The 144179-nt window shown below is 44.1% G+C and overlaps 2 protein-coding genes and 2 pseudogenes across 2 annotated transcripts in view; all 4 read left to right on the plus strand.

The window, feature by feature from the left end:
- The first annotated feature begins 476 nt into the window (after positions 1-476).
- LOC136659076 (aldehyde oxidase 3-like) lies at positions 477-64171 on the plus strand. Its single transcript, XM_066636132.1, has 35 exons — positions 477-498; positions 533-610; positions 4272-4368; positions 5344-5452; positions 5925-6051; positions 6892-6953; positions 8564-8680; positions 14103-14183; positions 15312-15456; positions 17792-17884; positions 18360-18511; positions 20182-20275; positions 22230-22339; positions 24572-24756; positions 25332-25494; positions 27720-27812; positions 29642-29811; positions 30821-30935; positions 31803-31922; positions 33981-34077; positions 35069-35193; positions 37499-37632; positions 38025-38112; positions 38989-39075; positions 40180-40371; positions 42690-42917; positions 47901-47996; positions 51914-52042; positions 53678-53752; positions 55250-55302; positions 57236-57350; positions 59059-59124; positions 61479-61667; positions 63154-63321; positions 64118-64171. Exons 2-35 carry the CDS (start codon positions 547-549, stop codon positions 64169-64171), a joined length of 3993 nt encoding a protein of 1330 aa, XP_066492229.1. The 5' UTR covers positions 477-498; positions 533-546.
- LOC136637518 (5S ribosomal RNA) lies at positions 13148-13264 on the plus strand (annotated as a pseudogene).
- An 18119-nt stretch (positions 64172-82290) lies between the features above and the next one.
- LOC136659085 (aldehyde oxidase 3-like) overlaps positions 82291-144179 on the plus strand; it is a 69251-nt gene continuing 7362 nt past the window's right edge. The window contains exons 1-33 of the mRNA XM_066636145.1: positions 82291-82344; positions 85191-85248; positions 90048-90144; positions 92191-92299; positions 93090-93216; positions 94613-94674; positions 95602-95718; positions 97167-97247; positions 99021-99165; positions 99683-99775; positions 101300-101451; positions 102924-103017; positions 105373-105482; positions 106784-106968; positions 108657-108819; positions 110565-110657; positions 111466-111635; positions 113594-113708; positions 114860-114979; positions 118707-118803; positions 119829-119953; positions 122443-122576; positions 124015-124102; positions 125230-125316; positions 126107-126298; positions 128955-129182; positions 130706-130801; positions 131578-131706; positions 132690-132764; positions 134569-134621; positions 136904-137018; positions 138680-138745; positions 142016-142204. Of these exons, the coding sequence (XP_066492242.1) occupies positions 82291-82344; positions 85191-85248; positions 90048-90144; positions 92191-92299; positions 93090-93216; positions 94613-94674; positions 95602-95718; positions 97167-97247; positions 99021-99165; positions 99683-99775; positions 101300-101451; positions 102924-103017; positions 105373-105482; positions 106784-106968; positions 108657-108819; positions 110565-110657; positions 111466-111635; positions 113594-113708; positions 114860-114979; positions 118707-118803; positions 119829-119953; positions 122443-122576; positions 124015-124102; positions 125230-125316; positions 126107-126298; positions 128955-129182; positions 130706-130801; positions 131578-131706; positions 132690-132764; positions 134569-134621; positions 136904-137018; positions 138680-138745; positions 142016-142204 (3819 nt within the window). The remainder of the gene's footprint in view (positions 82345-85190; positions 85249-90047; positions 90145-92190; positions 92300-93089; positions 93217-94612; positions 94675-95601; positions 95719-97166; positions 97248-99020; positions 99166-99682; positions 99776-101299; positions 101452-102923; positions 103018-105372; positions 105483-106783; positions 106969-108656; positions 108820-110564; positions 110658-111465; positions 111636-113593; positions 113709-114859; positions 114980-118706; positions 118804-119828; positions 119954-122442; positions 122577-124014; positions 124103-125229; positions 125317-126106; positions 126299-128954; positions 129183-130705; positions 130802-131577; positions 131707-132689; positions 132765-134568; positions 134622-136903; positions 137019-138679; positions 138746-142015; positions 142205-144179) is intronic.
- Positions 98340-98461, plus strand: LOC136636981 (5S ribosomal RNA; annotated as a pseudogene).

The following is a 144179-nucleotide window of genomic DNA, read 5'->3' on the forward strand; positions in this document are numbered from 1 at the left end:
TACCCCTTCTAACACTCATGGTTGTATTACTGTACCATTATTAGAATATCTCTGGCCCGTGGTAGCTTCCACTTGCATTGTTCTACTTCCTGATTCCTCATGTCAGAGAAATAAGGCATCACTGTCATTTTGTGAACCTGAAATGATCCATTCTCTGTGTAGAAAGAAGATAAGAAACCTGCCTGATCAGCTAGGTGCCTCTCCTGGTATTGTGCCTTAGGTGTCTTAGCCTAATGAAGCTTCCCCAGGCTCTTAAACTGTGCTTCCAGCAAACTGGAAGCACACTTTCCAACCATGTCAGGAGTCTCGGAGAGGCTTCTGTGAGGTCCTAGATGTGCATGAGGCTCTGCACTTGGGGCATTTGCACCTTTCCATTAATGGCAGGTCTGCCATTGCCCTGATGCATGTGAAATCTCATACATTTATAATGCCAAGTAAGAACAATAGAAGCTGAAGGAAAACATGTGATATTAATTTCCCCTATTGAAAGCAGAACTAATCAGCTTGTGAAAGATGCATTTTGTCTTGAGACTCCTTTCTTTTCTGATGCAGGTGATAGAGCGGTGTGCTGACCCTGAAGAATTGCTGCTTAATTACCTAAGAAAGGGACGTATCCTTTGATGCATGTTTTTGTGACTTGGTTCAAAATGAAAGGTTATATTAGAAACAAAACCAACATCATTGAGAAAATAAAGCTTTTGTTTTTGCTTACTAAGCTAGTTTAAATGTGCCAGTTTTGTACTAATGGCAGAGAAGGGCAGCTGTCGTATCTTTTAATAGTTAGTGCAGAAGAGAGAATGCTGGCTGGTGCAGCTCTCTCACCTTGCACATTTCAAGTTGCAAGTCTCTAAAATTCCTTCTACTATACATCTGTTAAAGATATAGGAGCCTAAGGAAAGCTGCTACTCACATTCTGGCAGAGCAATGTGCTTTATGAAAGGTGACACACCGTAGAGTGCAGCCAGGCTGGTGCTGCAAGCAGCAAGTGGCCACAGTTGTCTGCCAGTGGCCCAGGAAAAGCCCTGGCATGGGTGAGTCAGGGTAAACAGTACATGCCCTCCCAAGCCCTCCAAAGGCCTCCAGAGGGCCTTCCGGCCAAAAACTGGAGATGGGGTTTAAAGGCCCTCAGAGGCCTCTGGAAGGGCCCTGGACAGCGGGGGGCGGGCGGCATGAGGTGGGGTGGGAAGGGTTGGAAGCCAGTGGTCCTAGCCCTGGGAAGCACCAGGGCCAAAATTGCCAGTATATAAGATTGCAAGCTTACCGTGCAATCCTATACATGCTTATGCAGAAGTAAATCCTATTTTGTTCAATGAACCTTGCTCCTTGGAAAGTGTGCATCAAATTGCAGCCTTAAACATTTTTAATGAGACAGCCCAGTTTTATTGCATCAGACAACGGATTGTGCAACAAGACAAGAATGGGCAGAGTACGAGTTAGCACAAACAAAGGTTTCAACACCTTTTAGACATTATTGCATAACTGGGAATCGATCATAGAGACAGATTGTTTGAACAGGAGATGGTCCTTGATAACTACTGAAAACAAGAGACAATGGGGATGAATTTTTTCCCTTGGCATCGCTTTTAAGTTGATGTGACTGAAACAAGCTCATGGTTTTCCTGTTTATCCCGCCTCTTTCCCCCTTTTCTTTTGCTCCTTTGTGTCAATTTTTAGATTGCTTGTCCCTGACGCAAGGAAGTCCTTTCACACAGTGTAAAGTGCCGTGAGCATTGATGCTGTTATAGGAAAACATACAATAATAACCATATAAGGTTTCTACTGGTAGTACCCTCTTGGTTTCTCAAAAATCATTTAAGCCTTTCTTATACTGCCTCGTCTTAGGAGAACAGATCCTTGGCTTTCAACTGTTTTTATGTATTTCATTTTAGGAATTATGCTTTAAATTTTGGTATTTTGCTCTTTGTGTTGTGCTTTTGTATGAATTGTTTGTGTTATAGTGCGCAACCTTCTGGATGGAAAGGTGGGATGAATGACAGCCCAATCCTATGCATGTCTACTCAGAAGTAAGTCCCCTTAGAATCACTGGAACTTACTCCAAGGAAAGTGTGGATAGGATTGGTCTGTGGGTAACTACAGCATAGCTAGCGCAAAAGACCATACTTACTAACAATAAAATAACTACAGGCAGCTCAAGCATCACAGATGATCTGCAAACATGAATTTTCACAGGAAACACAACTGAACGAAAATTAGTCTACCTAAGGGCGCAATCCTAACCTGCGCTGGAGCAGGCAAGCCAAGAGGCTTGCGCTGCATCCAACGCGGGATTGCAGCGGGCAGCGGCTCAGCCACAGGCAAGGGGAAGCTGTTCCCCTTACCCGTGGGTAAGGGCTGCGTGCCCCTGTGGGTCTCCTTGGACCCGTGCCACCTCCGGAGGTGGCGCAAGTCTGAGAAGAGTGGAGCAGCTTGAAGTTGCTCCGCTTGCCCCGGGGATGGGGGTTGGGATCCGGCATAACTGGGATCCAGCCTGCCCTCCCCCCGCCCTCCCCCTGCCCAGTAATGCCCCCTCCCGCCCCTTCCCCACACCCCCCATGCCTACCTTTGCTGCTTGTGCCGGCGCACTTGTGCCAGCACAAGCAGTGGCATGGGAGCCGAAGTGGAGGCTTCTGCCTTCGTCTGCACGTCGGCGCATCTGGATGCGCCGATGCAGCTCCCGCCTAAGGAGGTGCAAACGTGCTTTACGGCACGTTTGCAACTCCTCCGGAGCACCTATGCTGGCATAAGTGCCGGTTAGGATTGCTCCCTAAGATGTTCAATTAAAAATATTCACACTGTGATAATCTAATAGATATGTGAAGTACCTCCCTGAATGTAGCTACTAGCTCAGGGGTCGGCAACCCGTGGCTCCGGAGCCGCATGCGGCTCTTTCAGCCGTCTGCTGCGGCTCCGGAGTCTGGGTGAAAGTGGCAAAGGGGGTGACAGAGCACCTTGCTCTGCCCCAGCGCTCCCCATCCTAAGGCTTATGAAATGAGAGGGAGGCGCCTCCCCTTTCCATGCCTTTTCTCAGCCTGGTTGGGGGGAGCGAGCTGTGCCGCGTGGACTCAGGTGAGGGGTGCCCCCAGCCACTGCTGCCACTGCTGCCTCCTCTCCATCCTGAGATGCGCCGTCCTCCTCTCTGCCTGCGCCCCGCTTGGCTCCCTTCTGGCAGGACCTCTTCCGTGTCTTGGAAAGGCCGCCTTTCTAGTCCCCCCCTGCTTCAGTCAGCAGCTCCCCCGCCAGCAAGGCGGCCTCAGGGGGCACTCACTGTTGCCTTGGGTCCTGCACTCATCTTACCTTAGGCTGCAATGCTATCCACTCTTTCCTGGGAGTATGCCCCATTGGCTATAATGAGACTTACTCCTGAGTAGACATGCATAGAATTGTGCTCAAAGGCTGCAGTCCTAGCCACACTTTCCTGGGAGTAAGCCACTCTGGCTATAATGACTTACTCCTGAGTAGACATGCATAGGATTGTGCTCAAAGGTTGCACTCCTAGCCACACTTTCCTTCGAGTAAGCCCCTTTGGCTATAATGAAACTCTATAATGAGTAGACATGCATAGGCTTGGGCTCTCATGCTGCAGTAAGCTCCATTGACTATAATGGAACTTACTTCTGAGTAGACGGGCATAGGGATTGTGCCCTTATTTCCCACTAGCACAGGACTGCACCATGGGGTTGGTTTTCATCCTTGGGGTTTGGGAATGCAGTTTTGTGCCTGGGATCTTTTCATTGCAATACAACGTGTTGTTACACAATGATTGTATAATATACTATCAGACACATAGAGGCGATGCTCCCATAGCTGAAATTCCTCAGGTTAAATAAAGGCAGGAATGTGGCACAAAACATTACTTCATTAAGAGCACAATCCTATGCAGGTCTTCTCAGAAGTAAGTCCTATTGTGTTCAATGGGTCTTACTCCCAGGAAAGTGTGGATAGGATTGCAGCCTTTGAGCAGAATCCTATGCATATCTACTCAGAAGTAAAAAAAAAAACTATATATGCAGTGTTATCTTCATTTTAGATGTCAAAAGGGTTTTGTGGCTCCCGAGGTTTTCTTTTCTCTGGAAAACGGGTCCAAATGGCTCTTTGAGTGTTTAAAGTTGCCTACCCCTGTACTAGCTAGTAACAAGCCTTTGCTTTATTTTTTCTTTTCTTGATTTTTCCCTCTCAGTGGGGGAAAAAAATGATACAAAGGATGCTCTGAAAAATTTTTTAAAATATTCAACAGGAGGTATTGTTTGCTTTCCTTAACGATATTGTGTGAGTCCGCCTTACAGGAACTAAGTATGGCTGTGGAATAGGAGGATGTGGAGCCTGCACTGTGATGATCTCTACATACAACCCAGATACTAAGGAGATACGGTATCCTTAAAGAAAGGGAAAGATATCGGGCACATCTAGTAAACTATCCACATTTCAACTTCATATCATTTTTATATGTGTTCGCTGATGCCACTTTCATGCAGATCATCCTGGAAATTGCAGTTTGGTGTGTATATGCTGTGAATTCTCTCTCAGAGAGTGGAAAAAATGGCTTGCTCACTCTTTGGTTCAGTGATTTCAGAGTTTCTCAGGGCACTCTGACAAGGTGTTAAAATTGTCAAGGCACAACATCCGTTTTTTTACAATTGACAAGGTACAGGCTCTGCATTCCCCACATTCCCCAATGGCTCTACTAATAAATAACCCTCCCCCAAATTCCTGTGATACACCAGTGGACCATTCGTGGCACCCCAATGTGCCACAGCACATTAAGTGAAAATAGCTGCTTTGGATATTATTTTCCTTACTTTTCAACTGTTTTAAATTTGACAGTAGCACTGACCTCCTGACAGAGTGCTGGAAATTGTGGCTGATGAGGGTGTGGGAGCCTCTGTGGTTATAAAGTAATGGCGTGGGGGTTTGTATGAGTACCAGGTTGTTTTTCAGAGCATCAAGGACTGGCTGAAGGTATATTGCTACCCTAGACAAAATTAATGTTCTTTCTGCATCCTATCGTGTTGTCTGTATGGGTGAGGTCAAATCTGAACTCTCCTTAGTGGTTTTTTTTCTGATTGTAGCTGTTTTCCCCAGATCCTTATCTGAATGAATAAAAGGCTACCCACTCTTGCCTGTCTGGGCCCAGACCCAAGGTGCTGGTCAGTGGTGAGGGGTGTCAACTGTGTTCTTCTTGGTGGGTTTTCAAGAGCAGCTAGTGTCTTTTACATTCTGGTAGCCAAGGGCACATCCTGTACTCTCTATTAGTTTGGGTTGACTCTAAGGGCATGCATGCAGAGCTGAAGCTGACTTTGGCAAGCACCATACATTGGAATCTGAATTCTCCTTTACCTTTCAAAGGCATTATCCAGCCAACTCCTGTCTGCTTCCATTGTGCTCATTGTATGGTGCTGCAGTAACCACCGTGGAAGGAGTAGGAAGCACGAAAACCAAGCTTAATCCAATTCAGGTGAGAGTAAAAGGCTATGGAATGACCACCTGGGAGGCTGCCAATTTGGGCACTGGACCTGCTTCAGAAATCTAGCTGGTGAAACTTTATATGAAAAGGAAACAATGGGAAAAGCTGCCCCTGCTTTATTTCTGCACGGCAGGCTGATGCCAAAGGCCTAGGATCAGGGCCAGAAAAATAGAAGTGGCATATAGGGGTAGATAGTGTTGCCCCATCTGACAATTTTTAATTATGCCCCAGATTTAGCACACTACAGTGGAGGTGTTCAGTAGGAGCCATCACCAAGTATCCCTAGAAAAAGATGGAAGTTAAAGTTCACAATTCTCTATTCCTTTTCCTGCCCTCTTGTGCGAAATTCTTTAGCCTCTAATTTGGGTCCAATAAAGAAGATAGGCCCACACCAGAAGGTAGCATTTCTGAATAGCCCCTCAGTTGAGATGCGTTTCAAGAGACAAGCTTGTTTTTGTTCCAGCAAAGACTTGCAAAATGCCATGGTTCCCAGTGTGGCTTCTGCACTCCTGGAATGGTGATGTCTATGTATTCGCTGCTCAGGAATCACCCTGAACCCACCATGGAGCAGATATCGGCAGCTCTGGATGGTAGGCTGACTTTCTCCAAAATTTTTCTTAGAACTTCATAGCAACGGTATATAGTAGACATGGGTGGGGCCTAGCTGCGAGCAGAGTCAGTCATCTTCATGTGGCTCTGTGGTTTGCATTTTCTGGTAGCTGTCGCTTTACATGAACCTAGGAGCCCAATCCTATCCACACTTTCCTGGGAGTAAGCCCCATTGACTCTAATGGGACTTATTTCTGAGTAGACATGCATAGGATTTGGGCTATAAGACTCTTCTCTTGGCTTGTATGCATTGAATGGGAGATTGCTTTGGAGTTTGCAGAGGCGCCGGGCAAGCATTGTCCTTGGATGATCCTGTCTGCAATTCCACTGTCTCTCACTGTGAAAGAAATAAGGGACAGAAATGGATGCAATGGCCACCCCATGTTACTTCTTGACTTTTGCATATTTTTGTTCATTTCTATTGTATCAACTAAAAACTAGACAACCAACTTTTTAAAAGTAAAAAAGGTTTTTAAAAAACTTACAAAAATTCCAAATTTTAAACAACGTTTAAAAGGGCTGCCCACAAGTTCAAGACATATTGAAAAGAAGAAAGGTGAACATGTTGGATGTAAACATCCATACCCTTCGAGATCCACCAGAAAAAAATGCCATCATGAATTAACAATCAATTTTATTCATAGAGGCATTTTCCCCTGCTTATTAAAAAGTCAGAAGGATATATGAAGATGAATCTAGCTCTTCATCTAAATTTTAGGACCTTTCATTCCAAGGTTCAATAGTGCCATTCAGACAATTTATGAAATTGTACTTTAAATGTTTATCTCCATATTCTTTCTGTATTTGATCACTTCTTTCAGGTAATCTGTGCCGTTGCACGGGATACAGACCTATAATTGACAGCTTCAGTGCTTTCTCTCCGGTAAGATACATAAATACATCACTATTAACATTATCCAATTCATGAATACTTGACAATCTGCAAGTAGGATCACATTTGCAAATGTGATTATCACCCGTCCCTAAGGGTAAAGTGTATCTAAAAATAGAAATGAAAATGTGTTACAGTGGCAGAAAATGGATACAACTGTCCACATTTTGTCTTAAAAAGCAAAATTCTGCCCCATCATGAATGCAGAATTCTGTGAAAAATGGAGTACTTTGTGAAAAACCTCACTATGCATGAAATCTGGACTTTTGGTTACATCAGGCATTCTGTTGCATGTTGAATGCTTTGATCCCGACATTTCCTGAGTGTCTGGACCTTAGGAGCATAGTCTGAAACAGGGATGGCAGCCAGAATCCAGCTGATCTAGATATAGCTCCCCATACTTATCACTATGGGAGCCCTGCACCTGGTTGTGTAAAGTCCAGGCTTGGTGCAGCCAGTGGCATAGCTAACGAACGTGTAGCCCGGTGCGGAGCTCAAAACGATGCCCCAGAAGTGATGTCTGATGTCTGATGATGTTACAACCAGAAGTGACATCACGCATGGACTTTTTAAAAAGTGCAAATTGGGGGGAAACCTGCCGCCTCCTCCCCCAGTGGTCCACCACCCACTTGATCTGCCACCTCCCCCCAGCCAGTGGCATAGCTAAGGCATCCATCTGCTATCTGGGATCAAAGAAGATTTAATAGACCCCCTACATGACAAAATCAGATTTAAGTAAATAAATAAAAAGTGTGCCCCCTGATTGGTTCAAGACACTGTGCTGAGGTGAAAAGGGACAGTTATTCTCTCCCTGCTAAATATAAGAAGAGCACCACTTGAAAAAGTGCCTCTTTATCAGTTAGCAGGAGTAGCTGTATTTCATACATGTATTTCATATAAGATGATGGTATTATTCATACATACCAAGATTTTCACCATTTTGGCCACTAGTGTCAAGCTCAACTTGTTGCCCCCCTAAAGCTTGTAGCACGGTGCGAATGCTGCCCTCTGCACCCCCCTTAGCTACGCCACTGGGTGCAGCTGCCTTATTTGGCATAGGAGAGGGACTGCAGTTAAGTTACTGTGAAGGGAACTGAGCCTTGAGCCTAGAAGTCTTGGACTGTGAATGGAGAATGTTCTAGCAGGCTGCATCTTCTCTTGAGACTAAAACAAGGGACAGTGATCCCTAGCAATACAGTTTTCTCTATACCCAAGTTACACAGGCCTGGTTGAACAGAGGGCATGGACGTTGTTTGCTTGAAAAATGTTGTGTATACCTGTTCCTCTGCTAGAGGCCAAAGGAACAGTCATTGTGGTTTAGAAAGTGAATAGATAGTAAGCATTAAGAACTGCATATGATTGTCTTGCCCTATATTAGTGTATAGAAAGATTGATTTGTCTGATCAATTAGTCTGAGGTTTTGCTCTTTGTATTTTCTTCGATGTATCATTTTGCAATAAGGACTGTTCAAATCTTTTATGTAAAAGTCTTAAGCCTGAATAAAGTTTTGATGATAAAAGAGAGAGTAGGCAAAGGCGCTTTTGAAAACACCAATGTATTTCTTTGAAGCAGCAACCACAGGATTGCATTACTTATTTTAGGAATGCTGCCCGATGGCAGGTAGTGGGAAGTGTTGCTTGGATAAAGGAGAAGAAGCTGAGGAGGAGAAAGAAAGTGAAAGAGAAGAGCCATCGTTGTGTTCTAAGAAGGGAAACCGGGTGAGCTACTCCTCTGTCATTCCATATTTCTAATGAATGACCATATGTAACCTTTTGCAAGTGCCAGTGAGTTTAAGTCTGCAGTTGACCTTGGTATGCCATGTGATGAAATCTTTTCTCTGGGATTTGCTATCTCCTAGTCCAGAGATTCTCAGACTGGGGTGTCACAACACCCAGCCTGAGAAGCCCCGCCACTGGCCCCTTAAGGGGTGGGCGACAAAACTGAAAGTGACTTTTTTCTTTTTTTAAACTTTTGCAAGTACGAGAAGCCCTGTGGAGGGCTTCCCAGACCCCCTGGACCCTCCAGTACTGCAGTGCTTACCTCAGGTCTCAAACTCCTGAGGTGTTTGAGAACCGAGGTGCAGCAGTATTTTTTTTCCCCTTGGTTGCATGGTTTGCTTCAAAGTCATAAGGGTTAGACTCCATTTCAACAGCTTCTGATTGGCCTCCTTGGTGCAGTGCAGAGAGGGCAGTTTGTAGCAGGAAACTCCTTTCTCACAGGTACGGTTGCAGATTTTCCTCATTATACATGTTGCAAAAACATTCTGTCTCCACCGCAGGCCAGTGAGATTCTCTCTGAGACAGTACTTGTTAATGGGAGGGAATTCCTTTGCTCATCCCTCTTGCAGCAGAACTACCCCAATGCCTCAGTCTGAAATATTGGTATTTAGAAGTAAAGGTTTGTCAAAATCTGGAGCTTGCAGAACAGGGTGGGTGATGCGTTTCACCTTTGCTATGTTCAGCTGAGCACTGGCAAAATGGGGAAGGATAGAGGCAGAGTCAGCTACTAGTGTTGTAGTTCACTGAACACCTAACTTAGGTGGTTGTTTAGGAAAAGGGTGCCTGTTCACTATCCCTTGATTTTCAGAAAGTGCCAATTTTTGTAGTGGTTCCAAAGCCTGTTCGACCCAGAAATGAATAGGCATTGTGGCAATGATGCCTTTCTTAAAACACTTTCAACTCACTTCAGAATGAATGTTTTAGCTAAAGTCAGCAAAAATTGTTACTTAAGAGAAGTAGGGAAAATACTGCTTAGAGAACAGTAAGGAAGTGGTCTCCTTTAGAGACCGTACATAGAAACTAAATTCTAAGATAATGTTTATGGAGAACCAGAACTACCACCAGAGATTGTCCCATGAGTTCTGAGTGCAGCTGAGGGTAGTGATAGACCCATACATTCTCCCAGTCTGTAGAAACATCCTGTCAGATAGGAGCAATGACAGTGCCTTGCACTGGGCCCCCAATAGTGTCCCCCACCTGCCCCATGAGGGTGTATTGGGCAGTACCACTGCCAATGGCCCTGAGGTTTCATGGTCAACCCTACCAGGCAAGCCCTCTGCTGTGTGTGGCCCCTTAGCCAGTTCCTGACCTGATCTGACCATTCACCTGATGTCACCAGTAGATGGGAACAACTCTGAAGGAGCCCATCTCTGAAGGATACCACAGCTACAAAGAATAGCAGTGTTTTGCCAGGCCATAATTAGTGGTAAATCTATATCCAGCACAGGCTCTTGTCATATTCAGCCCTAGCACAAAGGTTTTCTACCCAGAGAAGCAAATGTGGGCTAAATATTTAACAATACAAAATACCAGGTCACCCAAGGGAGTGCTGTGATTTCATTTGACGACTGCAGGCCTACAATGGATATGCATATGGTAGGTGTCATGTAACAGTTGAGTGAAGCTTTTTTAATGGTTCCTTTCCAAAACTATGTGTTGTAATCAGCCGTGTTCTTACAAAGGGGATTTTCAGAACATGCCTGATAAATTGATATTGGTCTATAAATGCATTGATAATTGATAAATTAAAGATCAATAAGTCACCAGGTTCAGATGGCATCTACCCAAGAGTTATTAAGGAACTGAAGAATGGAGTTGCTTATCTTTTAACTATAATTTGTAACTTGTCCCTTAAAATGGCCACAGTGCCAGAGGATTGGCTATTGTCATGCCAATCTTTTAAAAAGGAAGGAGAGGGAACCCAGGAAACTATCTGTTCCAGGTAAGATGGTAGAAAACCTCATTAAAGATAATATCTTAAAACACATAGAAGAACAAGCCTTGCTGAGGGAGAATCAACATGGCTTCTGTAAGGGTAAGTCTTGCCTCACGAACCTTTTACAATTCTTTGAAACGGTCAACAGGCATGTGGATGCAGGGGAGCCTGTGGATATTATATATCTGGATTTTCAGAAGGCATTTGACATGGTCCCTCACCAAAGGTTGCTGAGAAAACTTCACAGTCAGGGAATAAGAGGACAGGCCCTCTTATGGATTAAGAGTTGGTTGAGGTCCAGGAAACAGAGAGTGGGTGTCAGTGGGCAATTTTCACAATGGAGGGAGGTGAAAAGTGGTGTGCCCCAGGGATCTGACCTGGAACTGGTGCTTTTCAACTTTTTCATAAATGACCTGGAGATAAGGATAAGCAGTGAGGTGGCCAAGTTTGTGAATGACACTAAACCTTTTTGGGTGGTGAAGAGCGGAATGAATTGTGAAGAGCTCCAGAAGGATCTCTCCAAACTGGGAGAATGGGCAGCAAAATGGCAGATGCATTTCAGTGTAGGTAAGTGTAAAGTAATACACACTGAGGCAAAAAATCCAAACTTCACATATAACCTAATGCGGTCTGAGCTGACTATGACTGCTGAGGAGAGATATCTTGGGGTGCTGGTGGACAGCTTGATGAAAGTGTTGACTCAGTGTGTGGTGGCAATGAAGAAGGCCAATTCCATGCTAGGGATCATTAAAAAGGAGATTGAGAATAAACGCTTAATATAATGCCATTGTACAAATCGATGATATGGCTGCACCTAGAGTTTTGTGTTCAGTTCTGGTCCCCACATCTTAAAGAGCATGTAGTGGAACTAGAAAAGGTGCAGAAGAGGTGACCAAAATGATTACTGGGCTAGGGCACCTCTCTTATGAGGAAAGTATGTTGTGTCTGAGGCTCTTCAGTCTAGAAAAGAGGTGTCTGAGGGAGGACATGATTGGGACATATGAAATTATGGAGGGGATCAATAGAGTGGATAGAAGGATGTTCATTTCCCTCTCACACAACACCAGAATTAGGGAACATCCTCTAAAATTGAGTGTTGGGAGAGTCAGAACAGACAAAAGAAAATTTTTCTTTACCCAGCATATAATTAATCTGTGCAACTCCTTGCCACAGGATGTGGTGATGGCATCTCATCTAGATGCCTTTAAAACGGGATTGGACAGATTTCTGGAGGAAAACTCCATCACAGGTTACAAGCCATGATGGGTGTGAGATTAGCTGGTCGCTCATCATTCCCCTGGGTAAACCCTAGCTGCTGTCATAGGTCAACTGGGATCTGCATCAGCGATATCACTGGTGCAAGTCCACATTGACTAGTGAAGGCGAATCCAGCCTGGGAAGGAATGGGCTGCTGCCAAAGCCACCTCCTTCCTGGGCCTGATCTGCTGTCTTCCTTGTTCCTATCACCTCCCCATTCTGCTTGGCAAGGATCAACTTGTGGGTCTGTGCTATCCAGCTGCCTTGACCTGTTGAGGTTGGCTATGCAAGACTAGATTTGTTTTGTCTTAGTGGCTTGGAGTCAGATGGTATGCCCAATGAGTTCCTGGGGGAGGCAGACAGCTAGGACTGTTTCCCCCAACTTTGTTCCCTGCATGTTGCTTGGGTTTTAGTTATCACCTGCTGCAGTTGTCTTTGTTAACTTTGATAACTTTAATAAAGTGACCCAGTTTAACTCCAAGCCTCTGTCTGGGGTCGTGATGGGGGGGGGGTGCGAGAGTAATACATTCAACAGGAAGCTGCAGCTGATCACAGCTCCCTGTCGAGTGAATCCGCATAATACACACATTTGCAACACAGGTTTGTCACATTCACGTAAACAATGCAGGTCATATATGTGTTCAGTTTTCCTCAGATGGGTGGAAAAAGAATCCTAATCACTTCAGATTACCCTCCTCCAGACAATGTCAATATTTAATTATTTTTACCTTGTACCATTTTATGCTTCTAAATGTACAGTTAAAATATTTGACATGCATACCTAAAAGTGTAATGCATGAAGTGGCTCAAACCAGGCAAATTTTGTTGCTACTAAATTGTTACATTTAGTGCTAGTGTTGTACTAGCTGCTGTGCCCTGTGCAGAGGCTTGTGATCTGCACACTTGCACCACAAAGATCAGACCAATGGCCCCCAAATAACCCAGGTTATGCAGCAGAGAGAAGAACCATATTGACTATCTACAGTTCAGAAATTCAAGCCAGTGTTGCACAAGTTTGAAGTGAGGTAAAATTGCACTGCAAATATGTTATATGGGGGGAGGGGAAGCTATCACATGGACAGACTCGGTCTGCTGTAAGTGTCCCAGAGGTTGGTAGAGTGCAGGGACCAGGCTACAGGGCTTCACAACATTCACCAACACGTTCTCTTGCATGAACCACAGCTCCATGCAAAACACAGAGTTCAATCCTGAATGGCAGCAACTGTTACCCTGTACATGCCTGATCTCGTCTGATCTCAGAAGCTAAGCAGGGTCAGGTCTGGTTAGTACTTGGATGGGAGACCACCTGGGATTACCGGGTGCTGTAGGCTTATACCATAGTCTTTCGAGACTGAAGGTTGCCAACCAATCCTGAATGGTTCAACCTGACTGGTGAGGTAAGCAGTTGCCAGTAGAAGTTCATGCCTCCATAAACCAGTAAGTCTCTGAGATGCCATTGTGTTTTTTAATCTTTACACCATAGTTTATTCTTTGGGAAGGCCCCATATTCATCATTAAGGACTTGTTCACGTGGTCACTTCGCTCAACAGCAGCTGCAATTTTCCATCTACTCAGCCTGTCTTCTTCTTCTTTTTTGCCTCATTGGCACATGGCAGAGTGCACCAGCTGTGAGCAACCATCACACGCTGAACTCAGCCATGTTGTGTCCCTTGTTGGAGGACATGTCAGGGCAGACATTTAAAACAGCAAATAAATAAATACACTCATTCCAGAGCATTTTAAGGCATATCTCTGGAAAAGCTACTGTGATATGCATAAAGCCAGCCCAGGCTGAATTTAGCAGATAGCAGCAATATATGTAGTTCTGGAAGTTTACTGTATCTGAACTTCAGTACAGGCTTACTGGCAACTACATAGGTTTTTAGCAACTAGTAAATAGGCTAAAAGTGCTCCATGACTGACTCCAAGATATGAATGCTGCTGGGCCATTCCAAAGAATAAGCTGCATTTGACGGAAAGCTAAATGTACATGTTATCTGAAAACTGCAGCTGCCTGAAGGAAGGAAATATTCCATGCCTCTAGAAGATTCACCCATGCTTACATCTAGATATCTGGGTGGACAATGGTACATTGGTGGGTCACTCTTGGAGTACATACGCTGCTTTTCCGCTTCCCAGAGTTTTAAGCATGAATTTCTTTTCCCATAGATGTGTTCAGGTCTATGCAAGCCGGAAGAATTCCAGCCCAAAGACCCAACCCAGGATTATATATTTCCTCCTGAACTAATGGTAGGAAAGAAACCAGTTACCTGAGCTTATTGTGATGGTTCTTTAAAAGACTAGCAATAAAAAAGGAGGGAGAGAGAGAGAGAGAGAGATAAATGACAGCACATAATATGTTCATTTAGGGAGGGCGTGAGTGGAATTCCTTGTTATTGTGACAAAACATGTTGCCTAAACTTATGACTACCTGTAATTATAAATGCAGACATGGAAAGAGAACTTCCAGAGAGGAATCAGCAGACAGGATGGATACCTGCCCATTTTTCTCTAAAAATACCCTCCTTTCCCATCTCACAGCCCACCAGGAGAAAAACAGTATTAAAGAACTGGGCAGGGTGTGGGGGTACTTGAAAGTGAGAATGCACACATGGGGGAATTTTTGAGCATCCCATCTCACTGACTGATTCTCCCCAGAAAATGCTTCTCAGGGTTTTGAGGGCATAATAGGGTTGAATACCCATACCTCCTTCAAAACATGCAGTTCCATTCTATGTTCCTGGTTTGCTTCTATCTCCCTCCCTTTTCTCTATAAAATAGAAGATTCATATCATAGTTCTCTGGTTATATGGCCTGTTGCCATCCCTGGCCCTGCATTATTTGCTATTAATACAAATCAAAACTCTCTGAAATTGGATTCTAATTAAGCTTTTTTTGGCATGTGCATTTGTTTGTTAGGAAAAGGTACAAAGCACTTACAGTTTTCTTATATTACAGTCAAAATAAATTTGGACTGCACAAAAAGCACGCTTGATTCTTGTGAGCCATGTCAATCTGCTTTCTGCTTGCTAAATGCAAACCGAAAGCAGATCATCCAGCAGCTTACCAGGCTCCTTGTACAGTCTCCTCAAACAAGGAAATTCAGGACATCATTGCAGGAAGTGACATCATTAAGCAGATGATGGCCAGAAATAAGCACTTTCTTCTCCCATAGAAACAAACTTGTTGCAAATGATAGAATAGAACATGTGCAAATCTTGTTCATATTTTCAAGATGAGAGACAGCCCAATTATCAAGCTGGGAGAGAACGATTATAACGGAGGCTGGAGAAATTGCTTCTGAGGGCCACATTCGACCTGCCGGCCTTATGTTTGTCATCTTTGGTCTGATGTATTGGGCGGGGTGTTTCTTCACAGAGAATGGCTATGGAGGATCAAGGAAGAACTCTGGTTTTCAATGGAGAGAGGACTACATGGATTTCTCCTGCATCACTGCAAGAACTTCTTAACCTGAAGGCCAACTACCCAAATGCACCCCTTGTTGTTGGAAATACAAGCGTAGGTGTGTAAGGGTCAGCTGTGAGTGAGCTCAATATACAGGTTGAGACTCATTATTCTTGAGGGTTCTGTTCCAAGAACTTATGTGGATGGCAAAAAAAAACCACACTATAGCAAATCAATTTAAAAAACAAAGTCTCTTTGTTCTGGTGATTTAAAAACAGCCTTGCTGACCTTTGTAATGCACACAGAGACAATCAGTCTCTCTCCAGGAGCTTAGGCTTCACTAGGAGGCAGCAATTCCTCCCTTCACCAGGAGCCCCAGGCACGGGGAAAGAATGGAGAAAGTGATGATCACTGCCCTTTAGCCTTCTTTCACATGCTCAGGGGGAAGGCAGGAGTGAAGTCTGCAGAGAGAATGATAGATGGATTGTCAGCCCACTGCTCTCTCTGGCATTATTACACAACTGTTTTCCTTTGATTTAAAGGGCCCTGCTCATCAGCTTTGAGATAGAAAAATCTGTGGATACTTAGGTTATACCTGTAATCACTTGTATGACTGTCTCTCTGCAACAGTAAAGAGCAGTTTTTTTTTAACTGTGATTTTAAAGGGGTACATTTTTCCCTTCTCCAGGGATCAGCACATTCCTTCTCATTTACAGGGGCCATTCGTGTTGAGTCAAATCCGCGTATAAAAAATCCGTGTATAACAAGGCTAGACCTGTACTGCTGTCTCTGTTGGAAGCCACTGAAAGCTGTAGGTGAAAAGAAGCTCTCAGCTGGGTTCCAACGCTTAGAAATATGTTGCAATGTGTTACACACACACCTTGGCAAGTGGCCCTGATTCAATAACTCCACTGGAAATAGAAGCCTGGCATAGCAGTCATCAGTTCCACTTGTCATAGGAAACACCTCAGACTAACTTCAGTTAAAGCCAGACCGACACTTTCACTTTCAGTGAAATGAAGTGGTAGAGTTCTGATGTGCCATAGACTGGACTGTACCACTTCAGATAGCAAATGTGGAATATTTTGAATGCTCCTTTATGCCAGAAAACAAAATAAGCAACCTCCCTATAAAAAGAAAACCAACACACTGAGGGGAAGGTGATTGGCCAACCTTCTTCTTTTGTGCTAGTTTTAAACTTCCTGGGAGTATTAATAATGGAGAATATTAAATTATGAATATTCAGTCTGAGGGGTAACTAGACATGGCAGCAGATTCAATTGTTAAATGGATTATTTGGGCAACCCAATTTTGTGAAATGCCACTGCAAGTCCTAGCGTGGTGTTACAAAAGGCACACAGCTGTCTTGTGCTGCAGAACAGCTGGTGTAAATAGCTAGAGCAGTGGTTCTCACACATTTAACACTGGGACCCACTTTTTAGAATGAAAATCTGTCAGGACCCACCGGAAGTGACATCATCAAGCAGGAAAATTTTTAACAATCCTAGGCTGTAATCCTACCCACACTTACCCAGGAATAAGTCCCATTGACTGTCATTGTTAAAAGAATATACATAGTAGCTTGTTAAAAGTACAGGTCTGTAACATTTCCCCAAATGTAGTCACATACCATGGGAGCATCAAGTCTAATATATTTTTTTAAAATATTGAAGTGAATGGGGACCCACCTGAAATTGGCTCGTGACCCACCTAGTGGGTCACGACCCACAGTTTGAGAAACACTGAGCTAGAGGCCCCATGTACATACCAACAGCTTAACCATGCCATGCCGCACCAACAGGTAGGTTGGTGGTTGGAGCAGATTGTGGGCAATTTGGGGGTGGATCCGGGCAGGGAACAAGGTGGACAGAGTCAATTTGCTGGCGGGAGGTGTGGATTTTGGCAGCAGTCATGTACTCAAGATCCTATCCCCTTCTCCCAGACCAGTACATTCCACTGAAGCTCCTTGGATTATGCCAGCTAAATAACTGGCATAGGTCCAAAGAGACCCGGTGGTGGCCAGGCAGCTTATGAGGGGGAAGCAAATGAAAAAAATATTTTTACATACTCTCTGAAGCCATTTGATTGCTCCTCATAGAGAGCATGTGTTCCATTGCATTGCATAGGCTGGTGGGGAATAGGATTGGAGCAATAGGTGCACAAAATTTACACAATTCTGCTAGCAGTTCTAAAAATCTATATCTAAATGTGACTGTGGCAGACTCACATCTCCAGGTGTAGCGGGAAGATGGTGGAAGGGGTAGCTGGGGAGAAAGCAGTGGAGAAAGGAATGGTTTTACCCCCTCTTCCTGCTGCTTTTCCACCTGAAATCCCTGCCAGCCTCTAATTTAGAGCTCTTCAGTGAGACCACATTTGAAGATTCATTTCTGCTGCCCTGAATCGAGTTCTACTCTAACCTTGCTGACATCTGTTTCTGATTTTGTCTCCTTTAGGACTAGACATCAAAATTCTGGGTGCTTATTATCCAGTTTTTCTTTATCCTGCTCGGGTTCCAGATCTGCATATTGCCTCCATTGGAGACAATGGTAAGTCTCTTGAATGTACCCAAGAAGCGAAAGGTTGTCTTGACTAAATCTTGGTGAAATGAATGGAACAAGTTTGTTGTGACTTAATTTGGCTTCAGCAAGATGTAGTCAGGACTAACTTTAGCTAGACTGAGGCCCTTGTGGGTAGGTAATCATAATTTTTGTAGTTTTCAGGACTGCAGGAAGCCTTCCAAGCAGCCTGCAGCTTCTTCCTGGTTGCTGGAGGTCCTCATTTCCCCCAGTGTTTCCCCAGAATGCATCTCAATGCATTCCCTTCCTGGTTGCCATGTATTCTGGAGCAACATTGCAACTCTGAAAACGCAGCAATTTTGCTGCTCTAAGGCAAACAGAATGGGTATTTGCTAGGGAGTGAACAAGAATGTGCAAATTGGCACTAATACCAATTGTGCCAATTGGTATTAGTGTTACTATTCAAAATGTCATATATGCTTTGCTCAAAATCTTTTGGTTCCAGGGATCTTGATAGGTGCAGCAACTCGCTTGGCGCAGCTGAGAGAAATCCTGTTAGACATGGTTGCAGAACTCTCAGAGGAGAAGACAAAGATTTACCATGTTTTGCTGAAGCAGCTGAAAACACTTGCTGGAGAACAGATCAGGAGTTTGGCTGTAGGTTTTTCACGCTGTTTCCATTCACATGGTGCACCTCCTTGCATCTCCTTGTCCTAATTTCTGGTAGTTGTAACAGGTAGGGACAGTAACAGACCTTTTAGAGAAGGTCTGCTTGGCTCTGAGTCTTGTTCATGAAATTTATTGACTTTGATCCAGGGCCAGTCATTGGTTCATTTAATGCCCCACATGGATGTTTGAGTTCACATGTCTGTCCTCCACTCCAGATCCTATGTGTTATTTATATTTGGAGAGCATAGTAGAAGGATTCTCCCAGTTACCGTTTTTTCATCCACACGCACCCCATCCTGTCAGCATACTCCACCTGTCCTCCTAACCCCCCCTTTCTGACAGTGCAGCTAGGCATCTGTCATGGGCTCCCTTCTCCATACCCAAAGTATGATAGTAGCAGAATGATGGGGAGGGAAGAGACAACTGTTTCTGAAGATACCACTCTGACCACCCCTACCATTCATTACCGGACCCATCATCCCTCACCTCCCCAACCCATTCTATGGCACGTACTCCAAATATGAGTACTCAGCAGAATAGTTATGAGACACATAGGGTGCAATCCTATCCTGCGCTGAAACAGGCAAACCAAGAGGCTTACACTGTATCCAGTGCAGGATAGGGGCCAGAAGCAAGGGAAAACATTTCCCCTTACCTCCAAGGTAAGGGCTGCTGGCCCCTATGGATCTCCTTAGACTTGCGCCACCTCTTCCGGTGGCGCAAGTCTGAGGAGAGTGGAGCAGCTCGAAGCCGCTCCATTCTCCCTGGGAATGGGGTTTGGGATCTGGCAAAACTGCAGGATCCCAGCCCCGCCTCCCACTCTCTGTCCGCCCCTGGGGCCGCCCACCACCCGCCCTCCCCCTGCCCAGGAACGCCTCCCCCCTGCCTACCTTTCCTCCTTCCTACCTTTCAACCTGTGCAGAGGAAGCCGGCACGGGGGCTTGCATTGGCCTCCACAGGCTGGTGCTTCTCTGAGTACCGATGTGGCTTCTTCCTGAGGAGGTGCAAATGTGCCTTATGGCACGTTTGCGGCCCAAGTCAAGAGCAGGATTGCACCCATAGATAAGGAACTCATACATACTATATCCCCTTGCTTACACCCCAGCATACTGACATCCCCATTTGAAATGAATTGGTACTAGAACAGGAGGGATTTCACAAAGCATCTAGATGCGTAGAAGCAGGGAAAATAAGGCCTATCCCGAATAGACAATACTCTGGATTGTAGTGATGCTGATAAGGCTTTATTGACCACTTTTCCATATCAAGGTATAGGTATGGTCATTTTTACATACGTCACATTTTAAAATATGAAATATTCGAGCTATATTTAAGCAAATCTGTTCCACTTATTTGAAGATGGAAGTATGCAAAAATGGAGAACAAAGGGCCCAACCCTCTCAAACATTCCAGTGTTCAAGCAGCTGCACTGCAGCCCCCAAGGTAAGGGAACAAACATTACCTTGAGGAGGTCTCCATTATTGTCCTGCCACTGCAGGATACAGCCCACGCCCTGTTGGCATAGCTGCTTCAGCACTGGAAAGTTGGATAGGATTGGGCCCTCAGATATCTATCAAGGTGCTTGCGTTTTAAATCTGTATGGTATGTGTGAGAGGGGAAGTCAGTGATGATAATTAAATCCTATTGTTCATCCTCAGTCTTTAGGAGGACATATTGTAAGCAGAGGGTCAACCTGGGATCTGAACCCTGTCCTAGCGGCTGGAAAAGCTATTCTCAACCTGGCATCAATAGGTAAAAAGCAAAGGTCCCAATTACGTATGTTTTCGTATTGTGTAGGCCAACAGTGTTTGCAATTTACAGATACAAATTATGAGAATAATAAAGCCTGACATTCCCATGAAATTAACATTCTGAAGGTCTCCTTAAAATCTGTTAATAAGTCTTGATTTAGACACAGTGACAATGACATTTCTTTTGTAATTTCTTGGCTGACAGAAATACTATGTTTAGTGACTAGCAGGTTCCCTGAGCCAACTCCAGACAAGAGAAGGTCAGTTTGGCCCTTCCTCTCATCCCTGTCCAAGTCTGCATATTGACCTAGTATTGAGCACCAGACGTGCTAAATCACAACTATTTTTTCTTGCAAGGTGCCACACAATGGGGGACTGGAAGAGTTGTGCGGTGGAAACTGCTCTACTCATTTACACCAATACTCTGTCCAAATTGGTCTACACATGGGGTATTTTCTCAGTCCCAATGTAGCTTGCTTCATTGGGCTGTCTGCTGCCCAAAACTGTGGACAGAGGCAATCTCAACATAAATTAGGGCAAATTGACATGAGCACATTGATTGAATCTATGTATAGCTTGTACTGCTTATAATTGCTCTGTTTTAACCCAACTCACAATTCCATCCCCATTTACACATCATTGCATAGCTGCCCATCGACATTTTGGGCATACAGACGGATTGGGTTGTGAGCTGGGAGAATACTGTAGCTCAAGCACAGGCATCATAAGACTCCTCTTGCATGTGACCTCTCTAACAAATCCAAGAAGCTGCCCAGATCTGATTGAGCTGTATTGTCAATCTGTATATTTGGTTGTGTGAATTAATGCTCCAAAACTGAATCCTTCTGAAACTCAGGTCTAATGTTCTGAAATTCAGGTCTATCAAGTATTGGAGGCCACTTTGTAACAATTTACATCAGGTAGGACAAAGAGTGCTGCTCAAATTGGTGCTGTCCAATATTGTAGATTACACTCCTTGAGCTGAACCCTCGACCTGTACTAAGGTGAGAGAGAGCATCTGGGGAGCCAAAAGGGAGGAAGCTGGATTGGAGGAAGTACCAACTGCTGTGTTCTCTCATCACAGCCACACATGTCTCTGACAGTGGCTGCAGCATAGGCCTGCTACATATGCTAGTGCAGGTTGTACACTCAACTGCTGTGTGGAAGGAACATCTTTTGTTCTCTCCCTCTTTGCCCATCAACCGATCAGCACTGTCAGCTTTATCCCTACCAATCACCATTGGAGGAGGGAGGATATCAGGAATCTACCCAAACAAGTGATTAGCTGACAAGCCTGATAATCTGTTCAGTAATGGATTTGCATGCCACTACTGCATGTCAGAATCTCAGAGTCATGGCCAAAAATCTTGACTTCTGGATGCTGGGTTCCCTCCTTGTCTCACTTATCCTCCCCATCGCCCAAGAGCACATATTTGCATGCCTAGAGTTTTGCCCAAAGAGGGCTGAAGTTTGTTTCTATTCTGAGTGGGTCATCACGGCTGGATGGAGGTGTGAATGTAAAAAGTTAGTGATGATCTAAAATGAAAAGTGATACAGGACTCAAAATCTGCCTGTGCGGTGAGCTCAGTTCAGGTCTGTGAACTTGGAAGGGAGTAGACTCACTGCACTCATATAAAAAAAATTAACCCAAATCAGATAGCAGGCAATAATTCATAAGTAACCAAGAAACCCATGCCATTCAAAGCATGCTAGTTGGATGTTGTGAGGCTCTGAGCAAATTGCCTTGATTTCAGTGGGAATAGAGCTCACCTACAATGCTTAGGATGATTAATTGCCAACAGCCTTCCTACAAAGTTTATGTTCATAATTCATTTTTTCAGTAGGTGCCGTTGGGGGGGGGGGGCTCATGTTCGGCTTTCTATTTCATTCATGGAATAGCTGAGATCTGTTTCTGTAAGTTACACATTCTCTAAGATGGTTATTTTCTGTATCAGATGGAAGACGGCAGATTCCGCTGAATGGTGAATTCCTTGCACGGTTGCCACAGGCGGACCTTTTGCCAAGAGAGGTCATTGTCTCTGTTTTTATTCCATTCTCAAAGGAAGTAAGTACTTTTGTGTCCACATACTTTCTGCATCCTGGTGTGCTTTCCCTGGCAAAATTCTTGTATCCAAGCTGTTTTGCAGGGGAGGTCGATTAGTAGTGAGGACATGGCAGGCCCTTCTCTCTGCTGTTTCTTCACTCCCAATCACCCTCCGTGGTTTTCAGTTACAAAGGGACTGTCAGGCATCATTATAGCTGTTTGCAAATAATGTGTTCTTTGGTCCTGACACATCAAAAAGAGTTGTGAGGCTCAGACTGCTATTTTGTGTAGCTGAATGCACTTAGAGTGACTGCTGGCCAAATAATTACTGTCCAGGCCTATCCATGTCGGAATGCAGCTGCTGGGGTTGGAGCAATCAGGCTGAACTGACCCAAAGGGTGACCAGGAGACTGAAGGAAAGAGCAGCCTACCTGAGAAGCAGGAGAAGGTCTACAGGAGTCAGGGCCCAATCTTATTCAACTTTCCATTGCTGATGCAGCTGTGTCAATTGGCATATGTTGCATCCTGCTTATTCCTTTACCCCAGGGATACCTTTGTGCTGCATTAGCACTGGAAAGTTGGATAGGATTGGACATCAAAGTATGGACAGGAAGCAAGAACAGAGAGTCGGTCTGAGAAAGAATCCACAGAATCAAGGATACAGCTCCCAGGTAGCAAACAATCTACTCTAAAAAGTTTCTAAACCAGAGTTCTTCTGTTTCTTTACTAGCCATACTGCCTGACCCAGGTGCCACTACCTTTAAGATGGGTGGAAATATTACAAGGGTAGCATGCTAACCTAGAGTTTTGTACTTTGTTGCCATTCAGTTGCTTCCTGATGGGGTCAATGGCATCTTTGTTGAGATGGGCCAGGAGATCTTGATGCTATGGGTAGATGGTGTGGCAGCCCCTTGAAAAGTTCAGGCAACTTTCATGGGGGCTTTTTGCTAATAGGGCCTGGTTTGGTGCAGGGATGGGCACTTTAGACTTGCCGGCTCAAGCAGTGAATACACATGTTTTTCATGACTCCTGAGCACTCGATTCACGCTCATCACTGACTCAGGCACTGACTCACGACTTGGGGGTTTTACTGGAAAGAATCATGGCTCAAATTTGACTGAAGTCCTGACTCCCTTGAGAGAGAGAGAGAGAGAGAGAGAGAGAGAGAGAGAGAGAGAGAGAGAGTGCTTTCTTGCTTGCTTTTTTCCCCTGTTGCTTCTGCATCACCCCAAAAGACCTCGTGGGCAATCCAAAAAGCCTTCAGACCAAAGGCAGCAGCAGATGTGGTGAGAGGAGGGTAGGTGGTTCCAGGAGGTAGAGCTGGGGAGTTGAGGGAGGAGGAAGGTTTGAGGTTTTGTTTTGCTCAAGGAGTTGATTTGTTTCTCGAAATGACTTGGAACTCAAGTCAAAATGACTCAAAATTTTCACAAGTTGAGTCACGAAGGCGCACACTATGACTCGTGATTCAACTCTGACTCAGGACTTGACTTGAGACTCAGCGCTGTGACTCCAGCACATCCTTGGTTTGGTGTCAACTATGACGTTGTCTTCAGTATCAGGGTATAGAAATTAAGCAAATGAACAGAGTAAATTCATATAGGGAAGGTCCTTCTGTGATGAAATAAATGAGCAAACCATAGGAGGATAGTATGTATATTTGATTCATAACCTAAACGCATATGAGTTGGGAAGGAAGCACTGGCCACATTATCCAGTGAATGTACAATTACACAGGCCTACAAAATTGAGAGTCAGACACATTTTTCGAAAACTTTATGGTGGTTTGTATGAATTTGGGGTGCTGATTCCAAAAATGGCATCCGTTTTGCCCTATCGCGTCTAGTTTGGAGATATAGTATAGCCTCATTAGTGAAGCAGCTTCCTCATGAGGAAGCTGCTTGAACCATTCACTAAAGAGTCTAAGCCATGTCACCAAAACTAGACATGATAGGGCAAAATGGATGCCATTTTTTGAATCAGCACCCCAAATATACCCAGGAATTGGTGTAACGTTTAAGGAAGCAAAATGTGTGTTGGCCTGTGTTATCTGTTGAATGGACAAAGCACAATGGTTTTATTTTCATGTAGAATTGTTCACCATTTCTTAAATAGAAGTGTCTTCCAAATAGAATTCCTTTCAGAAGTGAAAAGGCATTATGACTACCTGGATGTTTGCAGGAAAAACCATTCAGGGAGAGCAGTATTTGTATGGAGGAGAAATAACCAAATTTTTCCTTGTCTTGTTCTTTCCAGGATGAATTTATATCAGCATTCCGACAGGCTGCGCGTCGGAGAAATGCATTGTCGGTGACAAATTCCTCAATGCAAGTCCTTTTCCAGCCAGGCACTGATGTCATTGAGGACTTGACTATTTTATATGGAGGCATTGACTGTACCACAATGAGTGCAAGAAGGTCATGTCAAGAGCTCATAGGAAGGTATTATGATATTATGAAGCAGAAATTATTTTAAATCTAACCATCATCTAAACAAGCCAGAAAGATGAAATTCTCTGTACTTTTCATTTTTGTCTATAGGTTGTAATGAGAAACTCCTAATTTATCTATTTTACTCCTAATTTATTTGCTCTAAGTAGGCAAATTTCTTCCTCATTTCAAAATGTTCTTTTACGATTTTTCACCAAATCACTTTGAGGTGGGAGCAGGGGGAAATGTCACCTGTAGTCCATATGAATATGGTATAAAGTTTAAAAGATTTTTAAAATTTGTTTTAAAAATCAGCTGTCTAGCAAACAATATTTAATATAAATATTTTGCAGCCTATGAAATAAAAAGGCGAGGCTGTATGTCATATCATCCTCCACGTCAAATAATTCTGACCCAGTCGGTGTTTCTGTGTCCACAAGGACATGAGAAGTGCACATCCAAGAAACAATGCCTTCCCAGGGCCAGGGACAGCTTTTCTAACCTGTAAACAGGAATTCTTCAGTATGTGCATTTCAAGGGTTTATCTGTATATATATCTAAAAGTGTCTGTATGATTTCTTCCCCAGAAACTGGAATGAGCAGATGCTTGAGGAAGCTTGCAGGCTAATTCTTGGTGAAATTATACTCTCTCCCTCAGCAGTCGGTGGAAAAGTAGAGTACAGACGAACTCTGCTGGTCAGCTTCTTCTTCAGATTCTATCTGGAAGTGCTTCAAGGTCTAAAGAACATGGTGAATAGCATACATCCTAATGTGTGGGTGGAAAGGCTTTCATGGTTATTTTACAGAACTTGGATTGTCTTCATTGAGGGCAATTCCTACAATCAATTCCTCAACCTTCACAAGCAACATGACATGGGAAGCTGCTCTGTGGACAAGCCAATCGTGATGCGGACGAGCTGGTGGACTAGTCACATTTGTGAACTAGTTCACATTCATCACAGAGAATGAGGCTAGGTGCTGTTCAGGGCTAGTCACACAAGACACTTTCCTACGTGTGAGGAATCCCAGAGATTCTTGGGTACTAGCGTTACTAGTTCTTCTCCAGCCTCTGCAGGCCTTCAGTTACTATTTCAGAAAAATTGTGAGTTGCTACATCAGCAAAAAATAAAAATAAAAAAATCAACACCAGTATTGTTTCAGATGTGAGAGAATTGGCAGTTTTAGACAAATTACTAAAATGAGGTGGTAGGAAAATAATATATGTGTGAAGATCTAGGCATAGAATATTAGATTGGCAGCTCAATCCTACCTAATTCCCCCTGTGCTGATGCAGCTGTGCATCCTGGAAGTCAGAATAAGGGACCATCTCTTTCACTGCCTATTCTGTTGCCTCTTCTGTTACCAGGGGTAAGTCTCTGCCATCTACGTAGGTCTACTTGGATCTGTGTCTGCTACTTGCTGGCACAAGTCCAAGTGGACCTGGGAAGGCAGATTGAAGCTGGGAAGGGGGATAGGATATCAGTGGTGCTGCTGCCAATGATACTGCTTCCTTCCCTGCCTCAATCTGCCCTACCCTCTCTCCTCTCCATTCTTCCCTCCCTATACCACCATTGGGCTTACCTGGCTGGGTCTAGTGGTGATCCTCCCACGTTGCTGCCATGTGCAACAGTGCTCCTAAAATGGCTGCCAGCAGAGTGCTGCATATGCTACTGGAAGCCATTTTACAAGAGCAAAACAATGTTCTGCTGCCGTAAATCCCTCCACACACCAGCCTAATCCTGAATTGAAAGAATATTTGTTTAAATACAGATGTGAGATTGCTTGCCACATAACTTTTCTACTTTCAACACGGAGGTATAGGGAATTGTAGGCCTCACTCATAGGGATTTGAACCCCTAGCCTGTAGCTCCACAGACCAGCACTTTAGCAATTGAGCCATAAGAGCTCTTAAGCTCAAAGTCTTTGGAACTAATACTTGAGGTGCTGATGGCCACCAGCTGGGCTCAAGACCTTATATATTAGCTCTGAACACTTTAACTATAGGCTTTCCTATAGCCCAATGGAGAGAGTGCTGGGCTGTGGAGCACAAGGTTGGAGGTTCGAATCCCTCCCTAGCCAGCAGTGCAGGGCGGGGCGGTGCAGGGAAGGAAAAAAGGTGGGGGCGGGGAGGAGGGAAAAAAAGGTGCCAGAACACTGTTCCGGTGCGTTCCATTACAAAAAAAGCCCTGCTTCTTACTAATTTTTTTTTGGTCACAACTCAGTAGCAAAGGAGTTGATTGAAACTTTATGTAAGAAGTAGACAACTGGGTCTTGAATTTCACTGGAAAAGTGCTTTCTGCAGCCTTTAATGATGGTTTGACATGCAGATATTAATAAGTGATACATTTACCTCTGTGATGTAAGAAACTTCACCTGCTGAGGTTTGCAGAACAAGCTGATGCTAGAGGTGCAAGAGTAGGCTGGATTATTCTGAGAAATTAGTAACTCTATTGAATAAGCACTCACATGACACATATATGAGGAGTAAGGCATGAGTGTCCCCCATATAAAATAACTTGGTCCCCTTTTTTCCCCACTCTACTACAGAACACTCCTTCAAATGACAATGTGTGCATTTCCTGCACTCATGAAGAAAAACTGTCATTTGTAAAGCAGCCTCTACTTCTTGTGTAGCAGAAAATGTGATGTTCCTTTCAGGGATTGATGTATCAAGTCTGCAGTTTATGTGGGACTGTTGTTCATATTTGTAAAGATGTTACAGGTAGAGAACTTACAACACTACCATAAGACAACTTCACATGAAATTTGTGAGGAAAGGGCATGCAAAAATGGGCAGTTTCAGGCCTTAATCCCCCCAATTTTTTTTGTTGGTTTCTTTGTTTTGATGACTGTTACTTATCATTAGTGAAAAGCAAGCTGACATCCTGTATTGGCTTGTGCTTGATCTCTGCAAAATCCAGCTTTGCAAATGTTGATAAATTGAACTATTGTGTTCGTAAATTCTCTTCCTGTAGTACCCATTCAAGTATCCTGACTTGCCGAAGAATTACAGGAGTGCCTTGGGAGAGTTCCATGACAAACCACTTCAAGGCATGCAGATATACCAGGTCAGTGTGGTCTTTTCATAGCAATATAGCCATAGGTAGGAATGGTGCTATGCTTCTTAATTATCTTTAATGTTGGAACCATTGTAATACAGGTGCAGCCTATTTATCCACAAATTTTTTATCTGCAGATTTGTCTCAACACAGGGACAATGGGGTGGGGGAACTGAAAGTCACACACGCCTTTGCCCCTTTTGCCCTTTGATGGCATCTCACTCCTTTTCCAGGCAGCCCAAAACACTGCAAAAAAGCTCAGGCAGGGAAATAGCCCTGGAGCCATGGAAGAGGCTCCCTTGCTAAGGAACAGTAAGAGTCCTGGAGCACCTGAGCCAGCAAAGAAGCTGAAGAGGGGAAGGGGGCAGAAAACCTCTGCAGCCAGAGCATGTGCAGCAAGGTGGAGCTCTCTCTCTCTCTCTCTTTCTCACACACACACACACACACACACACACACACACACACACAGGGGCAGCTGCGGTAGCAACAGAGGGGATTGCTTTAAAAAACCCAGGGAGTGTTTGCCAAATTCCCCCCCCCATGGTGCAGGCTCTTCATGCTCCAGCCTACAGAAACAAAACAGCCCAGCAAGGCTACAATCCTCTCCACACTTTCCTGGAAGTAAGCCCCATTGACTAGAATGGGACTTACTTCTGGGTAGAAATGCTTAGGACTGGACTCTCAAAAGGTCAGCATCCCACCTGTGAAAGAAGCAGGGACAGCTGGCAATGGGGAGGGCTGAGAACAGAGGGGGAGGCAGGAGGGGGAAGAGAGGGGATTGCTTTAAAAATCCCAGGGAGTGTTTGCCTAATTCCCCCCCCCCCAGATGGTGCAGGCTCTCCTGCTCCAGCTGACACAAACAAAACAATCCACACTTTCCTGGGAGTAAGCCTCATTGACTACAGTGGGGCTGACTTCTGAGTAGGCAGGCATATGACTGGACTCTTAAAAGGTCAGCATCCCACCTGTGAAAGAAGTGGGACAGAAGCGGGAGAGCTGAGTACTGAGCAAAGGGGAGGGGATTGATAACAGCTACCTTAGTTTCCTTCCATCCGGAAGTGTCAGGCTGCAACCTATTTGCGTAACTCTATGGGATTTAGCACGTGTTTTTTGTTAATCAAGCTGAGTCACGGAACAGAACGTGGATAAATAGGCTCCACCTGTAATTCACCCTTTTCCTAGTGCAGCAATCTGTGACTTTTCAAATGACCAGGACTAGCATTACATACCAGCTGCCTTTTTGATTCATGATGTCTTAATGGGGGAAATTGTGGTTGAAATTCATCCCTACACCCCAAGATTGTCAACCAGGATCAAACTGGTGTTTATATGTATGGTGTTTAGGAATTGCTTAAACTGCAATTCCCTAGTTTGGACATAATGGGAAACTGATTTAATGAATCAAGATATTTTGAACTCAGCCAGGTATGCAAAGGGAAGCTATAAAGCAATAAGGTTAAGCTACAAGTGAAATAGCAATAAGATTGTGAAACAATCAAGGTTGAATATCCATGAGTAATCAGAGAAGTAAGAAATATAGACCGAGATGTAGAACCAGCCAAACATGCAACAATAATGGCACTATAACCATTAAAGTACAAAATCCTACCAACTACTGAACACTTGGACATATAAGACACATTTCAACTGCCTCCTAATAGGTAACAGAGATGATACCAAGCAAACCTGCCTAGCAAGGACATTCCATATTCAGCCAGCACAGGCCAACATCCAACTTCTTATTGTGACCATATGAATTCAGTAGGCATCTCTGAGTAACATTCCCCAGTAATCTAAAGAACTGTCTATATAGTCAATGATTTCTTGTTATGAGACAGGATGTAAACCCTGATCAGCCTCTTCAGGACCCAGTGGGTCGTCCCATCATCCTCCAGTCTGGATTTAAGCATGCCACTGGTGAAGCTGTCTTTGTGGCCGACATTGCTCCAGCAGATGGGCAGCTCTACATGGCTGTGGTAAAAAGCACACGAGCCCATGCAAGGATTGTGTAAGTAACAAAAAAAGGAACATACTTCTGTGACATGTGAGGAAGTGGTGACTGTATGAAAACACAGGGATGCATTTTAACTGGTTCAGGACATTTGTTTTTTGTCCTGAACATTAACTGGTTCAGGACTGCATTTGTTTTTTTTCTTTCGTCAGTAGAGGACTGGGACAAAATGACCCATACTTATAGGAATATTACCCATTACCGGTTTCCTGGATGGTGTTTCTTGGATCCAGTTTAACCTTTCATTGTTGTAGGGTCAAACCACTGTTATTACCCAACATTCCTGCTGTAGCATGCCACTCTGCAATCTTGATGCCAAAAAAATATTTAATAATAGGAAATATGCCCAAAATATACCATAAACACTCTGACCATAAACACTTTGCAATCTTGACACCCAAAAATATTTAATAATAGGAAATATGTCCAAAATATACCATAAACACTCTGACCATAAACACTTTGCAATCTTGACACCAAAAAATATTTAATAATAGGAAATATGCCCAAAATATACCATAAACGCTCTGACCATAAACACTTTGCAATCTTGACACCAAAAAATATTTAATAATAGGAAATATGTCCAAAATATACCATAAACACTCTGACCATAAACACCCTGACACCACTAGTGTCAAAAATTGTGAAAATCTTGGTGTTTTTGAATAATATCATGGGTGCAATCCTAACCCCTTATGTCAGTGCTTTCCAGCACTGACATAAGGACAATGCAGCTCTGAGATATGGGAACAAACATTCCCTTACTTTGAGGAGGCCTCCATGAGTGACACAACTGCAGGATGCAGCACATGCTCCACTGGCACCGCTACGGGAAAGCACTGACATAAGGGGTTAGGATTATGCACCATGTTATACATTCGATATAGATAAAGAAAGTCTGATAAAGAGCTTCATGAGTTCAAGTATTTACCTAGCCCATTTGTCATTTAGTTGACACCGAGTCAGCAGTGGAATTGGGTTTCTATTTCTGTATCCTCTCCAGATCCATGGATGTATCAGAGGTCTTTGAAGTACCAGGAGTAGTTGCTGTGGTAACAGCTGATGACATTCCAGGGGTAAATGGTGATGATAAAGAGAAGGTGTTTGCTGAAGATGAGGTACTTCTTTGTTTTGGCTGTTTGCCTTCAAATATATTCCTCCTCCCCCCCCAAAGATGTAGACCTACACAGATTGTGCTTACTTAATACCACTAAACCACTTTTAAGGAACAAGCTAGCATGAAAGATTCATGGAAGGTAAAAGAACTACTAGTTATAACTTCACTTCTCCCATCTTTACAGTGGGAAAAGTCATGTGGTTAACATTTGAGTTTTATCTGCTTAGGTAACCTTATGTGAAGCTAACCTCACCCTGACAAATTGCAGGAATATATTAATAAAAATAATATTCAGCATGTATATAGTTCCTTAGAATGTTCAGAGCAGTTCACGTATATTATTAGATATGTCAGTCCTGTAGTCTTGCCATACCAGCAATTGCTCTGTCAGGACTAACATGAACATAGTAGAGTTGCAGGCCTAGGCCCTTCCTGCAGCAAAGTAGAAAGCCCAAAGACAGTTGAGGAAATAAGAAGCAACCTACACCTCCAAAGACACTTTCACATTATTGATGACAACTCAGCCACCACCAATCCATCACCTACCCAACACAATGTCGCACACTGACAATGCCCCACATTAGCACATATGTCTGCACAACAATGCACGTTCAAACTACCAGGAAGAGAGTATAGTTCCTGCCTTGTCAGAGGCTTCTACAGCTCAATAACTCTGAAGTCATAAGCTCTTCAGCCAGGAGCTCAATTATCCTGGCAGCCTAAACACAACCATCAACAGAACAAGAAAGGACAGTTCCCCAAACACAGTGTGAAAGCTATTATCATAGAACAAAGCCTATTGGAATAGTTTGGTCTGTTCGCTGTCCTATATAATGAAGCCATTCTCCTTATGTTGGTTCTCATGCAGGTAATATACATTGGTCACATTATCTGTGGTATAGTTGCAGAGACCTATGAGAGTGCAAAACAAGCTACACATAGAGTGAAGATAGAATACGAAGATCTGGAGCTGATTCTGACAATTGAGGTAAAAATCAGCTTCTTGTTTTGTGAAATGTCAAGATAATGGGATAGTTAAGAACTGTTTCTGCTGGATCAGATCTAGTTGATCTAGTTCAGCATCCTGATCCAATAGTGGTCAGTCAGATGCCTCTGGAAATCCATGACAGAGCAGTGATGAAGGTGTCTGGGGAATCACTTGCTATGGTGCTGCAGGCATTTTGGGGGTGCTAACTGGAAGCTGCAAGGTATTCTAGGGTGCCACCAGGCAGCAATCAGAGGAGAGTCTGAGTTCGTCGTAGTGCACCTCCTCTTGTCTTTCCCTGTATAGTGACAGGCACCGCACCTGTTATTATACAGAGAGGGACCAGAGTTGCGCCAACAACTAGCTCCAGCCTCCCCTCTGATAGTGCAACCCCTCAGAAACTGGGCGGAATTTCATGGGCAGTTAGTGTGCACCTGAGGCTTTTTTTATTGGAGTATTGCCTTCCTTGACTGCATGCCCCTGCAACAGAGTATGAAGGCAACAACCATTCCATTCAGTTGTTTCCCCGCTCAGCAGCTCAGTTGTCCCCCACTCAGGGGCTTAGGGCCAGTCCACACAATATCACCTGACAGTTGAAATAATCACATGGTTAAGCACATGTGAGTTCATATCCTGCTGCCCCGCCCCAGTCCAATCCCACTGTTCCCATGGGAACGCCTTAGCTGCAAATGACATATGAGAAAATATGCAAATCTTGATCACATTTCATGTTATGGAAGAGCCCAATTTTCATGTGGGCTGCCCTTTCAGCAGTAACATCTCAGCACTGCTCAGCAGGGGAGAGTCTGAGGATCAGATAAAAAGCTTCTGTGGAGCACTTCTGGCCCCCAGGCCTTATGTTTGACACCCCTGGTCTATACTGGGGTGACAATGGAGGAGTAAGAAACCTGGAAGGGGGTCTTTAAAGCTACTTTTCCACTGATTTAGTATCCACTGATTTTTTTTTAATCCACTGGGTGTTCTAGAATGGAACCAGAATGTATAAAGGGTTCAGCATCCCCTTCCATTGTGTTGTGGTTCCAATTCAGTTCAGTGGGCCCATGAGGCTGCTGTTTCACTTCAAAATAATCTTCAAGCTAGACAATGAGGCATTTACTGTCGTATCTGTTTTGGCCCTTCAGAACAGTATTAGAGCATCAGCTGCAGTGGTTGAGCATTCTACTAATTCTTTATACTTCTGACAGCCCAATTCTATCCCCCACCAGCCCAGAATTTGCAGCACTGCTGATGGAGCACACGCTGCATGCCATAGTGGGGGCGGGGGGCAACCAGATGGTCTGGTGAGGTAAATAAAAACCTTCTTTACTTATGTCTCTGTAGGCTGCCTAGACTCCAGCGAGTTTCCTTGAACCTATGCCAACCTTTTTGTCTGATGAGACTCCTGGGGATGGGTCCAGGTCAGGAAGGGGGTGGGATCTTGGTATGTGCACTGCTGCTACAAAGATTCTCCCCCTCCCGCTTTTGGCCTGGCCTGATCCCTGCCCTGATCTTCCCCAAGCTGCCCCTGCTGGACCTTACCTGCTCTAGTGGGACATCTAGAAGCCACTGGTGTGCACATGGAGCCTCCAACCATTTGCTCTGGTAGCTCCATGACGCATGATGGTAGTGTAGCTTTTGTGAGATCTGCTGCTGTAAGTCCCCAATAGGATTGGGGCATGAATCACGAAAATCAATAGGTTCATCACCATGTGAGGTTGTTCTGAAGTCTTAGGCATAGTTCCCTAGGTAGGTTCACAGCCTATAGGTACTTTAGTGGTTTCAAGGTTCCACAGATCTCAAATCTGCTTGTGTTTTATACAGCAGAAGTATTTATTTACTACTGAAGAGAGTTCGTATTCAGCCAACCTCTTGTTCATCAACACAAATATGTTGCCTCACTCATATTGGACACTGGACAACACCTTTGTTGGAGTTAGAACTCCATGCTCCTGAGAAAAAATATTGATGCATCTTAAAGAATTGCAAAAGGGTGAGGATGGTGGCTGTGGAGGTGACTGTTTTTTTGTGCTCTTCTGGGACTGATTTTCTATTAAAATACAGGATGCAATTAGACATAATTCATACTTCGGAGAGGAAAAGAAAATAGAACAAGGAAATATTACAGAAGCTTTTCAGACGGTTGATAACATCATTGAAGGCAAGTGGCTGTGAGCACTGGATGGGATCTTAGAGTCAAACTAGACATTATGTAGCATATGTAATGTGGAGTGATGGGGCACTACAAAGCAGAGTGGACCACAGTTTGCCCCCCCCCCACTATCTGAAATAAAAAACTGCTTTAATTAGAAGTCTCTATTTAAAAAAAACAAAATAAAACCACCATTCTTTGTTATGCATGATTCGATCCATAACATTATATCAGTAGGCTAGTTATTGGACGGATTCATTCTGTTCGTTTACATAGCAGTTAAACTTACATAGCGCTCAACTTACAGCTGAGTTTTTCTGCAAGGGTTTGATAGTCTTGCATTTGATGAAAAGCCTGTCATTGGATAAAATTTATTTATTTAAAACATTTATATATCCCCTTTCCCCTCCCCTTTAGGAGGGCCCAAGGCCGTATATATATGTTAACAACATATTTTTTTCTTCTACAACTAAATGGTACTAATAGAAGTAATAGTATACCACTGATGGAAAATATATCTGTGTGGATTCCTCCCTTGGTCTATCTGCATGTAACTTTGCTGGATGGAGGATTTGAACTCAATCAAGACTGTGCAATGTCAGGAAAAAATAACAATAACCACACTCACAAAGAGCAAACACCAAAAAAGGGAATGTGTTTGGCTGGAATGGATTAAGTGGTATTTCATTTAATTTTATGATAGTAGAGAAGGATAGCAGGTCACTGACCAAGGAGAGAGAGCTCTGTCCCAGTGTATAAGGTACAATTGTATAAGGTATAATGCAGCTCTGTCCCAACATATACAGTACAATGCACAAATGTTTTCCTTATTTAATGAGGCACTTCCTGATGTTCATGCTCAGGAACCTAGAAACAAAACACCCAGACAGATTATGGGATGAAGTGTGGACTGTAGGTACAAATCTGGGGCAGAGACACTTACCTAGGAAAGTGGTCAAGATTAGATTCAACTGGTTCCTATTCGATTTGATCTTTACAGGTGAATTCCACATCGGAGGTCAAAAACATTTTTACATGGAAACAAACAGTATCTTTGTCATTCCAAGGAAAGAGGATAAGGAAATGGATGTATATGTGTCTACTCAGGTTACTTCAAAAGTACAGGTAACTGAAGGGATAGGTAGTCCATTCCCCATTAACAGAAAAGGTTTGTGTGAATCAACCCTTGAACTGGATGTAATTATTTTACAGTAATGCATCCAACTAAGATACCATCTATCCATATCTGCTGCTCAGCTTCTAATCACAATATGAAGTGTCTGCTTCTGCAGCATTATGTGCAGGTTAAATTGAGAAATCCTTGCCTCCCCACTTCCCCCATGCATACTTACGGGGAGGTGGGGAGCTCAAGGTTGGAAGCCAGGTAATAATGTGGGGGTTTTTTTTTACCCAGAATTTTGAAGGAGGTATGAGAGAAGCATCATTGCTGTTTTCTGGCAAATCAGCTTTGCAGATTCTGTAGCAGGAATGTTAAACTCCTTTCCTGCAGAGGGCCGAAGCTAGCATTCATGGTGCCTGCTGAGGGCCAGAAGTGACATCCTTAAGCAAGAAGTGATATCATTAAGCTGACCATGGCAAGAAATAAACGTTTTGTTCTCACATGGAAACTCATTAGCTGCAAATGATAGAAGAGAAAATGTGCAAATCTTGTTCATAGTTTCAAGATGTGAGAAGCCCAATTGGTAAGAGATAAAGGAACATTGTAAATAATAGCACATCCAGCCCTTTAATGACACTTCTATACATGTGATCATTTTGGCAGTACAGCTTGCATAGCATGCCATGATTGTTTCTGTTTTGTTCTCCTGTTGGGACTGGTGCAGGGAGGAGGAATGGTATGTGAAAGCCTGGGTGTAATGCATTTCAATAGTCATTTGGTAATTCAGTGCCTTTCCAAGGCACTTTGGAAGGAACTGATGCTTCAGAAAGAAGCCATTCTCTACACTTGTTTTAGTATGTCTCTCATTAGAGCCACAAACTTGGATGTGATTGGTTAAAACTCGGGCAGCCCAATCCTATCCTCCCAGCACCCAAGGAGGCAGCAGTGTCGAAATAGCCACCACTGCATCCTATGGGAACTAGACTAGCACCAGGAGTCACCTCATGGTAAGGGAGCGTTTACTCTCTTATCCCAAATAATGCTGCCACAGCACCAATGTATCTCCGCAGATCAAGAAGGCCTGTATCGGGCTGCCTGGCCAGGGAGGGAGCTCAGGATACGGCAGCAGAGCCCGCCACCGTCTCCTCCCCCTCCCAGGCCCCATCCTTCTCCCAGCTTGGTTCTGCCCTCCCCCATCCTTCCCTGCCCTGAAAAGTTGCACTGCCACCTGGTGGTGCTACTCAACACCTGGCACTCCCATGGCGACTCTTCTCAGCACTGAGGCCCAGAGCCAGCTGGCACTGGCCCAGTGTTTGTGCTCCCTACTCTCCAGGTGCTGTAAATGTGTTCCACCATGTGTTTGCTACACCCAGTGCCAGCGGTATACTCATACCCCTGGCACTAGAGAGCTCAGAATTGGGCTCCCAGTGTCCCTCTTCCTGAGCTTTGTCCCTAGACTCACTTATGCACGCATACATAACCACACTTTAAAAAAAAAATTGTGTTACATGCATATTACTATGTGCACCAAAAATCCTCCTGAAGGTGTAGCTTTCCTTCTGTGGACAGAAGATTATGATCCAGTCTGTTGAAACTAACTCTATAAAAATTTCCAGGTACCTAAGTTTATCGGTCACAGCAAAAACAACAGTTTTGTACCTGATGAAGTGGATTTTACTTCTGGGAGATGGTTAATTTTAATAGACTAACTATTCAATCATATGTATGGTTAGAAGTAAGTCTGCTTTTGTTTAACGGAGCTTACCCCAGGTTAGTGTGTGTGGAATGGTGCTGTAAATGGTTTCAAATATTTTATTCGTCCTTTCCTTTGTTGTTGTCCTCTCTTACTTTTTCCAATTACTTTGCAAATATCAGTTGGCACATACCTATACATCAGTGCGCTGAACTTGTGCCCCATTTGCCAAAGAAATTGGTCAATTCCACCCCCCAATTTATTTTAACTCAGCTAATTCATGATCCCAGAACTGGCTAATTTCCAAACTCATTTTATGCTTCCTCTACTGCCTACACCTTTTTTGCACACTTTATCCAGATATGCAATGGGATATGAGAATGCCCTGTTGCAATTTGTGACATTAGAACATTATTTTAAATTTAAAAGCCAACAGTGCAATGTATGCTTACTCAGAGGTAAGTCCCATTGCTCTCAATGGGGCTTAACCCCTGGTAAGGATTTGCAGCCTTGGTCTGCAAAAGATTCTGAAAGGAGGTAGAATGTCTGTGCAAGAAGTGCAAAAAGATGAAATGAAATGCAAAAAATGCAAATAAACTGGAAATGTTTTCTTACAGGAATTAGTGGCTGCAGTGTTAAATGTTCAGGCCAATAGGATTATGTGCCATACAAGACGAGTTGGTGGAGCTTTTGGGGGGAAAATTACCAAGCCTCCATTTTTTGCTGCAGCAGCAGCTGTTGCTGCACACAAGTAAGTTCTGTGCATGTCTATGATCTTACTGGAACAAAGTACAATTACTGGTGTGCATTTTCCATACCCCATCAAACCAGGGCTTAGGACAGTGGTTCTCAACCTCTCTGGGAGAGTTTGAGAGCCACTAAGTCTTTGCGGGGGAGGGAGAGAGGCAGCAGGGGGAAGGCAGTGACACAATCCCCAGGATCACACCGTTCAGGGGGGCTACAGGGACTGGGATGTAATCACCAGTCCCTGCAGCAGCCTTCCCGGGGTGCGGGCAGCCCTGTGTGAGCGCCTGCAAAGCTCCCCAGCCACTTTGAAGATGCAATTGGCATCTGATCTTTGTTCTCCTAGCAGCATACCATGATGTTAGTATAATTTTTTGTATGTTTTGTTGACTGGCTTAGAACTGGCTGTCCGGTACGTTTTATCCTGGAACGAGATGATGACATGATAATAACTGGAGGTCGACATCCACTTCTGGTAAAATATAAAGTGAGTAATACTGACTCTAGTAAGGTCTGTTGTGGTCACACACAAAGGACTCTTCCATAAGGGCCTGTCCTGAGCTACATCTTGGGTGTAATATGTTGTGAGGAAAGGAACTCAGTGGAACAGTAGTGGAACAGTACTGTCACTAAGGGCTCAATCCTATCCTGCACTGGAACAGGCAAGCCAAGAGGATTGCACTGTATCCAGCGCAGGATAGGGGCCATAAGCAGCTCAGCCAGAGGCAAGGGGAAACATTTCTCCTTACTCTGGGTAGGGGCCACTGGCCCCCATGGGTCTTCTTGGACTTGCACGACCTCTTGAGGTGGCACAAGTCTGAGGAGAGCGGAATGGCTTGAAGCTGCTCCATTCTCCCTGAGAACGGGGGTTGGGATCCAGATTCCAGCCCTGCCTCCCGCTCCCTGCCTGCCTGCCCCTGGGGCCGCCCACTGCCCGCCCTCCCGCTGCACAAGGACACCTCCCTCCCACCTCCTCCCTGCTTCCCCCAGCCAACACAACCCATGTGAAGGAAGCTGGCGCGGAGGCTTGTGTCAGCCTCCGCAGGCCGGCACTTCTCTGAGCACCGGCCCGGCTTCCTCCTGAGAAGGCGCAAACAAGTCAAGGGCTGGATTGCGTCCTTTAATGTGGAACTCAGTGGAACAGTACTGTCACTAAAATATAGCATTGTTCCCTTTTTTAATCTAGAAAAACTTGTAATAAAAACGACAATGTTTTTAAATGTAGCAAAGTGTAGCATTTTTAAATGTAGCAAAGTCTGGTTCCTCCATTTTTGTAGTACATGGGAAAAATTCTCAAGTGCTTCAGAAAGTGGGGAAGGGTTCTAATATTCCTCATTACTATAATATGCTATTGTATGTTTAGGTGGGATTCATGAACGATGGTAAAATTACAGCCGTTGACCTTCAGTTCTACATAAATGCTGGGTGCACACCAGATGAATCTGAACTGGTAAGTTTCCTGCAGCCCAATCCTATCCTCTCCCCCCCCCCACCCCGATGCATGAGGCTTGCTCTGCATTCTGTGGGGTGGGGAGATCAGGAGGCTTGGGTGAGGTAAGGAAAAATATTTGTCTCCTTAGACCTGTGCCAGCTCTTGAACTGGCAGAAGTGCAAAAAGAGAAGAGGGGCATATTGGGAGATATTCTGGGATAGCATAGTGACAAAGGTTGTACGCAACAATATACACCTCTTTCCACCTCTGTCAACTCCCCACCCTCTCCCTATTCCATCCTACCCTGCCCTCACTTTTACCTTATCTGCTCCAGCAAGTATTGCCTCCTGTTGCGGCAGCACTCATAAAATGAGTTGCTGATGGAGCACACAGAAATGTTTTCCACTGTCATAAGAGTCTCTGTGTGACAGCCCATTCTTGCATAGGATTAGGCTGTTAGTAGAGCATTTTCATAGATGGAAAATGGGGTTCTGTTCCATTTAGTGGGGGAGAAGTAATTTCTTGGGTTTTACCTTTTGAAGCAGAATTTCAGCCTTTAATGAGCCATTGTTAGAGCCTGACATACTCACCATTTAAGCCAGCCCTGCAAATCTTTTGATTCACCAAGTGAAATGCAGTCCATAAGTCATACATGGTGTTCTCAAGGAGTTGATAAACCTTTTGAGTTTACTCACTTGTCCAGGATTGCAAAAACAGGGCAGTTGTTAAGCCCCAGACAGACAATGGTCATAAATACATAGCTGATGGGCTACGTTTGGATTTGTAGGTCTCAAATTGAGCAGGCTTAACCTAAGCCTAAACAGTAAATACCTAATTTCATCCCCTTAGAATAAATTGAATTAGTAAAGCTAAGGGTAAGTTCAGTCTTTGGACTCCATTTTAACATCCTACATGCAGTAGGACATGGGAATAAGTTTTGGATCTTGGAACTCTGTTCGTGTTCCACCCTAGGTAGGAAATAACGGGCAAACTTTATGTACATGCATTGGGGTACACGTATACTTCATATGTTTTCTGCTTTCTCTCCCTTTCTTAGCACAAATTATTTAAGACTCAACTATATTTATTATGACATATTTATTATATATCCCATCTTACCAGGTAATTGATTATGTTGTGCTGAAATGTTTTAATGCTTATGAGATCCCCAACTTCCGAAGCCGTGGACGTGCCTGTAAGACTAATTTGCCATCAAACACTGCGTTTCGAGGATTTGGTTTCCCTCAGGCAGGCCTTTCTGCAGAAACATGGGTGATGGCTGTGGCAGACTACCTTGGCTTACCGCATGATAAGGTAAATAAAGGAATGATACGAGAATGTTGGGGGCCTCTGTTTTAATAGTTGCATGCTGTAGTGTAACTTATCTGGAGTGATCTGGAGTGCAACTACTGCAGATCATCTAACATATTAATGTTCTCAAACCCACATTTGCAACGATGTAACACCAGGGTTGGGAACTTGAGTCAGTGACTCAGATTTGAGTCATGAAAATGCATGATTTTGGGTGACTTGACGACTTGTGAGTCATGTGCATAGAAGACTTGGAAGAAGACTTGAGTCAGGGCCCCCCTGATATGGCACTCGTCCCCACGAATACTGACTCGGGTGTGCTTGCTGACTGTTTTTGCTGGGTGAAAAACCTCGTAGGGCCAGCATTCTAACCGGGCAAGCAGCAGGAAAGTTCCAGCCAGGAGGCAGGGAAGGGTTAATGCACTGGAGCAGGAGGGGGAAGGCAGGAGAAAGCTCTTTTCCCCATCTGTGATAGGAAGGAAGGAAGGAATGGATGTTCATTGGATGCAGGATGGGAGGCTTTGTATTTTGTTTGACTGAGAGAGGGCAGGAGGAGGAGCCCAAAGGGGTTCTTGCCTTACGATTGGCTGGGAAGGGAGGCAGGGAAGGCAGTTCATAGCAATCATGCTTTCCACCATGGCTGCTGGGGAGCGGGAGTCCTCCCTGAACGACCGGTTGCAGTGGGACTACTTCTGAGTAAGGCTGCAAAGGGTCATCCTGGTAAGCTTCGCAGCTGCTGTGCATGACTCCTCCCTCTTGCTGCTTCTGACCCGGCTCTCTTACACTCCCTCCCACACCCTCCCGCCCTGTTTACAGATGGGCAGGGACAGTGGGGGTGTATTCAAAGAGAACTCCAACACACACACCCAGGCAGCAGCCCTGTTTTTTCCACGGAGAGCTTTTTGAAGGAGGGGGGGTGACTTGAGTCTTTTAGAGTTTCTAAAGGGAGAAAGTGTCCCTGTTATAACTCATTTTTGAGTGGAGTTGCGGGAGGCAGTGACTCAAGTCAAGCTGCACTTGATTTTTCCATCCCTGGATAACATGAATATGATTCTCCATTTGCTGGGGAGAACTGGTGAGAGGAGGAATGGGTGCTTAACTCCTTCTGTGTCTGCTAGTCTTTCTCTGTAAACAGATGTTTCCCTCCTGCAATCAGGGTTACTTCTAGACCCGTTTTGGAACCTTGCTGGGAAAAATGGCTTGGGAGGGAGGTGTTGCAGCAGTGGATCAATGGCAGAAAAAGAATTTGAAACATTTTGCTCTCCAATTCTTCCCTGCAAATCCCACCCCACATTGTTCCCTGAAAATCCCATCTAAATCTTAGCATTACAAAGATTTAGAACCATAAGGTATCCTTTCCCTCGTAAAGTATAGTTGCACTCCCAAGCTTATGACGGATAAAGACAGAAAGTAAGCATCACGCTACATACCTGATGAGTTCACAGTTCAACCCTAGGTAGGTTTCTAATTCCACAGCTTTCAAGTTCCCCCCCCCCCCAAAACCTGGCCAGTCTAATTAGAATGAAGTGTAATCTTCTGCATCGAAAGGTTGTGCAAACGCTCCCCCAGGTGGTAAAACTGTAGGTTGCAGGTACTCAAGTCCTGCATCTGGGAATATCCTGAAGGGATATCAGGGGGAGGTCTTTGGGGGGCAGGGGCAGGGGTGCAGGTGTGTGTGTGTGTTCTGTGCTGCCTTCTACTGGAAGAAGAGGTAACCCTTTCCTACCTGTTCCAATGCCCTGCTAGCTAGAAGAGCCCTTCACAGTAAGCCCCGCTTTCTGATATCACTACTTGGACAGATGTTCATCATGTGCGGTCTCAGAAACTTTGTTTCCTTTTCAGAATCTTGCCAATTTGTGCAGCTCCTGCTGTTCATCAATGTTTTTCTTCCTCCTTCTGCAGAGCTGTTAAGGAGTGTGCACTGTTATTTGCAAGGCTGATCCCGCAGTCATTCTCTGTTCATGGGTTTCCCTGAATCGATATCAATCAACCAATGTTATTTGGTCTACAAGGAGTAGGGCTGCCATCATTTTCTTTTAATAGTTTCATGCTGTAGCGTAACGTATCTCTCCACAGAGATGCAATACAGGGGCCTGGGGAAGAGTCACCGGTTTGACCATTACCTTCCATGCAGCTGTTCAAGGTCACGACTACAAGGTCTCTAACTGTTAAAAGAAATCAAACTCTTTTAACTGTAAACTCCCTCCAGCAGGAAAAGGGAGCAATATTTGTCATAAGTGTGTAAATGTGTGCCAAGGCATAAATGGTGCTTGGTAGGTGCTTGGTGCAAATAACAGGATCTTGCATGTCTTCTTTTGAAGGTCAGGGAGATGAACATGTTCAAAACACCTTCCTTAACTCCCTATAAAGAAGAGGTTGATCCCAGAAATTTGGTCCTTTGTTGGAAAGAATGCCTGAGGAAGTCTGATTACTACAACAGGAGAAAAGCTGCAGAAGAGTTTAACAACCAAAGCTACTGGAAAAAGAAAGGAATCGCCATTGTTCCTATGTTGTTTTCAGTTGGATTTAATGCTACATTTTATCACCAGGCAAGCCTTTAATATTCTAGAGATCTACCTTTCTAAAAGTAAAGCAGAATGATCAGAGGTTCCAGTATAACTAAAGTTAGTCATCTTGTCTAAATCCCATTGAGAACAGTGCACATTCAGGGCTCAATCCTATCCAGCTTTCCAGCACCAGTGCAGCCACAATGCAGTCTTCTGGGTAAGGGAACAAATATGCCATACCTTGAGAAGACCTCTGTGACTGCCTCCCCAACACTGGAAGCAGTGCATACCCCATTGGCACAGCAGCACTAGCACTGGAAAATTGGATAGGATTGGGCCCTGAGGGCACAATCCTAACCAACTTTCCAGCACAGGCATAGCTGTGCCAGTGGGGCATGTGCTGCATCCTGCAGTTGGGGCGCAGTCACAGAGGCCTCCTCAAGGTATGGCAATGTTTGTTCCCTTACCCAGAAGTTGCATTGCTCTTATGTCGGTGCTGGAAGGTGGGTTAGGATTGCGCCCTGAGTTAGTTAACTAAGAGCCCAAGCCTATGCATGTCTATTCAGACATAAGTCCCATTATAGTCAATAGTCACTCCCAGGAAAGTGTGCATAGGATTGTAGCCTCCTAAGTAAACTATTGGTTGCTGTATGATATGTGGCATTAGGCTGTGGGCCTAACAGCACCTTGTAGGAAATGTTGGACTGGTTGGTAAGCAGAGCACAGCAACATGTAGAGAAGAAAGCTGCCCTTGTAATCAAAATGACTTACTATCATCAGACTGCTTGCTATTAAGAGTAAATGATGAGCATATGAAATAAAAACGGAGGCTGAGGTAAGAATCAAGCAAATACTTTACTTTCCATGCACAAATACTTATTTGTATGGCATCTTTGGTTTAGGACCAGAGGTTCTAACAGCTTTGAACACATAAACATAACCTAGTTTGTTTATCTCTTTTGGTTTGAGAGTTGAAAGAGCTCAACAAAGCACATCCATCTCTCTAGAAGTTCTGGTAAATTGTCACAGTTAAATATTACAAATGATTAACTGGTTGGTAACTGCTTCTTAGAACACTCCTGCCCACAGAATGTTATGTCACTCTTTGCAGCTCCTGTATCCAATGTTGCCCTTATTCCCAACAGGAAATAAGCCACGTTAATCTCAATGGAAGCAAATGTGAATAGGATTCTGCTAGAATAAAGGCCCAATTCTAACCAACTTTCAAGTGCAAATGCAGCCTCAATGCAGCTCCAAGGTAAGGGAACAAACATTCCCTTATTGGAAGAGACCTCCATAACTGCTCCCTTCCTCACAGGATGCTGTGCATATCCCATTGGCACAGCTGCATTGGTGCTGGAAAGTTAGTTCGGATTGGGTTGTTTTAGCCCAATCTCTCTTTTGCCTACTCAACCAGTACCAAGAAATCACCATATAACCTCCACACCAAGAAATGGTGTGGCACAAGATAATAGAGTACTTTGTTGAGCATTCCACACAATGCAGCAATCCTCGCATCAACACTGTAATGTAGGTCAGTATTATTATCCAAATATTAAAGAGAGGCCACTGGAATGGTACAGTAGCTTGTCTGAGGCAACTGAGGGACATAGGTCTTAACCACTATGCTATAGTAGCTCTTTATCCCATTGTCAAACCCATCCTAGCAATGTTTGTTAACTATGTACCAATAACTGAAGCTTCTTGGTTATTGCGTACATTTTTAGACTGGCAGCCCAATCCTACTTAATTCCCCCTGCGCTGATGCAGCCCCACCAACAGGGAGGGTGTATGCTGCACAGTGTGGGGGAGTTTTGAGTCCCCGAGATATCTTCTGGATAAGGGAACAATTGTTCCCATGCCTGGAGGTAACCCATCACTGTCTCACAGGGTCAACTTGGATCTGTGCCAGCTACTTGCTGGTGCAATTCTGATTGGATCTGGGTTAGGCAAACCAAGGCCAGGAAGGGGAATAAGATATTGGTGGTGCTCCTGCTGCTTCTATCACCCCTTCCTAGCCTCAATCCACCACCTTCCTGCCCTGTCTCCTCCCCATTCTGCCCTTTCCCCTTCTCGTTCTGCCCACCCCCAACCCTTCAGACTTACCTTTCTTGGTCTGGCAGCAGGCCTCCCATGCTGCCACAATTTGTGGCAGAGCTCCTGAAATGACTGCCAGTGGCACGCTGCATGTGCTTAAACAAACCATTTTAGAACAGCAAACTGTGTCCTGTTGGCATAAATCCCTCTGTGCATTGGCCCAATCTTGGATAGAATTGGCCCATGAGGCTGCAATCCTTTGCAAACTTATATGGGAGTAAACCCTATTGTATACAGTAGAACGTACTTTGAAGTAGGTATGCATAGGATTCAGATGTAATCAAAATAAGTATACAGTGTAGTGTCTTATGATGTAATATTCCATATGGTTTTTGAAAAGTCACAGGAGTTAATGACTACAGTAGTATGGTTTGCTCCTAGTTTGATATCACTTGTTAACTAACTCTGGATTGAATAAATTATAACTTCTCATATACAGACATAATAGGAAACTGCAGGTTACTAATCATGTCTGGAAGCTTTATACTTCCTTATACTTTATACTTCCTTTGCTCATGAATAGGAAGGAATCAAAGAATCGTAATGGCTTGTATATGATTCTCTAGCCATCAGGATTGTCTGAATGGGGACAAATCTCAAGACAATCCTGCAATTTGGGAAAAATAATACTGTTTTATCATCATCATCATCATCATCATCCTTTATTTATGGTCATAGACCCAAGATTCATAAAACATTTAAAACATTTAAAACAGTCATAAAAACATTTTAAACAAAACTTTTATAAAAAAGAAGCAAGAATTCTCTTTCGTGTTCTTTGTGCTGAAAAAAGAAACTTGGCCACTGATTCCGTTATGGACTTATTCTTATCAGCTAAGATATATTTAAATACCATGTAAGAGTCCTACCCATCTACCTGGTGGCTGTTTAGTCGCCTCTTACGACAAGTACAGCCAAACTGAGGGCCTATTCTTATCCCCAGCCCCCAGGGGACCTACCTGGGAGATTACACATCATAGGGTTAATATATCTTGTACGCTCATTCCTGTAAAAATTACATACAAAAATAACGTGTTCCAAGGTCTCTGTTTCCATATTATTACAGGGATATAATCTATTTTCATATGGCACATTATTACAGCGTCCTTCCAAGACTGCAGATGGAAGACAATTAAATCTAGCTCTTGAAAAAATTTGCCGATATTTTGGGATAGTTAATTGTCCAGATATCTAACACTTGGATTAAATTACTGTCTTATCTATTCTGAAAGTTTTGTAAGAATTTCTAAGGTAATGTGTGAAGGCCTTGCAGCATTCTAAAACAGCAAGTATTGAAAATAGCTATAAGAATTTATTTACTTTGAACTAGGCTCGAGGCACAGTTTTATCATAAATTATTTATTTAGGAACATGCTGAGGTTATCTAGAGTCACCAAAGAAGCCAAGGGTGAGCCCTGGGTTGGTTTTGGTCTGATAAATGCACGCATCCCCGGAGGTCAGCGCTTATCGGCATGTATTAGCTTTTGAATTACCACAGTTATTCAGGGAAATTTACTTAGGGTGCAACCCTAACCCCTTATGTCAGTGCTTTCCAGCACTGACTTAAGGGCAATGCAGCTCTGAGGTAAGGGAACAAACATTATATTACTTTGAGGAGGTCTCCGTGAGTGACACCCAACTGCAGGATGCAGCACACGTCCCATTGGCACTGCTATGCCAGTGCTGGAAAGCACTGACATAAGGGGTTAGGATTGTGCATTCATTCATTTAGGAGATTTGTATACCTCATTTTCCTAGGCAAACACAGATATATTTGAATGTATGAAAAAGCAAATTTTACCTGAGAATAAAATAGTTTCACTTTTTAATGTTTCCCTCTTCATATGAAATAATAATGGTTATTTAATAATAACTATTAAAATTACATGGACTATTGATTATCATTAATAAGTAATATTAATAATTTAATATGTTTATTTAAATTTATTAAACTTATTTACAGTTTTGATTTGAATAAATCAAATAAATTAATATCTGCTTATGAAAATTATTGATTTGAGTAAAGACTGCATTTGATATTTGTAGAACATGCTGTGGATTTCTCAATGCAATTTCTGATTCTATTTTAATTTTGACTTCTGGGGTTGAGTTTTGAGTAGAATCAGAATGTTTAACAGCCCAGTCCTGAGCTGCCCAGTGTGCAGGGCTGCAGTGGCGCTGAAAATGGCTGCCACTGCATCCTGCACACTCTGGGCAGCTGCCCGGCTGCTCCTTGGGAGAAGGGAGCTTTCATCCCCTTCCCCCAGGTAAACTGAGTAGCTGCGCAATGGTGAGCCCGGCACGGAGGCTCTGGATCTACCGGTCCCACCTCCCTCCTTCTCCGCTCCCTCCCCCTGGAACATGTCCTCCCTGCCCTCTCACCACCTCTGCACTGGAACACATCCTCCCTGCCTCCCCCACACTGGTACTTACCTCTCTGCTGCTTGGTGGTCCGTGCAACCACCAAGCAGTAAAGTTCCGGTGGCCGCCTGATGCTAACCCAGCACCAGCCAGCACTGGGCTAGCACAGGCTCTTGCCTGGCACTAGGCCTGCAAACATGCCTTATGGCATGTTTGCAACAGTGTGCACTGGCAGTAAGCCAGTGCTCACTGTTCAGGATTGGGCAGTAAGTCACTTCTGTAAAAATGGAGGGGGGGGGAACTTTCTTGCTGCTGTAGACTTTTTCTTCCTGTAGACAATTTTCCTGACAATTATTCATATGAACTATTATTTTCTTCGTATTTGTATAGTTGGATGGATGTATTTTTCCGATCTTGTTTCTTGTGGGGTAATTTTAAGACCTTGCACAAACTAAATGTGCACAGATGCAGGGCCCACTGTATGTTTTCAAACTCCGCTGGAAACTGTATTGAGAAGGGGCAACATTTGTACTAATGAATGAACAATTGTTTTCTGTTTTTCTGTAGGCTTCTGCTCTGGTCAATATCTATCTAGATGGGTCCGTGCTGGTGTCCCATGGTGGGTGTGAACTGGGACAAGGAATATTCACTAAGATGTTACAGGTAAGACCACTGTCTAATGCCTGTATTTAAAATAAAACTGAAACATGAACACTAGTTGCCTGCATGCTTTTGTATATATGTTCAAGTTTCACATGTATAAAAATACAATTGTATATTGGCAACCTTCAGTCTCGAAAGACTATGGTATCGCACTCTGAAAAGTGGTTCTGGCACAGTGTCTAGTGTGGCTGAAAAGGCCAATCCGGGAGTGACAATCCCTTCCACACCGGGAGCAAGTGCAGTCTGTCCCTGGTCTGTCTCCCTGGCTATGGGCCTTCCTTCTTTGCCTCTTAGCCTCAGACTGTTGGCAAAGTGTCTCTTCAAACTGGGAAAGGCCATGCTGCACAGCCTGCCTCCAAGCGGGCCGCTCAGAGGCCAGGGTTTCCCACTTGTTGAGGTCCATCCCTAAGGCCTTCAGATCCCTCTTGCAGATGTCCTTGTATCGCAGCTGTGGTCTACCTGTAGGGCGCTTTCCTTGCACGAGTTCTCCATAGAGGAGATCCTTTGGGATCCGGCCATCATCCATTCTCACGACATGACCAAGCCAACGCAGGCGTCTCTGTTTCAGCAGTGAATACATGCTAGGGATTCCAGCATGTTCCAGGACTGTGTTGTTTGGAACTTTGTCCTGCCAGGTGATGCCGAGGATGCGTCGGAGGCAGCGCATGTGGAAAGCGCTCAGTTTCCTCTCCTGTTGTGAGCGAAGAGTCCATGACTCGCTGCAGTACAGAAGTGTACTCAGGACGCAAGCTCTGTAGACCTGGATCTTGGTATGTTCCGTCAGCTTCTTGTTGGACCAGACTCTCTTTGTGAGTCTGGAAAACGTGGTAGCTGCTTTACCGATGCGCTTGTTTAGCTCGGTATCGAGAGAATGAGTGTCGGAGATCGTTGAGCCAAGGTACACAAAGTCATGGACAACCTCCAGTTCATGCTCAGAGATTGTAATGCAGGGAGGTGAGTCCACATCCTGAACGATGACCTGTGTTTTCTTCAGGCTGATTGTCAGTCCAAAATCTTGGCAGGCCTTGCTAAAACGATCCATGAGCTGCTGGAGATCTTTGGCAGAGTGGGTAGTGACAGCTGCATCGTCGGCAAAGAGGAAGTCACGCAGACATTTCAGCTGGACTTTGGATTTTGCTCTCAGTCTGGAGAGGTTGAAGAGCTTTCCGTCTGATCTGGTCCGGAGATAGATGCCTTCTGTTGCAGTTCCAAAGGCCTGCTTCAGCAGGACAGCGAAGAAAATCCCAAACAAGGTTGGTGCAAGAACACAGCCCTGCTTCACTCCGCTTCGGATGTCAAAAGGGTCTGATGTGGAGCCATGGAAGACAACAGTGCCCTTCATGTCCTTGTGGAAAGATCTGATGATGCTGAGGAGCCTGGGTGGACATCCAATCTTGGGGAGAATCTTGAAGAGGCCGTCTCTGCTGACCAGGTCGAAAGCCTTTGTGAGATCTATGAAGGCTATAAAGAGTGGCTGTCGTTGTTCCCTGCATTTCTCCTGCAGTTGTCTAAGGGAGAATACCATATCAGTGGTGGACCTGTTGGCTCGGAATCCACACTGCGATTCTGGATAGACGCTCTCTGCAAGTACCTGGAGCCTCTTTAGTACAACTCGGGCAAACAGCTTTCCTACAACGCTAAGGAGAGAGATGCCGCGGTAGTTGTTGCAGTCACCCCTGTCACCTTTGTTCTTGTACAGCGTGATGATGTTTGCATCCCTCATGTCTTGAGGTACTCCACCTTCTCTCCAGCAGAGACAGAGGATTTCATGCAGCTCAGTGACGATGATCTCTTTGCAGCATTAGTGCAATGCTTTAGTGACGATCTTTAGTGATGATGAAGTGACGATCTTTAGTGACGATGATCTCTTTGCAGCATTTTAGGACTTCAGCAGGGATGCTGTCTTTTCCAGGTGCCTTGCCAAAGGCAAGGGAGTCCAGGGCCACGTGAAGTTCTTCTAGGGTTGGTTCACTGTCAAGCTCTTCCAGCACAGGCAGGCACTCAATGTTGTTCAGTGCTTCTTCGGTGACTACATTTTCTCTGGAATATAGCTCAGAGTAGTGCTGCACCCAGCGTTCCATCTACTGCGCCCGATCCTGGATGACCTCGCCTGTGGCAGACTTCAGAGGGGCAATTTTCCTCTGTGTTGGACCTAGGGCCTGCTTGATACCATCATACATCCCCTTGATGTTGCCCGTGTCAGCTGCTATCTGTATCTCGGAACAGAGCTGGAGCCAGTAGTCGTTAGCACATCTCCTGGCAGTCTGTTGGACTTTGCTGCGAGCAGTTCGGAGGACCTGCAGGTTGCGCTCACTGGGACAGGCCTTGTATGCTGCTTGAGCTCTCCTCTTTTCCTCAACGACTGGTGTCAACTCCTCAGAGTGGGCTTCAAACCAGTCTGCCGCCTTGTTGGTCTTCTTGCCGAATATGGACAAGGCGGTGTTGTAAACGGTATTCTTGAAATGTTCAGAACATTTCAAGACATTCAAGAACAATGTTCAAGAACATTCAAGAACATTCAAGACAATGTTCAAGACATTCTTGAAATGTCAGAAAAATACAATAGCGAAATACAAAATATGTTTTGTATTTTTTGAGCAAGATCACAAATTTTTCAGCTAGTTTGTTTCTGTATTATGTGTCTAACTCTCAGAGTTGGGAAAACCCAGCGTGGCTTGACTCGAGCTGAGTCGTTGAGTCACTGCCCCCCCATGATTTGACTTGATAAAGAGTCACAACAGGGTCACTTTCCAAGTCACCGTCATCCTTTAGTGACTCTAATGGACTCAAGTCGAATCACCCCTCCCTTTAAAAAGCCCTCTTTTAAAAAGTGGAAAAAACAGGGCTGCTGCCAGGGAGTGTGTGTGTGTTGGAGCTCTCTTTGAGCACTCCCCTGCTGTCCCCACCCATCTGTAAATTGGGCAGGAGGGGTGGGAGGGACAGTGAGAGAGCTGAGAGGGAAACAGCTAGAGGGAGGAGGAGGGTCAGGAGTGGCAGCTGGGAGGCTCAACAGGACGACCCGATCCTTGCAGCTCTACTCAGAAGATGTCCCTCTTCAGCTGCTTATTCAATGAGGGTCCACCTACCAAGTAACAAAAGAGCCATGCCTGCAAAGAGTGATTGCTCCCCTGCCTCCTCTCTCTCCCTGGGCTGAGTCGCCCCCTTTAAAAAGCCATCCATGGGAAAAACGAGACTGCTGCTAGTGTCTGTCTGTCTGTCTGTCTGTCTGTCTGTCTGTCTTGGAGTTCTCTTTACTCACTCCCTTGCTGCCCCTTCCATCTGTAACAGGGTGGGGGGTGGTGGTGGGAGGGACTGAGTGAGAGCCAGGACAGAAGCAGTGAGAGGAAGGAGAGTCAGAAGCAGCAGCTGGGAGGCTTACCAGGACAATCCTTGCAGCTAGTAGCCCACTGCAGTCATTCATTCAATGAGGGTTGCTCCTCCTCCTGTCCTCTCTCAGCCAATGGAAATATGAGAATGCCCATCCTTTGTCCAAAGGTCAGCCATTCCTTCCTTCCTATCAGAGATGGGAAAAGAGAGCCCAGTCCAGTCTCCCCGCTCCTGCTCGCATTAACCCTTTTCTGCCTCCCGACTGGAACTCCCTGCTGCTTGTGTCAGAATGCTGGCCCCATGAGGTTTTCCACTCAGCAAAAACAATGAGCTGGCACCCCCAGACGTGGACAGACTCGAGTCAGCACACATCAGTCACTGGACATGACTCGAGTCTTTTTCAGAATCTTCCACACATGTGACTCACGAGTTGACAAGTCAGGAAAAATCACACATTTTCGCAACTTGAGTCTCTGACTCAAGTTCCCAACACTGCTAACTCTAATCACAAATGTTGTTTTCTGCTGAGTTCGTGACTCTGTTGCAATTCTTAGTAAAAATTATAATCTTTTTTTTCTTCTGAAATAAAGGTTGCCAGCCATGAATTAAAGATACCCATGTCTTACATACAGCCTTATGAAAGAACTACACTCACAATCCCAAATGCAGTTGTCACCGCAGCATCAATTGCCACAGAAGTCAATGGGAAAGCAGTCCAGGTTAGAATGTTTCCTTGTGGTTATCGATATATGTTTGTATAAATAAGATTTCTGAGTATTGGAATCTCCTAAAATAGAATTTAAGAGCTTTTGCTATACAATGGTGGAGTCTCTCACTGTTCTGCAGAGCCATACAGCTTGCATGGGGCTGTTTGGACCAAGGAGAAAGAGCACAGAGTGGAACAGAGAAAGGGATCAATGGGGGAAGAGGAAAGGTAAGGAGAAGAAGATGCAGCAGTTAATGGGAATGAAGAAAAAGGAAGTCTGAAGCAGAGGAAGGGGCAAAGGGATCAAAGTAGTAAGAAAGATTACTGGAAGCTAAAGAGACAGGACGAGGGGAAGACCAAAGGACAGGCACAATTCTGCTGGACACAAACCCAGGCCTAATTTGCCTAATTTATTTTCAATTTCTTTTAGCAATGGGGTGGGGAGAGGAAAAGAACTATACAAAGTACTCAGCCCAAACTGTTGGAAATCCAGTTGATCCCACCCACACAGTTTTTGAGATGTCATTCAGCAGTGCTCTGAAGTTTAAAAGTGTATCTTCAGAGCTATGAGGGCTAGAAACCTGATTTCTTAATTTAGAAAAATTAAAGCTACAATTCACAGGTTGCTGAATTCTGTGCAAATTATTGCACTGCACTGCATAAACATGCAGCCCTGATTATACTTGAGTCATTAGCTGGATGCATCATAGAGACAAAACTACACTGTCTTTCTGTTATGTCTGCATCAGGAAAAAGATAAGGTTGAAATAGCCACTCTTGGCCTTCATCACCAGCCGTATGGCAATTGGAGGTACTCTGCTTCTGCAACTAGAGGATCTATTTTTATTCCCTTAATTCATGTTGCCAGTCTTTATCTGTTTTATGCAATGGCCATATGATGTTACCCTGCAGTGAACATTCTCTAGAAATTCCCCAAATTAATTGAAGAAGTCAAAGTTGATTTTGTTGTTGTTTTGTCCTAGTAGGAGGGTGTTTGGCTATGGGAGGCATTATGAAGAACTCCTGGACTTCAAAATGTACTGCTACCCCATTGCTTCATAGTGTTGTCCCCCCTCCCCCACTGGGTTTGCAGTCTTAATGTCAAACCCCACTGCTAGCAGAAGTTTCTTGCAGGGTTTCTGTGCCTTTCACAATTGCATGTCAGGCAGAAATTCAGCTAATGGAGCTTTCTTCTATCTAAACATCATAAATATTAGCTGATGTATCTCTCCAGGCTTCTTCTTTTATGTCACCTTAAGGAGAAAGCAGCTCATGATCATCTGGAACAGTCATTTGTTATGCAACCTAGTTTGTTCTTTTTACATAAATATAATGAAAATGTCATTTTATTGTATGGGCAGTGGGCAGGTTTGTGGTCAACTGTAGTGAATTGTTTTGTTACCTGTGATACTGCAATGCTTTTGACATTACTGCAGCTCCATGCTGGGGAAAATGTTACCGGTTTAATTTGTACCTGTTGTGCAGCTGTTAAAGGCACAAGAATCTTGTCAGGGAAAAGAGGCATGCTTATAGTACCCTAATTTACAAAAATAATTAAAATACTTGGAAAAATAATTAAAAGACTATTTAGAAAATCAAAATTTGATGTTGTTGTTGAATTTGTCCTCTTTGCCACCTGTTTCCCCAGAATGCTTGCCAAATTCTCTGGAAACGCCTAGAGCCAATAATAACAAAAAACCCAGAAGGCAAATGGGAAGACTGGGTAAGCACCATTTTGTACTTTTAAAACTGAATGAAGTACCTGCTTATACTGCATGTTTGGAAAGACAATCTTTTGCTGCTGGTCTAGATAGACTATCCAGGATGGTCACGGCAGGCCAAGTTAGTGGCAAAACAGGAAGTACACAAGAGGAAGTAGATTTTCTAAATAGCACTTCTTATTGCATTTTGTCTCTGGGTAGTGCCTGCAGGCCTACATAATTTTAGCAATGAGTCTGCTGAGAAGCTGCACACACTATATTTTGGGCACATATGCTATGTTCCAGTGTATTTTCATATGTTCCATATGTTTTCCACATATGCTATTTTCCAAGTCCCATCCAGTGTAACCCCACGTCTTGACTCTCATGGTCACTAGGAAGAAAAGAAAAGAAAAAACCAGCTATCTGAACTGCACAGACATTTAAAGCAGTGAACTCTGAATAGGTGATGCAAATGATGGCTTAGCAGGGTAAGACACCCCCCACTTTTGGAGGCACAGCACCACCAATGGTGTATTTAGTTGTTCTTGTCCTTCTCCTGGGAACACACAAGAACAGAGGCTGGAGAAATGCATGACACTCCTGTAAAAGTGAGCCAAAAAGAGCTGAAGCCTTCCCCTTATCACAAACAAACCTCCTCCCCTGTATCCTGCACTTGCCCTTTCTCCATCCCTTCCACCATCTCCCTTGTGCCAAAAAAAACCATGAAGCCTTCCTCCCCTTATCACAATGTCCCCTCCCACATACCCTGCCCCCACTTTCCCACTTGGAACCAAACGTCCCACTACCCCTGCTGTTGCCCATCAGATGCTTTGCTTCCAGATCACCCAGGAGGTCTTGCAGCAGTGGCAGAAGTGCCAGTAAAAGTAGATAAGCCCCGAACAGCACAGCAACTACAGCGTAAAAAAACTCCAGCTGCCAAGTCACCTTATCCTCACTCCCAAGTTGAGTCCAAGTTAGTAATGCAACTTGTGTCTGATGTGGGAGTGAGTTGAGGGATTCGAGTCTACATCATTGCTATTTTCTTCCTTGGACCACTCTGGAGAAAAACTCTCCACTTCTAGTTTGCAGAAGGTGCAGGTTTCACACAGTGCTGATTTACCTACCTTGTGTTAGTCATAAAGCAACATGTGATGCTTTTTGGAACAGCTTTAAAGTATTTTTTAAAAACCATTAAAAAACAAAGCACCAAACAAACATGCAAGGGGACCACATGTGTTGTGAGACTGAAGCAGACTGTTTCTATACTGGTCACAGAGCTGTCTCCTGATTGTCAAGACAGGGGAAAGACCTTCTTGCCCCTTCCTGAGATGCTTCCCATATCCAGGGCATAGGAGGCCACTATGCAGTCTGTACCTCTGGAAAACAAATAACAAATCTTGTTTATGTTGCACACCGAAGGTTCTACTGTATAATGCTCTCCATTTTTTAAAATTTCTATATGAAACTCATTTGTATCTCTCTGCTAGAAATGTCATTTAATGATGTGCCTCTTGTAGATTAAAAAGGCTTTTGAGGAAAGCATCAGTCTCTCAGCTACTGGCTACTTCAAGTAAGTAGTTTATTATCATTTCCTAATTGTTTTCTTTGGGTATCACAAGCATAGCGATATATAGTCAGTACTAAGCTCAGATCCTGCAGTTAATGCCAAATGCATATATTTTGGAACCAGGGGTGATGTTACTTTACTCAGGGTCCAAGAAGTGTGCCATCAGAAGAGAAGTTGGTGGAGATTGTCCCCGATGTCCTGTTCACAGTTAGCAAATGGGAGCATCTGGGGCGCAAATCTACAGCATTGTCTCAGGTCAGCTGCACCTGATCTTAGGGAGTAGAGTGCAGCTCTAAATTGAATCAAAGAGCCATCAAGAACTGGGATGTGCTGAAAAGTCCACTGTCATAATTAAAATAGTAGGCGAAGCAGAGGTAAAGGGTTGTATCATGAGTGAAAAAATGATTCTTGACACAAGATTCTCCCACACCCCTCCTTCTCAGAGTAGCTCCCTGTGCCCCCTGAAAAACTTTATGTAGTGGTCAGGAGACCATCAGGAACAGGTGAGATGGGGCATAGGCAGGGATGTTGTGAGGAGGAGGGAACAAGGAAGACCCCTTGCACAAATTTCCTTCTGCTAATGCAAGCCAAGATATAAGTTTATGATTGCATCTTGTTGGCATCCTTCAGTCTCGGAAGACTATGGTATCGCACTCTGAATAGTGTTCTGGAACAGTGTCCTCTCCAGTGCGCGAAGCCTGGGTAAAGTAGATATGGAGGATAGGCTGTTACCCATGCAGCAAATCCCCCCTCTCCACATCGCTGAAATGGTCCAATGGAAAGGCAGAGCCAATACGGTTGGTTCTAGCGGCGTCGCAGGAGTTGCCAGAACATGACTGTGTTCAGCCATGAACTGCCTCAGGGACTCCGGCTCCAGATTTTGCCTCGAGGTTGACTCCTGAAGCCTTTTCCATAATGGATGTAGCCACAAGGCAGTGGAGGTTTGGGATCAGAGTTTTCCTTCTCTCAGATGAGCTGCCTTCCCAGGCTAACGAGTCCCATCTACCCGGTGGCTGTTCAGTCGCCTCTTACGACAAGTACAGCCAAACTGAGGGCCTATTCTTATCCCCAGCCCTCAGGGGAAATGATTGCATACCGTTTCAAGTATCTATTTACTACATTAATATATTGATACAATTTATTGCGTTTCTGTGTCTTCTGCCTTACCATTCAAAGAGGTTTAAAATTTTAAAATACTGTATTAAATCAAGAAGAAACATTGCATAAAATAGAGTTGTCTCAGATCAGCAGTGGTTCCTTCAAGAGCTGAAGGCATGAGCTGCCTCTGCCTGAGCTCTTTTCTTCTTTCTTTTTATCAAGACACACAGATCTTAAGTAGCCTCTGGGACAATGGGGCAGAGATAGTGCTACATAATAAATTACAATACACAGTATGTAGAAAGGACAACATCTAATACATATCAGCTGTGCTGTATGTTTAGACCAGACATTAGGGCAGTAGCATAGCTACGGGGGGGATGATAAGTACTGCAGGCACGGCAATGCGCTGTGTAAGAGATCCCTACCACTCACCATTGGAGCCATTCTAAGCAGCAATGGCAACAGACAGGCATTTGTCAAACCAAACAATATCTTCCGTATGTTGCTGTTGCTGTCCTGAATGGCTCCAATAGTGAGCGGAAGAGGCCACTTACATGGTCCGTTGTGGCACCTGAAGTACTTACCATTTTGCTTCCCCTCTAGCTTTGCTACTGCACTGGGGTAGCTCAGATGTTACTCCAGCAACAGCCATTGCTTGGCTGAATCCTTCCATGGGACACAGCAGGAAGTCCATGACCTGACCAGTTTCTGTGTTTCACACAGAACACTCCTGTGATCTGGTATTTTCACATTGTTTCTGTGTTCTGTTGAATTTGTAATTGCAAAAGTGAATATTCAGCATCTAAAAGCTTCTGTTTTTTTTCTCACCTGTCAGAGGTTATGTCACCAATATGGACTGGGAGAAAGGAGAAGGCCATCCGTTTCCATATTATGTTTTTGGTGCAGCTTGTTCTGAGGTTGAGATTGACTGCCTCACAGGTGATCATAAGGTAAAAACTGTGCATTTCCACTTTGCTGGTAGTTTATAGATAGATGGATGATTCAATACTTCACCTTCATTCTGAACCTAACACAGAACGAAGGGGAGCTATTGAACTATTCGTTCATCTGGAGAAATTTCTTTTACCAGATATTTTCAGGAATTACCATATTTTTTTTCAGTAACCACCATTTTTTAAGGATCAAACAGTGGACTCTTAGAGATGGTAAACATCTAAAGAGTTTAGTTCAGAGGGTCAGCTCAAAGCATGCTTGCACTTAAGATGCTCATAGGGTTTTATTCTAAGATAGCAATTCCCAAACTTTAGCGCCACAATCATCTCATCCTCTTCAGTGGGTCACAACCTGATGCTCCCTGTAGTACCACAATTGGGAGCCCCCAGAGTCTGCTTCTGGGTTGAGCCTGCCTGAGACTCACTCCATTGGCCTTTGCAAGCCCCAGAATGCCATGTGGAAGTGACTGGAAGTGACTTCCATTTATGAGAAAGCAAATTGGAAGTTGCCTCCAGTCTCTTCCATGGGCATTCTGGGGCCCACAGAGGCCATTGGAGTGGGTTGTGGCCCAGCGTGACCCAGAAGCGACCTCCAGGGGCTCCCAATAATGCCTTGTGATGCTACAGGGAACATTGGGTCACGACTGCATGAACATTGGGTCGCAACCAACAGTTTGGGAAACACTGCTCTAGGAAGTTAGAATTAAGTATATCCTGGAGCAGCATTTTTCAAACTCTCCCAGGGTTTGAGAAGTGTTACAAGTCTTTGCAGGGAAGGAGTGGAAAGCAGTGATTAGATCTCCAGGATCGCGCTGCTGTGGGGAACATTGGGGCTTTTAAAAATTAGACCTCAGTCCTTGCTGGTGTCTGGGGTGTGCCCGGAGCTCCGTGGCTCCCTCTGCAGGTCTCCCTGTACCTTTAAACACTGAAAAAATGCAATTATGACTCACTCCCAGGGAGTGGATTGCTATCACATTTGTTCAGTGTTTAGAGGCACGGGGAGACCTGCAGAAGGCTCCAGAAGACTTCCCACACCCCTTGGATGCTGACACGTTTAAAAAAAGCTCCTATGTCCTCTGCATGGGAATTGCGTCGCTGCTTGCCATCTTTCCCTCCCCCCTAAAAGGGCAACAGCAGGGGTTCTCAGGCTGGTTGCTCTTGACCCACCAGTTTGAGAAACACTGGCCTAAAGCTCGTACCATTTTGTTGTAAAACCCTTTATCTGGAACAAACAGTCATGTTTCTGCCCTAGGTGATCCATTGTTCATACATTAGAATATGGCTTGTTTTTGTACAATGCTGTTTGGAACTGGATTCATCCTATGATCTTAGACACAATAGACTGTCAAGGTTTCAAAGGCATGAAAGAGAAAAGTACAGTAACTCCACACTGAGATCAAAATGTCAGACTTTTTCTACAGCTTGCTTCCATCAGCAAAGGAAGTCAGCTCATCCTCATTTTCAGGGATTTACAAGGGCAAGTTCAAAAGCACTTCCAGCTCAGGGGTGTGTGTGTGTGTGTGTGTGTGTGTGTGTGTGTGTGTGTGTGTGAGAGAGAGAGAGAGAGAGAGAGAGAGAGAGAGAGAGAGAGAATTTGTGTGGATATTATGTACTTTATTATTACAGTATGAGTTGTGCCAAATGTCTTCAACCATTTCTTAGATGTTTATAAAAATACATACTGATGATAGTTTATTTTAAATAGAATATCCGAACAGACATTGTCGTGGATGGCTGTTTCAGCATCAATCCAGCTATTGACATAGGGCAGGTATGTACCAGGAGTTTCAGCTTATACATTGATACTTTTCTGAATGATGAATCAAAGACATACTAAAATCAGAATTTTATTCTTGGCATGGTATGCTGTTAGTGAAGCCAAAGACTGTCCCAAGGGAGGAATTCCTAATGGTTACTGTTACACATTTGGTTTCACTGATTTACTGAGCCAACAGCTAAATGGAGGGGAAATGGTAGCTATATCTATTGCCACCATCCCATGTAGGGAGGAAGGCCATCTGGGAGAAACCTTCCCTGCCAAGAGAGTACGGTGATTTTTGTTTAAAACAAAATTTCTGTAGCAGCCACTTGCTCAGCCATGATCAGATGACAATCTAATGAATTACGAGTGATCATGCATTAGGCAGACAAGGAGTAAAAATATAACCTGATTATTAAAAGACCAAAAGAATAAAAGAAATGAAGCAAAACAGAGAGAGGGTTGAAAAGAAGTATAACAAGCTGTCTGATGAAAAATACCTGGACTTGACTGGATGGCCAAGGAGAAAGCACTTAAAACCCCAAGGTGTTGCTACACTGGAGTAGTTTGCAGGCTGGCTTGGAATGGAAAGAGTGAGCAAAACAAAACTATTTCCCCAAATGAATCTAGCTATGATAACTCTGTCGCTGGCTGTTGGGGAGTAGGTATGTCTTTGTGAACCAGCAGCAGGGTTCAAGAACAGACATTGGAAAACACAACCAAGCATCCTTGTGCTTACCTATAAAATATGTCATGATATTTCCTGATAGAAGAAGTGGAAACCACCAGGCCACCCCATTCCCTCCCCTTTAGCTAGACAAGTGAGTTTGGCTGCCCAATGGTGGGGACACATCAGCAGGAGGATTGGCTAAGAACCATTGTCTCTGGATAAGCTCACATATGGCTATTTGGGAAAGGCATTTCAAACAGAGAACTTCAGAGTTCTTAGTACAGAGTACACCACAACCTAGTGTAGTGGCACCTGTATCTAGGATGCCATATAGTAGTTTCTGCAGTAGAAGAGTTGGGGTGGGGAGGAGGTTTGCAGTCAGGAGAAAGACTCTGAGATTCTAACAGTGCAGCAGTGCCATGAGGAACAGATTCAAAGGAGCCTAGTGTGCTTGGCAACAGGTATCACTGGTGTAGCTGGGGAGGAGGCACACTAAGTTTTTCAGGGAGCCTCCCTGCAGCGTACAAGCGAATCCTCCCCCTCCCCTTGGGAGCCACTTGCCTCCATTTCCCTCCCCCCATATGGCTCCAAAGGGGAGGGGAGGAGCTGCTTGCACACTGCAGGGAGGCTCCCTGCAAAACTTAGTGTCGCCCCCCCTCTAGGTACACCAGTGACAGGTATAAAGCTTGGGTAGGCGAATGGCAGGAGCTCACTACACCTCACTGGGAGGCATGGATGAAAAGACTGCAAGTTGGGGATCTCCACATGGGCAGACCAGCCCACAGAGTTGTGGGGATGGAATGTTTGTGAAAAAGGCCCCTGGATAGATGGATGTCCCAGTGAAGCCTATAAATACATTTCTAATTTCTTAAAAATGTAAAAATCTATTTTAAAAAACAGCAAGGAAAACAGCAGGGAAAACTGTTGGAGTTCACCATTTTCTTTAATTTTCAAACTAGGTGAAATGAGAACTCCTGAGATGAATCTCTACAAACAAATCTCTGTGTGCAGGAACATGCAGCCTCCAAAGAATTAAAAACAACCAGGATGTTGCTCAAAATGGTACAGGAGCAGAGGATCAGTTGTATTGCTGTTGTGTACACAACAAATGACAAGCAAACCTGTATTTTCCTGCATGGAAAACTGGCTTTCTTGAAAGATCCTGAGGCTTGACAAGTCCCAGGACTGGCTAGCATAGCTAAGGAAGGGTTGCCAAGCCTGGGAAATGATTTGCAGTTGACTTCTTGTGCCAGCATTTTGAGTACGGTGCTCCAGTATGGTGCTAGAGTATCTGCTCTCCCCTAGTGAATACCCATGGGTCAAAAGGAGAGGCTGTCAAAAAACATGTATCTGAGTAAAGGAAGGACATTGAGGGCCCAATCCTATCCAAGTTCCCAGTGCTGATGCAGATAATACAGCTCTGAAATAAGGGAACAAATATTCCCTTACCTTGAGGAAGCCTCTGTGACTGCCCCCCCCACTACAGGACATAGCGCATGTCTCATTGGCATGGCTGCACCAGAAAGTGGGACAGTTGGATAGGATTGGGCACTGTAGTCTGTACAAAGCTAGTTTTAACACTGGGCAGTGAGAAGAAAAAGAAGTTGTGGTTACAAAAACCTAATCTCCGTACAGATGTTATACTGAGCTACATTAAAAAAAAAAAAAAAGTAACAGTGTCTTTTCAATCCCACAGGTTGAAGGTGGTTTTATTCAGGGACTCGGACTTTACACAATGGAAGAAATAAAATTCTCCCCAGAGGGACAGCAGTACACGCTGGGACCAGATACATACAAAATTCCTGCTGTTTGTGATGTGCCAGAACAGTTTAGAACCTACTTGTTGCCCAACACAAGAAATCCAATTGCAATCTACTCCTCCAAGGTAAACCAATTAGATATGCAATTAACTGTTAATAATAATAATAATAATAATAATAATAATAATAATAATAATAATAATAATAATAATAATCCCTAGACAGGGACCGATTGAAGCATAGAAGTGTGTGGCTATACATACACACTCCAGCACTGAGGGAGGAGGAGAAGTGCATTGCTTCCAAATGTAGTTTTGGAACTCAACAAAAGATTCACAACATGACATGGAGTTGTTGCTGGGACAGGAAGGCTGGATTGTGTAGCCAGTGCAACTTATTTAGAAGAGTGCTCTCCAAGCTGGAGCTCCACAGCAGGGGCATCTCTAGCTGTCAAACCTTTAAGGCATTAGGTGTAAACTGTGCATCAGACTTGAGAAAAAGTGCACCTAATGTGCAAAATGGGCAGAAAAATCACTATACAGGATTTGGTGCCAAGAAAGAAGAACATCCACTTTAGTCCAATATGCCGGATTTCCACAGAGCCATCAAACCTACTGGTTTTGTGAAATGTTAGTTTTTAACACTTTTCAAGTTATGTCTGGTGGTACTACAGTTACGAGTAAGGAACATCATATTCTCATCATTATAACAGGAACAATATATCATTGTTTGCATATAATGCTGGTAAGGGGGACATTATCACACACACAACCCAATCCAATGCTGGGCTTATGCTGACAGATCTTGTGATCCATCAGCATAAGCTGATCCTTGCTCCTGCGGTGGAAGATCCTTGCTCCAGCAGTGGAAAAGCTATGCTGCCACTGTATGTTGTAGAGCCACTGGGGCGAATGGCTGGAAGCCCTACACAAGCCCATGGCTCCTGGATCCCCCACCGGAGCACGTGAGGTTGTGTGGGGGAGGATCAGGGGAATGCTGAATCAAACTAGGGGCAGGACGGGGAGGCCCTTGAGGGCAGCAGCACACACCCTATTTTCCTAGCTCAACACACCCCGTGAGGCTCCTCATACTTACACCAGCTAAATAGCTGGCGAGGGTCAGAGGATACCCATTTAGAGGCCAGCTTGCCTTTGAAAGATTTTTACTGACCTCTCCTGGGCCGTTTTGTTACCCCCTCCCATAGGGGAAAATGGAACACTACTGCTCTCAGATGAGGGGAAAAACCATTCATTCAGGAGCTGTAAAAAATCCTGCCTCTCACAAATGCTAGTTGTTGTTTGTTTATCCTGTGTAAATTAGCTTGTGTGTAGAGAGAAGATGCAGAAGCAAGCTCTTGAAAATGTCTCTATTTTTCAATTGCAGTGGGCCAGTTGTTACTCCTTATCTCTTTTACACTTTGAATGTAGCTAGCTCTGAAGAGAGAAATGTACCATATGAAAGTCTTTGTATTGGGCCAGGCCAAGCAGACCTGATCCTCAGTGGGACTAAATTGAAATGATGCACAACCTTAGGTCCACCATGCCTAAATGTAACAGCTGTCGTCTTTCACTTTCCTTCTAACTGGTTTTGGGTACCTTCATCTCTCTTCAGGGTTTGGGGGAATCAGGGGTGTTCCTGGCATCCTCTGTGTTTTTGGCCATAAGGGATGCCGTGGCTGCTGCCCGGAAGGAAAGAGGATTGAATGATGTTTTCACACTGGAGAGTCCACTGAACGGAGAGAGGATTCGCATGGCCTGTGCTGATCAATTTACAGAGATGGTAAAGACCTTCTAAAAATCTCTCTTCCTCTCACTATCATTTTTACCTGTCTGTATATCCAAGACACTGGCAACAAAGGGCAGACAATTGGGGTGCCCGGACTCAATCGGCAAATCAGTGGCAGAGCACTAGACTGCATCTGCTGCATCTAGGATATTTTGAGAACATTAGGGTGTAAGATTTGTGCAGCAGACTTAATATATTGCATTATATTACAGTATGTAATATATATTATGCATTATACATTATACATACCAGGGGCAGGCGGGCAGGTGCACGGTGAGCAGGAGGCAGGGCTGGGATCCAGCAGTTATGCTGGATTCCAACCCTTATTCCCGGGGAGTTCGGAGCAGCTTCAAGCCGCTCCACTCTCCTTGGACTTGCACCACCTCAGGAGGTGGCGCAAGTGAGGAGACCCATTGGGGCCAGGGCACCTTACCCAGGGGTAAGGGGAAAAGTTTCCCCTTGCCTCTGGCTGAGCCGATTCTGGCCCCTATCCTGCGCTAGATACAGTGCAAGCCTCTTGGCTTCCTTGTTCCAGTGAAGGATAGGATTGCACCCTTAGGGCACAATCCTAATCAGGTCTTCTCAGAAGTAAGTCCTATTTTGTTCAATGGGGCTTACTCTCAGGAAAGTGTGGTTAGAATTGCAGCCTTAATGATTTTGAATGTTCAGTACCAGTGAATTTAAATTTATTTCTATTATACAATGGTATTTCAAAACAATCTCTCTCTCTCTCTCTCTCTCTCTCTCTCTCTCTCTCTCTCTCTCTCTCTCTCTCTCTCTCATGTTTTAGATTCCAAAGGACAAGCCTGGAACCTATAAGCCATGGGCTATTCCAGTTGACTAGGCCTGCAATTGTATTTATGTGTACTCCCTGCGAGTAAATCCTATTAAACTCAGTGGGGGCTTAGGCATGCCTAGGAGTGCACTGTAATAATCTGTTGTTTTGTTTTCATACCTAAAGTTGTATTGTCTTAGGGTGCAATCCTAACCAACTTTTCAGCACTGGCATAGCTATGCCATTGGAAAACATGTTGCATCCTTCAGTCGGGGGGCAGTCATGGAGGGCAATCTTTGTTCCCTTATATCGGAGTTGCATTGCCCTTACCTCAGTTCTGGAAAATTGGTTAGGATTGCACCTTTAATAAGTTATAGATCTGTGATGAAAGATTTAAAGAGTTATGGGTTCTGTTAAGGATTTTCCCTCAGATTCCCTCCAATGGCTGAGATCCCTCAGATTCAAAATGGGGGGCAGCCAAGTGGAAGGTTGGAGTGGTGGGGCCTTATCTGCTACCTTAAATGATGATATACTAAAATAAATTCTTTGTTTGCTTGTTATAAACTTTTAGTAGTCTGTGAATTTCAGCAGAAATAGATTAGGTGCTAGAATGGTGCAAGGGATAGGAAAATGTAGTGCCAAACTGTACATTTCAAAAAATTTATATCTCTGTATCGATAGAAAATGCTATAAACTGATTGTTATCTGCATGAAACAACTGACCAAGATATTATGTTTGTTATGGAATGTTCTCACTACTGAGGGTGAATACATCAACAATAGAATGTTGACAAGTAGTTCTGCTTCTGTGGGAGAACTCAATGGTGAACTTGGATGGGAGAAAAGTTCTTCCTGGTTCTTCTGACGAGGGACAGAAGAAGCTCAGTGATGTTGGTAAGAAGCGTGGGGGGTCATATGCAGGGATTCTGGGCAGGAAGGAATAACTAGCACAAAATGTTAGTTGGTGGAACGAATACCAAGCCACCGAGGCTCATGAAAGGCCCATGAAGCCAACAGCACCCCCAATTGCATCACTAGGGGGTGCGGGGGGTGCGGACTGCAACGGGTGATGCAGTCGGGGTGTGACACCACTACTGACCAAAAATGTGAAATCTTGGTATTTTTGAATAATACCATCATGTAATATATAATTTGATGCAGAAATTCATGCAGAATGCAATGAGAAAACTGCATTTAAATATCTGTATTTATCAGATATGGTCAAATAACCAGAAAAGGAAAACATAACTGTTTTATGTAAGAAATGTGGATTTTTGTACCTCAAAACTGACCAATGAGATTGATTATGAGAGCCAATGAGGTGTTGTTATGACACAGCAGGGAACCAGTGAGGTGTTAGTATGAGCCAGCTCTCATTTCCATGTATCAGAGCTAATACTAGAACTCTTATTCAGTTGTGTGAGTGCCATCAAGTTGGCTACAGGTTTTTTTTTGGTTATTGATTTGTTCAGTGACCTGTACTGTTATATATTTAAATAAACAAGTACAGGTAGACCACAGCTGCGATACAAGGACATCTGCAAGAAGGATCTGAAGGCCTTAGGAGTGGACCTCAACAAGTGGGAAACCCTGGCCTCTGAGCGGCCCGCTTGGAGGCAGGCTGTGCAGCATGGCCTTTCCCAGTTTGAAGAGACACTTTGCCAACAGTCTGAGGCTAAGAGGCAAAGAAGGAAGGCCCATAGCCAGGGAGACAGACCAGGGACAGACTGCACTTGCTCCTGGTGTGGAAGGGATTGTCACTCCCGAATCGGCCTTTTCAGCCACACTAGACGCTGTTCCAGAACCACCTTTCAGAGCGCGATACCATAGTCTTTCGAGACTGAAGGTTGCCAACTATAGTTAATGTTAGTGGGAGTTACACCAACCCTAGTGATGCCACTGTATTTAGGTTGTTGTATGATATTGTAATTTATTCTGTATTGTCTGGTACAGGAGGTGGTCCAACATGGGGGAGACGCAGTGAGGTCTCGCACCGGGTGACACAAACCCTAGTGGCGCTTCTGGCACCCCATTTTTATTTTGTGTTGAGGGTCCCCCAAAGGTTGGAGCTGCATGTAAGAGATTTACACTTCCGATTTCCTCCATATTTCAGAGCAGAGAGCTTACCTTTTCTTTATAAGAGTTGGGAAAAGGGGTGACCTTTCTTATATTGGATTGGGCTTCCTGGACCAAGCAAATATGGCAGGTGGGGAGTTTTGATCCAAATTGCAGCTTCCCCACATTCTAGCTTTAGCTGGGAAAAAGCCTCTTGCTGGAAGCCAAAGGAAGTATATGTTGGTTTTTTCCCAGCTGAAAATAGCATTCAGGGAAGCTGCAAACAGGATCAAAACCTGTTTGTTCATGAGGCTAAAGCCTTGTTCTGCCCACTTTGGTTTTGCTGTTTTGGGCCTCGGTGTGCTATTTCTAAATAAAACATCCCCCACAGGGCAATGCTGGACACTTACATGCACATCTACTTTGGCCCTTTTTGTTGCAATAACTTCAGATACATCTCATGTGTGGTATCTTGCTGGAAGCTGAAAATGACCAACAGCAGAAAGTGGTCAGGTGCAGGCTTGGGGTGGAGCTTCTATTGTAGCATCTGTAGTTATGAATAATGATTATTTTCAACTTGAATGTGTGATTGTTTCAGGTGAATGTAGACAGTCAGCAGAACAAATGAGTTCATTTGAAAGATCTTTCTGTGTGTCTTCCTGTCTCTATTCTGTCTGTTGCATATGCACTCATGGGATAATGCAGTGAAGCCCTGGATCTATTACATTCTCTTTCACCAATAAAGATTGATTAGATCAACAGGTTGTTGTAAGCCACTATCTATGTCATCTAAGATATGGGTATCATTAACATAGAGAGCTGTAACCCACCCACCCCCATTCAGCACCATCTCTTAGCTTCAGTTTCCACTCCCTCTCCACCAGGGAGATAACCACACTGGTCTACAATGAAAGGTTGCCATCATAAACCACCCTGTCAATATCATCCCCTGCCAGCTAGCAATACAGGGATAATGAAAGCTACAGAAAGAACTGAGTGTGGGATAGGAGATGATTCTCATTTAATCTGGACTCAGCCCATATCAGGAGGAGAGAATTGCATGTAGTTGAGGAAGGACCTTCATGTCTCCCAATTTGTCTCTGTTAGATGACAATAGGCATATGTTAGATCACATGAGGGAGTAGTTCTTCATAGTGGGGAAGAAGGCAGGCAAGCCAGTTGAGACGCTGCTTCCATGAGCCTGGTGGCTGGAAAACACAATCTCCAGACTAGCAAGTTTGGGAAATGTAAATTCTTATATAAAAGCATTGTTTACATTTTCTATATTTCTAAGATTCTACAGGCTATGAACCTGGGGCCCCACCAGAAATGTTTCCAATTGGACCCCGCAGCTCCTAAGGCCGGTGCTGACTTGCTGACTGCTGCTGCCTCCCAGAGAAGGAAGCCATTCATTCCCTGAATAAGCAGAAATAGTTTGGAATTGGGGAGCAGGGCTTCAGGATATCAGGCTTCATTTTGTGAATCTTTTGTGATCTCCTGTTTATACTTTTTTTTTTCCTAAATTGAGCACGGGATGCAGAAATGAGGCAAATCTTTCAATGTCCTAAAGAAATGGTACTTCGATCCACTTACAGATGTCTCTGAAATAGTAGGCTCTCTGTTTTGTTTTCTTTCCCAAGGGTAAAGGGTTTCAATTGTTCCCACTAGCAGAAGGAGGAGTCTGGATGGAAGTCTTAAAGCCTCACATTTCGGTTGTCTGTTATGTTGAGTTCAAGACCTCAATTTTGAGGTGACTACTTCTGGAAGCACCCGAAACAACACTGAATGAGAGAGTGTGATCATGTCATGTACTAAACTGTACCACTGCAGATAAAAGGTTGGATGGCATGTGTGAATAATCTTCCATGAATATAAAACTCCCTCTAATCCCCTTACCTTCTCCCTAACATGCTACTGAAAAGTTTTTTTTTTTTCATATTGGATTGGATTAAAAGATTTATCAACCTTACGCAAGCTGAAATGGCACAGCCTGTCACAGGGTTTGGCAAGCTGCCTTTTCCTTTAAGAGGTTTTAAGTTGGTTACTAGGCAGAAGACCTGAGATTGTCCATGTGTAGTTAATTTGCAATCTGGAGTATAAAAACCTGGGTGTGGGTTCACACAGGAACTCAGCAGGAGGAAAGAAGCTTGGGTTAGCAGTACTTGTGCTGGAGCAATACTTCTCCAGGACTCAATTACCCCCTTAGGGGCCCTTTCCCTGATGCTTTTCATTGAGTGGTAGAGGCAGAATGGACCACCCCACTCTCACCCCAGACACTCACCTAATCCTGTTAGCAAGTTGTACTCCCCTTTGGAAATGGTATTCACTCAAGGTTCCTGGAGTGGGCACCCCTGTTGCAGCCCTCTACACTTCTGCAGTCATCCCTTCTGCAGGGGAGATGGGCATAAATTTCTATGCAACCTATCCAGGTGGTCTATCATATGCCCCTCCCCCCGTTTTATTGTGCTGATCCTAAGAACCCTCAGAAGAATCCAAAGTCAGAAGGGATTCTCATTGCCCCCAGAAGTCTAGGTGTCCCTCGTTCCTGGAGCTGCTGAGACTAAGTACAGAACTGGGTATTCCCAGTCACCTTGCTAATACACATCCACAGCCACATCTCTTTTAACTGAAGGTGTGGAAGTTGAAAGGAAACTGATGGGCCATTAATAATGTACAGCTTGATGACTATCTGTACATAAAAAGAAAAAAATCTCTATGAGATCATTTGAGTAAAATTTCCACAGAGACTAATGCAAATTTGACATGGCTGCTTCCCACATAAACTATATTAACTAATTGAGAGGTAAAAAGGTTCTCAGTGTGAGAGTGCATCATGCAAACAGAATGCCCTGGGCAGTAGAGCATGACTATATCCAGAGCGGTGCGTTTTCCATGAGGACAAGGTGGTGCTGAGGCCTAATCCAGCCTTCATGCCGAAGGTAAACTCGGTTTTCCATCATGTACAGGAGTTGGTATTCCTTTCATTATGTCCTAATTCCCCGCATCCCAAAGGGGGGGATGACAAAAGAAACGGGGGGGGGGGAAGAATGTAGTTACGACCCAACATTTATGTCAAGAGTGGAAATTGTACCATACTTTTAAGAAAGTTAATAGAATGTTAAAGAAATTACAAACAACATACAGTTGGACCTTGCTATCTGTGGATAATGTAATCTGCAGGTGTCACATCCGGGAGGTGCCCTGAGGCCCATGGAGGCTGCACATGGCCTCTCTAAGCCTTAGAAGGCCTCCTGAAGGCCTTAGAAAGGTGCGGTCTCCCTGGGCCTCAGAAAGCCTCCTAGACACGACCAAAAGCTGCTTCCAGTTGCGTCCGGGAGGTCAGGTGAGGCTCTCCAGTGCAGATTTGGAATCTGTACTGAGGCAAATCCATGGATTCCAGACCCATGGATAAAGAGTACCCGCCTGTGTATTTCCAAAAGGTCTGTGTCTTTCAATCTGTCATGCTTCCTGATAGTATGAGCCTGGTATGTCGGATTAATGTCTTCCCTTCCATCATTTCTGTGCCTTAGAATTAGCTTTCCCACAGTACTATGAGTTCCTGCCAGAGTCTCTAAAGTGACTGAACCTCTTTATGAAATTTAAATGTGTTTCTTTGAGAGCTTTGCCCCAGCTCATATTTTCCCCTGGCTAATTACTTCTATTAACTAGGGCTGCCTTACAAAAAAGTATTTGCTCAATAACATTTAAAAAATTTTCCCTGGATTGCAGCCAGGCAATTTTGTGTGTCTTTAGCTGCAAGATCAGCACAGAAACTATATTACTCATATTCATTAATTTTTATCCACAGAGTAAAATTTAAGAAGCAGGCTTCATTTACTCACATGCTAAAAGTTAGCAAAAACAAACTTCCTCAGGGGTTCTGGAACCTCTGAAGTCAGTTTAGATAACCCTTTGAGCATCTTTAGCATTAAAAAAAAAAAGTAACTTTGGATTGTTAAGTATATTGTGCATTCCACATCTGAGACATGCTTATAGCTTAAGTAGGAATTATCTTCTGCAGTAGTGAAATGAAATGGGGCCCCTTGTATTACATAGATAAATGTGGATTCCATGTGTGTGGGGGCTTCTTTTGAAAAAAAAAAAAAAAGACTTTCAATGTGCATTTGACATATGAAGAGTCAAACTTTTGCTTTTGCTGTAGAATTCAAAGAATGTTATTGGAGGTTGGGTAGGATTCAGTCTTATCGTGACAGGTGGGGTACACCAAATCTGTTCTGTGTCATTTGGCTGTTGAGACCATTGATACTCTGGGACCGAGAGTTAATATTTCCCTTAGAGTTTCATCTAACTCCTGCTGTTCAGTATTTATGTTCTTATGTTCTTAATACACTCTCTTGTATAATACATAGGACTACCAAGTTAAGAACATAAGAACAGCCCCACTGGATCAGGCCATGGGCCCTTCTAGTCCAGCTTCCTGTATCACACAGCTGCCCACCAAATGCCCCAGGGAGCACACCAGATAAGAAGAGACCTCATCCTGGTGCCCTCCCTTGAATCTGGCCTTCTGACATAGCCCATTTCTAAAATCAGGAGGTTGCACATACACATCATGGCTTGTAACCTGTAATGGATTTTTCCTCCACAAACTTGTCGAATCCACTTTTAAAGGCATCCAGGCCAGACGCCATCACCACATCCTGTGGCAAGGAGTTCCACAGACCAACCACACGCTGAGGAAAGAAATATTTTCTTTTGTCTTTTCTAACTCTCCCAACACTCAATTTTAGTGGATGTCCCCTGCTTCTGGTATTATGTGAGAGTGTAAAGAGCATTTCTCAATCCACTCTGTCCATCCCCTGCATAATTTTGTATGTCTCAATCATGTCCCTTCTAACGTATTTGAAGAAGCTTTTATTATTCCCCTTAATGTTGCTGGCCATGCGTTCCTCATAGTCTCGCTTGGCCTCCCATATCACCTTCTTACATTTCTTTTGCCACAGTTTATGTTCCTTTTTATTCTCCTCATTAGGGCAAGACTTCCATTTATGGAAGGAAGCTTCCTTGCCCTTTATGGCCTCTCTAACTTGGCTGGTTAGCCATGCGGGCACCCTCCTGGATTTAGTGGAGCCCTTCTTTCTTTGCGGTATGCGCCTCTGCTGGGCCTCTATTACTCTTGTTTTAAGCAGCCTCCATGCACTCTGGAGAGACTGGACTCTTTTTACTTTCCCTTTCAACCTCCTAACCAGCCTCCTCATTTGAGGAAGTCAAGGAAGTCAAGTTTATAAAGAAAGCCCTTTCCCCAAAGATTCACAGAAGTAGATGTATAAGAATACATAATAATACATAATATTATGTATAAGAAAGAATACATAATAATCAGAAATGGAACTAACTGCAGAATGATTCCAAGTCTGTATGAGGTATTATCTCAGGGGTGTCAAAATAATTTCATTCAGTGGGCCGAATAGCATTCATGATGTTCTTCTGGGATTTTGGACAACATTCAGCAAGTTCAGTTTCTCCTAATATTTCGCCCTCACAGTGTAGGGCATTGTCAAAGGACAAAATGACAATGTGAGGGTAAAATGTTAGGAGAAATCTAAACTGGCTGAATGTGGTTCAAAATCCAAAAAGAACTCTTTACTTCAGGATAACTCCAATCGCAAAAGCCTCAGTTCCTATAGCATTCATGATGCCTGCTGAGGACCAGAAGTGATGTCATTAAGCTGGTCGTAACCAGAAATAAGCAAATTTTTTCTCACTTGGGAACTCAGCTGCAAATTACAGAAGAGAAAATACGCAAACCTTGAGCATATTTTCAAGATATGGAAGAGCCCAATTATCACGCAGGCTGCCCTTTCAGCAGTGGCACTTCAGTGCAGTTCAGCAGCTGATAGAGCAGCAGACGGTGGTGCTGGTGGAGCATGAGAGCTGGATAAATAGCTTCTGTGGGCCTCATCTGGCCTGCAGGTCTTGTGTGTGACACCCCTGAAAAATCTGATCAGCAATACCCACTGTCTGGGAAAATGTTTGAACAGAAGAAGTTCCTGTGCTTTGAGAGTGCTGCAACTTTCTCCAGTGTCAACTAGATGATGAGTTCTTATCACCTTTATATGACAAGAAAGAGATGGACAGTTTCAATTTCAATAACCTTTATTAGGCATAAACAAAGCCAAGTGAAAAGACAAGCACACAAGCATACTTGAGAGAGGCAATGTAAGCAGACTCAGCCTCTAAGACAGGTATGTCAAACTCATTTCATACAGTGGGCCAAATAGAACTCATGATGCCTGCTGAGGGATGGAAGTTATATCATTAAACAAGTCAAAACCAGAAATAAACACTCTGTTCTCGTGTATGAACTCATTAGCTGCAAATGACAGAAGAGAAAATACACGGAGCGTGATCATATTTCAAGATACAGGAGAGCCAAGTTATCAGGCAGGCTACCCTTTCAAACATGACACCTCAGCATTGCTTAGCAGCTGAGAGCCTGAGGGTCAGATAAAAAGCTTCTGCGGGCCACATCCAGCCCCTGGGCCTTATGTTTGGCAGCCCTGCTCTAAGAAGTTGAATTGTAAGGGTGAATGGTAGCATTAGTTCTGTGTCTTGTTAGAATATCAAGCAGCAGATTTGCCATTTGGCTTATAACTAAAGCGTCAGTAGAGGCAAGAAGCAAGTGGAGGACATCAACATCCTGCACTCAGGACAGACCATCCCAAAGTGGGTATAAAAATGTACCTCTAATATCTGTATAACAAGGGCAATCCGATACAATATGAGCTAAGGTGAAACAGATGGACCAGACTAGGATAGTTTTCCTCAGGCTGCCTTGCTAGTACAGGCTGGCCCTCAGTATCTGCAGGGAAGCAGCACCCTTGGTTTCTATTTTCCATTTTGCTGTCTTTTCCCCAAAGGCATAAAGCCATTATCTTGGGTGTTCATGTAGCAGTCTGTCCAACACAAGAATAAATGAAATTTGCCTGCTGTGATGCCTGCTAGGAACCCAAGAAACTCTTGGCGTGGATTAGAGTGACTAAATATTGGCTTAAAATTCTCTACAACACTGATTCCAACACTCTTCTATTCCATCTTCTTGATGACCCTTACTTTACAGATAAATTTTGGAGTACAAAAATAAAACAACTGGGAGTCGAGCCTGATTTACTTGGCCAGTTGTCACAAGACGAGGCATTTAGGCCCATCAAAGAGAGACTCCTGGATATTCATACTTCCAATATTTTATCTGCTGCCAACAAAGTCTGCTCACCATTACACTTTCATTTACCGGTCAGAGTAGGGGAAACTCCCAACTATTTATACACCTTGGAATGTCCAAAAATTAGAAGGGCCTTTTCTATGGCCCGTAGTAATTCCATTCCATCTGCTGTCCTTTGGGGCAGATTCAATGGTACTCCTCTACATGAGAGAATTTGTCCATGTTCTCAGCGTGCTGTAGAAACTTTAGTCCATCTTCTTTTCCATTGTCCGCTTCATTATGAGGCCAGGAGGAAATGTCCAGCTCTCCAACCCTATCTCAATTTTTTCTTGGAGGATTCTGCTATATTGCAAGCCTTATTAGCTTCCACTGACCCTAACACCATTTCCCAGATAGCCACATTTATCTCGCAAATTGTGGCATCTAATCTGAAGCGTGCCCCCATTTCTTTGAAGTCTCTGAATTTCAGGAGTTAATTGCAAGTTGGTGTGTTATGTTATAAGCAAACATTTTTTTCTATTAGCTGTATGAAAGTGTTTAATGATCTTTTAACTGTATGCCAATAAAGGTACTGAAACTAGTAACCCAAGACATTATTGTGCTCTTGCACAATAATGCTTGTTGTTTGATTTCATTAGAGAATCCCACATAAAATGCTTGCCATGGTGTAGAAGGTCCTCTCCGTGCCCAAACTGACTATTCTTCACTGAGAATCAAAACTGATTCTGCCTGCAGCTTTAGTTCTTGGAATTATTACAGACATGTCAAACTGTAATTATCAGCCTGACTCTCATCCTGCCTGCACCACTGGCCTGACGCAAGGGGAAATGGGTCTTGAAAGGCAGCATGAAGTGCTTTCCCAATAACATGAAAGGGTTTTGATCTACTAGCACAGTGGTTCTCAAACTTTTCTGGCCCGCAGCTCCCCTGATCCTTGTGGCCATTGACCACGGCTCCCCAACACATCACCTCACCTCAGTTACCCCCAAAATGGGGATGAAGGTGTTATAGTTATGCACTAGAAACAAAAAAACAGCTGCCAGCACTCTGAGGCTGCAGTCCTAACCACACTTACCTGAGAGTAAGCCCCACTGAACAAAATAGGACTTACTTTTGAGTAGACCTGGTTAGGATTGTGCCTTGAGTTTGTTAGCAGCACATCTGGAGGGTTTTGGAAAGGGAGGGGGGAAGTGGTGAATTTGCTGGGGGAGGGGAAAACTTTCTTTTGTACGTATCTGCTAATTGCAAACTGATGTGAAACTGAGAGCCAGAGACTGGCTGCAATCCTAACCTCACTTTCCTGGGAGTAGGTCCCATTGAACACAATAGGACTTACTGCTGAGTAGACCTAGCTAGGATTGTGTCTTTTGTCTTATAACAACAGCCAACATGGGAAGTACCCCCCCCCCACACACACACACACAAAAGGAGGCAGGAGGAAAAAGGGGGATGGCTGAAAAGGAATGGGTATTTTTATTTTTTAATCAATTTTTGGAGACAAAGTTTGACTGATCAAGAGTGCTTTTTTTTCTTTTTTGAAGGGTGAGGAAAAAGAGAAAGGTGAAGATCCTTGGTAAAGCTGACACTGACCCCCCCCAAGCCTATGTAGGTCTACTCAGAAGTAAGTCCCATTTGAGTCAATGGGCCTTACTCCCAGGAAAGTGTGGACAGGATTGCAGCCACACAGAGCAAGATTACAACTCACTCCCAAAGTAGATGGGGCATACTCACACACATACACCCCAACATGCAGCTGCCACCCCTGTTCCCCCCAGGCAAGACGGAGGAATGCAGGCTGGGGCATTTGGACACCCCCCCCCCACTAACAGCAGGCTGGACTCCCTCCTTCCCAAGGGAAGGAAAGAGCTCTCTCTAGGTCAGGCTTCCCTCCCAGTTTGAAGCCTGCCAGGAGCACACCCTGTGCTGATGAGATGCAGCACCTCCAGCACTGCCCAGCCAGCCTTCTCTCGGTTTGGCAGAGAGGCTCTACCACCTCCCCCCACCATGTTTCACACGCCCTCCCCACCTCACACTGCCCCACCCACCTCGTGCCTCAGGACACCTCTGGGGGCAAGCCAGGCTTAGGGAGTCCCAATGCACAGATTGAATACCTCAGTACTAGCATATTCTACTAGGGTTTCTCTTATCCTTTAGGAGTTCCTCTTAAACACAATGATTTTCCAGGAAAAGGTTTTCCCTTTTGGCCAATAGCATAAATTTGACTTGTATTCCAGTTCAGTACACTCAGTTTTTTACTGTCTTGTGCTCCTGACCACAACCAGAGTGTTGGGGTCTTCATCTTCTGAGATGAGAGTCTTCATCTTCTGAGATGGTTCCTTCCAACCCAGAGGACTGATTGCCCTATCGCTTTCAGTTCCAAAGGCCTTTTTGATGGTGTCTTTGGCTCCTCCTCTGGTGACCTCAATTTCTTCCTCTGCCAGCTTCCTATAACACATTTCTACTTCTAGCTTCGCTACCTGCTTCTTTTATTCCAGCTCTTTGCATTCCTGCTCCACCTACTTTGGTACCAGTTCCAGACCTTTCTTTGATATTAGTCCCCACACACATACAGTACTGAGATGGAAAGAGGGTTTTAAAGCAAGCCCTTCATGTGCAAGGGATATAGTAGCCTTGAAGGTAGTTGGAACCATGAACACCACACTAGAGGAAGGGTGGTATAAAAATAAAAAATATCAATCAATCAGATAGATAATTTTGTCGTATGGGGAAGGTGACAAAAATTTATGAATTTATGCACCCTGGGCATGAAATGACCTAGCTATGCCAGTTTTCTTGATGCTCTCAGCAAGTAGGTGGATTTATGCACAAGGAGACAGTGTTCTAGGTAAACAGGTCCTAAACCATTTTAGGGTTTTAAAATGTAGGAACTGGCACCTTGACACATGCCCAGAAACAAAGCGGGTGCAGGTGCAGCTGATAAAACACTGGTGTAATACGGTGATGAGATTGGGCTCCCATCATTAGCCCTGCTGTTGCATTTTGTGCTTATGGAGATTTTTCTGGACCTCAATAAGCACATTACAGTTGGTTAATCTGGAAATGACTAATGTGTGCAACTGTCAGACTGTGATGAAGCTGTTCTTCAGCAAATATTTTTAGAAAATAGGAGACACAATAACAGAAAAATTATAGGATATTCTGTGCAGCTAGATTTTCTGCCATTTCTTCTTATCTATTTGAATGATGGCACTGACATCTTACGTAGTCATGGCAGAGTGAAATGTTTGAACCAAATCTATAGAAAAAGAATCTACCTATTAAAGACTGGTTAGATAAAATGTGGCAATATGCAAAATTCACCAGTTTACAAACTAATCATATTTATAAAAAATTGAACACCTTTTATTGTTATCACCACCCAGTTGTATTCTGATGCATAAACTTCTTTTTAACTATTTTGACTTACTGTATTATTATTATTATTATTATTATTATTATTATTATTATTATTATTATTATTATTATTATTAATTGTGTCTATCATAGCTCTATCCAACACCCCAAGTAACAAGTGTAGAGAATCTAAATGCAGATTGTATGTTGTCTAATATCTCTTTATTGCTTGGCATTCACATTACATGCATGAGTTCTCTTTAGACATTCCCCTGCTGTCCCCATCTAAGGCAGCAGTGCAGAATGCACTGATCCTTTCCCTTCCCCTGTATGATCCCACCCCAGCCACGATGGAACCCACCCCTCTTCACATCATGGGCACTGCAGGGAAGGAGGGAGGGAGGACACATCCTAGTTCAGCAAGGTGGGAGGGTCTGGGGGGCAGCGAGAGCCGAGTGAGCAAGCAAAAGCCAGCCATGGCTCTGCGGAAAAAGCGGGGCTGATGCTGGGCTCTGTGTATGTTTTGGATTTCCCTTTAAAACCTTCCCCTGCTGTTCCTGCCCATTCCTTCTACGGCAACAGTGCAGAACGTGCCAATCCGTTCCCTTTCCCCATAGCTTTTCCCCTTTTCCACCCCAGCTGCAACGAAGGAAACCCACCCTCTCTTCTCATCACAGACATGGGGGGAACCTAACAGGGAAGGAGGGTGGGAGGATGCATCCCACCTTGGCATGGCAGGAGGGTATAGGAAAGGATGGGAAGAAACCCACAGGTAGGGCCTCTGTGAGCTTAGCCACACACAGGCAAGCTGAATCAAGGGAGGCTGGAGAGAGACATGCTGCTCAGACACCTTTAAGCAACCCATGAGTAGAATAAAACAACCCTGTTCTGAATCGAATAAGAAGCATTCCCCCCCCCCCCCCAAAGAAAGGCACAGCTGCTGTGACTGCTGCTTCTGCAGAAGTATATCCCAAAGATGGCCTCCCCGGCCTGCCTGCCTAGCCAAAAAGCTAAGGAAGGCTGCCTGCCTGGATGGTCACTGTTCTGGGAACATGAGAGAGAACATGCAAGAGCATTGTTTGCTGAGGCTACAAGCAACGGAATGCGGATGTGAAACATGGCTGGCTTTTTTTTCTACTGCTCCAGGAACAGCCTCCCCCCAGATTCCCCCCTCCTTCTGCTTGCAAAACCCACTTGTCCCTATGGTGGAAAATGGCTTCTCCTGTCCCCCTCCCTCTCCTGGATGGTCTGGGGGAGAAGAAGAAGAAGTGCCTCCCGCCCCTCACTTCTGCACAAATGCAGGACCCTCACATGGATTACGGAGCCTGCAAAGCTAACTAAAGTGGAAACTTCTGCAAAAGTTGTTACAAGTGCTGTGAAAAGTTAACCATTTTGCTCCACCCCCCAGCCCCTGTCTCTGAACATAACATACCCTGCTGCCGCTGCCGCTCGCACATGCAAAGCCTGGCTTCCAGAATGACACTAGAGGTTTTTTGGGCGAGATGGAGGTGGCGCAACCTGTAGCTGTTTGTGGGTGACTTGAGTTGCCTAAGCCTATGGTGACTCATTAGTCAGGAGCCCTAAACTCAGGTGTTTTGCTGAGTCATTGATAAGGGTGACTCGAGTCTCCAAACGTCACAGAAAAACACACATTTTCACAACTCAAACTCACCGGACTCGAGTTCCAATCCCTGGAACACAGATATTTCAATGTGGTTTGTTTCATTCCATTCTGCATTAAATTACACATTGAATGATATATAACGTGATGGTACTAGTCCTCAAAACCACCATTTCCACAATTTTGAAGACCTACTGGTATTTGAACATGCTTTTAATGATTCTGTCTGAGGTTTCATGTCTGCTGATTTTCTGGCTTTTCGTCTATAGTTGTTCAATTGATTAATTCTTTTTATTGTTGTAAGCTGTTCTGAGGACCCAATCGGAATGAGGAAGATGCTCTAAAGCAGTGATTTTCAACCAGTGTGCCGTGGTGCACTGGTGTTCTGCGAGTGGTCCACAGATTTACTGTGGGAGTTTGGCAAATTTATTTACTTATTAAAATATCATTTTTAATAGGGCCATTGAGGGATGTCAACTCCCTGAACAGCAGCAAGGTGTGCCTTGTCAATTGTCAAAAGACTGGTGGTGTGCCTTGACAATTTTAGTCCCTTGTCAGTGTGCCAATGTTGAAAATTGCTGCTCTATGGAAATGACTCATAAAGAATAAAATACATTTTCAACAGTTAGTCTTATAGTTTTATTTATTTCTCTATCAATAAGGGACTAGTCTACTATCAAGTAAGCGTTTTATCACAGCTAAAATCTGATCTCAGCAAGTTGCAGTTTAGGTAATTACTAAAATTTGGTTCAGCACAAAACTTATGTAACTTGCCTCTTCAGTTTTTTCAGAGGTAGAGGCGGGCACAATTTCAAACTTTCAAACTCCCAACAATAATGTAGATAACAATGAATTACACAAATATCTAAGCCCACTGAGATGGTGAAATTAAAAGGAAGACAACAATTAATAACAGCTGTGAAAACAGCCCTGCTGATATTAGTGTATACAATTTTGTTTGTTTGTTTTAGTTCTGTAGCTTATAATGTTATTCTTTTTATTTAATTCCTTTAAGTATGAAGAAGTGTCTGACATGCTTTTTGTGTAGAATTATCATAATATATTATGTGGGCTCTTCTGGCCCTGTAATAAGAGGCTGCTATAAGGTGCATGGGGACCATCATGCAAGTGCCTTTTCTCAGATTGGAGGCGCCTTTGTTCAAGGTGTTTGACTTTACACAAAATAAGAATTCAAATACTCCCCAGAGGGTGTCCTGTACACCCAGGGCCTGGATCAGTATAAAATCCCTGCAGTTTGCAACATCCAGGAACAGTTCAGAGCCCAATCCTGAGTTCGCACTGCCAGTGCTCCACCAGCGGTGAGTGTCACAAAAGTGCCGTAAAGCATGTTCGCAGCCCTCAGCACCGGCTGGCACTTCACTAGCACTGGTGGATCAATGGTGCTCCACTGCTCTGCGGTCGCCTGAACTGCTGGCTGGCAGAGAGGTAGGTGGGGGTGTGGGGGGAGGCAGGGAGGAGGCGTTCTGGGGTGGGCAGAGGCAGGGGGGAGGTGGGAAAGAGGCATGCTGGGGGAGGGAATGGGGTGGGAGGGAGGGAGGACTGAGCTAAGGGCCTGACACTGATGCTCTCGATTCTATGGCAGCCCAAGGGTTGCCACAGAATTGAGTACTCCCATTGCGGGACTACTTTCTTTACCTGGAGGAAGGGGACAAAAATCCCCTTTTCCCAAAGTGCAGGCACCACTGCCCAGTTAGCGTTCAGGATGCCTCGGCAGCCATTTTCAGTGCCGTGGCAGCCCTGCACCCCAGGCAGCATAGGACTGGGCTGCCCGTGTCTCCCTGCTGGCATCTTCCCAAAGCACAACAGCTATCTACTCATCCAAGGTATGGTTCTTGTGTCTCTCCATCTTTCTCTCAACTGTGAATGAATAGTTCACATTACTGATTTACAACACTGTAGGCGGAAAACTGTTATGAGAGCATAAATAGTTGAAAATCAAGATCTGAATATCGTGTTTACATGTGTAATCCATCCCACAGTTGTTCATGAATTCTTTGGGTTTTTAGGAAACCAATTTAGAGTTTGTTAAATAAATGAGTAAAGGAAGTAGCCCCACAATGGGCTGAAAGGGGAGCTCCAACGCCTCCTCCCCGCCTCCCCCCACACCCCCACTCTTCTCTCCACCACCCAGTGGCCAGGCGACCAAGCAGTAGTAGACCACTGGCCTCCCACCAGCGCTGGCCCAGTGCGTGCTCATGCTAGGCTAGCTCTGGTACTTGGCCAGCGCTAAGCCCCACACATATCCGATATTGTGCACCGGCAGTAAGCCAGTGTGCAGTGCTCAGAATTGGGCTCTGAATCTGGCCATGAAGCCAAGGTGTGAGCTACAAACTGGTTTTCTTGCCACCTTTATTTCCTTTGTGCACAATCGGCAATGAATCAAATCCTAATAGCTCACTTTGTGTCTGGACTTGCCTAAGAATTTTATCAGAGTCTATACTGTACAATGTTCTGTGGTAGCTCAGAATTTGGGAGCCCAATCCTGAGCTCATCATGTTGTCTCACCACCAGCACACACTGTCGCAAAGGTGCCATAAGGCACGTTTGTGGACCCTAGCACTGGTGCTCCACTGGTGGTAGCCCAGTGCTGGGCAAGTGCCGGAGCTCTGCCACTCGGCGGTTACGCGGAGTGCCGAGCAGTGGAGAGGTAGGTAGAGGCATAGGGGGAGGCGGAGAGCAGGTGTTCTGGGCTGGGGAGAGGAGGGGTGAGGACGGAGAGGAGGTGTGGCGGTAGGAGGGAATGGGGCAGGAGGGAGGTGGAACCGGTAGCACAAAACTCCACCGGATCCCGAGCTTCCATTTTGGGCTGCTGGCCCGATATGGAGGTTCAAAATTCTGCACTGACCCAAGGGTCAGCGTGGAATCGAGTAGCTCCACTGTGGGGCTACTCAGCTTACCTGGGGGAAGGGGACAAAAGTCTTCTTCTCCTGAGGAGCCACCGACAGTGCCTGAGAGGTGCGCAGGATGCAGCAGCAGCCATTTTTGGCACCGCTGCCGCCCTGGGGGCCGGGGCTGTTATTCAATGTTCTCAGAATGTGAGTAGGAATTATTTGTTAGTTGCTGAATAATAAAAATCACAGAATTGATAACAAGAGTACTGTTGTGCAATAGGCAGCTCTGAAATTGAACAGGCTGGAGGTCTACATTGGTGGTGCATAACGGAGTAGCCCCATTTTGGGCTTTCAAGCTTGGGAAGGGGATTAGGATATGACAGAGGCCTCCTGGTGTCTAAAAGCACCAGGCCTGGTGATTTTGAGTATAAACCTATACTGACCAAAATATACATTCATTCCCTCTTTTATTCTGCATTGTCTGTATTTAAACACAGCATAAATGAGAGAGAACGATCTCATGGGTTATTTGCATGGATACTAATCCCATGCAGAAATGGCCTGAAATTAACCTTGCCCTGTTCTTTGTCCAAGCCACTTTCTGGGAGTTAGGAAAATCCAGAGAAGAAAGCAGAGACAGCTGTGGTTGCATGATATATGAATCCATGGGGGTAGAGGTCCCATAGGGATCCCAGGCTAGGTCTCTAGAGAGTGAACAACCATTAGCCAGTCTGGGGATAGAGCTGGGAAGGCATAGAAGAAAGTGCAGCATTGGAAGGGAGACCAGGAGGGAAAGGGAATCTTGTCATAACATGAAATTATTTTTCTTTTCATCTTTGTTATATGACTAATAGTCACCTCAAGGCAGGTGTGAGTTCTTCCAAGAAAATTCTGCATATGCTTGCAGTGGAAGAAACAATAATCAGGTAGCAACAATAATCCGGTAGGGGGATATTTCAGCTGATTTTGTCCTGGCTCCTCCTCCCTACCTGCCTCCTTTTTATCTGGTTCTGGGAAAAACTGGTAAGTTAATCAGGTGTTGAAACCAACATAGAAGATCTGTTTCTTTGCTAGTGTTTAATACCATCTTTGACATCTTTCAAAGTTGTTTTTATATGGAAGAATGGCTTGTCCCCAGCAATCAGATGAGCTCATATTTTTTGTGAATGGCCGGAAGGTAAGCATTTAAAAAAAAAAACTTATTTGGGGTACACCCTTTTTTAATCTGGAGAAACCAGGGAGACTTGTCACACTGTATATATAAAGAAGGCTAGTGATCTAATATGGAGTTTATTCTTGAAGAGGATCATTGCAAATTGATAGTTTTGGAACATATTTTCCCTGCAGTCTTTAGACATTTCAGCATATAGTTTCTTACTTGTTTTTTGCCTGCTTAACAGTCATATAGTTTATTATCAGCAGTTATTCCAGGTCAGATAAAATTACGTATAACATTGTTTTTGTTATTAGGCTAAAATGGAAGAACAGGGCATCTTCTCTAGTGTTTAAATGCAGAAATCCAATTAAAATGAATAGAAATGAAACATCCAGTTATGTCCTAGAATTTTCCTAGAGAACTTGTAGGATTTGTCTGTGAAATACAGGGTGCAATCCTATCCACACTTACCTGGGTGGGTGTAAGCCCTATTGATTATAATGGGACTTACTTCTGAGTAGCCCTGCATAGGGTTGGGCTCTCAGGCATTTTACTGAGCCTGGGCAGTCACATCACACAAGATGTTACCTGTTACCACTAATGTGCAGACAAAAGCTGCATGCAATCCCTTAAGGCAATGGTTCTCAAACTCTCTGGGAGTTTGAGAGCCTCTCTGGGAGAATTTGAGAGCTCTGGGAGAGTTTGAGAGAGTTTGAAACTCTCTGGGAGAGTTTGAGAGCCACTAAGTTCTTGCGTGGGTGGGAGGGGGGAGGCAGCAGGGGTGGGGGAAGGCAGCAGCACGATCCCCGGGATCACGCTGCTCAGGGGGCCTGCAGGGGCTTGGGTACACGTACCCAAGCCCCTGCAGCCTCCCAGGGGTGCGGGGAGCCCGGCACGACCTGCAGCAGGGCTCCCCGCAGCAGTGAAAGTAGATGTGAAGCGATTGCGCCCCGCCTCTGCTAAAGCAGAAGTAGAGCGCGATCGCTCCACATCTACTTTCACTGCTGCGGGGAGCCCTGCTGCAGGTCACGCCGGGCTTCCCACACCCCCAGGAGGCTGCAGGGTCTTGGGTACGTGTACCCAAGCCTCTGCAGCCCCCCTGAGCGGCGCGATCCTGGGGATCCTGGGAATCCTGGGGATCGCGCCTCTGCCTCCTCCCTGCCTCCAGGCTGCCCCCACCCCTTAAGGGGGCAGGGGCCAGAGCCCGCAGACTGCGGCATCGCAACGCCCCAGTTTGAAAAGCCCTGCCTTAAGGATTCAGATTTGCATCAAGTGATAGATGGGTACCTGTGAAGCAATTGAGAACTTTTCAGTAAATACATATCTGGATGAGTATCCTTCACCCCGACAGCCAACTTGTAAATATTTAGAGCTGCAGTATCCAATGCGAACATACTACTGTAGTATATAAAGCTGATCAATGGCTTGCATGATTTTGCCAGTGGTTAGCAACAGTGATAGCATCAGGTCACTGGTGGCCTTGGGAAAGAAGTCTGCACTGGTGGCCCAATGGGGCCTCCTGAAGACACACTGGGTGCCACCTCCATCACCAGGGATTGGTCTGACCAGGCAGACTCTGATTAATGTGAGCCCTCAGCCTGGCCAACCTCTGGTGTTGCTCCTGGTTAGCAATTTTCAGTACAGTACAGGGCAGGAGGTCTGGCCTAGAGGGTAGAGCCTCCGTCTGCCTGAAGATAACATCCACAAGGTCGCCAGTTCGAGGCCACCGGCACCGTGCAACCTTGGAGCAGCTGACAAGCTGAAGCCGAGCAATTCCATCTGCTCTGAGCGTGGGAGGATGGAGGCCAGAATGTGAAGCCAGATCGGAATGAAACACCTTGAATGTAGTCGTTCTTGAAAGAAAGAACCTTCTTTGAAATTGTAAAAATCCCTATTTAATAGGGATTTAATAAAGCCTGCCTATGTAAACCGCCTTGAATAAAAGACCAAGAAAGGCGGTATATAAATACCTGTTGTTGTTGTTGTTGTTGTTGTTGTTATTACAGTTTTAACCACACAAAGCAGCTTATTCACACATGCCTTACCATGAAGGCAAAACCGATTGCTAGATCTGGGTGAATATGATTGCTTGGTTGCCAGAATGATGTACATATCACCAGATGCCTGAAAACTAAAGGAGTCATGCAGGAACTCCATACTAGTATGTGATTAGGTATACATTTACACAGTGAGAATGCACAGCTCTTGAGAAGGTGGTAACAATGTGTTTTGCTCCTTCTATCACCTGCTTGTGGCTAAACTGGAAAGCAGTTGCATGAGATTTGTAGCTCAGTTTCTATCTGATGAGAGGATGAACAGGCCTGTCACCATCCACATCTGTAATTTGAATGTAAAGTATGCAGGATAAAATGTAGTATATTGCTTTTACAAAGCCTCTGTGGTTTTTGCTAACCTAAATCAACAACATTGAGATGCTGAAGTGTACATAAGGCTTCATGAGAAAACGTCTCAAGATTTTCAAAATAATGAGCCTGATGTTCTGCTCTTGTTTTACACTACCTCTGCTAGGATGCTACATATGTTTTAGATGAGTGAAGACTGTGTGAAAGGATCTTGTTTTCATCCACTGTTTTCATACCCCCTTCTAAAGCTCATTGTTGTAATTACTGTACCATTATCTGTGCATCTGTGGCCCATGGTAGCTTCCACTTACTTTGCTCTACCTCCTAATTACTCAACTCACTGTTCTCTGATGCATGTGAAATTCTCATACATTTGTAATGCTGAATAAGAGCAATAGGAACTGCAGGAAAACATGTGATATTAATTTTCCCTATAGAAAGCACAACCAATCAGCTTCTGAAGATGCATTTTGTCTTGAGACTTTCCTTTCTTTTCTGATGCAGGTGATAGAGCGGTGTGCTGATCCTGAAGAACGGCTGCTTAATTACCTAAGAAAGGGGCGTATCCTTTGATGCATTGTTGGGTGACTATTGATTCAAAATGAAAGGTTATATTAGTAACAAAAACAGCATCACTGTGAAAATAAAGCTTTGATTTGGGGGAGCTGTCATACAAAGCTAGTTTAAATGTGCTGAGTTTTGCTTTGGGGCTTTTGTACTAATGGCAGAGTTGGGCAGCTGTCTTGTACCTTTTAATAGTTAGTGCAGAAGAGAGAATACTGGCTGGTACAGCTCTCTCACCTGGCATATTTCAAGTTCAAAATTCCTTCTTCTACACATCTGTTGAAGATATAGCAGCCTCAGGGCGCAATCCTATGGGCGAGCTGCTGCTTGCATTCTGGCAGTGCAATGTGCATTATCACTGTTGTGAAAGGTGACATGCCATAGGGTGCAGCCAGGCTGCAGCTGCAAGCAGCCTGTGGCCTCAGTTATCCACTAGTGGCCCCAGGAAAAGCCCAAACACTGGTAAGTCAGTGCAGAGCATGGGTGGAACAGGGCAAGGAGGGGATGGAGAAGAGTATACTGAAACCATGAAGGAGTAGTATCAGCAGCCGCGGCTCCACCTATATCCTATACCCCTTCCCAGTCTTGATTTTCCTTCCTACGTTCACTCAGACTTGCATCAGCAAAATCACTGGAGCAGGTCTGCGTAGACCTGTTTGGGCAGTGTTCAAAAGTTTCCTTAACCAGAGAAGACCTCCAGTACTCTTCCCCCTGCAGGATGCAGAGTGTACTCCGGTGGCATGGCCACATTGGTGGGATTAGATAGGATTGGAGTGTTTATCTTGTCTTCCTAATTTATATCTTGGATTTTTGGGTTTTATGATTGCAATCCTATGCTAATTTACTAGGGAGTAAATGCAATTGAAATCAGTAAGTCTTCCTTCTGACTGAATACGAACAGGATTGCACTGTGTGGGACCTAATTCAGGGCCCAATCCTATCCAACTTTCCAGAGCTGATGCAGCTGCAATGCAGCCCCATGGTAAGGGAACAAATGTTCCCTTGCTTTGAGGAGGCCTCTGTGACTTCCTCCCCCACAGCAGGATGCTGCATCAGTGGTATGGCTGCATCAGTGCTGCAAAACTGAATAGGATTGGGCCCACACTTAACCAAAACTGTTTACAGATCAAGTCAGTAGCTTCAGGATGATCTGATAAACTGAACCAGCCTATTAATTTTTTTTATTATTCTTTAATTACTACTATCATTATTATTTATGGTTCTATTAGTGTACACGGTGCTTTACATGCCCCAAGAGGCTTGCAAACTAGGAACAGACAACAGAAAGGAGAGAACGGGATTGAGGCAGGATAACACAGGAGAAGCATATGAAATTCTTTCATTTTCACATACTGCAGCTTTTGAGTCATGCATGTCAAATACTCGGGCAAACACTTGAGTCTGGGGCCAGTGTCGTCACTAGAGGGTGTGGGGGTGCGGGCCGCACCGGGTGACGCACACTGGGGTTTGACATGCACTAGGGGATAAACACTAGCAGGGGGAGAGTAACTGGCCCACCTCACCCCAGCACTGTCTGTTCTAGTGGCTGTCTGCTGGTATTCATTTGCATCTTTTTAGATTGTGAGCCCTTTTGGGACAGGGAGCCATTTAGTTATTTGATTTTTCTTTGTGAACTTTTAGTTGAAAAGCGGTATATAAATACTGTTAATAATTAATAATTAATTAGGGGAATGACGCACTAAAATCACAGTTTTTAGGCATAAACCCATCATGCCATACCGTTGGATGCAGAATTCCCAGCGGAATGCTGTACAAAAAACCAGAGTGAAATATCTCCTTTCCATCAAAAGTTATGGTGAAAAAACCGGAAACCGAAAAATGCACGGAGCCCTATGGAAAGTGAAACCGAGCCATATCGCATGTTTACTAGTGAGTAGGCGGACTTGCCTTAGTCCGTCGGAAAGGGCAAGCTGAGAGGATTCCAACGACACCAGAATGGTCCTTATCCAATGAATGCAGCCAAAAAACAACACCCGAGAAAGAGGTCCCTTCCTCCCAGCTGAGAATGTATTGAGCCCTATGGAAAGCGAAACTAAGCTACACGGTTGTTTACTTGTGAGTAGGCAGGTGTGCCTTGGCTTGCGATCAGGCCAGGCAAAGGGGAATGTGAGGCCACCAGAATGGTCTGGATCCGTTGGAAATGGAGCTCAACAAATGCTCCAGAAAGCAGCCCCCCCACCCCGAAAGAATAAGACAGAGGTTTGAGCCGGTAAGGTGAATGTTTTCTATTTTGCACTTGTAAAGCCAGGTGGGTCTTTATCTTGATATGCTTGAAATAGAAGAACTTTAAACTGGGCACTGGGGAGGGCTGGAAATCTCACTGATTCTTTTTGGGTGGGGGTGTTATTGCAGGCAGACTACAGAGGAATTTCACTTGCTGGAACAGGACCGGCTCCCCCTTATTTAATTACTTATTTTATTTTAATTTAATTATTTATATTATTTATTTTAATTTGCTTGATGATGTCACTTCTGGCCATGACATCACTTCCAATGGGTCCTGGACAGATTGTCATTCTAAAAAGTGGGTCCTGGTGCTAAACGTTTGAGAACTGCTGCAATAAGGTGTTAGTAAGTTGACATGGGGGGGGTGGGTGTGCGTGTGACTCTACAAGTTTTCAAGATCACTAAAATCAGAGTTTGGAGGAATAATACTATCATGTTACATATCAATCAATGTGTAATTTCATGCAGAATGCAATGAAACAAATCACATTGAAATATCTGTGTTCTATCAAAAGGTACAGCCAAAAAACCAGTGGCGATGGTACATCACTACGCCCACCACCTGGATTCGTGTCACCTGGTACGGGAGGCCTGCATGTCACCCCATGCAAGGGCGGGGCAACACCCCAGGTGGTGGGTATAGTGACACGACGCCCCAGCCTGCAGGCCATGGCCCCTGCCCCTTTAAGGAGCGGGGGCAACCTGGAGGTAGGGAGGAGGCAGCGGCATGATCCCCAGGATCACACCGCTCAGGGAGGCTGCAGGGGTTTAGGTACATATACCCAAGCCCCTGCAGCCTCCCAGGGGTGTGGGGAGCCCGGCGCAACCTGCAGCAGGGATCCCCGCAGCAGTGAAAGTAGATGCAGAGTGATCGCGCTCCACTTCCGCTTTAGTGCCACTGCCTTCCCCTGCCCCTGCTGCCTCCCCCCTCCTGCCCACCCAAGAACTTAGTGAGAACCACTGGACTAAGTCAAGTATACCTACTCACGAGTAAACGCACAATATGGTTCGGTTTCACCTTCCATAGGGCTTCATGCATTTTTTTCTTTCCAGTTTTTTGGCCATAACTTTTGAAGGTAAGGAGTTATTTTACTCTGCTTTTTTGCATTGCATTCCGCTGGAAATTTCACATCCAATGGTATATGGCATGACAGGCTTGTTCCTAAAAACCACAATTTTAACACGTCATCCCCCAGTATGCACGTCACTCCCCCTTGCGCATCACCTGGTGCAGCCCACACCCCCCGCACCCCCGTAGCAACACCACTGACAATAGGATGCAATGCAGGCCCTGCTGGCATGGCTGCACCAGTGTTGCAAGGTTGAAGGAAACAATAACGCTCGGAATCAGGAGTGAAAGTTTGCAGGCTTCTTTATTCAATTACATGTAATGGGTACCTACTGGGACTCATGTCCGAAGTAAATAGGCACACCCAACTTTTGTGGAGTGCACCTTTTATACTTTTTTGCTTTCTTTGTCTAGAGATTTGTCTATTTGATTGGTTACATTTTGCCAAAGAGGTGGGAAAGCACTTGATAGGTTACAATTTGCATCAAAGGTGGGGTTTGCCTTTAAAGCCTGGAAAATTACAAAATTTCCAAAGACAGGTAGAGACCAACATAACTCATAATAAGTGATAAGGCACCTCTTGGCACGTCTAGCATAACACATCATTTCAGGCGCTTCTCTTGCCGGTGCGGTTGCTTTGCACAGCTGCTCGATGTTTCTTTGCCTCACGGCCGAACCACAAACACCCCCGTCGACAAGGAAGACTCAGAGGCAGAAGTTCTCCTCCACACTCCTCCTTTACTTACGTACAGATAATATTTACAAGTCCAACTAGTACAAACGGTACATGATCCACTCTCCAACTAACGTAGCCTCCGGCTCACAATGCTCTGCTTCTCCCACACATTTGCCTGCCTCTGCTGGACATTTATATTTCTTGCAGCCAATCACTGCATTAGACATTACTGCACAGTCATGCTGACTGTGCAGCTGCTGCCACACACACACACACACACACACACGAGATCACCTGATGCAATATCACCAGATATTGCATCAGCATGAAGCTCCCAGGATGCTGTGCACTCCTGGTTTGGCCAAGGCTTCAGGCCTGATACTGTGCAGCCAGTAAATTACCAATCAGGCCGAGGTTCAACCCGTGACAGTACCGTTATCTTTACTGCATTCCTCTAGCATAAACGCATTGAGGCCCCTTTTTGCAAAGGCAAGAGGCAAGGCTTTTGGTCTTTTACTGAGCTAAGCAGCCTTGGTCTCTATGGCTCTCTTTTAGTCTATGACTCTTGCTTCTGTGACTATTGTAGCCTTTACCTGGGGTTACAGTCTGGGGTCAAAGGCCACCCTGTCTGACCAGCACTGGAAAATTGGATAGGATTGGGCCCTTAGTAACAAGCCTTAGCTTTATTTTCCTCTTTTCTTGTTTTTCCCTCTCAGTGGGGAAAAAATGATACAAAGGATTTCTGAATTTTTTTAAAATATTCAACAAGAGGTATTGTTTGTTTTCCTTAACTATGTTGCATGAGTCCGCCTTACAGGAACTAAATACGGCTGTGGAATAGGAGGCTGTGGAGCCTGCACTGTGATGATCTCTACATACAACCCAGATACCAAGGAGATACGGTATCCTTAAGAAAGAAAGGGAAAGATATTGGGCATACCTAGTAGACTATCTTCACTTCAGTTTTATATGTGTTAGCTCAGTGTCTCTCAGCATTTGTCTGCCGTACCACTTCATATGGTCCACCTATCTGAAGTATCACCAGAAGTCACTGGTGATGTCATCATCGCCAGTAACTTCTGGGTTGGGAGGCAAGATGCAACAAGACAAACACCAATAAGAGGCTCAGGGTGGACAGAAGGGCTTTTTGAGCATGGAAAAGCACCTTTGGAGCTCTGCCCACCAAGACAAGCCTCTTACCTCTGTTTGTTGTGTTGCGTTCCTGGTCTCGCTTTCAGGTGGCAGGGGTCCCGGGATCCCACAAGTGCCACCAGACACCACCTCAAGTACCACTAGTGGTACCTGTACCACTGGTTGAGAAACACTGTGTTAGCTGATGCCACTTTCACCCAAAGTATCCTGAGAATTGTCGTTTGGTGGGTAAGTGCTACTAATTCTCTCTCAAAGAGTGAGCAAAATGGCCTGCTCACTCTTTGGATGTTCTTTTCCTCAGTTTTGAGCCATTTCAAATTTGACAATAGCACTGAACTTCTTACAGAGTGTTGGAAATTGTGGGTGATGAGGGCAAGACCTTGAGGGAGTGGGAGCCTCTGTGGTTATGAAGTAATGGGGAGGGGGGCTGTATGAATTCCAGGTTTCTTTTCCAAGCATCGATTGGCCGAAGGTGTATTGCTGCCCTAGACAAAATGTTCCTTCTGCCTATCATGTTGCCTCTATGTGTGAGGGCCAGTTTGAACTCTCCTCAATGCTTTTCCTGATTGTAGCTGTTTCCTCCAATCCTTAACTGATATAGGGCTTCTATTTGGAAAATTGTGGGTGACGGCCTGCACTTGCCTGTCTGGGCCCAGACCCAAGGTGCTGGTCAGTGGTGGGGGGGTGACAACTGTGTTCTTCTTGGTGGGTTTTCAAGAGCAGTTAGTATCTCTTACATTCTGGTAGCTAAGGGCACATCCTGTACTCTCTATTAGATTGGGTTGACTCTAAGGGCATGCATGCGGAGCTGAAGTTCCATCATGAAGATGCATCATGCGCTTCAGTGTCAGTAACTGTAAAGTCATGCACATTGGGGCAAAAAGTCAAAACTTTAGATATAGGCTGATGGGTTCTGAGCTGTCTGTGACAGATCAGGAGAGAGATCTTGGGGTGGTGGTGGACAGGTCAATGAAAGCGTCGACCCAATGTGCGGCAACAGTGAAGAAGGCCAATTCTATGCTTGGGATCATTAGGAAGGGTATTGAGAACAAAACGGCTAGTATTATAATGCCGTTGTACAAATCTATGGTAAGGCCACACCTGGAGTATTGTGTCCAGTTCTGGTCGCCGCATCTCAAAAAGACAGTGGAAATGGAAAAGGTGCAAAAGAGAGCGACTAAGATGATTACGGGGCTGGAGCACCTTCCTTATGAGGAAAGGCTACGGCGTTTGGGCCTCTTCAGCCTAGAAAAGAGACGCCTGAGGGGGAACATGACTGAGACATACAAAATTATGCAGGGGATGGACAGAGTGGATAGGGAGATGCTCTTTACACTCTCACATAATACCAGAACCAGGGGACATCCACTAAAATTGAGTGTTGGGCGGGTTAGGACAGACAAAAGAAAATATTTCTTTACTCAGCGTGTGGTCGGTCTGTGGAACTCCTTGCCACAGGATGTGGTGCTGGCGTCTAACCTAGACGCCTTTAAAAGGGGATTGGACAAGTTTCTGGAGGAAAAATCCATTACGGGCTACAAGCCATGATGTGTACGCGCAACCTCCTGATTTTAGAAATGGGCTATGTCAGAATGCCAATGCAAGGTAGGGCACCAGGATGAGGTCTCTTGTTATCTGGTGTACTCCCTGGGGCATTTGGTGGGCCGCTGTGAGATAAGGAAGCTGGACTAGATGGGCCTATGGCCTGATCCAGTGGGGCTGTTCTTATGTTCTTATGAAGTTGACTTTGGCAAACATCATACACTGGAATCCGAATTCTCCTTTACCTTTCAAAGGCATTATCCAGCCAACTCCTGTCTGCTTCCATTGTGCTCATTGTATGGTGCTGCAGTAACCACCGTGGAAGGAGTGGGAAGCACGAAAACCAAGCTGAATCCCATTCAGGTGAGACTAAAAGGCTATGGAATGACCACCTGGGCCTTTTTACCCCGCCTTTCTCCCCGAAGGGACTCAAGTAGTTGGTGAAGCTTTATATGAAATGATGGGAAAAGCTGCTCCTGTTTAATTTCTGCACGGCAAGTTGCTGCCAAAATTCCCAGGATCGGGATCAGAAAAATAAAAGTGGTACATAGGAATCATGTGACATGCGCCAAAGGCTTCTGCAAGTGTACCTTTTGACATGTTAAATTATGCCCCAGATTTAGCACAATTCAGCAGCAGTGTTCAGTAGGAGCCATTACCAAATATGCCAGGAAAAAAGACAAACATTAAAGTTCACCATTCTCTAGTCTATACCACTGTTCCCCAAACTATGCGTTGCAACCTGATTGTTGGTGGGTCCTGAAACTGAAACTGACAAGCTGATAGGAAAATGTATTGAGCCCTATGGAACATGAAACTGAGCCACACATGCATGGATACTTGCAAGTAGGTGACCGTGCCTTCGTCCACTTTGAAGGACAGGCCAAGAGGAATGCAGTGCCACCAAAATGGTCCTGAACTGATGAATGCAGGCCCCAAAAAACATTTCAGAAGAACCTTCCCTCCAAGCCGATAAGAAAAATATATTGAGTCCTATGGGAAGCAAAACTGAGCTTCACATGCACATTTACACAGCCTCTGATTTGGGTCTTATAAACAAGATAGGCCCAAGATAGGCCCAAACCAGAAGATAACGTTTCTGAATGGACCCACATTTTAGATGTTTCAAGAGTCATGCCTGTTGTTGTTCCAGCAAAGGCTTGCAAAGTGCCATGGCTCCCAGTGTGGCTTCTGCACTCCTGGAATGGTGATGTCTATGTATTCGCTGCTCAGGAATCACCCTGAACCCACCATGGAGCAGATATTGGCAGCTCTGGATGGTAGGCTGACTTTCTCCAAAATTTTTCTTAGAACTCCGTAGCAGTGGTATATACTGTACAAGGAATGGGTGGAGCCTAGCTGTGAGAAGAGTTTCTTGCATGTTTTTTCAGTCATCTTCAACTCTTTTATGGCCCTGTGGTTTGCATTATCTGGTAGCTGTCGCTTTTCAGGAACCTAGGAGCCGGACAGCCCAATGCTGAGCTGCCCATTGTGCCAGAACTGCACCATAATGGCTGCCATGGCATACTGTGCGCAACAGGGCAGCCGCCCAGGGCACCCTTGGGCTGCCATAGAATCAAGAGCCTCTGTGTCGGGCCCGTGGCCTGACATGGAGGCTCTGGATGCAAAGAAGCAGAGCTCCTCTGGTCCCGCCTCCCTCCTTCTCCGCTCCCTCCCCCGGCACATCTCCTCCCTACCCTTCCTCCACCTTCCCCCACCCTGGAATGCCTCCTCTCTGCCTCCCCTACGCCCCCACCTACCTCTCTGCCTCCTGGCGGTTTAGGTAACCATGGAGCCCCAGAGCAGCAGTGCTCCGCCAGTACTAGCTCAGCGCTGGCCTATGCTGAGCTAGCACCAATGCTGGACCGGCACCGAGGGCTGCAAATGTGCCTTATAGCACGTTTGTGACACTACGCACCTGCGGTAAGATGGCGTCACTGTTCAGGGTTGGGCCCTAAGACTCTCCTTGGTGTGTATGCATTGAATGGGAGATTGCTTTGGAGTTTGCAGATGCAGTGGGCAAGCACTGGCCTTGGATGAACCTGCTTGCAATTCCATCGTCTCTCGCTGTGAAAGAAATAAGGAACAGAAATGGATGTGATGGCCACTCCTATGTTACTTCTTTACTTTTGTATATTCTTGTTCATTTATGTTGTTGTATAAGCAACAAAAACTAAAAATTAGACCACAAACTTTTTTAAAAGTAAGAAGGTTTTTAAATACATACAAGAATGCCAAATTTTAAACAAAGTTTGGTAAAAGGGCTGCCCACAAGTTTGGGCAAATTGAAATGAAGAATGTTCTCTCTCTCTCTCTCTCTCTCTCTCTCTCTCTCTCTCTCTCTCTCTCTCTCTCTCTCAGACATGCGCTGTCTGGGAGGCTCAGACAACCCTGGGGAGGGAAGGGGAGTGAAGCATCTGCTTCCCTGCGAAGGGTTCAGATTGTGTTTCTGAGAGAGAGAGAGAGAGAGAGAGAGAGAGAGAGAACTGTATGCATTCTTGCTTTGGGAATATGTCCCATTGAACACAGTGTTCAAGACTGTGCTACTTGAGTTTGAAACATCTAAATTTTAGGACCATTCATTCCAAGATTCGATAGTCCAGTTCAGATAATTTAGAAAATGGTACTTTAAATGATTATCTCCATATTCTTTCTGTATTTGATCACTTCTTGCAGGTAATCTGTGCCGTTGCACGGGGTACAGGCCTATAATTGACAGCTTCAGTGCTTTCTCTCCGGTAAGATACATAAATAAGTGCATCACTAGTAACTTTCTCAGGTGTTCATGAGTTGGATAATGTGCAAACAGGATCACATTTGCAAATATGATAATCACCCATCCCTAAGGGTAGAGTGTATCTGAAAATAGAAATGGAAATGTGATACAGTGATAGAAAATGGTTGCACCTGTGCTCATTTTGCCTTAAAAAGCAATATTTTGCCCCATCATGTAAAGTAGAATTTTGTGGGGAAAAATATGGTGCTCAGTGAAAAACCTCACTATGCATGAAATCTGGACTTCTGGATACATCAGGCATTCTGTTGCATGTTGAATGCTTTGATCCTGGCATTTTCTGAGTATCTGGACCTCAAGTGCATAGTTTGAAACACAGATGGCAACCAGAATCCAGCTGATCTAGATATAGCTCCCCATACTTATCACTACGGGAGCACTGCATCTGGCTGTGTCCAGTCTTCATCTTCTCTTGAGACTAAAAGGAGGGACAGTGATCCCTGGCATAACAGTTTTCTCCATACCCAAGCTACACAGTCTTGGTTGAACAGAGAGCATGGGCATTGTTTGCTTGCAAAATGTTTTGTATACCTGTTCCTCTGATAGAAGCCTGTGTAGAAGCTGAATAAACAATCACTGTAGTTTAGACAATGAATAGAAAGTTAGCATTATAAACTGCATATGATTGTCTTACCCTGTGTTAGTGTATAGGGTGATCGATTTGTCTGATCATGTGAGGTTTTGCTCTTTGTATTTTCTTCTGATGTATCACTTTGCAATGAGGACTGTTCAAGTCTTTCATGAAAAACTCTTCAGCCTGAATAAAGTTTTGATGATGAGAGAGAGAGAGAGAGAGTAGGCTAATGTACTTTTGAAAACCCCAACACATTTCTTTGAAGCGGCAACCACAGCATTGCATTACTTATTTTAGGAATGCTGTCCGCTGGCAGGCAGTGGGAAATGTTGCTTGGATAAAGGAGGAGAAGATGAGGAGGAGAAAGAAGGCAAAAAGGAAGAGCCATCATTGTGTTCTAAGAAGGGAAACCGGGTGAGCTACTCCTCTGTCATTCCGTATCTCTAATGAATGACTATTTGTAACCTTTTGCAAGTGCCAGTGACCTGATAGCGTTGACCATGAGCCCTCAGGACTAGTGGCAGTGCCCAATGCAGCATCATGGGGCAAGTGGGGAGGGCACTCTGGAAGCCTGGTGCAGGGCTTTGCCCCAAGGCCCCAGCAATCTGGCACTGTCATTGCTCCTGTCTGGTGGAATGCTGCTACATGCTGAGAGAAATGAATTGATCTACAGCTGCCTTCAGTTACACTCGGCTCATCTAATATACTTACCGCTCAAACCTATTTAATTCCCCAGTAATGGAGTGGTGGCACCAACATGGTATCCTCTGTATCCCGCAGGGCATATTTGGTAGGTGGCCAGCCCAATCCTAAGCTCCCGTAGCGCACAGCTTCGGCGGCACTGAAAACAGTGCGGGCGGCAGCCCAGAAGAAGGGGACTTTTGTTCCCTTCTCCCATTGGGTAACCCTCCCGCAATGGGGCTACTCAATTTACTGCCAACCAAAAGGTTGGTGGTAAGGTAAAAGCATTTGTGTAGGGCGCCGAGCCCCACACGAACAGACAGGATCGGGTGGAGCAGAGCTACACCGGAACCTCCTCCCTCCCTCCCCACTCCCTCCGCCCAGCACACCTCCTGCCTGCCCTCTCCCCGCCTCCACGTCACACCTCCTCCCACCCTCTCTCCACCTTTTGCCCTCTCTCCACCCTCCGCCTGCCTTCCTCCTCCCTGGAACACCTCCTCCTCGCCTATCCCCCGTCCCACTTACCTACCCCCTTCCCTGGCTCGATCTTTCTCCCAGATCTGCTCTTCCCCTGCTCCTCCATCTCCCAGCACAGCACTTACCTCTCTTGGTATGGTTGGGCAGAATGTGGTGCCCACAGTATGGCACAGGCACTCCCACTGGTGCAACTTAATCTCTGATGTTTAAAAGCACTACAGCACTTTACAACACCCAGTGCTGCCACAGTGGCCACTGCATTCACACTCACCTTCAGTATGATTGGGCTGTCCATCCAGAACATTTTTAGGCATGTCCTTGGAAAAGATACTGTTACATGCTGAATTTAGTATATATGAGCAACAGATGTAGTTCTGGAAGTTTATGGTATCTGCATATCAGTACAAGCTTAATGGCAACTACAGCAGCCATAGGCTACAAGTGCTCTGTGAACTGACTCCATGGTACAGATACTGCTGGGCCCTTCCAAAGAATAAGCTGCATGTGACAAAAAACTAAAAGTACATATTATCTGAAAACTGCAACTGCCTGAAGGAAGGAAATATTCCACATCTCTAGGGGAGTTGCCTGTGCATACATCTAGATATCTGGATGGATAATGGTGCATCCATGGGTTCTTTTTGGAATACAGATGCTACTTTTCCGCTTCCCAGAGTATTAAACATGAATTTCTTTTCCCATAGATGTGTTCAGGTCTATGCAAGCCAGAAGAATTCCAGCCCAAGGACCCAACCCAAGATTATATATTTCCTCCTGAACTAATGGTAGGAATGAAACCAGTTACCTGTGCTTACTGTGATGGGTTCTGTGCAGCGCAATCCTAATTAGAGGTTGCAAATGTGTCATAAGTTACGTTTGCATCTCCTCTAGAGCAAGCCACGCAAGCGCACAGAGGTGTGCTGGCACATGGAGGCTTCATCCAGCCTCTGTGGTGGCTTGCAGGGTGAGCCTTGCATTGTCCGAGCTGAGCCGACGGCAGACTCTGGGGTGGGTGGGGAGGAGGCAGGGAGAAGAAGGGAGGGAGGCATTTTGGGGTGGGGTGAGGGTGGGTGGGTGGGGAGCAGGAGGCAGGCCTGGGACCTGATAGTTATGCCGGATCCCAACCCCATTCCCTGAGCAGTGCAGAACGGCTTCAAGTTGCTCCACTCTCTTCCGACTTGTGCCACCTGAGGAGGTGGCGCAAATCCAAGGAGACCCATAAGGGTTACAGTGGCTTACCTGGGGGTTAGGGGAAGAGTTTCCCCTTACCTTCTGCTGAGCCATTGTGGAGCCCTATGTCACGCTGGATACAGCACAAGCCTCCTGGCTTGCCTGTTCCAGAGCAAGAGAGGATCGCACTCTTAAAAGACTAGTAATTAAAAAAGAAGGGAGGGAGGGAGGGAGGGAGAGAGATGACAGTGTATAATATATTCATTTGGGGAGGGTATAGATGGAATTACTTATTGTTCTGACAAAATAGGTTGTCCTCAATTTAAGACTGTCATTGTAAATGCAGACATGGGTAGGAGAACTTCCAGAGAGAGATCAGCAGACAGGATGTATACCTGCCCATTCTTCTCTAAAAATATCCCCCTTTCCCATCTCAGAGAAAATCTCCTCCAACTCCATCGCCAACCCACCTGGAGAAAAACAGTTTTAAAGAATCACCCAGGATGCGGGTACTTGAAAGTGAGAACTTGTCGATGGGGGAATATTTGAGCATTCCATCTCACTGACTGATGCTCCCCTAAAAATGCTTCCCAGGCAATGGAGTTTTGAGGGTACAATGGGGTTGAGTACCCATATCTCCTTCAAGCAATTCTATTCTGTGTTCCGGCTTTGCTGCTAACTTGGCCTCTTTACTAGAACATTATTTATCGCATATTTATACTGTTACCCTGCACATACCCGATCTCACCTGATCTTGGAAGCTAAGCAGGGTCAGGCCTGGTTAGTACTTGGATGGGAGACTGCCTGGGAATACCGGGTGCTGTGGGCTTATACCATAGTCTTTCGAGACTGAAGGTTGCCAACCATAACACCCTTCCTCGAAGGAGCTCAGGGTGGTTTGCCCCTCTATTTGTCCTTACAACAACCCTGCAAAGTAGGTTAGACTGCGAAATAGTGATGTTCCCAAGGTTGCCCAGGTAACTTCATGGCTGAGTGGGACTTGAAGCTGGATCTTCCTGGTTTAAGTCCTGAACCTCTACACCATTCTGGCTGGTGTGTATATGTGTGAGATACTCACTGAAATTGGAAGAAGGTAGAAAGTTTTTGTACATTACAGTAAAAATAATCTCCCATAAATTTTGCCTGCATAAAAGCATGGCTGTTTCTTATGAGCCATGTTAATCTGCTTTCCACCTGCTAAACACAAGTGGAAAGACGGTCATACAGTTCCTTACCGTGCTCCTTTAGATTAAAGTTAGGTCATTATTAATACAAGTATTATCTAGTGAGGTGAATAATCAGGTTGGGTGGATGGAAAATTGCAGCTGCTATTGAGCTGGAGGTCTGTTGGAGGGTTCTAATGTATTGGGCGGGGTGTTTCTTTACAGAGAATGGCTAGTGAAGATCAAGGAAGAACTCTGGTTTTCAATGGAGAGAGGACTACATGGATTTCTCCTGCATCACTGCAAGAACTTCTTAACCTGAAGGCCAACTACCCAAACGCACCCCTTGTTGTTGGGAATACAAGCGTAGGTGTGTAAGGGTCAGCTGTGAGTGAGCTCAGTATACTGCAATCTCTGTTGGAAGCCACAGAAAGCCATTGATGAAAATAAGCTCTCAGCTGAGTCCCAACAATTAGAAATAGTGTATGTTGCAATGTGTTACATGTGTACACATATAAACACACTTTGGCAAGTGGCCCAGATTCATTAATTCCACTGGAAGCCTGACAAAGCAGTCATCAGTTGTTCATTTGTCATACAAAACACCTTAGACTAACTTCAGTTAAAGCCAGAACCACACTTTCAGTGAGAGACCCATTGGTGGCCATGCAGCTTATGGGAGGCTTTCCTTACCTCTTTGAGTCTGTCTGTTTGCTCTTTTGGTGTTCTGTTGGTGCTGTTGTATTGCATAGGCTGGTGGGGGATAAGAGTAATAGATGCGCAAAATTTGCACAATCCTTCTAGCAGCTCCAAAAATAAAAAAAACTTCTACTGCCCTGAATCTTGTTCTGCCCTGGTCTTTCTCATTCTGATTTTGTCCCCAATAGGACTTGACATCAAAATTCTGGGTGCTTATTATCCAGTTTTCCTTTATCCTGTTCGGATTCCAGATCTGCATGTTGCCTCCATTGGAGACAATGGTAAGTCTCTTGAATGTACCCAAGAAGCGAAAGGTCATCTTGACTAAATCCTGGTGAAACAAATGGAAAACGTTTGTGGTGACTTAATTTAGCTTCAGCAGGATGTAGTCAGGACTAATTTTAGCTAGACCAAGGCAGTTGTGGGCAGGTGATTGTAATAATCATATGCAGGTTTTCAATAAAAATGTTGCCTACAAAATGTAAGCCTGTTGTGGTGAGACCATGTTGGTGGTGCACTGACACCAGTGCCACAAGGGCTGTCCTGTCCTGGCAAAGCAACACTGATGCAGCCCCTCCCAGTAAATGCCCAGCATCCATGGAAATAAAAACACAGCCTGTTATTCTTGGAGAGGCAACCTGGTGTCATCATTGATGCCACAGCAGTGTACCATTGCCGTGGTATTGGTGCATCATCAGTTTGACATCTATGTGTCATCACTGTGATTTCCAAGGAGGCCATCACCGCATTCAATGTGCCCCAATATTGGCAGTCAGAGAAGCATCTCCAGGGTGAACTAAGCAGAGACTGGGGGAAGCCCAGGGCCAATGAACACTGCATCTGAAAGAGAAACACACACGGGGGGGAGGGGGTTGCCAACCCCCTCTTGTGCTAGCTGTTGTTGTGGTTGAAGAAAGGCTTCCCCTCCTGAGGTGGTGTAGTAGAGATTCCCATTGGGTGTTTGTACAGAATACCTGCAATCAGAATTCTGAGGGCACAACATAATATTTTGCCATATATGTTGTGAGGCACCAGAGGTTATTTGTGCAAAGTGCTCCCTTTGTGCACCAAGTGTCCTTTCATCATGGTTCCCATCTCCAAAGTTCCCCTTTGGAGAGAGGTATAGCCCTGTGCCACACATACAATCATCTGAACTGTAGTCTTCCTGGACTTGATATAGTATTGTTGTCAAATGTGGTCTGTATCCTATGCTCCACTGTAGGAAATTGAGCAGGACAGGGAGTGGCAGGAGGTGCAATTTTCTGCTGTTTTTCTATTCCCCATGGTTCTTTATGGGGTTTTTCCTGCCTATACCAAATCTGTCATTGGTGTAGCATTTTTCTTGCTTTGGGGACGCGTCTGCTGTCTGAAGGGGGGGATAGGACATGATGTACATTTACTCCTTGTCCCTTCCACATCACACCCCACTCTCTGCTCCCTGTTTTGGCCTTCCTGCCAGCAGAGTTGCACTGGCATCTGGGTGATGGCCAACCTATGTCAGCATGGCATTTTTCTGGTATTGTACCAGCATCTGTGGGGCATCCATTGGTGGACAGATTTCTATCCTAATAGTGCTGTTATATCTCAAGGAAAGATATCTTCAGTCATTTCTGGTTGTTTGCACCCTTGTTTTGTAGAGAATGTGTTGGATATCTAACAGACAGATTACATACCTGGTTTCTGACCAGGCTGTTACTTGCTACCTCTCTAGCAAATACCAATTCTAATACAAATTGTATTTGTAGGTTGTAAATACTCAAAATGTCAAATATATTTTTCCTCTGCTCAAATTCTTTTGGTTCCAGGGATATTGATAGGTGCAGCAACTCGCTTGGTGCAGCTGAGAGAAATCCTGTTAGACATGGTCGCAGAACTCTCAGAGGAGAAGACAAAGATTTACTGTGTTCTGCTGAAGCAGCTGAAAACACTTGCTGGAGAACAGATCAGGAGTTTGGCTGTAGGTTTTTCACGCTGTTTCCATTCACATGTCACACATTACCTTGTATGTCCTTGTCCTAATTTCTGGTAGCATAACAGGTGAAGATAGTCTTTTAAAGGTCTTCTTGACCCTGAGTCTTGTTCATGAAATGTGTTGAGTCTTCTCTCTTACCCATGGTCAGTTATTGATTCATTAAATGCCCCACATGGATAAGAACATAAGAAGAGCCCTGCTGGATCAGGCCAAAGACCCATCTAGTTCAGCTTCCTGTATCTCACAGTGGCCCACCAAATGCCTGAGGGAGCACACAAGACAACAGACACAACCTGCATCCCAGTGCCCTCCCCTTTATCTGGCAATCAGAGGCAGCTTGCCTCTAAAACCAAGAGCTTGCACATACCTACTATGACTTGTAACCTGTAATGAACTTTTCCTCCAGAAATTTGTCCAATCCCCTCTTAAAGGCATCCAGGCAAGATGTCATCACTACATCCTGTGGGAAGGAGTTCCACAAACTAATTACACCCTGGATAAAGAAATATTTTCTTTTGTCTGTTCTAATTCTCCCAACACTCAACTTTTGTGGATGTCCCCTGGTTCTGGTGTTATGTGAGAGGGAAAAGAGTGTCTCTCTATCCACTCTGTCCATCACCTGCATGATTTTGTATGTCTCAATCATTTCCCCCCTCAGGCGCCTCTTTTCTAGACTGAAGAGGCCCAAACACTGTAGGCTTTCCTCATAGGGAAGGTGCCTCAGCCCAGTAATCATTTTGGTTGCTCTCTTTTGCACCTTTTCCATTTCCACTATATCCTTTTTGAGATGTGGTGACCAGAACTGGACACAATACTCCAGGTGTGGCCTTACCATCCATTTGTACAATGGCATTACAGTATTAGCTGTCTTATTCTCAATGCCTTTCCTAGTGATCCCAAGCATGGAATTAGCCTTCTTCACTGCTGCTGCACATTGGGTCTACATTTTCATTGAGCTGTCCACAAGGACCCCAAGATCTCTCTCCTGATATGTCACAGACAGCTCAGAACCCATTAGCCTATGTGTAAAGTTTTGATTCTTTGCCCCAGTGTGCATGACTTTACACTTACTGACATTGAAGTGCATCAGCCATTTTGTTGCCCATTCTGCCAGTTTGGAGAGATCCTTCTGGAGCTCTTCACAATCTCTTTTGGTCTTCACCACGTGGAAAAGTTTGGTGTCGTCTGTGTTTGATGGTCATCTGCATTTGGTGTCATCTGTGTTGCATGTTTGAATTCTCATGTCTGCCCTCCACTCCAGATCCCAAGTGTTACTTATGTTTGGAAAGCATGGTAGAAGGATTTTCCAAGATATTATTTTTTCATCCACACACACCCCCTCCTGTCAGCCTACTCCCCTGTCCTCCTACTCCCCACCCCCATCCTGAGAGCATAGCTAAGCATCTGTTATGGGCTCCCTTCAATGATGATAATGAAATCTTCTTGTTCATCCTCAGTCCTTAGGAGGACACATTGTAAGCAGAGGGTCAACCTGGGATTTGAACCCTGTCCTAGCGGCTGGGAAAGCTATTCTCAACTTGGCATCAATAGGTAAAAAGCAAAGTTTCCCATTCTATACACTTCTGCATTGTGTAAACCAACAGTATTTGCAATTTACAGAGACAAATTATGAGAATAATAACGCCTGACATTTAGGACATTTCATGGGAATGAACATTCTAGATGTCTCCTAATCTTAAAATCTGTTAATCTGTTAATACATCTTGATTTAGACACGATGACAAAAAACAATGACATTTCCTTTATAATTTCCTGGTTGACATTTAGGACATTTCATGGGAATGAACATTCTAGATGTCTCCTAATCTTAAAATCTGTTAATACATCTTGATTTAGACACAATGACAAAAAAAATGACATTTCCTTTGTAATTTCCTGGTTGACAAAAATACGGTTTCGTTACTAGCAGGTTCCCTAGCCCAACTCCAGACCAAATAAGGTCAGTTTAGCCCACCATCTCATCCCTGTCCAAGTTTGCATATTGACTTATATTTAGCACCAGACTTGCTAAATCACAACTATATATTCTTGCAAGGTTCCACATAATGAATTGGAAGTGTTATGCAATGGAAACAGCTCTACCCATTTACACCAGTACTCTAAGCCAAATTGGTCTATATATGGTGTATTCCCTCTGTCCCCAATGCAACTTGCTTCATGAGGTTGATCACTGCCCAAAACTATTGGCAGAGGCAATCTCGACATAAATTAAGGCAAACTGACATAAGCATGTGTTGAAACTGGATTGATTAACTCTATGCAAATTTAGCCTGCGCTGAAGAAGGCTTATAATTGTTCTGTTTTAGCCCAACTCACAATTCCATCCCCATTTACACATCATTGCATAGTTGCCCAAAGTCAATTGAGCATTCAGAAGGATTGAGTTGGGAGCTGGAAGAATGCTGTTGCACAAGCACAAACATCACAAAACTCCTTTGGCATGTTACGCCTGTAACAAATACAAGATGCTGCCCGCATCTGATTGAGCTGCATTGTCAATATGTACGTGTGGTTGTGGGAATTACTCCTTATAGAAGCAGAAGTGCTCCATGACTGAATCCTTCTAAAACTCAGGTCTAGTGTTCTGAAATTCAGGTCTACCAAGTATTGGTGGCCTCTTCTTAACATTCTGACCCTGATTGCATGTCAGTCAGGTAGGACAAAGAGCAATGGTGCTGCTCAATATTGTAGATCTTTCACTTGACCCCTGAAAAATCAACACTCTTTCAGTTGACCCCTCAACTTTTACTGAGCTGAGAGAGAGAATCAGGGGAGCCAAAAGGGAGGAAGCTGGACTGGAGGAAGTACCAATTGCCAGGTTCTCTCATCACAGCCGCCCATTTCTCTGATAGTGGCTGCAGCAGAGGCCTGTTACACATGCTAGTGCAGGTTATACACTCAACTGCTATGTGGAAGGAACTTTTGTTCTCTCCCTCTTTGCCCAGCAAACAATCAGCACTGTCAGCTGTGACCCTACATACCAATCACCATTCGAGGAAGAAGAATATCAAGAATCTATCCAAACAAATGATTAGCAATGTTAAAACTAACAAGCCAGATAATCTTTTCAGTAATGGAATTGCATGCCACTGCTACATGTCAGGATCTCTGAGTCATGGCCAAAACTCCTGGATATTGGATTCCCTCCACATCTCACTTATTCTCCCCACCTCCCAAGAGCACATATTTGCATGCCCAGGATTCTGCCCAAGAGGGTTGATCCTCCATGGACGTTTGTTTCTATTCTGAGTGGCTCATCATTGGTGGATGGAGGTGTGTGAATTTAAAAAAAGATGTGATGGTCTCTAAACTGACTCATCATGACTCAAAATCTGTCTGTGTGGTGAGATCAATTCAGGTCTGTGAACTTGGAGGGGAGCAGACTCACTGCACTCATATATAAAAAAATTAACACCTTAACAGTAGAAGGTACTGGGGAGATGTTGTATCTCTGCTCTGTTCCTACAGTTGTGGAGAGAAGAAAAACGTACTGACTGATGATCTCCCTATTACAGGGAAAAGTACAAGATGATTACATTACATGAAATCTATATATAACATCACCCAATTCAGATCATAAGTAAGCAGGAAACCATAGCATTTATCAACAGGACAATACAAAATAGTTCCCACTCCGACAAGCATGCTAGTTTGATGTTGCAAGGCTCTGAGCATATTGCCTTGATTTCAATGGGAATAGAGCTCACCTACAATGCTCAGAATGATTAACTGCCAACAGCCTTCTTACAAAGTTTATGTTTATAATTCATTGTTTCAATAGGTGCAGTGGGGGGCTCATGTTCTGCTTTCTGTTTCATTCATGGAATAGCTAAGAACTGTTTCTGTAAGTACCACATTCTCTAAGATTGTTATTTTCTGTATCAGATGGAAGACGGCAGATTCCACTGAATGGTGAATTCCTTGCACGGTTGCCACAGGCGGACCTTTTACCAAGAGAGGTCATTGTCTCTGTTTTTATTCCATTCTCAAAAGAAGTAAGTACTTTTGTGTCCACATGCTTTCTGCATCCTGGTGTGCTTTCCCTGGCAAAATTCTTGTATCCAAGTTGCTTTGCAGGGGGGGTTGATTAGTAGTGAGGACACGGCAGGCCCTGCTTCCTGCTGTTTCTCCACTCCCAGTCACCCTCTGGGAAGCTGGTTACAAAGAGGCTGTCAGGCGACAATTACACCTGTTTGCAAATAATGTGTCGTTTGGTCCTGACACATTAAAAAGAATTGTGAGGTTCAGACTGCTAGTTTGTTTGCTGGGTGCACTTAGAGTGACTGCTGGCCAAATAATTACGGTCCAGTCCTATTGATGTTGGAATGCAGCTGCTGGGGTTGGAGCAATCAGGTTGAACTGACCCAAAGGGTGACCAGGAGACCAAAGGAAAGAGCAGCCTACCTGAGAAGCAGGAGGTGGTCTACAGGAGTCAGGGCCCAATCCTATCCAACTTTCCATTGCTGATGCAGCTGTGTCAATTGGCATATTACCCCAGGGATGCATTGCTGCTGCATCGGCTCTGGCAAGTTGGATAGGATTGGACATCAAAGTATGGACAGGAAGCAAGAACAGAGAGTAGGCCTGAGAAAAAATCCACAGAATCAAGGATACAACTCCCAGGTAGCAAACAATCTGCTCTAACAAGTTTCTGAACCAGAGTTCTTCTATTTCTTTACTGCCTGGCCCTGGTGCTGCTGCCTTTAAGATGGAAATATTACAAGGTAAGCATCATGACTTAGAGTTTTGCACTTTGTTGCCACTCAGTAGCTTCCTGATGATGCCACTGGCATCTTTGTAGAGAGGGACCAGGAGAGCTTGATGCTAGGAGCAGATGGTGTGGCAGTCCCTTGAGAAGTTCAGGCAACTTTCATAGGGGCTCTTTGCTACTTGGACCTGGTTCAGTAGCAAGGCCTAGAATTTGAGCAAACAAAGAATGAGTAAATTCAATCATGGAAGGTCCTTCTGTGAAAAAATGATAAGAAAGGCACAGGAGAACAGTATGTCTAACAATCAGATGTGTATTTTGTCCTACACATGTCTGAGTTGGAAAACAAACACTGGCCACATTATCCAGTGAATGTATGCTGGGAGCATATGTTAGACAATGCACAGGTGTTTTATCTTCATGTGGAATTGCTCACCATTCCTAAATAGACGTGTCTTCCAAATAGGAATTCTTTGACGTGAGAAAAGGCATTAGGGCTACCTAGATATTTACATAAAAACAATTCAGGGAAGCAGTACTTGTATGGAAGTGAAATAACCACATTTCTCCATGTTGTGTTCTTTCCAGGATGAGTTTATATCAGCATTCAGACAGGCTGAGCGTCGCAGAAATGCTTTGTCAGTGACAAATTCCTCAATGCAGGTCCTTTTCCAGCCAGGCACTGATGTCATTGAGGACCTGACTATTTTATATGGAGGCATTGACTGTACAACAGTGAGTGCAAGGCAGTCCTGTCAAGCACTCATAGGAAGGTAATATTTGGAGTAATTTCTTCTTTGTTACAGAGATGAAGCAAGAAATATTTCCATTCTAACTATCTTCCACCCAAGCCAGGAAGATGAAATTCTCTGTACTTTTCATTTGCCTCTAGCAGAGCTGGGCAGACTTTCAACTTTAGGGATCCTGGACCTTTAACAATTGTATAGAAAAGGGAATTTCAGCGGGTGCAGGTTGTCATTTCACAGAAGACAAGCTGCACGTGTTGAAATTCTCTCTCCTACATAATTGTTAAAGGTCCTGGATCCCTAAAGTTGAAAGTTTGCTCACCCCTGCTCTATAGGTTGTAATGAGAAACTCCTAATTTATTTGTTCCAAGTTGGCAAATGTCTTTCTTATTTTACAATATTGTTCTCTAACACAATGGTTTGCAAACTCCTACAATGGTTTGCAAACTCCTACAAGGGAGTTGGGAGCACTGTATGTTGTTTGGGGGAACAGAGAGGCAACAGTGTGATCCCTTGGATTGTGCTGCTGCTAGAGATGGGAGGATTTTTTTTTACTTACCTGCAGCCAGTGCTGCCATCCTGGGGGATCTGGGGGATCCGAGGAGCCCTCAGCTGGAGTCCCCGTGCCTGCAAAGTACTTGACTGGTTGGTAACCTTCAGTCTCAAAAGACTATGGTATAAGCCTACAGCACCTGGTATTCCAAGGTGGTCTCCCATCCAAGTACTAACCAGGCCTGCCCCTGCTTTGCTTCCAAGATCAGACAAGATCTGGAATGTGCAGTATTTAAAAAAAGAAAAAAGAGCAATGTTGGTTTCACAACGAAAACCGGATGTGCCCTTTTTTTCTAATCTTTTGCAGACACCGGGAGCTCTGCAGAGGACTCCCCAGACCCCCTGGACCCTTAGAACTGCAACACTGGCTGCAGTGAAAACCCCTCTCCCATCTCCAGCAGCAGCTCAATCTGGGGATTGCGTTGCTACCTCCCCCCCTCCCCATCCCTTAAACGGGCAGGGACAAGTGCTTCCCTGGCAGGTGGGTCACAACCCACCACTTTGGGAACCACTGCTCTAAACAAATTTTCACAGATTACTTTGAGGTGGGAGCAGGGAAAAATGTCACCCTAGGTGTATATGAATATGGAATAAAATTTAAGACTTCAAAAATTTGTTTTAAAAATGAGTTGTCTAGAAAACAATCTCCTCTTCTTTTTCAATCCTTAGCTAGCACTTAGAGAGCAGGTTGACCTTATTTTGTACACTAGGAAATCTGAAGGCTAGAATGAATGCCATATAATTCATGTCAAATAATTCTGAGCCAGTTGGTGTTACTGTGACCACAAGGATGGGTGATGGCCACAAGGATGCCCAGTCCAAGAAACTACAGATGTAGTAGTAACTGGAAATTTCCAATCACCACATTAGCAATAATTAGAGAACATTTGTGTACTGCTTTTCAACAAAAAGAGTTCACTAACATGGATATTTCACACTAGTACCTCTTTCTGCAAATGAGACTGTAATGCCATAGGATGTGTCCTTTATCACCCACACAATAAACATAGGAACTAGTCTTGTATCCTGAGACAGTTGCCAGCTTTTCTAACCTGTAAAGAGGAATGCTCAGTATGGGCATTTAGAGGCATTCATCTCTACCCTCTCAAAACTCTGTCTATACCTATGCTTTGGTAAAAGTGTCTGTATGATTTCTTCCCCAGGAACTGGAACGAGCAGATGCTTGAGGAAGCTTGCAGGCTCATTCTTGGAGAAATTATACTCTCCCCCTCAGCAGTTGGTGGAAAAGTGGAGTACAGACGAACGCTGCTGGTCAGCTTCTTCTTCAGATTCTATCTGGAAGTGCTGCAAGGTCTAAAGAACATGGTAAATAGCCGACATCCTAATGTGTGGGTGGAAAGGCTTTCATGATTGTTCTCGTATTTTACAGAATTTGGATTGTTCTCACTGAGGGCAACTCCTACAATCAATCTCTCAATTCTCACAAATAACATGACATGGGAAGTGCTCTGTGGACAAGCCTCAGTCATGATGTGGTGGCCTAGCCACATTCATTAACATTAGTCACAGAGAATGAGGCTGTTCAGGGCTTGTCACTCAAGGCATTTTTCTACATGTGAGGAATCACCGACGTTCTAGAGTACTAGCATTGCTAGTGCTTCACCAGCCTCTGCAGGCCTTCAGTTACTGTTTCAGAAAAATCTCTAATTGCTACATCAGCAAAAAAAAAAAAAAAAACACCCAAAAACAAAACAAAAAAGAACACCATTTTTATTCTGAGTGTGAGAATTGACAGTGTTAGATTACTAAAATGAGGTGGTAAGAAAACAATATATATGTGAAGATCTAGGCATAGAATCTTGGCAGCTGAATCCTACCTAACTCCTCCTGTGCTGATGCAGCTGTGACAGTGAACCATGCTGCAGCCTGCTGGGAGTTTCAGGCCCCAAAGGTATCCTCAAAGTAAGAGAACATTTGTTCCATATCCTGGGAGTAGGTCTCTGCTGCCTGCATTGGTCTGCTTGGATCTGCATCTGCTGCTTTGCTGGCTCAAGTTCAAGCGGAGCTGGGAAGGCGGATTAAAGGTGGGAAGGGGAATAGGATTTTGGCAGTGCTGCTGCTGTTGCTGCTACTTCCTTCCTGGCTTTAATCCACCCCACTTTCCTCCCTTTTCTGCCTTCTCCCCTCCTTGTTCCGCCCTGTCACTGTTGGGCTTACCTGTCTGGGTCTGGTGGTGATCCTCCTTAGAAGTGGCAATGCTCCTAAAATGGCCACCAGTAACCTGCTGCATGCGCTACCGGAAGCCATTTTACAACAATGGAACTATGTTCTGCTGTTGTAAACTGCTCTGCGCACTGTCCCAATTCTGGATTGAAAGGTCATTCATGTAAATACAGATCAAGACTGCTTGCCACATACATTTTTTACTTTCAACACTGAGGTGTAAATTGCTTGCCACTTAACTTTTCTATTTTCAACACTGAGCTGTAGAACATTATGCAGTTGTATGCCTTTACTTGTATTACTGCCATACTTCATACTATTTTTTCCCCACAACTCAGTAACAAAGGAGTTGTCTGAACCTTTATTTAAGAAGTGGATAACTGGGCCTGGAATTTCACTGAAAAAATGCTTTGATGGCTTGATATGCAGATATAAATAAGTGAAATATTTACCTCCTTGAAAAACTTCCCCTCATGAGGTCTGCAGAACAAGCTGATGTTAAAGCATCACCTTTGAATGCCCATTAGGGAAATAAAGCGGGGGTATAAATTTACGAGTGAGTGAGTGAGTGTGGCCAGGCCAGGCCAGGCCAGGCTGTAGATGTCACATCCTAATAGGATGTGTTAGGATGTCACAGGTTGAACTATTTTGACAGTGAGATTGTACCATAAGACAACTTCACATGAAATTTGTGAGGAAAGGGCATGGCAAAAATGGGCAGAGGTTTCAGGGCTTATTCCCAACACCCCAATTGTTTTTTGTTTGTTTTGATGACTGTTACTTATCATTACTGAAAAGCAAGCTGACATTCTGTGTTGGCTTGTGCTGGTTCTTTCCAAAATCCAGCTTTGCAAATGTGGTAACGTTCTTAAATTGTCTTCCTGTAGTATCCATCCAGGTATCCTGACTTGCCGGAGAAATACAGGAGCGCCTTGGGAGAGTTCCATGACAAACCACCTCAAGGCATGCAAATATATCAGGTCAGTGTGGTTCTTTTCATAGCAATATAGCCAAAGGCAGGAATGGTGCTATGCATCTTACATCGCAATCCTATGCACATCTGCTCAGAAGTAAGTCCCATTGTATTCAATAGAACTTACTCCCAGGAAAGTGTACATAGGATTGCAGCCTTTAATTATTTTTAATTTTGGTGCCAGTGTAATAATTCAACCTTTTACTAGTGCAGTGATTGGTGACTTTTCAAATGACAAGGATTAACATTTCTGAATCATGATGTATTAATGGGGGAAACTGTGATTGAAATTCATCCCTACAAACCAGTATTGTAAATCAAGATCAAACTGTTGTCTGCAATTCTTGTGTTCAGGGATTATTTAAGCCTCGTTTGGACATAATGGAAAACTGATTTAATGAATCAAGATGCTTTGAATTCAGCCAGGTATGCAAGGGGAAACTATGAAACAATAAAGTTAAGTAACAAGTGAAATAGCAGTAAGACTATGAAACAATTAGTGCTAAATATCCATGAGCAATCAGAAGAAGTCCTACAGACCAAGATGTAGAACCAGCCAAACAATAATAATAGCACTATAATCATTTAATTACAAAATCCTACCAACTACGGAATACTTGGACCTGTAAAACACACCTAAAAGAAAACAAAGAGGGTACCAAGCAAACCTGCATAGCAAGGAAATTCCATGTTCAGCCAGCACAGGCCAAAATCCAACTTCTTATTGTGACCATATGAATTCAGTAGGCATCTCTGAGTAACATTCACCAGTAATCTAATGAACTGACTACAAATGATTTCTTGTTATGATTCAGGATGTAAACCCTGATCAGCCTCCTCAGGACCCAGTGGGTCGCCCCATCATCCTCCAGTCTGGATTTAAGCACGCCACCGGTGAAGCTGTCTTTGTTGATGACATTGCTCCAGCAGATGGGCAGCTCTACATGGCTGTGGTAAAAAGCACGCGAGCCCATGCAAGGATTGTGTAAGTAACAAAAAAATGTTCATGTGAGAAAGCAGTGACTATTTGAAAACACAGGGACACATTTTAACAAGCTCCGGACGTACTGCATTTGTTTGTTTGCTTTTCCTCAGTAGAGGGCTAGGACGAGGCTGAAGGAGTGGTGATACACATGATATGGGTCAAAAGAGGAAAACTCAGTTCTTTTAAATAAGGCAGAACACAGTTTGGAAGTTCAGTGTGCCTGTTCAAGCTCCCACCAGCCTCCGCAGCCCCATGCCTGGTGCAGGGCTCCGAGATGGTGCCCCCCCTGGACTATCGCCGCCCCCCACGCATAAATCTTCCCCCCCTTACTCACCAGAGGGTCATGGAGCCTCACGTGACCTACTCTCATGTTGGGGAAACCTCTATGAGGTTCCCCGATGCTATAAACTGTGCTTCTAGCAAACTGGAAGCACCGTTTCTGCCCCTGTTGGGAGCGCCAGAGAGGCTTCCACGGGGTCCTAGTGGCTCGTGCTTAGGGCATTTGCCCCAGGGAAGTGTATGGGAGGTACACAACTGGCTCCCACAAGGCTTCCTTGCCCCAGCAGTCCGTATTTCCTGCGTGTCCCTGTTGCAATCATGGAATTTTTCCTAAATTCAGGTACTGGGGAAGAAAATGCAAACAGCTTTTTCATTTTAGGGATGTGGGCTATGCCTCTGCATAACCATGCAGAATCATATTCCTCACAATAGTTAGGGAAGAGTTCATATTTAGTTTGTTATTGAATGTGTTTCTATTTTAATTAATCATAAAGAACAGTGGCATCACTGGGGGATGCGGGGTGTGCAGACCGCACCAAGTGATACCTGCGAGGGGGAGACACCACTAGTGGCCAAAATTTTGGAAACCTTTTAGAAAATTTATACTTATAAATAATACCATCATGTTATGTCAGTGGAAAGGTAATTTCATTCAGAATGTAATGAAAGTCTGAGGCAGAGGAAGGGGCAGAAGGATCAAAGTAGTATGAAAGTTTGCTGGAACTTTAAAGAGTCAGGATGAGGGGAAGACAGAAGGTCAGACACAGTGACATCACCAGGGAATGCGGGGTGTGTGGACCACACCAGCTGACACCTTTGGGGCTGTGTATCACCACTAGTGTCCAAAATTGTGAAAATTTTGGAATTTTTATATTCCATCATGTTGTATATCATTCAATGGGCACTTTAATGCAGAATGCAGTGAAACAAACCATGTTGAAGTATTTGTATTCTATCAAAGGTTATGGCTAATTAACCAGAAAAAGAAAACACAACTGCCTTATGTAACAAAAAGTGGATTTCTTTAACTAAAAACCGACTGATCAGACTGATTATTCCGAGAGCCAATGAGGTGTTATTACACAGCAGGGAACCAATAAGGCATTAGTACGAGTATGAGTCAGCTCTCATTTCCATGTATCAGAGTTAATACTATTCAGTATTAACTCTTATTCTTAACTATTCTTAACTATTCTTATTCAGTTGTGTGAGTGTCATCAAGTTGGCCACTGGTTTTTTGTTGCTTACTGATTTGTTCGGTGACCTGTACTGTTCTATATTTAAATAAACAAAGTTAATGGGATTTACACCGACCCTGTGATGCCACTGCATTTAGGCTATATATGATACTGTAATTTATTCTGAGTGGTCAGATACGGGAGGAGGTCCATCATAGAAGTGATGCAATGAGCTCCCACACTGGGTAATGCAAATCCTAGTGGTGCCTATGATAAAGAGCTCCATGAGTTCAGTTATTTACTTGACACTGAGTTGGTAGTGGAATTAGGGCCCAATCCTATCCAATTTTCCAGCACCGGTGCAGATGCAATGCAGCCCCAAGGAAAGGGAACAAATGTCCCACCACAAGATGCAGTGCATGCCCCATTGGCACAGTTGCACTGGCATTGGAAAATTGGATAGGATTATGCTGTTAGTTTCTACTTCTGTATCCTCTCCAGATCCATGGATGTATCAGAGGTCTTTGAAGTACCAGGAGTCGTTGCTGTGGTAACAGCTGATGACATTCCAGGGGAAAATGGTGATGGTAAAGAAAAGGTGTTTGCTGAAGATGAGGTACTTTTTTGTTTAACTGTTTGCCTCCAAAACATATACTTTTCCCCCACCAAAGGTGCAGACTTACACACATCGTGCTTCCTTAACACCATTAGACCAATTTTAAGGAACAATCTAGTGTGAAAGATTCATAGAAGGGAAAATAACCACTATAAGTTATAACTTCACTTCTCCTATCCTTACAGTGGGAAAAGTCACGTGGTTAGCAGTTGGGTTTTATGCCTCTTAGGGCGCAATCCTAACCAACTTTCCAGCACTGGCATAGTGGTGCCAGTGGGGCATGTGCTGCATCCTGCAGTTAGGGGGCAGTCATGGGGGCCTCATAAGAACATAAGAACATAAGAACAGCCCCACTGGATCAGGCCATAGGCCCATCTAGTCCAGCTTCCTGTATCTCACAGCGGCCCACCAAATGCCCCAGGGAGCACACCAGATAGGCCTCCTCAAGGTAAGGCAATGTTTGTTCCCTTACCCATAAGTTGCGTTGCCCTTATGTCAGTGCTGGAAATTTGGTTAGGATTGTGACCTTAGGTAGCCATCCACATCCTGACAATACTGCAGGAATATGTTAATAAAATTAACAGCATTTGTTCCTTAGAAAATTCAGAGCATTTCATGTATATTATTAGATATGCCAGTCCTGTATGTCAGCTGTTGCTTTATCAGGACTAACGTGAACATAATACACTTGCAGAACTAGGCCCTTCCTGTAGCAAAGTAGGAAGTCCAAAGACAGCTGAGGAGATGAGAAGCAAGCTACCACTTCCAAAGACACTTTCACATTATTGCTGACAACTCTGCCACAACCAATCCGTCACCTACCCATCACAATGCTGCACACCAACAATGCCCCACAATAGCACAAATGTCACCCTACCTAATCTGTACCACCTTGCACTCACAATGCACAAACTGCCAGGAAGGCAGTACAGTTCTTGCCTTGTCAGAGGCTTCCATAAAGTCATAAGCCCTTCAGTCAGGAGCTCAGTATATCCTGGCAGCCTAAACACAACCATCAACAGAACAAGAAAGGACAGTCCCCCAAACACAGTGTAAAAGCTATTACCATAGAACAAAGCCTATTGGAATAGTTTGGTCTGTTAGCTGTCCTATATAATGAAGCCATTCTCCTTATGTTCGTTCTCATACAGGTAATATACATTGGTCACATTATCTGTGGTATAGTTGCAGAGACCTATGAGTGTGCAAAAGAAGCCACGTGCAGAGTGAAGATAGAATACGAAGATCTGGAGCTGATTCTGACAATTGAGGTAAAAACCAGCTTCTTGTTTTGTGAAATGTCAAGATACTGGAATAGTTAAGAACAAGCTTCTGCAGGATCAAATCTAGTTGATCTAGCTCAGCATCCTGTTTCCAATAGTCAGATGCCTCTGGAAATCCATGACAGAGCAGTGATGCTAGTGTCTGGGGAAGCACTTGCTATGGTGCTGCAGGCATTTTGGGGCTGCTAACTGGAAGCCACAAGGCATTCTAGGGTGCCACTTGGCAGCAATCAAAGGGGAGGCTGAGTTGGTTGTGCTGCATCTCCTATTGTCTCTCCCTGTACTATACTATTTTGAACTTATACTTATAAAACCCCCTATACTATACAGTGTATAGTAACAGGCACCATGTCTGTTATTATACAGGAAGGGACCAGAGTTGCGTCAGCAACTAGCTTCAGCCTCCTCTCTGATAGTGCAACCTCTCCGAAACTGGAGCATGGGTAGTTAGTACATACCTGAAGCTATTTTCATTGGAGTATGACAGGTGAGGCTCTGCCTCCCTTGCCTACACATGCCTGCAATAGAGTTTGAAGGCAACAACCATCCCACTCAGTTGTTCCCCACTTAGCAGCTGGTATTCAGAGACTTAGGGCCAGTCTACACAATATCACCTGAGAGTTGACCTAAACACATGATTAAACACATGTGAGATCACATCCTGCTGCCCCCCACCCCGGTCCAATCCCACTGTTAAAAAAATCACATGAGGAGAGCAATGCCCATGCACGTATCTTAAGGGGGAGGGTGACTGACCAAACAGCCTGGGAGAAGTCAGTACAAACCTTTTTTACTTTCCTTCCTATAATCCACCTGGCAACTAGTGAGTCTCCTCAGACCTATGCCAATGAATTAATTGGAGTAAGACTGAGGAGAATCAAGGGGCATGTCATGTTGGGAAAAGGAGTTTAGGGTCTTGGTGTGTGTCGCCTCACTCCTCCCATGAACTGCTCAACCACTACCTTCCCTGCTCCAGCCATTTCAACCAGTAGTTCCACAGTGCATGACAGCAGCATGCCTAGTGTGGCACTGTACCACAAGGACCAAGACCATCCACTGTTTTGTGTGCACTGCGTTGCTGGAGTTGCAGGGCTACAGTGCTGAGACCAAGTGATTTTCCTTCTCAAAATCAGGGTATAAAAAGTTGGAAAGGGCTGTAAAGCAAGCCCAGGGCTAGGCTGTAGCTGTAGCTGTTTGAGAAGGGAAGGAGAGCAAGAGTGCTGAATGCACATTCCCCGGGGAAGAAGCATGTTGCAAGGTGGACCCACAAAGGATAGCTGCCCAGCCTGTGTTTGCACATGGTGTTTGGCTTTTGGCTTTTAAGTGAAATTTTTGAAAAGGAAGTGGCCAGTTATCTGTCCTAGGTGCTGATTTTGCACAGTGGTTCTAGGGTAGCGGTTGGAGTGGGGATCCTTCACACAGCACTGGTGGATTAGAGCAACAAATATAGTGGCAGGAAGGAAAGCAAATGAGTGAGGGATGGAAGACATAAGAAGACATGCTCCATGTTCAGATGCATTCTTCACACATTTCAAGAAAAGAACTAAAAGCGTTGTTAGGCAGCATCAAACTAGTGTCAATCGGTTTTGTTGGTTACATGGAGACCTGTCCCACATTGGATTTGCAGCAAAGAACAGTATGGGATGCTTAAGTCATTTCTGCCCAATGTTACATATACACAACAGGGACCTAAACCTGTGGGCCGGGCAGAAATGGGTTAACTTGCTTCCAATGTTGATTTTATTGCCTTTTATTCTATTCTGTTTTTGGTATTCACATTGTGCCGTTTTTGGACACAGTAGAAATCCCTATAATAAATAATTAATCTTTACTTCTCTACTGTTTCCTCATTAAAAATTCCTCCTGAAGGCACCTTTAAAACAAATGGCATCTTCAGAAGTTTTGGGGAACTTTTTGGTAGACAAACAACATAAATGTACTGGTAGAACCTCGGTATCCACTGATTTGGCATCCACTGATTTGTCTCACCACTGATACCAGGGCCCACCTTTAAATGCCTTATAACAAGGGGGGGAAAGCACCAAAATCCAAATTCCGCACTGTTAAAACCGCACTGGTTGCTAGCTTCAAAGAATAAAAGATATCTTTTAAGACCTACTTCTGGTTTTCTTGCCCCTCCATTGTCGCCCCAGACTGCATCAATCAATATAGACACTATACTACATTCAGTGGTATAATGGAATCTAATTGGTTAATTTCATTCCATTAGATTCCATTATTCACCCTATCTTTTGGCTGAATGCGGTACAGCATCTATACTGATGCATTCTGGCATGACAATAGAGAAGTAGGAAACCTGAAAGTGGGTCTTTAAAGCTATTTTTCCACTGATTTGGTATCCACTGATTTTTTTTAAATTCCAGTGGATAATGTGGCATGACCTGTAAAGGGTTCAGCATCCCCTACCAGTGTGTTGTGGTTCCAATCCTAATCAGCAGGCCCATGAGGCTGCTGCTTAGGACTTTAAAATAAACTCCAGGCTAGACAATGAAACATTTAGGGTGCAATCCTAACCCCTTATGTCAGTGCTTTCCAGCACTGGTGACGGAGCGGTGCCAATGGGACGTGTGCTGCATCCTGCAGTTGGGTGTCACTCACAGAGGCCTCCTCAATGTAAGGGAATGTTTGTTCCCTTACCTCAGAGCTGCATTGCCCTTTTGTCAGTGCTGGAAAGCACTGACATAAGGGGTTAGGACTGCACCCTTACTGTCATGTCTGGTCTGACCCTTCAGAATAGTATTAGAGCATCAGCTACAGTAGTTCTTTGCACTTCTGGCAGCCCAATACTATCTCCTGTCAACCCAGAATTTGCAGCACTGCCTATGGAGTGCACGCTGCATGCCATGGTGGGGTAGGGCAACCTGACAGCTTGGTGAGGTACATAAAAACTTCTTTAGTTACATCTCTGTAGGCTGCCTAGACTCTAGTGGTTTTCTTTGGACCTATGCCAGCTCTTTTGCTGGTGAAAGTTTAATGAGACTTCGGAGGATGGGTCCAGGCCAGGAAGGGGGAAGATGGGATCTTGGTGTGTACTGCTGCCACAAATTTCCTCCCCCTCCCACCTTTGGCTTGGCCTGATCCCTGACCTGATCTTCCTCGAAACCACGCCTGCTAGACCTTACCTGCTCCAGTGGGACATCTGGGAGCCACTAGTATGCACATGGAGCCTCCAGCCATTTGCACTGACAGCTCTGTAATGCATGATGGTAGAACAGCTTTTGTGAGATCTGCTGCTATATGTCTCCAATAGGATTGGGACGTGAATCACAAAAATCAATAGGCTCATCATCATGTGAGATTGTTTTGGAGTCTCAGGCATGATTCCCTAGGTATGTTTCACAGCCTATAGGTACTTTACTGGTTTCAGGGTTCCACAGATCCCAAATCTGTTTTGTACAACAACATCCCAGTATGATGGAGGGCACATTTTGAGAAGCCAGGCTTTTCATTTATTTACTTAGTTTTTGAAGAGAGTTTTTATGCATCCAAGCTCTTGTTCGTCATCACAAACATGTTGCCTCGTTCACATTAGACACAGGCCAACACCTTTGCAAGAGTTAGAACTCCATGCTCCTGAGAAAAAATACTGATGAATCTTAAAGAACTTCAAAAGGATGAGGACAGTAGCAGTGGTGGCGGCGAGGTTTTTTGTACTGTTTTGGGACTGAATATTCTGCTTTCTTTTAAAATTCAGGATGCAATTCGACAGAATTCATACATTGGAAAGGAAAAGAAAATAGAACAAGGAAATATTACAGAAGCTTTTCAGACGGTTGATAACATCATTGAAGGCAAGTGGCTGTGAGCACTGGATGGGATCTTAGAGTCAAACTAGACATTATGCAGAATATGTAACATGTGGGGTGCCACAAAGTAGGGTGGACCCGGAAGTGGGGGGTTATAGAGTTTAGGACTTTTCCCCACTATCTGAAATAAAAAAACTGCTTTAATCTGAAGCTGCTATTTAAAACAAAACAAAACCACCATTCTGTGTTACATAGGACTTGACAGCACTATATCAGTAGGCTAGTTATAGGACTGATTCATTCTGTCCATTTACATAGCACTTACACAGCTGCAAGGGTTCAATAGTCTTGCATTTGATGAAAAGCTTGTCATTGGATAAGATTTATTTATGTAAAACATTTATATATCTCCTTTCCCCTCCCCATCAGGAGGTGTCCAAAGCAGCTTACAATATTCTTTTTTTTCTTCTACATCTAAATAGTAGTAGTAGAAGTAATAATAGCACACCATGGAAGGAAAATGTATCTGTGTGAATTCCTCCCTTGGTCTGTCTGCCAACTTTGCTGGATGGAGGATTTAAACACAATCAAGGCTGTGTAATGTCAGGAAAAAAAATAACCACACTCACAAAGAACAAACCCCCTTAAAAGGGAGTGTGTTTTGTTGCAATGGATTAAGTGGTAGTAGACGCTCACATACTTTAGTTAATTTTAACACGGTCTGATAGCTGAGATAGTGGGTCAGTGACCAAGGAAAGAGATCTTACAAGAGTTCTGCCCAATGTATTAAGGTGCAGTGCACAAGGTACAATTGTATAAGGTAAAGTGCAGCTCTGTCCCAACATACAAGGTGCAATGCACAAATGCTTTGCTTATTTAATGAGGCACATCCTGACTTTCATGCTCAGGAACCTAGAAACAAAGTCCCAGAACAGATTATGGGGTGAAGTGTGGACTGCACAAGCAATGCACAATTTATTCAGGTACAAATCTGGTGGAGCAGAGATACTTACTTAGAAAAATGGTCAAGATTAGCTTCAACCGGTTCCCCTTTGATTTGTTCTTAACAGGTGAATTTCGTGCTGGAGGCCAAAAACATTTTTACATGGAAACAAACAGTGTATTTGTCATTCCGAGGAAAGAGGATGAGGAAATGGATGTATATGTGTCTACTCAGGATACTTCAAACGTACAGGTTAGGTAGTCTACTCCCCATTAACACAAAAGGTTTGTGTGAATCAACCCTTGAACTGGATGTAATTATTTTACATCTAATTAAGGCAGGGAATACCATCCATCCATATCTGCTTCTCAGTTTCTAATCATGATAAGTGGTGATAAGTGATAATCATGTAGAATTGACAGCTTCTACAGAATTATGTGCAGGTTAAATTGAGAAATCCTTGCCTCCCCATTTTCTCCATTCATATTTACTGGGGGGAACTCGATGTTGGAAGCAGGTAATAGTTTGAGTTTTTTCCCCCAGAATTTTAAAGGAGGTATGAAAGAAGCATCATTGCTCTTTTCTGGTAATTCAAGTTTGCAGATTCTATAATGTTCCAAAAATCTGTAAAACCGGTTTGACAAAAGACAATAGTGGAAGAAAAGGCGTGCACATACACCACTGGTAATAGTGCCTCTATCATATTACTTTCAGGTCTTTTAAAAATGATCACACAAATCCTTTCTGTGAATAGAATCTAGCACTGTATGCTGTTTTAGAAAGGATGAAAAGGAATAGTGTAAATAATAGTACATCCAACCCTTTAAGGACACTTCTATGCCTGTGATCATTTTGGCAGCACAGCTTGCATAGTATCCCATGATGGTTTCTGTTCGGTCCTCCTCTTAGGACTGGTTCAGGGAGGAGGAATAGTATGTGAAAGCTTGGATGTAATGCATTTCAGTAATAATTTGATAATTCAGTGCCTTTCTATGGCCCATCGGAAGGAACCAATGCTACAAAAGGAAACCATTCTCTGCCATTTGTTTTAGTATGTCCCTCATTAGAGCCACAAACTTGAATGTGATTGGTCATTTGGGCTGCCCAATTCTATCTTCCCTGGTGCCCAGGGAGGCAGCAGTGCTGAAATGGCCACCGCTGCATCCTATGGGCGCCAAGCTAGCGCCCAGAGTCTCCTCTGAGCAGCATCAGTGGGACTCCTTGGATCTGTGCCCACTTGGACGCAGACTTGAACAGGCCCTTGTCAAGCTGCCAGGCCAGAGAGGGAGCACAGGATAGAGAGGCTGAGCCTGCCACCGTCTCCACCCTCTCCCAGGCCCCATCCTCCCCTCCCCCTGCCCAGTTCCACTCTCCCCACCCTGAAAACCTGCACTGCCTCCTAGCAGTGCTACTTAATGCTTGGCATTCCTGTGACGACCTGTCTGGGTGCTGAGGCCCAGCACTGGCACTCCCTACTCTCCGGGTGCCGTAAACATGCTTTACAGCACATTTGCGACACCCAGTGCCAGTGATACACTCGTCCTACTGGCGCCAGGGAGCCAGGATTGGGCTCCCAGTGGCCCTCTTCCTGAGCTTTGTCCCATAGACTCACTCATGCACACATACATACTTTTAGTTTAGTGAACTTTTAGCTGAAAAGTGGTATGTAAATATTGTTAATAATAATAATAATAATACATAGTCACACTTTAAAAAAATTCTGTGTTACATGCACAATACTGTGCATGTATCTTGCTGTGCATGTATCAATACTGTGCAATATTTCTGTGAGTATAACTGCTTCTGTGGACAGAAGACTATGTTCCAGACTGTTGAAATTAACTCTATAATAATTTTCATATGTTTATCTGTCATAGCAAAAACAACAAAGAGTTTTGTACCTGGTGAAATGGATTTTACTTCTAGGATATGGTTAATTTTAATAGATTCAGGGCCCAATCCTATGCAATTTTCCAGTGCTGGTGCTGATGTGTCAGGGGTGTGTACTCTGTATCCTGTAGTGGAGGGGCAGTCGCTGGGGGCTTATTAAGGTATGGGAACATGTATTCCCATACTACGGGGCTGCGTTGTAGCTACACCAGAGTTGGAAAGTTGGATAGGATTGGGCCCTAACTATGCAATCCTATGTATGGTTACACAAAATTAAGTCTGCTTTTGTTTAATGGCGCTTACCCCAGGTTAGTGTGTGTGGAATGGTGCTGTAAATGGTTTGAAATATTTCATTCACCCTTTCCTTTGTTGTTGTCCTCTCTTACTTTTTCCAATTACTTTGCAAATATCAGTTGAGTGGGAGATACATACCTGCACATCAATGGGCTGAATTTGTGCCCCATTTGCAAAGCCCCCCCCCCATCCCCAATAATTTATTTTTACTCAGCTAGTTCATGATTCCAGAACTGGCCAATTCCCAAATTCATTTTATGCTCCCTCCACTGTCTACACTTTTTTTTACACACTTTATTCAGAGATGCTATGGTTCATGAGAATGCACTCTTGCAATTTGTGCCATTACAACATTATTTTAAATTAAAAGCCAACGGTTCAATGCATACTTACTCAGAAGTAAGTTCCATTGCACTCAATGGGGCTTATTCCTGGTAGGTGTTTGCAGCCTATGCCTGCAAAAGATTCTGAAAGGAGGTAGAATGTCTGTGCAGGAAGTGCAAAAAGATGAAATGAAGTGCAAAAAATGCAAATAAACTGGAAATGTTTTCTTACAGGAATTAGTGGCTGCAGTGTTAAATGTTCAGGAAAATAGGATTATGTGCCATACAAGACGAGTTGGTGGAGCTTTTGGGGGGAAAATTACAAAGCCTTCATTTTTTGCTGCTGCTGCAGCAGTGGCAGCACACAAGTAAGTTCTGTGTGTGTCTATGATCTTACAATTACTGGTGTGCGCTTTGCGTATTCCACCAAACCAGGATTTAGGGAGTGGGAGGAGGTTGTGGGATTTACACATGCCTCTCTCTTGCACAAATTCATTGGGTTTCATCAAATGAGTGTAGAGGAGTTTGATTTCATTTTAATCCAGTAACTATACCATGCATATTGTCAAAACCGGGAACAACTGAAGCTGCTGAACGCACAAACAGTTTTTCATAATTTCCCCCTAATTTCTTACATGTCCCAGAACTTTTTTGGCCATTCTCCAGAGTCCCTAATCCCAATACTGCCAAGGAAATAGACTGTAGACTGGTAGATTCTAAAGAAGCTAGAAAGTAAAGAGGATGAACGAGTGTATACAGGTGTTCAAGGACTGGCCATCTTTACGAATTGCTCTTGTAATGGTTGGTTTTTTGCTCGTGTAATGGCTGCCAGTGTTTTTCTATAGCATTGCCTTTTGGTATTTAGCTTGGAGGACACTTGATGGCTATCTGAGTGGTGACTTTCCTTGTATGCACAGGAAGTGTGGTAATACGTGGGTTATGCATTTTGGTGTCCCATATCCCCGCAGTGTGTGAATGACATGCTACTTTTTAATCTTTCTGTTGTTTTAAACCAGTGGTTCCCAAACTTTTTAGCACCAGGATCCACTTCTTAAAACAATACTCTATTGAGACCCACCTAGCCTAACTAGACTTTAAAAAAGGAGATCTAGAAAAAAATTATTTATTTATTTATTTATTTATTTATTTATTTATTTATTTGATAACCAGAATAAGAGACTGTCAAACTTTATCTCTATATTTACACAAGTTTGCAAACTGCAGGTGGTCAGCTTCTTTCAGGGCAGTTAGCAGATACCTTGTAAACAGCAGGAGCAGAGCTCATTGCAGGGTAATTAGCAGCTACAGTATTGAATTTTTCAATAGCTTCAGATCTTGAGGTAATTATCTGATCTTTCTGTCAAACTTTGGTGACCCACCTCAGGTCATGACCACAGTTTGGGAACCACTGTTCTAAACTAAAATGGGTGAGATCCACATTCACCCACTTTTTGTGTGAGCAGAAAATTCCTCCACCTTGTGCAAGGGAAGGAGGATCATCAGTTCATCCCAATTACAGCTTTTTGTGCTTTATATCCTTGGGAGGTGATTTTTAGGGGTGTTGAGAGCTGTCATTTGTAGGGAAAACTTAAATGCCTTCTGGGTGCACCTAAAACAGTTGCTTGTGTCAGTTTAGATCTGTGCAATGAACATAAGTAAACATTATCATTAAAACCCAAAATTGATGAAAATTTCCATTCTTTGCCAATGTTGGAAAAGGTGATCAATTGGCATCTGATTTTATTTCTCCTAGCAGTATACCATGATGTTAGCATAAATTTTTGGTTTTTTTGTTGACTGGCTTAGAACTGGCTGTCCGGTACGTTTTATCCTGGAACGAGATGATGACATGATAATAACTGGAGGTCGACATCCACTTCTGCTAAAATACAAAGTGAGTAATACTGATTCTATTGAGGTCTGTTGAGGACACACACAAGGACTCTCCCATGAGAGCCTGTCCTGAACTAGAATTTTCATATCCATTGGGCCAAGTCCTTGAGTTGTCTATTTCTCATCTTCAAGGATTGTTTTGTCCTACCTAAAACTATGTAGTTCTGCTATGTTATGGTCAATTATGAAAATGAGACTATGCTGGGCTGTATAGGATGGGTGGCAAACAGTGTTTAGCTATAGGAGCACTTGGTCCAGAGTAGTCAAACTAGCAGTGTTTGTCCAGGTCTTCTCACCCTCATTATCTGAGCCCCTTTTTGACCCTCACTACCTGAGCCCCTGTAAATGCTGGGCAATGATGTACCTTCTACTTCTGAAGCACACATCAGACTACTGGGCTATGAATCATCCCTCCTTTGACAATGCGTTGGAATCAGGAAATAACCCTTAGCTTTTCTGTTAATTGATTTCATTTCAATCAAGCTTTATTTTCATTAAGATCCTTAAACTATTGCATTATTTGTATGTATTAAATAATTAGTCAACCAGTATGCTTACCAAAATTAGATGCAGCAGTGATAACTTTTGTTTTTCTTTCTTTTTATACATTTTTATTAGTTCTTTTTTATTTGGTATCATTCATGTAATACTGATGTGATGTTAGTTGATGTCAACCCTGCTAACTGGACAGACAGTTCTAAAAGTGGTGGGTCTCTTCTATTTGACTCGAATTCACCTCTCTGTTTCCTGTTTTCCACTGACTATTTGCAGGTATCTCCCATTTTTCTTTTATTTAGGCTGTGAATCCTTTTGGGGAAGGGAGCATATTTTTAAATTTCTTTAGCTAGATATTAAGAAAAGGTACATAAATATTCACCATCATTAACCTCACATGGGTGTAACATGCTGTGAGAAAAGGAACTCAGTGGAACAGTACTGTCACTAAAATGTGTGAATTGTTCTCTTTTTAATCTAGAAAAACTTGTAATAAAAATGATGATGTTTTTAAATGTAGCAAAGTCTAACTCATTCATTGTTTTTGTCCATGGGAAAAATTCCCATATGCTTCAGAAGGTGAGGAAGGGTTTTAATATTTCTCTTTATTACAATATTCTGTTGTATGTTTAGGTAGGATTCATGAATGATGGGAAAATTATAGCTGTTGACCTTCAGTTCTACATAAATGCCGGGTGCACACCAGATGAATCTGAATTGGTAAGTTTCTTTCAGCCCAAACCTATCCTTCCTCCCCTACCCCCACCCCCACTAATGGAACAGACTTGCTCTGCATCCTGCACGATGAGCAGATCAGGAGTCTTGGGATAGGTAAGAGAAAATATTTTTCCTTAGCTATGGGTAAGCCTCTTACTTGCCAATGTAGAACATTTTTATAAGTGGAAAATAGGGTTATGTCCTGTTTAGTGAGGGAGAAATAATTTCTTTTTACCTTTTGAAGCAGAATTTCAACCTTTAATGAGCCATTGTTAGAGCCTGACATACTCACCATTTAAACCATGCCTGCAAATCTTGTGATTCACCACATGAAATACAGTCCATAAGTCAAACATGGTGTTCTTAAAGCTAAAGATAAAACTCTTGTGTTTACTTGCCTCTCTGGGATTGCAAAAACAAGGCAGTTGTTAAGCACCAGGCAGACAACAGTTACAATACTTGACTGATGGGCTATATTTGGATTTGTCAGTCTCAAATTGAGCAGGCTTCACTTAAGTTGCTGCCAGTCAGTGGGAAAACTTATCGCTGGAGTTGCTCCAGTGTCATCCTCTTGGCAATGAGGATGACCAGTGTCAACTAGCACTGGCCTCAGTGCCAGCCCAGCAGGTTTAATGTCAGCACAGGAGTGCCTTATAGCACTTTTACAATGGCAGTTGCTGAGGCAGCACGGTGGCCACAAGTGCTGGTCCAAAATAAGATTGAGCCATAAGACGCAACTATATTATATATTTTTATTATAACATATTTTCTATATATCTTACCAACTTACCAGGTCATTGAATATGTTGTTCTGAAAAGTTTTAATGCTTATGACATCCCCAACTTCCGAAGCCGTGGACGTGCCTGTAAGACTTATTTGCCATCAAACTGTGCATTTCGGGGATTTGGTTTCGCAAACTCTGCCATTTCTGCAGAAACATGGGTGGTGGCTGTGGCAGACTACCTTGGCTTGCCGCAAGACAAGGTAAATGAAGGAATGATATGAGACATGTTGGAGGCCTCTGTTGTGATCTGGGGTGGAACTACTACAGATCATCTCGCATATTAATGTTCTCAAACCCACACTTGCAGAGATAACACAAATATAATTCTCGGCTTGCTGGGAACAATTGGTGGGAGGGATGAGTGCTTAACGACTTCTGTGTCTGCTAGTTCTCCTCTGTAAACAGATGTTTCCTTCTTGCAGACAGGGCTATTTCTAGATTGGTTTTGGAAACTTGCTGGGGAAGAAAGTTAAAATGGCTTGGGAGGGAGGTGTTGCAGCAGAGGATCAATGGCAGAAAAAGAGTTTGAAATATTTTGCTCTCAGGGTCAATTCTTCCTTGCAAATCCCATAGCCTCATTAGCATTACAAAGATTTAGAACCATAAGGCATCCTTTTCCTCGTAAAATATAGTTGCATCCCCAAGCTTATGATAGATATTAACAAAGACAGAAAGTAACCATTACGTCACATAGCTGATGGGTTCACAGTTCAACCCTGGATAGGTTTCTGTTCCAGTTTTCAAGCTTCTTTTTTTTCACCCTATACAGCCAGTCTGATTAGGATGAAGTGTAATCTTCGGCATTGAAAGGTTGCGCAAACACTCCCCCAGGTGGTAAAACCATGGGTTGCAAGCTGCAGGTCCTCAAGTCTTGCATCTGGGAAGACCTACCTAACCTGAAAGGATATCAGGCGGAGGTTTTTTGGGGGTGGAGTGCGAGTTCTGTGCTGCCTTCTACTGGAGTTAATCCTTTCCTGCCTGTTCCAATGCCCTGCTAGCCAGAAGAACCCTTTACAGTAAGCTCAGCTTTCTGATATCATGACTTGGACAGATGTTTATCATGTGCAGCCTCAGAAACTTTGTTTCCTTTTCAAAATCTTCCCAATTTGTGCAGCTCCTGCTGTTCATCATCATCAGTGTTTTTGTTCTGCCTTCTGCAGAGCTGTACATTGTCATTTGCAGAGGTGATCTTGCAATCATTCTCTGTTCATGGGTCTCTCTGAATCAATATTTACCAACCAACAATATTTGGTCTTTTCCAACCAAAGAGTAGGACTCTCATCACTTTCCTTTAACAGCTGCAGTGTAACTTATCTCCCCATAGAGATGCAATACCGGGGCATGGGGGAGAGTAAGCTGTTGGACCACTGCCATTCATGCAGCTGTTCAAAGTCACAACCACAAGGTCACAAGTGGTTCTGAAATCAAACTCTTTTGACTGTACATTCCCTCCAGCAGGAAAAGGGAACAATATACCATATATACTCGCTATAAGTAAAAAAAATTCTGCCTAAATTGACTCTGAAAACCTGGGTCACCTTATATACAGGTCAATACAGTAAATAAAGTGGAAACTTATAGGAGCATCTGGAAAGCTTCTGAGAAGCTTAGCAGCTGTCTGGTGAAGTGGAGAGATGGAAATGGGCTGAGAAGCAGGCATTTGGTTTTTGGAGAAAAAACCAAAAATTTTACTAGTAATTATGATATTCAGGGACAGTTATTTTAGCTTCTTCTCCAAACAGGAAGAGAAGTGAAGGCACTTATGGGAACTGAAGTCTATATGAGGGTTACTGCCATGGAAGTGCAGCACTTCCGCCTCACAAAGCCTCCTCACAACTCCCACAAGTTCCTTCCTCTCCCTTCTAGTTTGGAGAAGAAGCTAAAATGCCTCCTTGTTTTTGCTGCTGCCTCAGAACAGTTCCTGGCAAGTCATTTTCAAAGAATGTCACATACCCTTCAATTTAGGAGTACTTAAAACACCAGGATGTCATCCTCCTTTCCGTTTGAAACAAAGTCCCAGGCTGCAATTCAGTGCAGCATCACTTAAGAATAACACCCATGGAAAGCAGTGGGTCTACTTCTGAGTAAATAGGGTTGCAACTATTTGCAGCTGCACATGCTCACAGTAATTCCTTGCTGCTGATCTCGCTACTGTGAATTGAATTGCACACTCCTAGTTATGTCTTATATGTTGTGTGCTATATGTAGAGCCTCTGGCTTAACACACTAGGCACCTTAAAGAAGGATTTGATTAATGGTTCTACCGGTATGTTGTTTACAGGCACTGAGGACCCAATCCTATTCAATGTTCTAGCACCAGTGCAGCTGCAATGCAGTCCTGAGGCAAGGGAATAAATGTTTCCTCACCTTGTAGAGGCCTCCATAACTACCCTCCCACCACAGGATGTAGCATACATCCCATCAACATGGCTCCACCAGGGCTGGAAGTTGGCTAGAATTTGGCCTTTACTCTGATAGTGTTTACAGAAAGGTTGCAATGATCAGAATTTAAAAAGTTAAGCAATAATATGTATCTTTGGATTGTTTACTAAATTTTTAATAAATTAGAGGTGGTACAGTTCTTGGGTAACCATTACTGGTAGATTATTTTTCAGGATCTGGCCTCAGGTAAAATTATAGTCAGGCAACCCCCTAAGTTTACTGCCAACCCCCAACATCAGAGGGTCATAAAAATTGCATGATTTTTTGGTCAGAATCTGCCCTCAACTTAGCTGTGAGATCAACTTATAGGCGGGTGTCTGTGGTATATCATGAATTTATAACTGTATGGCAAGGCATAAATTGTAGAAAGCTGCTTGATACAAATAACAGGATCTTGCATGTCTTCTTTTGAAGGTCAGGGAGATGAACATGTTCAAAACACCTTCCTTAACTCCCTATAAAGAAGAGGTTGATCCCAGAAATTTGGTCCTTTGTTGGAAAGAATGCCTGAGGAAGTCTGATTACTACAACAGGAGAAAAGCGGCAGAAGAATTTAACAACCAAAGCTATTGGAAAAAGAAAGGGATTGCCATTGTTCCCATGTTGTTTTCAGTTGGATTTAATAAAACATTTTATCACCAGGCAAGCTTTTAACATTATAGAGATCTATCCTTTTAAATGTAAAGCAGAATCAAAGGTCCCAGTATAACTAAAGTTAGTAATCTTGTCTAAATCCCACTCAGAACAGTGCAATAGTTAACAAAATAACTTGTTGGTTGCAATATGATATGTGGCATTAGGCTGTGGGCCTAATAGCACTTTGAAGGAAATGTTGGAATGGTTGGTAAGCAGAGCACAGCAACACACAGAAAAGAAAGCTCTTCTTCTAACCAAAATGACTAAGAATTTCTAAGATAAGATAATGTTTGAAGGCCATGCAGCATTCTAAAACTGCAAGTATTGAAAACAACTAATCTCCCACTTTCTGATGGTTCATTTTTTGATGAACCACTCTTTCAACACATTTCAATTATGCCCAGAAGTCATTCATCCAATGCAAGTTCCACTCTTTCAACCCCTCTCTGCTGTTTTAAAGGCTAAAATTTCTCCCCCCATATTGATTTGCATATGTTGTGGTGATTCAAATTGTTTCTGTATGTCTGTGTGTGAGACAAAGAGCACGCACCAACTTTAGCTCAGGGTCTATTCCATTCCCGAAGGTGTTAATGAGAGGCCATTTGCAGAAACCTTTGTGTGGCAGCAGGAATTTGTAAGATAAAAGGGCATTTGCAATTTCCTAGCTAAAAAAGCATTGGAAGTAACATCTGTAACCTAAAAAAAAGACTGGGTTCCACTTTTCAAACTTTTCTGCTTTACACCACTGCTCTGGTCCCTAACCTGTCAAATGAGTGGGGGACACTTGAGAATTTTTTTTTTTACTTTGAACTAGGCTCGAAGTTTCATCATAAATTATTTATTTAGGAGATTTGTATACCTCATTTTCCTAGGCATCCACAGATATTTTTGGATGTATGAAATAAAAGAATAATAGTTAATATGAATAATTGTAAGAAAAATTATCTACAGCAAGCAAAAAAGTCTACAGCAGCAAGAAATTCCCCCCTTTTTTACAGAAATAATTTAAACATTGTGATTCTACTCAGCACCTAACCTAATTTCAGACAAAATGAAAATAGAACCAGAAATTGCATTGAGAAATCCACATCATATTCTGCAAATATCAAGTGCATTTAGTCAAATCACTCAGTTTTAATAATCAGATATTGATTTGATTTATTCAAATAATCAGTCAATAAATTTAATAAATTTAAATAAATGTAATGTTAAATATTAATTATAATCAATAGAACACATAATTTTAATGGTAATTTGAACCATTATTATTTCAAATGACAAGGGAAACATTAAAAAGTGAAAATATTTCATTTTCTTCTTATTTGTATAGTAGAAAGGATCTATTTTTCCAATCTTATTTCTTGTGGGGTAATTTTATGACCTTGCACAACTGAATTTTAAGATCTGTGCACATTTGTGCACAGATGCAGGGCCCACTGTATGTTTTTAAACCCCGCCAGAAACAGTATTGAGATGGGACAAGATTTGTACTAATAAATGAAGAACAATAGTTTTCTGTTTTTCTGTAGGCTTCTGCTCTGGTCAATATCTATCTAGATGGGTCGGTGCTGGTGTCCCATGGTGGGTGTGAACTGGGACAAGGAATATTTACTAAGATGTTACAGGTAAGACCACTGTCTAATGCCTGTATTTAGAATAAAACTGAAACATGAACACTAGTTGCCTGTATACTCTTGTACATATGTTCAAGTTTTATATGTATAAAAATGCGATAGCGAAATATGTTTTGCAATTTTTTAAGCAAGAACATAAATTTTTCAGTTAGTTTGTGTCTGTATTATGTATCTAAGGGCGCAATCCAGCCCTTGACTTGGGCGGCGCAAGTCCCTTACGACTTGCATAAACATAAGGCAGGTTTGCACCTCCTTGGGAGGAAGCCGGGCTGGCACTCAGAGAAGTGCTGGCCTATGGAGGCTGATGGAAGCCTCTGTGACAGTTTCCTCCAAGCGCCTTGCGTTGCCATGGCTGTGCCAACGCAAGGCTCTGAGGTAGGCGGGGGGCAGGCAGAAGGCAAGAGGGAGATGTTTCTGGGCGGGGGGAGGGCAGATGGTGGCCGGCCCTGGGGATGGGCGGGCGGGCAGGGAGCGGGAGGCGGGGCTGGGATCCGGCAGTTATGCCAGATCCCAACCCCTGTTTTCGGGGAGAAGGGAGCAACTCCAAGCCACTCCGCTTGGACTTGCACCACCTCAAGAGGTGTTTCCCCTTGCCACTGGCTGAGCTGCTTATGGCCCCTATCCTCACAAGTCTCTTGGCTTGCCTGTTCCAGTGCAGGATAGGTCTGTGGCCTAACGCTAATCACAAATTTTGTTTTCTACTCAGTTTGAGACTCTGTTGCCATACTTAGTAAAAATTATATCTTCTTTTTCCTCTAAAAATAAAGGCTGCCAGCCATGAATTAAAGATACCCATGTCTTACATACAGCCTTATGAAAGAACTACACTCACAATCCCTAATTCAATTGAAAACGCTGGATCAATTAACACAGATGTCAATGGGAAAGCAGTCCAGGTTAGAATGTTTCCTTGTGTTTATCCTTATAAGTTCGTATAAATAAGATTTCTGAGTACTGGAATCTCCTGAAGTAGAATTTAACAACTTTTGCTATACAGTGGTGGAGTCCCTCACTGTCCTGCAGAGCCACTCAGCTCATATGGGGCTGTTCTGACTAAGGAGAAGGAGCACAGGGTGGAATGGAGAAAATTACCAGTGGGGGAAGAGGGAAGATTAGGAGAGGAAGATGCAGAGAGGTTGGGGGGGATGAAGGAAAAGGAAGTATAAAGCAAAGGAAGGGCAGAAGGATCAAAGTAGGCTTGGAAGGGGGCAGTGGGCAAATGCCATGAAAGCCACATCTGTGCAGCGTTGCAGACAGCTAAGGAAGCCTTCTGAGGCTTCTGACATCATCTTAAACATTACTTCCCATTTCCTGGAAGTACTTTTTAAGACTGCATGGGACGCCTCGGAAGCATTTCTGAGTTGTCTGAGTTGTCCATCCCCAGTTGCACTGGGTAAGTATTGGGAGGGTGCGGGGGGGCATCGTGGATCTTTGCCCCAGGACACATAGAGGGGCAGGTCAATTACTGACTGGAAGCAAAAGAGGCAGAATGAGGGGAAGACTGAAGGACAGGCACGACTCTGCTGGACACAAACCCAGGCCGTAGGCTCCTCACCAGGGATAGAGGGGCAAAGGGTCAGGCTACACCATGGCTTCCTCATGAGGAAGCTGCTTGAACCATTCACTAATGAGGCCATACTATATCTCCAAAATTAGACGCGATAGGACGAAACGGAATCATTTCGTTTTTTGGCCATTTTTGACCATCAGGCCATTTTTGGAATCAGCACCCAAAATTCATATCAAACCGCCATAAAGTTTGGGAAAAACTTTTCTGACCCTCAGTTTTGTAGGCCTGTATAATTAAAAGAACATTAGAAAATCAAAATTTGTTGTTGTTGTTGCTGAATTTGTCCTGTTTGCCATTCTGTTTCCCCAGAATGCTTGCCAAATTCTCCGGAAACGCCTAGAGCCCATAATAACAAAAAACCCAGAAGGCAAATGGGAAGACTGGGTAAGCACCATTTTGTACTTTTAAAACTGAATGATGTACTTGCTAGTGTCATATGTTCTGAAGGAAAATCTCTGTTCTAATTTCTGCTACTCTAGACAGATTATCCAGGATGGTCACAGCAGGCCAAGTTAGTGTTGTACCCAAACCTACACAACAGGAAGTAGCTCTTCTAAATAGCAGTTCCTATTGCTTTTTGTCTTTGGGTGGTGACCGCAGGCCTACATAATATTAGCAATGAGCCTGCTGAGAAGCTGCACTCATTATATTTTGGACACATATACTATTTTCCAGTGATGTATTCAAATCCCTAACCCTGTGGTTTTCAAACTCTCTGGGAATTTGGAAACTGCAGTAAATCCTTGCAGGGGAGGGGAGGGAGGCAGTGGGGGCAGGGGGAAGGCAGTGACGTGATCCCCAGGATCGCGTCGCTCAGGGGGCTGCAGGGACTGGGATGTACTCACCAGTCCCTGCAACAGCCTCCTGGGGGTGCGGGAAGCCCTGCGTGAGCATCTGCAGGGCTCCCCAGGCTTCTAAAAGTGAAAGTGGAGCGATCGTGCACTGGGTGATGCGCACAGGGGGATGATGCGCACTAGTGACCAAAATCACTAAAATTGCAATTTGTGGGAATAATACCATACACCATTTGATGTGTAATTTACAGCAGAATGCAATGAAAAAGACTGGAGTACAATAACTCCATTCATTCAAAAGTTATGGCCAAAAAACCAGAAAACAAAAATGCAACTGTCTTATGTAACAGAAAAGTACATTTCCTTAATTCAAAACGGACCAACGAGACTGATTGTTTGAAGAGCCAATGAGATATTATTATGACACAGTATGGAACCAATAAGATGTTAATAAGGTACTAAGGTGTCACCGGGGGAGGTGACACCACTAGTGACCAAAATTGCTAAAATCAAGATTTGTAGGAATAATACTGTTGTGTTATATACCATTCAATACGTAATTTACAACCAAATGCTATGAAACAAACCACATTGAAATATCTATGTTCTATTAAAAGGTATAGCCAAAAAACCAATGGGTTGGGGCAATAGTACGTCACCACGCCCACCACCCAAGTCATTGCCATGGCCACCTCATGGGAGGAGGTCTGTCATGGGGGTGATGTGCTGACCTCCCATGCCAGGTAACATAAACCCCAGTGACACCACTGACAGTGTCTCAAACATTAAAAAAGCTCTTGGTCCTGAGACCAAGTAGAGTCATATCATCCTTGCTCCCAAGTTGAGTCCAAGGTAGTGACACAACTTGAATCTGACTTGGGAGCGAGTTGAGGGACTGAAGACTACATCATTGCTATTTTCTTCCTGGAACCAAACTCTGGGGAACACACTCTTCTTCTAGTTTTCAGAAGGAGCAGTTTCACACAGTGCTGATTAGACTACCCTTGTGTTAGTCACATAGCGACCCATAATGCTTTTGGGAGCAGCTTTAAAGTGCTAAAAAAAACCATTAAAAAATAAAGCACTGAACAGACATTGAACCAGATCAGTTTGCAAGGGGACCACATGTATTCTGAAACCAAAGCAGACTGCTCCAACCCTAGCTATGTAGCTGTTTTCTGATTGTCAACAGAGGAGAAAGACCTGCTTTCCCCTCCCTGAGATGCTTCCCATATTCAGGGCTCAGGAAGCCACTGTGAAGTCTGTTCCTCTGGAAAACAAATAACAAATCTTGTTTGTGTTGCACATAGAAGGTTCTACTGTAATGCTCCCCGTTCTATTTTATTTCTGTATCTCTCTGTTAGAAATGTCATTTAATAACATGCCTCTTGTAGATTAAAAAGGCTTTTGAGGAAAGCATCAGTCTCTCAGCTACTGGCTACTTCACGTAAGTATTTTATTATCATTTCTTAATTGTTGTGTTTGGGTATCACAAGCATAGCGATATATAGTCAGTACCAAGCCCAGATCCTACAGTTAATGCCAAGTACATATATTTTGGAACCAGGAGTGATGTTGCTTTATTCAGAGCCCAGGAGGTGCGCCATCAGAAGGGAAGTTGGTGGAGATTGTACCCTGATGCAGTAGTGTAGCTAAGGGGGTTCAGGGGTTAGGAAGTACACTGGGCTACAGCGGCTGAGGGGGAGCAACACTGGGGCAACTACGCCCACATGCGTGTTATATTGGGCTGCTGCAGACCTGCCAGGCACATTGGACTATGGGGGGAATAACAGCCGTCCGCTGTTATTGTTGCACTTGTGACTTACATTCCGTTGCAGGCCCTGCCAGCAGCCGAGTGTAAGTCACACACTCGTGAGGCAAGGGGCTACACTGTTGCTCTGCATCCAGCAGCCAGGAGAGAGTGGGGAAGCCCCTTGAAGGGGGGTTGGGGAAGCCCCACCTGGGCCGCCCTTGCTCCATGCTTGGGTGGGAAGGAGCAGCAAGGGGATGCACCACCTGTCCATTCTTGGCAGAGCCTGGAAGGGGTTGAGGTGGCAATGGTTGACACTGAAGAGGGTAAGTTTGTGGCTCTGTTCTGCTGCGCCCAAGACCTCAGCAGGGCTGTAAGAGGCCTTTGTGGGCACCTCAGTGTGTGGGGGGGGGGCACTGCAGCGCCCCCCCCCCCGAACCAACAGTTGCCCTATTGAGGCCTGCGGGTGCTAAAGCAAGGGAACTTTGAGGCAAGGGAACTTTGAGGCCTGCGGGTGCTGAGGCAGGGCATCATTTTGAGCTCCACACCAGGCAACAGGTTTATTAGCTATGCCACTGCCCTGATGCCCTGTTCACAGTTAACAAACAAGAGAGCCTGGGGCTCAAACCTGCAGTAGGTCAGCTGGGTCAGATGTTGTAGAGGATAGAGTGATACTAAATTGAATCAAAGAGGCCTCAGGAACTGGGATGTGCTGAAAAGTCCACTGTCATAATTAAAAGAGCAGGCGAAGCAGAAACAAAGGGTTGTATCGTGACTTGTGCCAACAAAAGGATGCTTGGCACAAGGGGCTTTCCCACCTCTCCGCCCCACAGGAGCTCCCTGAGCCCCCTGAAAAACTTTACCTAGCAGTCAGGAGACCATAAGGAAGTGGCAGGTTGGGGCACCGAGGGGTGCTGTGAGGAGGAGGGAGCAAGGAAGTTCCCTTGCACAAATCTCCTTCTACTAATCAATGCAAGCCAAGATTCAAGTTTATGATTGCATACCATTCCCAGTACAGGTGGGGCCTCTTTATACATGAATTTGAAGGCCTCCAGAAAGCCGAAAAACAGCACTTCAGAAAATCAGATTTTGGTATCCATGGGGGATCCAGGAATGGATCCCTCACAGATACCGAGGTACCACCTGTACACTACATTAATATATTTATATAATTTTTTATACGTATTTCTATGTTTTCTGCCTTGGCATTCAAAGAGGTTTAAAATTTTAAAATACTGTATTAATTAAAGAAGAAAAGTTACATAAAATAGAGTTGTCTCAGGTCAGTGGTGGTTCCTTCAAGAGCTGAAGGCATGAGCTGCCACTACCTGAGCTCTTTTCTTCTGTCTTTTTGTAAAGATACATAGCTCTTAAGTAGTCCCTGGGATAATGGGGGAGAGAGAGGGTCACATAATAGATTACAATACACAATACGTAGATAGGACAACATCTGCCACAAATCAGCTGTACTGCATGTTTGGGCCAAACAATGGGGAGGGGGGAATTGTTAAGCAGGCACCACAACATGCCTTGTAAGCAGTCCCTACCACTCACCATAGGAACCATTCTGGGCAGTGATGGCAGAAGACAGGAGTTCGCCACACCAAGTGGTGTCTCCCGCGTGTTGCCATCACTGCCCTGAATGACTCCAAAAGCAAGAGGGAGAGGCTGCTTACACAGCATTTTGTGGTGCCTGAAATGTTGCCATTTTGCCGCTCAACTAGCTACACTACTGCACTGGAGTAGATCAGATGTTACTCCAGCAACAGCCATTGCTCAGCTGACTCCTTCAGTTGGGCACAGCAGGAAGTCCATGACCTTACCAGTTTCCGTTCTCTATTTCATAATCTGTGCTGGAGATTCACATGGTCTGGTATTTTCACATTGTTTCTCTGTTGAGTTTGTTATTTACTGACTGACTGACTACAAAACTGACTATTTAGCATCTAAAAGTCTCCATTTTTTCCTCACCTGTTCAGAGGATATGTCACCAATATGGACTGGGAGACAGGAGAAGGCCATGCTTTTCCATACTTCGTTTTTGGTGTTGCTTGTTCTGAGGTTGAGATTGACTGCCTCACAGGTGATCATAAGGTAAGAAGTGTGTGTTCTGCCTCTCCAGCAGTTGGTTGGTTGATTGATTGATTGATTGATTGATTGATTGATATTGATCGATCGATCACCTTCATTCTGTGCCATCTATCTATCTATCTATCTATCTATCTATCTATCTATCTATCTATCTATCTATCTATCTATCTATCTATCTATTTGTTCATCTGGGGAACTTTCCTTTACCAGACATTTTCAGGAATGATCATATGGCTGAATTTTTAAAGGACCAAACAGTGGACACTTGGAGGTGGGAAACATCAAAAGAGATTAGCTTGGAGAGTCGGATCAAAGCATGCTGGCACTAGAAGCTCATAGGAGCATACTCTATGACAATAATTCCCAAACTTTAGTGCCACAATTACCTTGTCCTCTGCCGTGGCTTGTGACCTGATGCTCCCTGTAGCACCACAAAGCACTATTGGCAGCCCCAAGAGTCTGCTTGTGGGTTGAACCTGGCCTGTGACTCACTCCATTGGCCTTCACAGGCCACAGAATGCCCTATGGAAGTGACACAAAGTGACTTCCTATTTTGCAGAAGCAAACTGGAAGTTGGATCTGCAAACTGTAGTTGCTTCCACTCTCTTCCATGGGGCATTCTGGGCCCACAGAGGCCATTGGAGTGGGTTGCAAGCCTAGTGTGATGCAGAAGCTGCCTCTGGGGACTCCCAATAATGCTTTGTGATGCTACAGGGAGTATTGGGTTGCAACCAACAGTCTGGGTAACACTGCTGTAGGAGGTTAGAATTAAGTACAGCCTAGAGCACTCTGTTTGGACACTATCTTTTAACACCCTTTAACTGGAACAAACAGTCATGTTTCTGCCCTAGGTGATCCATTGGTCACACATTAGAGTATGGTTTGTTTTTGTGTACTGCTGCTTGCAATTGGATTCATCCTATTTTCTTAGACACAATAGACCATTCAAGGTTCCAAAGGCATGAAAGAGAGAAGTACAGTAACTCCCCATTGAGATCAAAATGTCAGATTTCTAACTTTTTCTGCTATTTGCTCCCATTAGTGAGGGACGTCATCTGATACTCATTTTCAGGGATTTACAAGGGCAAGTTCAAATGGATTTCCTGCTTAGGGCTCTTAAAGTGTGTGTGTGTGAGAGAGAGAGGGAGAGAGGGAGAGAGAGAGAATTTGTGTGGTTATTATGCACTCTATTATTACAGTATGAGTTTGAGTGCCAAATGTCATCAACCGTTTCTTAGATCAGGGGTCTCCAAACTTTTCAGCATGAGGGTCAAGTTGTATATTTTACACATTTTCATGTAATATTTTACACATTTTACACATTTACACATTTTTTCAACGAAAAAAAATCAGTTCCATAAATGAATGAAATTTAAATGAATGAATAAGTTTTACTTCGATCTTTTTTTATTCAGCATGATATGATTCAGACCAAAAGAAAAATGTGACATTTACAAAGAAACAATGCCATGCTCAAACTGAGAAATGATATAGAGAGAGTAAAAATGTCAAACATTAGCAAATGCTCTGACAAAAAAAAATTGTTAAGAGTCATATAAAATCTTATGTTGGGCCAGATGTGGCCCCCAAGCCATAGTTTGGAGACCCCTGTTATAAACATCTGTTTATAAAAATACATACTGATGATAATTTATTTTAAATAGAACATCCGAACAGACATTGTCATGGATGGTGGTTTCAGCATCAACCCAGCTATTGACATAGGGCAGGTATGTACCAGGAGTTTCAGCTCATCCATTGATACTTTTCTGACTGATCAATAAGAGGCATATCAAAACCTGCATGGCATGCTGTTAGCGAAGCCAAAGATTGCTCCAAGGGAGGCATTCCTAATGGTTAATGCTCCACATTTGCCTTCACTGATTTACAGAGCCGAAAGCTAAATGGAAGGAAAATTGGTAGATATATCAATTGCCACCATCCCACATAGGGAAGAGGGCCATCTGGGATAAACCTACTCTGCCAGGAGGGCACAGACACCAGTGATTTTTGTTCCAAACCAAATTCCAGTAGCACCCAGGAGTTGATCAGACATGACAATCTACTGAATTTCCAATGATCATGCACTAGGCAGCCAAGGAGTCAAAATATAACCCATTTATTAAAAACCCAATGGAAAAAGGAATGAAACAAAACAGGGAGGGGTGAAAAGAAGTACAGCCAGCTGCCTGGTGAAAAATACCTGGACTTAACTGGATAGCCAAGGAAAAAGCACACAAAACTCCAAGGTGTTGCTACAATGAAGAAGTTTGCAATCTGGCTTGGAGTGGAAAGAGTAAGCAAAACAAAACTATTTTCCTAAATGAGTATAGCTATATACTGCTAGCTACTGGGGAGTAAGGGGCTATGTCTTTGTGAACCAGCAGCTGAGTCCAGCAGCAGATCTTGGAAAACACACCCAAGCATCCTTGTACTTAACCCTGGGTTTGATTATGTCATGGGGTTTCCTGATTGAATAAATGGAAACCACCTGGCCATGCCATCCCACCCCTTTAGCTAGACAGGTGGGCTTGGCTGCCAAATGGTGGACACACATGAGCAACAGGATTGGCTGGGACCCATTGTCTCTGGATAAGCTCATACTTGAAGAAAAAGCAATACACATCCAGCCACGTATAACTGTTTGCGAAAAGCATTTCAAACAGAGAAGAGTTCTTTGTACAGAGTACACTACATCTTAGAGCAGGGGTCCCCAAACCCCAGCCCGGGAGCCAGATGCGGCCCGCAGCAAGCCTCTATCTGGCCCGGCGGCCAGCCTCTTGACCACAGCTAGCCTCCTGAAAGCCTCTGGCTCACTTGGCCAAACATGACTGGAACTATGCTCTGGTTGCGTCTGGAGGGTGTTCAAGGGCCAGAGAGGTTGAGTGAATGAGCCCATTCATTTATTCACTCATCTAAGTTCCATCTCTAATTTATTTAAATAAATTTTATATTTAAAAAAATTTTCTGGCCCTCAACACTGTGCCAGATATTTGATGAGGCCCTCTGGTCAAAAAGTTTGGGGACCCCTGTCTTAGAGTAATGGCATCTATATCTAGGATGCCAGGTAGTTTCTGCAGAAGAGTTGGGGTGAGGAGGGAACTTACAGTCAGGATGAAGAGTCTGAGATTCTAACAGTGCAGCAGTGCCATGAGAAACAGGTTCAAAGGGGCCTAGTGAACTTGGCAACAGGTAGAAAGCTTGGGTGGGCAAACAGCAGGAGCTCGCTACACCTCACTACACATTGGAAGGCACAGATGAAAGGACTGCAAGTTGGGGATCCCCACATGGATAGACCACCGCACAGAGTTGTGGGGATGGAATGTTTGTGAAAAATACATTTCTAATCTCCTAAAAATGTAAAAACTTCTTTTAAAAAACAGCAAGGAAAGCAGCAGGGAAAACTGTTGGAGTTCTTTAATTTTCAAACTAGGCGCAATGAGTACTCCTGAGATGAATCTCTACAAACGAATCTCTGTGTGCAGGAACATGCAGCCTCCAAAGAATTAAAAACAACCAGGATGTTGCTCAAAATGATACAGGAGTGGAGTATCAGTTGTATTGCTGTTGTGTACACAACAAATGACAAGCAAACCTGTATTTTCCTGCATGGAAAACTGGCTTTCTTGAAAGATCCTGAGGCTTGACAAGTCCCAGGACTGGCTAGCATATCTAAGGAAGGGTTGCCAAGCCTGGGAAATGATGAGCAGTTGACTTGTGCCAGCATTTTTGAGTATGTTGCTGCAGTATGGTGCTGTAGTACCTGCCCTCCCCTAGAGAATTCCATGGGTCAAAAGGAAAGGCTGTCAAATAACATATATCTGAGTAGAGGAAGGACATTGAGAACCAAATCATATCCAACTTTCCAGTGCTGATGCAGTCATAATGCAGCCCTGAAGTAAGGGAACAAACAATCCCTTACCTTGAAGAAGACTCTGTGCTCTCCCTCACTGCAAGACGCAGCACGCATGGCATGGCCACTGGTGTATCTCCCATAGGGCCCGGGGTATCCTGTGATACTGGGTGGCACTTCTTCAGAGGCAGCAGTCAACAGCTGCCCTTGAAGCATCAATGGCATCACGTGGCCTCTTACCTTGTCCATTTTGCTTATCTCTATAATTGTGCTTGCTCTGTTGCTGTAAAATCAGCTACATACTCAATATTGAACTACTGATAATCAATTTGAAAGAATTTGGAGACCTGACAGGATTTAAGGTAAATAAGCAGAAAACAAAGATATTGTCTAAGGACATGAACACCCGGAATCAATTAAAGTTGGTGAATGAAAGACTTTGTAAGATGAAAAACTCATTCTTGGGAAGGATTTCTGTAACTAAGATGAATGTTTTACCAAAAATGCTATTTTTATTCAAGACCATACCAGTTAATATCAGACATTCCTTTAATACAGGGCTTTTCAAACTGGATTGTCGCGACGCCCCAGCCTGTGGGCCCTGGCCTCTGCCCCATTAAGGGGCGGGGGCAGCCTGGAGGCGCGATTGCTCCGCTTTTACTTTCACTGCTGCGGTGAGCCCTCCAGAAGGTCGTGCAGGGCTCCCCGTACCCCTGGGAGGCTGTAGGAGGCTTGGGTAAGTGCACCCAAGCCCCTGCAGCCCCCCTGAGCGCACTGATCCTGGGGGGGGATCCACTGCTTTAATAGTGCAGTTGTGCCAGTGGGGTGTGCACTGCTTTAAGAACCACTGCTTTAATATATAATTAATTAATTAATTTTGATTTTTGTTGTGGGATGGGTGCCAAATTTTCTGTGATCCTGGGTAGGAGATGTCTCAGCTGTGCCATTGGGCACAGCTGCGTCAGCACTGGAATTTTGGATAGGATTGAGCCCAGAGTCTTATAGACTGTACAAAGCTAGGTTTAACACCGTGGAGTGAGAGGAGAAGGTTGAATTTAAATTGTGATTACAAAAGCTTAATCTCCTAGCAAATTTGATCATGTGATACATTAATAAAAACAGAAACAATGTCTGTTCAATCCTTCAGGTTGAAGGTGGTTTTATTCAGGGACTCGGACTATTCACAATGGAAGAAATAAAATTCTCCCCAGAAGGACAGCAGTACACGCTGGGACCAGATACATACAAAATTCCTGCTGTTTGTGATGTGCCAGAACAGTTTAGAACCTACTTGTTGCCCAACACAAGAAATCCAATTGCAATCTACTCCTCTAAGGTAAACCAATTAGATATACAATTCCCTGAGAGGGGCCAGCGTTATTGATTTTGCTCTTGCTTCCCCATCCTTACTCTCTTTCCTTTCTGATTTTCAGATTGTCCCTTTTCATGAAAGTGACCATTTTCCCCTTCAATTACACTTAGCCATTTCTTCCATTAATGACAACACTAACAATTTCACTAATCCTTTTTCCCCTCGCCTTAAATGGTCTCATTATCTGGAGGAGGCCTTAACCTTCATCTGAAGCGATTCTTGCCCTTCACAGATCCTTGATTGCAACCAACTCTCCTGCAGAGGCTATCTCTACTTATTCTACTATTACGTCCTCCTTATCTACATTTCTTGCTTCATATAGTAATTCCCTAAAGTCCATGAACCGCTCCCCCTGGTTTGACAGGGAATGTCGGTTAGTCAAGAACTCAATTAGACAAACTTTTCTTTTAATCCGCCGGAATCCTACACCCTCATCCTTACAATCATATTTTCAGTTAAGATTGCACTATAAGGAACTTTTGGAGGTCAAAAAACACGACTATGCTCAGAACAAATGGAGGCAGCTTTTAACAGCAATTTCCTCCAATAACCATAAGGCCTTTTGGTCCCTAGTCTCTCCTTCCTTTCACCCCTTAAATTTAAATCCCCCTTCTGTTTCACCTGCCTCTTGGGTGGTGTATTTTTCTAATATTTTCTCCGCTCCATCCCAAGATAGACTATTCTCCTCTTCTGCCCCCAACCTTCCGGAATGGCCTCCAGTGGAACCGAGTGAGGTACTATCATTAATCTCCTCTTTAAAAGCAGGTAAGTCTCTGGGCCCTGACGGCATTCTTAGCGAGATCCTCTCCAGTCAACCCACATGGTGGGCTTTCCCTTTAGCTAATTTGTTTACCCTTATAAACAGTTCAGGTTGCATCCCAACATCCTAGCTATCATCCACTATTGTCCCCATTTTTAAGAAAGGTGATCCTGCCCTACCAGAGAATTATCGACCAATTAGCTTACTCTCTATCATCGGTAAGCTATATGCGAAACTCTTGCTCTCGAGACTGACTACATGGGCACTTTCGGTGGCCCTCCCAGACAGGGAGCAAATCGGTTTTCGACCTGGCTCTTCTATGAATGACCATACCTTTTTGCTCTCCTTTCTAGCCGAAAAATACCTTGGCCATCATGGTAGAAAACTCTATATAGCATTCCTCGACCTTAAGGGTGCATTTGACTCTGTCAATAGATCCCTTCTTTGGGACAAACTTACCCACAGAGGCATCGACCCTCGTTTACTTTTTCTGATTCGTCGCCTTCACCTTTCCAATTCATGTAAAGTTCGATCTGGTCCCACAGGTCCTTTATCAGATAGCATTTCCATCGATAAGGGTGTCCAACAGGGATGCATCCTAGCCCCTTCACTTTTTAACCTTTTCCTATCTGATCTTCCCTCCTACTTCTCCAATCAAAGGGTCTCGCCCCCTGCTCTTAATGGTGTTCCTATACCTCTTTTACTGTATGCGAATGATGCTGTTCTTCTTTCACTAACCAAATCTGGACTTCATCAATCCCTCACTATTTCCCAGGATTATTGCACATCTAATGACCTGACCATCAACGCTAACAAAACCAAAATCCTAGTATTCTCAAAATCTTGGTCCCCGTCGACCTGGAGGATTGGTCACTCCATTTATGAGCAAGTCCCCACTTTCAAATATCTTGGCCTGCTTTTCCATTACCGATTAACTTGGATGGCTCATAGGAAGTTAGCTATTGCCACCTCGCATCATCATCTTAAGGCGATTACTCGGTTCCATTATAGCACCAGTAACCAGTTTGTGCCTGCCGCCTTTCAGATCTTTAGAGCCAAGATCGTGGCCCAACTATTATATGGCGTCCCCATATGGGTTACGGTAGCCAACAGCACTCTGGACCGAGTTGCGGCCGTATTTTTTAGGAGGATTCTCGGAGTTCCAAACTCTATCCGGTT

This window comes from Tiliqua scincoides, chromosome 1 (assembly GCF_035046505.1).
Source record: "Tiliqua scincoides isolate rTilSci1 chromosome 1, rTilSci1.hap2, whole genome shotgun sequence".
Classification (NCBI taxonomy): domain Eukaryota; kingdom Metazoa; phylum Chordata; class Lepidosauria; order Squamata; family Scincidae; genus Tiliqua; species Tiliqua scincoides.

Bases quoted from the DNA above. Each gene is read 5' to 3' on its own strand.
- LOC136659076 (XM_066636132.1), top strand. From the start codon at position 547: ATGCAGGTGATAGAGCGGTGTGCTGACCCTGAAGAATTGCTGCTTAAT. The intron at 24,757-25,331 runs GTATTATGATAT...TTTCTTCCCCAG, and splicing joins TGTCAAGAGCTCATAGGAAG to AAACTGGAATGAGCAGATGC. The intron at 25,495-27,719 runs GTGAATAGCATA...CTCTTCCTGTAG, and splicing joins TTCAAGGTCTAAAGAACATG to TACCCATTCAAGTATCCTGA.